General features: G+C 38.5%; 1 protein-coding gene across 2 annotated transcripts; it reads right to left on the reverse strand.

Moving 5' to 3' along the window:
• Window positions 1-23,420: 23,420 nt before the first annotated feature.
• Window positions 23,421-49,616, reverse strand: Pi15 (peptidase inhibitor 15). 2 transcript variants are annotated; one of them, XM_005066773.4, is made up of 6 exons: window positions 49,576-49,616; window positions 45,692-46,002; window positions 30,947-31,065; window positions 29,908-30,040; window positions 29,688-29,803; window positions 23,421-27,516 (listed from the first exon to the last, which is right to left on the reverse strand). In XM_005066773.4, the coding sequence occupies exons 2-6, from the start codon at window positions 45,962-45,964 to the stop codon at window positions 27,381-27,383; spliced, it is 777 nt and encodes a 258-aa protein (XP_005066830.1). In that variant the 5' UTR covers window positions 45,965-46,002; window positions 49,576-49,616; the 3' UTR covers window positions 23,421-27,380. The 2 variants fall into 2 exon arrangements, with proteins under 2 accessions (XP_005066830.1, XP_021080925.1); XM_021225266.2 differs by lacking the exon at window positions 49,576-49,616 and adding an exon at window positions 46,556-48,196.
• Window positions 49,617-144,179: the final 94,563 nt, after the last annotated feature.

Consider the following 144,179-nt stretch of genomic DNA (forward strand, 5'->3'; position numbering starts at 1 on the left):
TTTCCCCTATACCCTAAGACCTGAGAATAAAATTCGGATTGTCAATCACTTTTACCCACTGAGTCATCTCACTATTTAAAAATTGCTACATGAGCTTAATTTTATTTTTCTTCCCATCTTTGTGCACACACACACACACACACACAATTGCATGTATGATACACATATGTCCATTATGCAAATTATAAACCCCACAAGGTGCCATTATTATTGCTATTTAACCAGTGTTTATTGAAAATCACTCCATATTTGCCTTGCTGCCAGTAATACTTTTTTCCTCTTTGTGACTTCACCTTCTTTTTATCTGTAAACTCCCATAATTCATTCAAGTAATAGACCTTGTAATTTGTGCCTTTAAGTTGAAAGTGTGTTTCTTAATATTTATTTCTGAAGGATAGCCTCTACAGTTTTGGAATTGTACACTGGAGAGATTTTCTTCTTTTCATGCTTTAAGAACATTATTCAAATTCTATCTTATGAAATTTAAGAAAAATCATCCCTCCATCCTTTTGTTTTTCTATTAATGACAAAGGACCCTTGTTTCATCTCTCTCTCTCTCTCTCTCTCTCTCTCTCTCTCTCTCTGTCTCTCTCTCTGTCTCTCTCTCTGTGTGTGTGTGTGTGTGTGTGTGTGTGTGTGTGTGTGTGTGTGTGTGTGTGTGTGTGATTTTTAAACTTTGAGACAAGATGTCACTCTCTGGCCCTGGATGTCCTGAAACTGTTTAGCCTGAGCCTTATGACGATTTTCCTTCTCTGTCTCCTAACGGCTGGGATAGACATTAGGCACACACCCAGCTTGCTTTTGCCGGCTCAGAAACTATCGCTGTTCCTTATTTTTAGTACATTCTCTGTGATATATTAAAGGTAGGATTGTTCCTGTATAATTAGCATTGTAATGCATCTTAAATCAGTGAGCAGATATCTTCATCTACTTGGAGCAATTTGAAGCAATTTAGGAAAACTTTAACTGGAACTGTAATTATGAATTAATGAGAACAGAGTTAATACAGGGGAATACTCTTGTGTCCTCTCATTATACCTACCTACAAAGGTCTTCCCTAAGGTAGAATAATGTTTTAAAATACATTTCATACTAGATTATAATTTATTACCTGAACCCCTCACAAGTCTGAAGCCCATAGAAGCCAGACGGAGAGTACAAAACTTGAGTAGAAGATGCAGAGAAAAGGTGGAGGAGAGTGGTCTTGAATCTAGAGGAGACTGGAGAAAGAGGCACATGTCACCTGCATCCCTGACAAATGCTCAGAGTCTTCCAGTGAAGTTCCTTTGATGAAGAGCAGACCTTATTCACATACCTGTAGGAATTCCTTCTCTTTAGTGCTAAAATAGGTCAAATTGCTATTGTCCCCTTTATCTCGGTGTCATGCTCTATGCATGTTGTCATGCTCATCTCCAACAGGCACTTTAAACTGTATGTGTCGTCAGTTTCCACCACTAGGCTTGCATGCTGATTTTGATTTGAATAGCAGCTGACATGTAAATGTGCTCACAAATGTCTGGGAGATAAACAAGTGACTGGAAAGAGGCCAACGCTTAAGGGGACACTGGGATCCAGTCAGTGATTGTAGATGATTAATTTGTGAATCTGAGGAGGAAGGTGCTAAACTTCAGACACAATAGTGAATACCTCTTGTTCTTTAAGGTTTGCCCTTCTGGGATTGGAAGAAAAAATGCAAATACCAATGAAAGGAAAAGGAATTTATAGTGAAAGCTCTTAACTAAGGTAGAAATGGATTTAAAAGCTACCAAAAATCAAATCATTCTGTTCACTATGGATAACAAAATATTTTAAATAAAATTTTTAAAAGCTGTAAAAATATTTTATCTGTTTTTCATTTAAAAACATTATAAAGACCAGGTAGGCCAGCTGTCTTGAACTTTCTCCACTCTCCCAGTTCCCTAGGGTAGACACCAACTGCCCAACCACAGGCCACGCCTGTCAGAAGATCAGTTAAGAATTTGGACATGGACTTTTGTAGTTGCTTTCTTTTTTTTTTAACTCTTTCAGGGGTGGGCCTCCATTCAGCTACCAAATAAACATTTAGAGACTTATTCTTACTTATGAATGCCTGACCTTGGTTTTGCTTGTTTTGAGCCAGTTTTTTCTGTTTCTCTTTAATTACATTTTGCCTCTTGTATATTTACCTTTCCTTATTCTATATATCTTTCTTTCATTCTTATTGCACGGCTGACTGTGTGGCTATGTGGTTGGTCCCTGGTATTTTCCTCTTTTTCTCCTTTTCTCACTCCTCACTTTCTTTCTGCAGAGCCTAGATTTCTCCTCCTATTTCTTCTCTCTGCATGCCGGTCCCACTTGTTTCACTCTCCAGCCTAGCTATTGGCCATTCAACTCTTTTTTAGAGCAATCCAATGTTTTAGACAGTTAAAGTACACAACTTTACAGAACTAAACAAATGCGAGATAAAAGAATGCACATCTTTTATCATTAAACAAATATTCTACAGCATAAATAAACATAAAACACCTTAAATTAATATTCCACAACAGACATCCCCCTCTTTCTAGCTCTCAACAGACCCACTACTTAGTTGCCCCTCCCCTTCTTTATCACTGTGTCCCATTTGCCAACTCCAGCATACCCACTGTGCCCAAACACAGGCCATACTGACCACCAGAACTGCCAGGTAGGCTACCTGCCCAAAGACCTCCTGTACTATCTTGGTGCCACCACCCTAAAAATGATCTCCATTCCTCCCTTTCCTCAACTCTGTGAAACAAACTCCAAAAAATGCAGAGACTCCCTTCAGGATGAGGCTATGTAAGTTTCCAGAACTCCACCCAGGAAGGCCACTTGCCCATAGACCTTGTCTACTTTCTTAGTGTTTCCCCTCCCACAACACTATCTCCAATCTTCCTGCCAGTCCTGCTGGTAGTATCCCAGCACCCAACTCAGGCAGAGACAACATAGTCAACAAAATACCACACCACTTACCAAGAGTTCAGCCCCACAACTCAGGTGGAGAACCCCTGCTAAACCTCAGATCACACAGGCTAGAACACCAGAGAGGAATCACAAACCAAGGACAACCAACCTACCCAAAGAGATAAACTGAGAAATTTGCTCCTAGAACTTTAATCACCCCAAACCCGTGTGCCTAAGCACAGTTATTAAAATCAACAACATGGCGGGCTGCCTGTGCTTAGGGTCTACCACTGTAGCTTCCAGCCCGATGACAGGAACCAACACACCCCATCATCCTAGTCTCCTGCTCCACCCACGGAACTAGGTAAACCGGGGCCCATTCCTTGGCATCCTGGCTGTTCTTGGGATCTACAACTGGGGTTTCCATCCATAGCTGCAGGATCCAAAGTACCCAGCATCCTAGTCTATTTCTCCACCCATGAGACCAGGAACAGGAGAGCTACAAGAGCATTGGACTTGCCTACACCTACTGCAAGAGAACCCTGGTAGTGTAACCACTACGAGAGGAAGAGGCACTTTGTGCACCCACTGAAAGAACACATGGGAAGGAGACAATATAAAAACACACTCAACAACAAGAAAACAAATATGTCACCACCAGAGTCTAGAGACCCTACACCCATTCGTGATAAAGGTCTTAGAGAGATCTGGGAAAACAGGAACATACCTAAACATAATAAAAGTATATACAGCAAACCAATAGCCAACATCAACTGAATGGAGAGAAATTCAAGGCAATTTCTCTAAAATACCTTGGGGTAATGCTAACCAAACACATGAAAGTCCTGTATCGCAAGAACTTTGAGTCTTTAAAGGAAGAAATTACAGAAGGCACCAGAAAATGGAAAGATCTCCCATGCTCTTGGATAGGTAGGATCAATGTAGTAAAAATGGCAATCCTGCCAAAAATAATCTACAGACTCAATGTAATCCAATCAAAATCCCAGCACAATTCTTCACAGATCTTGAAAGGACAATTCTCAACTTGATATGGAAAAACAAAAGACCCAGGATAGCCAAGACAATCCTGTTCAACAAAGCAATTACCAACCCTAAATTGAGCACTATTATAGAGCTATAGTCCTGAAAACAGCTTGATATTGTCATAATAACAGACAGGTAGACCAATGGAATCAAATTTTACACCCTGAAATTAACCCACACACCTACAAAAACCTGATTTTCAACAAAGAAGCTAAAATTATACAATGGCAAAAAGATAGCATCTTCAACAAATGGTGCTGGCATACTTGGATACTGGAATGAAGAAGACTACAGATAGAGCCATGTCTATTGTCATGCACAAAACGTAAGTCCAAATAGATCAAAGACCTCAACATAAATCCAGCCACACTGAACCTCTTAGAAAAGGAACTGGGAGGTGCCTCTTGAACAAATTGGTACAGGAGACCACTTCCTGAACATAACACCAGTCACACAGACACTGAGACTGACATTTAATAAATGAGACCTCCTGAAACTGAGATGCTTCTGTAAGGCAAATACACATTTGACAAAACAAAAAAGCAGCCCACAGAATGGGAAAAGTTATTCACTAACCCCACATCTAATAGAGGACTAATCTCCAAGATTTACAAAGAACTCAAGAAGCAAGTCTCCAAAACATAAAAGGATCCAATTAAACAGTGGGGGACAGAACTAAATACAGAATTCTCAGTAGAGGAGTCTAAAATGGCTGAGAGACACTAAAGAAAGAACTCAACATCCTTAGCCATTAGGGAAATGCAAATCAAAACAACTCTGAGATATCATCTTTCCCCTGTCAGAATGACTAAAATCAAAAACACCAATGACAGTTTATGCTGGAGAATATGTGGAGAAGGAGGAACACTCCTTCATTGCTGGTGGGAGTGCCAACTCGTACAGCCACTTTGGAAATCAGTATGGAGATACCTCAGGAAAATAGAAATCAGTCTACCACAAGACCCAGCAATTCATCTCTTAGGCATATACCCAAAAGATGCACATTCATACAACAAGGATGTCTGCTCCACTGTGTTCATAACAGCATTATTTGTAATAGCCAGTCACTGGAAGCAACCTAAACTGAAGAGTGGATAGAGAAAATGTGGTACATTTTCACATTGGAGTACTACTCAGTGGGAAAAATCAATGGAATCTTGAAATTTGCAGACAAATGGATGGCACTAGGAGAAACCATACTGAGTGAGGTAACCTAGTCATGAAAAGACAAACATGGTATATACTCACTCATATATTGATCAGGGCAGTGTCAACCTAAAATCCAATTGCCAATGAGTCTGGGAAATAGGGATATGCATGATACCCTAGAGAAGTGGAATGAGGCAAGATCTCCTGAGCAGATTGGGAACATGAGAGAAGAGGAGAGGGAACCAGGAAAATGAGACGGGAGAAAAGAGGGGGAGAGGAAGACATGAGGGAGCAGGAAGGTTGAGTCGGGGGAAGAATAGAGGAGAGCAGGATGAGAGACACCATAATAGAGGGTGTCATTATAGGTTTGAGGAGAGAGCTGACACTAGTGAGATTTCCAGAAACCTACAAGGATGACACCAACTGGCAAACTAAGTAATAGTGTAGAGACTACCTTAATAGCCCCTCCCTGATGATGAGAGTGAGGACTATCTTATAGGCCATCCTAGAACCTTCATCCAGTGACTGATGGAAGCAGAGGCAGAAACCTACAGATTAATACTGAACTGAACTCCTGCAACCCAGTGCCAGAGAGGGAGGGGTGATGAGCAAAGGGTCAAGACCATGCTTGTAAATCCCCAAAGACAGCTGACCTGACAAGCAGGAGCTCTTGAACCCCAGAATGATGGCTGAGAGGCCAGCAGAGGACTGATTCAGATGCCCTGAATGCAATGTCAGTGAGGAGGCCTGAGCTATGTTGCAGAAGGAAGCCAAGAACGACAGACAGACAAGTGGAGCTGAAGGCCAGACCCTGGTACTGGGACAAAAACCAGCAATGAAGAACCAGTACAGAACTGCTAGCCCAGAGAGCAAGGGCAAGACACACAGGACCATGGGAAATCCAGTGACTTGTCCCATCAGTGGAGAATGGGGCTGCCTTGCATGCTCTCAGAGGCCTAGAGAGATTCACAGGAATCAGCCACCAAAGTCACACAAGCAGACAGCTTCGGTACAGGAGAGCATCCAACTGGAGGTGTTTTGGGCTCTGCTGGTAATCACATGTCATCGAAGAAATCAAGGAGAAAGTTCAAATTGCTCCTCTAATTGAATGAAAACAAAAAGATCACTTAGCAGAAATCATTGGAGGCATGGTAAAGGCAGTCCTAAATGAAACTTCTCTGGCTACAAGAGCCAAGTTTTAAAATAGGAGCTCAACTAAATAACCTAATGAGGCTCCTCAGAGCAGGTCTTCAGCCCACATAGCAGATATTAGAAAATGGGCCTCCTACATTTCTTAGCTTTCTTACTGGGGCCACAGAGAAAAGAATCAAAGGTGCCGCTGGTCTGACAGTCTGACCTTTCACCTAGAAAAGTATTTTGATGTCTCAAAATCCAAAAAGAACGTGTCAAGCAATAAGCCTAACCCCAAAATAGTACACAGAAAGCAGTACAATGAAAATAAAGATGTGAATTGGTGAAGAAAGACTGAAAAGTCAATAGAAAGATGCAGAGAAGGATGAAGTGGCTCTTTCTATTACTTTTAATTTTTTATTTTAACTTTAAATAATCTTGTTTTACATACCAATCCCAGTTCCCTCTCCCTCCTGTCCTTCCATTCCCCCCACAATCCCTCCATCCCACCCCCATCCACTCCTCAGGGAGGGTAGGGCCTCATATAGGGCATTGTCAAAGACTGTCACATCATTTGGGGCAGGACTGAGCCCCCCTCACGCCCTGTATCCCTTCCTCCATAGGGAGTGGATTCCAAAAGGCCTTTTTTGTACTAGGGATAAATACTGGTTCACAGTCAGAGTCCCCATAGACTGTCCATGCCCCCAACTGACACCCACATTCAGGGGCCTGGTTCAGTCCTATGCTGATGCCCCAGCTGTCAGTCTGGAGTCCCTGAGCTCCCACTTGCCCAGGTCAGCTGTTTCTGTGGGTTTACTCAGCATGGTCTTGACTCCTTTACATATAACACTTGCTTCTCTTCAGCTGGATTCCAGTATTTCAGTTCAGTGCTTAGCCATGGGTGTCTGCTTCTGCTTCCATCAGCTACTTGATGAGAGATCAGGGACAACAGGAATATACCTGAACATAAGAAAATCAATATACAGTAAACCAACAGCTAACATCAAACTAAATGGAGAGAAACTCAACGCAATTCCTCTAAAATCAGGAACAAGACAAGGCTGTCCACTCTCTCCATATCTCTTCAATATTGTACTTGAAGTTCTAGCTAGAGCAATAAGACAACAAAAGGAGATCAAGGGGATACAAATAGAAAAAGGAGAAGTCAAGCTTTCACTATTTGCAGATGATATGATAGTTTACATAAGTGACCTGAAAAACTCTGCAAGGTCACTCCTAGAGCTGATAAACACCTTCAGCAAAGTGGCAGGATACAAGGTTTACTCAAAAAAATCAGTGGCCCTATTATATACAGATAATGAAGTGGCTGAGAAAGAAATCAGAGAAACATCGCCCTTTACAATAGCCATAAATAGCATCAAATATCTGGGGATAATGTTAACCAAAGAAGTGAAAGACCTGTATATCAAGAACTTTGAGTCTTTAAAGAAAGAAATCAAAGAGGATACCAGAAAATGGAAAGATCTCCCATGCTCTTGGATTGGTAGGATCAACATAATAAAAATGGCAATCTTGCCAAAAGCGGTGTACAGATTCAATGCAATCCCTATCAAAACTCCAGCACAATTCTTCACAGACCTTGAAAGAACACTAATCAACTTTATATGGAAAATCAAAAGGCCGAGGATAGCCAAAACAACCCTATACAATAAAGGAACTTCAGGAGGCATCTCCATCCCTGACTTCAAGCTCTATTATAGAGCTATAGTCCTGAAAACAGCTTGGTGGTGGCACAAAAATAGACAGATAGACGAATGGAACTGAATTGTAAACCCTGATTTTAACCCACACACCTATGAACAATTGATTTTTGACAAAGAAGCTAAAACTATACAATGGAAAAAAGAAACCATCTTCAACAAATGCTGCTGGCATAACTGGGTATTGGTATGCAGAAGACTGCAGATAGATCCATGATTATAACCTTGTACAAAACTTAAGTCCAAATGGATCAAAGATCTCAATGTAAATCCAACCACACTGAAACTCTTAGAAGAGAAAGTGGGAGATACTCTTCAAAGAGTTGGTACAGGAGACCACTTCCTGAACATAACACCAGTGGCACAGACACTGAGATCGACAATTAACAAATGGGACCTCCTGAAACTAAAAAGCTTCTGTAAGGCAAAGGACACAGTCAACAAGACATAAAGTTATTTTTAAGGTGATTTTATCTGCTTTATCTATGTTGGGAGGTTCAAGTCTTGCTGGTATAGAAACGCTAGTCTCAGGTGATATGGCATTACTCTTTATGTTGTTGAATGTGTTCTTTTTTAAAATTTATGTTAGAGACAATCTTGTTTCACATGTCAATGCCAGCTCACTCACCCTTCCCTCCTCCCCCGCCCTCCCCACCAGGGCCCACAGTCCCCCACCCAATCTCCACTCTGATCCCCAGGGAGGGTGAGACCCTCCGTGGTGGATCTCCAGAATCTTTCATTTCATTCAGGGCAGGGCCTAGGCACTCCCCCAAGAGTCCAGGCTAGACAGCATCTCTCATTGTGGGATGGGCACTCAAAGTCTTTTTGTACGCCAGGCATAAATACTACCCTAGGCCACATAGATTACCTATGCCTGCTAACTGACACCCACATTCAGGGGGTCTGAGTCAGTCCCATGCTTTCCACACAGCCATCAATCTGGAGTCCAAAAGCTCCCCCTTGTTCAGGCCAACTGTTTCTGTGGGTTAAACCAGCCCAGTCTTAACTCCTTTGCTCATCAGTTCTCCCTTTCTGTCACTGAATTCCAGGAGTTCAGTTCAGTGTTTAGCTGTGGGTGTCTGCCTCTGCTTCCATCAATCTCTAGATGAAGGTTCTGTTTCCCAGACTATCTGGCAGTGTGATTGTATTTTGACACTCCCCTGATTCATGTCTAAAATCCATATACGAGTGAGTACATACCGTGCTTCTCTTTTTGTGACTGGGTTACCTCACTCAGGATGGTTTCTTCTAGTGCCATCCATTCGCCTACAAATTTCAAGATTCCATTGGTTTTTTTGCTGCTCAATAGTACTCCATTGTGTAAATGTACCACAGTTTCTCTATTCACTCTTCAGTTGAGGAGCATCTAGGTTGCTTCCAGTGTCTGGCTATTACAAATAATGCTGCTATAAACATAGTGGAGCAGGCATCCTTGTTGTATGAATGTGCATCTTTGGGGTATATGCCTAAGAGTGGAATTTCTGGGTCTTGTGGTAGACTGATTCCCATTTTCCTGAGGAATCTCCATACTGATTACCAAAGTGGATGTACAAGTTAGCACTCCCACCAGCAGTGAAGGTGTGTTTCCCTTTCTCCACATCCTCTCCTGCATAAACTGCCATTGGTGTTTTTGATTTTAGTCATTCTGACAGGAGTAAGATGGTATCTCAGAGTTTTTTTATTTGCATTTCCCAGATGGCTAGGGACGTTGAGCACTTTCTAAAGTATCTCTCAGCCATTTTAGACTCCGCTACTGAGAATTCTGTATTTAGTTCTGTCCCCCACTTTTTGATTGGATCCTTTGGTATTTGGGACACTTGCTTCTTGAGTTCTTTGTAAATTTTGTAGATCAGCCTTCTTTCAGATGTGGGGTTAGTGAATATATTTTCCCAGTTTGTGTGTTTCCTTTTTTCTTGCTGACTGTGTCCTTTGCCTTACAGAACCTTTTCAGTTTCAGGAGGTCCCATTTATTAATTGTTGATCTTAGTGTCTGTGCTACTGGAGTTATGTTCAGGAAGCCGTCTCCTGCACCAATTTGTTCAAAGGCACCTCCCACTTTCTCTTCTAGCAGGTTCAGTGTGGCTAGATTTATGTTGAGGTTTCTGATCCATTTGGAAGTAAGTTCTGTGCATGGTGATATACGTGGATCTATTTGCAGTCTTCTACATGTCAGCCTCCAGTTATGCCAGCACCATTAGTTGAAGATGCTTTCTTTTTTCCATTGTATAATTTTAGCTTCTTTGTCAAAGATCAGTGTTCATATGTGTATGGGTTAATATCGGAGTGTTCAATTCAATTCCATTGGTCTGTCTGTCTGTTTTTGTGCCAATACCAACCTGTTTTCAGTACTATAGCTCTGTAATACAGCTTGAAGTCAGGGATGGTGATGCCTCTGGATGTTGCCTTGTTGCACAGTGTTGTTTTGGCTATCCTGGGTCTCTTGTTTTTCCATATAAACTTGAGAATTGTTCTTTCATGGTATGTGAAGAATTGTGCTGGGATTTTGATGGGGATTGCATCATTGATGTGTTCTTATACTGTTGTCTAAACATCTCTTCCTCCAACTGGCATAATTTGGTCTGCAACTTAGGTGATTGATCTTAGTCTCTCAATGGGATGGCATCAAGGCTCTAGTGGTGACAGATGCAGTGCTGGATAGTTTGGGGTTGTCCCAGGGTCTCTGGGTATTTGGTGGGCAGGATGGGGCAATGTACCCTAGTCAATGGCCTTCTTGGGGGCAGTGGGGCAGGAGAAGGCCCAGCACTCACCACTTCATGTGGTGTAAAGAGAAACTTTTTCCTTGAGAGGAGCCTTCCCGCCAGCCTGGTTCCAGAGCCACATCAGTCCCAAATAAACACACAGGGGGATATATTCATTATGAAGCTGTTGGCCTTGCTTGTTCCTTACTGGCTAGCTCTGACTTAGTAATTACCCCATAATTGTTAATCTAAGTATTTCTCTTACTGGAGAATAGTTCCGGGCTTCTTGCCCCATGGCAGTTACATCTTGCCCTCCTGTGTTTCTCCTACCCAGAGTCCTTCTGGACTCCTAGTCCCTCCTATCTAGATTCCCTATTGGCCAGACAGTGCTTTATTGACAAATGCGCAGGACTTCGCCATCCATCTCCTCTTTTCTGTTTAAACAAAAAGAAAGGTCTAAATTTAGCATAGTTAAATTATATATAACAGAACAGTTATCAAGTAAGAACACAGTTACAACATTTTTTCTATCAACATTTAGTAAGATATAAAGAAAATATCATCTATCCCATCCTTGTGAGTCCAAAGTTCTATATGTAGCTTATCTTTTATCATAACTAAGGAGAACTATAATTATAACTATCTGTCTTCAACTCCATCAAAGACCACAGAAGGATAATATATAAGCACTAGGATTGACAGAGACATCTTACTGCCTGGACAGTCAACCGAAGTTCCTCTGTAACGTTGGGGCATCCATCTTCAGCCCATAGGCCACAATGTGTCTGGAACACTTCTCAGCAAAGCAGGAAATTTCAAAACTGTCCATCTGCATCAGCAGTCTGTCAGTCATTTTTCTGTGTCCTGCAGAAAGTCCCGTAGACTCTTCCATGAAGCAGGAACCCTGTAAGACTGAGTTCAGCAGTCACTTTCCTGTGGGTCCTGCATGTCCAGATTATCCAACAACAGTCAAACAGTCTAGGCAAGAGCAGTTTCTTGCCCAAATGGCTAATCTTGCCATGTTGAAAGCAAACTCCATAACGAGTTTCTTCGATGCCCATCTCAGACGTAATTGGTGCTGCCAGGAGCAGACGTTTCTCATTGTCAAGAAAAACCCTAAACCATTTTAAATGTCATTTTCTGAAGGTCTTTGAAAGGTTTGAAGACTATCTATCTCAAATATATTTCTGTATATCTAGAAAACCTAACTTACCTAACTATAAAATCTATTATAAGTAACTATCTATAGTCTGTATTTAATTATGCAATACATTTTAAAAGATCAGTATAAGCATAATACTTAATCAAGAGGAGAAATATACACATCACAAAATTGACCTTGAATTTGTATTAATAAATGAAAAACAATATCCATAACATAATTCCCCTTTTTACCATTAACAAGAGATCGGCTGTGATCATTAGCCAATTATAAACAACCCCATTTAAATGAAAACAAAGATTTATAAACAAGATGGGAATTAGGACGTCGCTCATTCCAAACTGCTTCATGCTGGAAGGGGGCGCTGTTTATACCATGGGGATCATGACAAAGCTCAGAAACCTGTATAAGTCCTTATTTTCGTGGTCTGTAAAGCTGCATCATCTTAGCTGTTTCAGTTGTTGGAACACCTGGACCACTGCTTCCGGGGGTCTTGGTTCATCAAACCACAGAAGCCTGGAAGGAATCCTCAGCTTTTCATTTTCTGTAGAAACATAAATAAAAACTCCTTTTCCAAGTAACATATCCTTATACTTAAATTTTGAAGTCAAGGCATTTTTAAAAGATATAAGTTGAATTAATTTAGCAGTAATCAAGTGTACTTCAGTAGTTGTTCCTTCCTTAGCAATGAAAAAACTGAAAAACACAATAGCATACAGTATCCAGACTCTCTGTGTATTTTCCATCTTTACGTGGCTTATTTATTTATCTATAATTACTTTATTTATTTTACTTTTATTTATTTTTCTTTGAGACAGGATTTCTCTTTGGAAATCCGCCTGCCTCTGCCTCTACCTCTCGAGTAAATCCTACCGGCATGCACCACCACAACGCCGGCTTTTGTATTTATATACCACAAACCCAGAATGAATGAAATTATTGGTAACTCTTAAATTCTAAGTTAAGAAAAGTTTGAAAATGCACAATCCAAAAAGTTAGAAAATTTGTAAAAACACAAATTTCTAGACACATATGACATACCACCATTCAAACAACTTCTGCTTGTAGATCAATGAAATAAGCATTATGAAAATTGCCATATTGTTAAAAGGCAGACACAGATTTAAATCATTTCTCATCAAAATTTCAATGTTATTGTTCACATAGACAAACCAATATGAAATTTATTATAGTCAATATCCAAATTCATATATTCAAAGCCATTGTAAAAATGAATGCTGAAGCTACAAAAAATATTGGAATAACTCCATGCATCTTATCAGACCACCATGCTTTAAAATTAGAATTCTACAACACAAATTGCAGAAAACCTACAAACTCATGGAAATTAAATAATGCTCAACTGCACCATCCCTGGGTCAAAGAGGAAATAAAAAAGAAATTAAAGACTTCCTCGAATTCAATGAGAATGAAGACACAACATACCCAAACCTATGGGACACTTTGAAAGCAGTGCTACGGGGGAAGTTCATAGCACTAAGTGCTCACATGAAGAAACAGGAGAACAGTTATACCAGAGAATTAACATCACAGCTGAAAGCTCTAGAACACAAAGAAGCAAACTCCCCCAGGAGGAGTAGACGCCAGGAAATAATCAAATTGAGGGCTGAAATCAATAAAGTAGAAACCAGGAAAACAATAAAAAGAATCAATGCAACGAAGAGTTGGTTCTTGAGAAAATCAACAAGAGAGACAAACCTTTGTCCAAACTTACCAAACAGCAGAGAGTGAACACGCAAATTAACAAAATCAGAAATGAAAAGGGGGACATAACAACAGACTCTGAGGAAATCCAGAGAATCATTAGGTCATGCTTTGAAAACCTGTACTCCACAAAATTGAAAATTTAAAGGAAATGGATGACTTCCTGGACAGCTATCATTTGCCAAAACTAAATCAAGAACAGATAAGCAACTTATATAGACCTATAACCCCTACGGAAATAGAAGCTGTCATCAAAAGTCTCCCAACCAAAAAAAGTCCAGGTCCAGATGGCCTCAGTGCAGAATTCTACCAGAAATTCAAAGAACAGCTTATACCAATTCTTCTCAAAGTGTTCCACACAATAGAAGCAGAAGGGTCTTTGCCAAACTCTGTCTATGAGGCTTCAATAACCTTGATCCCCAAGCCACACAAAGATATAACTAAGAAAGAGAACTTCAGACCAATATCCCTCATGAACATTGATGCAAAAATACTCAATAAAATACTGGCAAATCGGATCCAAGAACACATCAAAACAATCATTCACCACGATCAAGTAGGTTTCATCCCAGGGATGCAGGGATGGTTCAACATACGAAAATCCATCAACGTAATCCACCATATAAACAAGCTGAAAAATAAAAATCACATGATCATCTCACTAGATGCTGAAAAAGCCTTTGACAAAATCCAACACCCCTTCATAATAAAGGTCTTGGAGAGATCTGGGATAACAGGGACATACTTAAACATAATAAAAGCTATATACAGTAAACCAACAGCCAACATCAAACTAAATGGACAGAAACTCAACGCAATTCCTCTAAAATCAGGAACAAAACAAGGCTGTCCACTCTCTCCATACCTTTTCAACATGGTACTTGAAGTTCTAGCTATTGCCGTACGACAACAAAGGGGGATCAAGGGGATACAAATTGGGAAGGAAGAGGTCAAACTTTCACTGTTTGCAGACGATATGATAGTTTACATCAATGACCCAAAGAACTCTACCAGGGAACTCTTACAGCTGATTAACACCTTCAGCAAAGTGGCAGGCTACAAGATCAATTCAAGAAAATCAGTAGCCCTACTATATACAGATGATAAAAGGGCTGAAATAGAAATCAGAGAAACATCACCCTTTACAATTGCCACAAACAACATAAAATACCTTGGGGTAATGCTAACCAAACAAGTGAAAGACCTGTATCGTAAGAACTTTGAATCTTTAAATAAAGAAATTAAAGACCTCAGAAAATGGAAAGATCTCCCATGCTCTTGGATAGGTAGGATCAATGTAGTAAAAATGGCAATCCTGCTAAAAGCAATCTACACATTCAATGCAATCCCCATTAAACTCCCAGCACAATTCTTCACAGACCTTGAAAGAAAAATAATCAATTTTGTATGGAAAAACAAAAGACCCAGGATAGCCAAAACAACCCTGTTCAACAAGGCAACGTCCGGAGGCATCACCATCCCTGACCTCAAGCTCTATTATAGAGCTATAGTCCTGAAAACAGCTTGGTATTGGCACAAAAATAGACAGGTAGACCAATGGATCGAATTGAAAATCCGAGTATTAACCCACACACGTACGAACATCTGATCTTTGACAAAGAAGCTAAAAATATACAATGGAATAAAGAAAGCATCTTCAACAAATGGTGCTGGCATAACTGGAGACTGGCATGTAGAAGAATGCAGATCGATCCATGTTTATCGCCATGCACAAAACTTAAGTCCAAATGGATCAAAGACCTCAACATAAATCCAGCCACACTGAACCTCTTAGAAGAGAAAGTGGGTGGTACCCTTGAACGAATTGGTACAGGAGACCGCTTCCTGAACATAACACCAGTAGCACAGACAGTGAGATCAACAATTAATAAATGGGACCTTCTGAAACTGAGAAGCTTCTGTAAGGCAAAGGACACAGTCAGCAAGACAAAAATGCAGCCCACAGAATGGGAAAAAAATATTCACTAATCCCACATCTGACAGAGGGTTGATCTCCAAAATTTACAAAGAACTCAAGAAGCAAGTCTCCAAAACACCAAAGGACCCTATTAAAAAGTGGGCTGCAGAACTAAATAGAGAGTTTTCAATAGAGGAGTCTAAAATGGCTGAGAGGTACTTGAGAAAATGCTCAACATCCTTAGCCATCCGGGAAATGCAAATCAAAACAACTCTGAGATACCATCTCACTCCTGTCAGAATGGCTAAAATCAAAAACACCAATGACAATTTATGCTGGAGAGGATGTGGTGAAAGGTGGACACTCCTCCATTGCTGGTGGGAGTGCCAACTGGTTCAGCCACTTTGGAAATCAGTATGGAGATTCGTCAGAAAAATGGGAATAAACCTACCACAAGACCCAGCAACTCCACTCTTAGGCATATATCCAAAAGATGCCCATTCATACAACAAAGATGTCTGTTCCACTATGTTCATAGCAGCTTTATTTGTAATAGCCAGAACTTGGAAGCAACCTAGATGTCCCTCAACCGAAGAGTGGATAGAGAAAATGTGGTACATCTACACAATGGAGTACTATTCAGCAGAAAAAAATAATGGAATCATAAGATTCGCAGGCAAATGGATGGCACTAGAAGAAACCATCCTGAGTGAGGTAACCCAGTCACAAAAAGAGAAACATGGCATGTACTCTCTCATATATGAACTTTAGACATAGATCTGGGGAGTGCCAGCCTACAATCCTATGGCCAGAGAGTCTGGGCAACAGAAACTTCATTTAGTGGCTGATCCAAGAAGAGGCAGACTCCCTTGGTTAAGTACTGAGCTGAACTAAAGAAAGCCAGTAACAGAGAGGGAGGACTGATGAGAAAAGGAGTTAAGACTGGGCTGGTTTAACCCCCAGAAACAGCTGACCAGACAAAGGTTAACTCTTGAATCCCAGGCATCAGCCTGGGAATCCAGCATGGGACTGATCAAGACCCCGCTGAATCTGGGTGTCAGTGAGGAGGCCTAGGGAACCTATTGAGCCTTGGGCAGCAGATCAGTACCCATCCCAAGTATACACACGGACTTTGGACTCCCATAGAACAATGTGAGGTGCACTCTCACCCTGAACTCTTGGGGAAGGGTCTAGGCCCTGCCCTATATGAAATGACAGACTATGGACACCCCCATGGAGGGCCTCACCCTCCCTGGGGGAATGAGGGCATAACGGGGGGGGGAGGGTTGGGGGGTGGGCACGGGAGGAGGGGACGGAATGGGAGAGGGACCTGGAACTGACTTGTGAAGCAACCTCGTTTCTTATCTAAATTTAAACTGGAAAATAAAATATAAAAAAATGAATGCTGAAGCATCATATCTTCTAACCTCTAGTTATGTTTCAGAGTCATAGTAACAAAACAAACATGGTTAAACATAAACACAGACATTCAGGCCACTGAAATAAAATAAGAACCTGAAATAAACCAATTAGCATCTTAGTTGGGGTTTCCATGGCTGTGATACACACCACTACTAAAAGCAACTTACAGAGGAAAGGGTTTATTTCATCTTACAGCTTGCCATTCAGCATCCAGGGAAATCAGGGCAGGTACTCAAAGCAAGAACCTACAGGCAGGAACTGATGCAGTGACCATGGAGGGATGCTTCTTATTAGCTTTATCTTCAAAATTGCTTTAGCCTGTTTTCTTACAGAACCCAGAACCAGCAGCCTAGAATGTCACCAGTCATAGTTAGCAGGCCCTCCCCCAATCAGTGACCAATAAAGAAAATGCACCACAGGCTAATCTAGTGGGAGCGTTTCTTCTACCAAAATGACTCCAGCTTGTGTCAAGTTTGCATACAACTGTGCAGCATAAATTCTACTTGTAGTATGATAAGTAAGGGCCCAGAAACAGATATTGGGGTTCAAGCTTCAAGCTGAAGATCAGAAAAGCAAAGCAGCTAACCACTAGTTCTGATGTCTACCTCAGACTGAAAGGCCATCCTGGCTCTACCAAACCTCAAATTGCAATCCCAGACGGCTATGCTCTCCTCAGCATGGCTGGAGAATCCTGAGATTCTATGCCTCTTCCTATCTTCAGTGTGGCTGGAGAATGAATGCTAGCTTTGAGACCCTGTCCTTGTCTTAAATACCTGTCATGAGTTCTGGGATTAAAGATTTGAGCTCTAATTCTAGACTGATTCACTCTAATGTATCCCTGGGTGGCCATAAACTAACAAAGATCTGTCTGTCTTTATCTCCTGAGTCCTGGGATTTAAGGTATGTACCACCTCCTCCTAACCTCTATAGCTTGTGACTGACTTTGCTTTCTGAGTCCTCAGGCAAGCTTTAATAAATCATAAATAATATATCACCACATCTATTGGGAAAGTGAAAGTGAATCAGTGGAAAGGAAGAGGAAGTCAAAAGAGCGTAATGGAAGAATTAGTGTGATTGAATTATGACATACATATGTAAAAACATAACAAAAGATCATTTTATACAATTTATATACACTATTAAAAACAATGGCTAATCATGAAAATTTGTCTGCTCACAGCAAATCCACCAAGATGAATATGTATTGCTCATGTGTCAGTGATAGCATAGTTGTTATTACAAATAGTCTTAAAATTATTGGTTTTCTTTAAATTGTTTGAGAATGTTGTGCATGTATATGATGATTTTGATCAAGTCTAAACCCTCTCTCCCCTCCCATTTCTCCCTTACTCTACTACTATTTTTCCTCCCAAACTCATATACTCTTCCTTAAATCTACTGAGTCCACTTGGTTCTGCCTACACATGCATGAATATCAGTCTTCAGTCTACTGGGACATGGATATTCTCTCAGGACCCACGTATCTGAAGGAAAAAAAACAAACCAAACAAATAAAAAATGACTCTCTCCTAGAAATCACAAATTTCCAGTAGCTCCTCACTCACTCCACAGATGGAAGTTGTGTCTGATACCATTAACCAGGCCAAGAACCAATAGATGTGATTCAGGTTCCATGAGAGAACCTAATACTGTTGTTCAGCTAAATAGACACTTACCTTCCTGAAGATAGATTAGCACATCACCTAAATCCTCATCAGAGAACTGCTTTCTACAGTTGAAATAAAGTTTTAATTTTTTGTTCACTTCTTCCCAACTGATTAGATTATCATTTTTTCAACCTGATAGTATGACAGTATGCTTGCTGTCACAGGAAAGGTAATTTTTGTCTACTACGTATTTCCAGTAAATTGTTTTTCATCTTAGTTCTATAGGAATTTTCTGATCTTACTTGTCAATATTAAGTAAACATTCAATTAACAATTTTCTTTTTTCTCAATATATGTTTTAATTTAAATTAGAAACATGAATGTCTCACATGTCAGTCCCAGCTCCCTCTCCCACCACTCCTCCCTTTTCCCTCCACTAGCCCCCCAGTCCCCCACCCAATCCCCACATCATTCCCCAGGGAGGGTGAGGCCCTCCTTGGGGGGAAATCTCTAAAGTCTGTGATTTCATCCAGGGCAGGACCTAGGCCCTTCCCCATGTGTCCAGGCTGAGAGAGCACCCCAGGCTGAGAGAGCACCCCTCTATTTGGAATGGGCTCCCAAATTTCATTCATAAACCATGGTAAATACTGATCTTTGGCTTACTAAATGCGGTTATGTGGTGAAACCTGAAAGTAACGTGACAAATGAGAGTACAGGAGGCACCTGTCTTGGACAACTTCCTGGTCTCAGATGCCCCACGTACAATTCATGGGGTGGTCCTTCCACTTAGGGAGCAAATAAGGCCAGCCACTGTCAATCAATCATCCTATAGCAAATGATTTAACTTCCTTTATTTTATTTTTTGTAATTCCATTAAATGTATTTAGATTATACCTACCTTCTGCTTTCAGGCCTCTGCTCATTCCACACCTCCTTTTAAGCTCCCCTCTTAACTCCAAGTATTCTTATCCTTTATTTTATAATCCACTGGGCCTAAATAGTGCTTCCTTTATTGGCATGTTTACATGGTACCATTCACTAAGCACAGGCAGCCTACCTTGTGCTGCACAGTTGGAGAAAACAACTCTCCCTCTTCCAGTGACTGCCAACAACTGCCTATGGCTCCTAAACTAAGGGTGAGATCTAATGATCCCCTTTCCACTCTATGCTAGAGTGCTGACTGGCTTCACTATCGCATGTCTTGTGCATGCAATCACAGCTCTTGTGAGTTCATGAGTGCTGACCATAGCCGCTACCAGCAACTGGCCATGCTGGCATTCTGATACACGAGTTTCATCACTGTGGGAGCATTTCTTTAGATTACATACCATCTAGTCTGTGTCCCTTTGCTATAATAACTTTAACAGATCCAGACAATAGTATTCCATCACATGAATGTAGTATGTAACCAGTTACTTTGTGATAGAGTTTGAAGTTTTGTCTGGCCCTTTGCTATTGGAAATTATGTTCTAGCAATTAACTTTTATACATGTCATTTCATGTTTTGCCAGTCTATCTCTAGGGGAAAATGTAGAAGAGAGACTGCTAAAACCAAATGGCAAATATATTAGTAATTTTAAAAATACAGACAAATTCTAGGGTGTATAGAATTATTCCCTGTGTTTTAAGTTTTAGAGTCAAGTATGGATATATCACTATCATTTACATTTTACTTCTAGGAAAATGTTTTGGATGTACAAATTAAATACATTGTCCTATATATTATGCACCAATTCATGAATCAAGTTCCTCTCTGAATTCAGCATTACAAAAACTCTTGTCCTCTAAAGGACATTATGTTCCTTGTCTCAGTTACCATTCTTTTGCCTTGACAAAACACTATGACCAAGGCAACAATTTCGCACTCTGGGAACCAAGCATTTCAATATATGAGTGTATGGGGTCTACTGTCACTCTAAGCACCATATTCCCTCAAATGAATACTTCCGGGAAGAAACACTCCAGAACTCTCCTTTTATGAGGGAAAAATGGAGCCAAAGAGGTTGAGGTCAGATGCCTGTCACCTATCAGTTTGCTAAGCCTGAACCAGGCTAAGCCACACTCAGGATGGAATCGGTATTCCCTGGAAGCACCATGCCATGGCTACTGTCTCAAAAGGTGCTTGATTAGAATGAGGTGGCAGCAGAAAAAGACTCCATTCAGAAAAGCCATTTTCTGTTGTATCCAGTAATGTGGATTGTGGCTTGTATAGATGTGTTCATTTTTCATGAGAGCATTTGCCAAAGCTCTTACCGGGTAGAGACAACTGAAAGCAATCATCATTCCATCACCCTCCAATGCCTTCATCTTCAGAAACTTTTTTCTATCTTCAAAACTAGAAGCAACAGCTTCTATTGGCATTAGTCAGGTTAGGCTGTGGGGTTTGAATTTTCAAACACACACACACAAACACACATCAATCAACCAATAAAGAAATCAGTTAACATACCCCTGTAGCCATTCCTGGTGGAGAGAACTTCCCAGAGGTATGGGGTGGAGACTAGAGTTTGAAATCACTGTCAGAGATGAGACAAAGGATGCCTACCAAGAAGGAGTTAAGAAAGAACTAGGGGGCTGAATGGGAGATCCTGTCTAAAATGACTTAAATTAGTGAGACTTTTTCATATAGTAAAATACCAACAGCCAGTTTAACTAACCTCTGGCTTCTTTTATGTCTTGATGGAATTTGCCTATGATATCCACCAGCTCCTCAGAACAGTGATACCCTGAGAACTAAAAGCCAGAGACTACCTAGAAGGTTCCTGTCCCCAGTATAGCCCCATAACATGCTTTGTAACTTTTGTAAGAATACATATAAAGATATGTGGTCATCTGCTGTAATTTTCCACACACAGAAAATCTTGATACATAGTTCTAGAAAAGTTTTGTCAAGGTATATTTTATTTTTCTGAATTTTCATGGGAAAAGAAGGGGGGAAAATTGAGCAGGAGGAAAAAAGAACAGAAAACTAAGAAAAGAATTCATGTATTTCAGTGATGTGTTTATGTTATGTTCATTGTTGCTATAGAAAAGTGGGTAATTTCTTCTCAAAATTATATCATCTTGTACTAACACTATTGCAACAAAAGCAATCAAACAGACTTCAAAATTAAAATAATGAGTAATAATATTTTATTGGAAAAAGTAATACAGTAGGGATTTAAAAAATGCTACATTTGCTATGTTCCCTAGGGACAGAGGTTAATATATATAGTTCCATTCATAAAATATTTCACAACATAAAGGGTCACCTTTTTACCAACACAGCACTACATAATGAATTATGCCCATCCAAACCTATGCTTAAAACTTCTGAAGTGATACATTAAATTTTAGGACTACATAAATACTTGGAAGATTAACATTTTTTAAAAACATACTCTTCATATATGCACCACCTTTAATTCGTATTATGTTTCCAAAGTCCACCTTAAACATTAACAAATCATGAATGCTGTAATAATTAGCCAGGGGCACAGTGAGCCCAATGTTTGATTCCCTTTAGAACTACTAGGTTGCCAGAACATTCAGAATGAAAATGGTTATCTAAAAGAACTCCAGAAATACTTCAGGTTTTCAAATTTTGGTCTTTCATTTGCTGATTGTTTTAGAGTAAACTGGCTGGCTAACTTGACTGAGTGTTAATTTGTTTAATGGAATTCTAGGGCAGAGAAGTAAGCTTGATACTTTTGGATAGCTTATGAAAGCTACCAAGACACGGGCATTGTAATTATCACCTTTAGTAGGATAATAAAATGTTATTGCTTCTTATAACATGAAAGCATAACACATCAAATCATAGATCAGAATGGAAGTGGACCACTCCATACATATATATATGTATATATATATATATATATATAATTTTAGATGGCTTCCTTTTATGGTATGCCCTAAGCTAAATAAAAAAGCAATCCTAAGATGAAACACAACAATAAATCATTTTCTAAAAACAAACAAAACCAAAATTAAGCACCTTAGAGTAGACGATGATTTTAAAACACGTGAGTGAAGGATGTACCAGGCTCTGCACCTCTTAGGAAGGAGTGCCAATAGAGTTGAGCTTACTGTAGTGTGGTTTTAATACTGGAAGATTCAGAGAGAAAAAAAACTCCAGGACAGGGCAAGGTAAATTTTTACTAAGCACATAAACGTCTTTTACCAAAGGTTTCTGAGTCAGGACAAATTTGTTTGTAGAAACACCAGAGGGCGCTAGGGCCTGCAGCATGGTTAACACGTGGGTAATCTTAATTTTTCAGGACACACATACACAGAGAGAGAGAGAGAGAGAGAGAGAGAGAGAGAGAGAGAGAGAGAGAGAGAGAGAGAGAGACAGAGACAGAGACAGAGACAGAGACAGAGACAGAGACAGAGACAGAGACAGAGAGAGGGGGAGGGAGGGAGGGAGGGAGAGAGGGAGGGAGGGAGGGAGGGAGGGAGGGAGAGAGGGAGGGAGAGAGAGAAAGAAGAATACCCACTTGAAGAAACCAATCACTTCTAAAGAAATATATTTACATGTAATAACATTGTTTTGTTAAATAAAGAGAAAACAGATTCAACTGTCATACATTGGTGAAGATAAAATAAAATTTTTGCTATTACTTCTGAATCAAGTAAACAAAAGGAGTAGTTTTAAAACTGTTGATACTAATGACTCATTTAGCACCACATATTTAGCACCAAAATAGATAAATATTGGTAGTTCACACTTAATAATAACAACTGTAGTTTTAAAGAAACCTCAAAAGTGTAACCATAGGTGATTGTAATGTTTCAGCACCATTAACTAGTGAATTGTTAAACTTTCTCAATTTTAGCCAACATTTTACAATTCTAAGTTGAGCCACGACACAATTTTAAAAAGGCATTTTCATTTAAGTGTCTTCACCCACACATATAACAATGCAAAACCTTCATAAAAATAAAGACAATGTTAGCTATTACTAGAAATATAAATTTATTCCCCCTAAATACTTAAATAGGTAAAGCCTTCCATCTATGTGAAGATTTGCATCCTGTGATACTGTGAAACCTAAAGGAAAAGACAGCCCAGAGTTTCAGCATTGCTTTCCTTCAGGAAAATATACTGCTCATCTATTTATTTTTGCATTATTCAACAAACAATGAATAATCCTAAAACACTTAAAGTGGTATAAATACACACTGTATTTACTAGTATAAACTCCATGAGTTTATTTACTGCAAAAATATGGGAAATATATTGTTTCATTAAAATATTCAGAGTAGACTTTATTGGTTGGACTCGCCTTTCCTCTTGGTCTGCTCTGTACTAGGGATGTGTAGAAATTAGAAATGAAATTTTTATGAACATCTCAAGTTCAGGTGACAGTAGAAACAGACCAAAATTGTGGGGAAGCTTTGAAGGGCCGAGCCATGGTGACACCAAAAGTATTAGTATTAATAACTCATTTTCTATGTTATCACAGCAAGCTTATCTATCATTGTAAGAATTTTGTAGAAGAAATCGAGTTTGTTTTTCCCACATGAAGGCAAAAAAGTATATTGTAGCAAAATGTTAGTTTTCTACTAAATAAACAACATTGGGGGACATCTATGCTGTCACTCATATTATTTTTTAATGAGAACTTTCCAAATTAAACCTTTAATCCTGACTATTTAAAGCTGTCTGTATGGAATAACCAGACCTGTTCCACCTCTGAGAATTACAGTGAAAGTCCTTTAACCTAGCACCCCTGTGAAAACGGAAGACGGTACATTGATGCAAGCAAACTATCATTTGCATTAGTCCAGGAAAGAAAATATTTCACATAGCCATTTTATATACCAGCATTAAAAGTTACAGACGGAATAACAAATATACTCATTGTGTTTTCAGCTCAGTTGTTATGTTATCAAAAAGCTACTGGTCCTGTTGTGGTTTTGAAAGGGTAATTTTGTAAGCCTGCAGACCCTAATTTCAATTTCATACCATTGATGGTTTGTTTGAGGGTTTGCTACATGCAAACCTTTATGTGTTAGAAAATTTTGGGTCTTTAAAAGCATGGAAAGGCAGGATATTCATTTCAACTTTCACAAGTTTAAACTTTTAAACTAATTCTAAATACTCCACTGAGCTAAACATTTACTATACTATAGCCACTGTGTAACATGCTATGATAAATGCAATGAATTACATGGAGTTCATGCCAAGGAGAAGGTCTGATAGTGATCATTTTAATATTCATGAATTTCTGTTAATATGATGAACTAATCTTTATAGGCAAATCTGTGAACTACATATCAAATATTATCATTCCTTCTATCTGAGAAACCCAGTTACCCATGCAAGCTAGAAAGAAACCTGGAAATGAGAGTTGTAAACTTCTGTTTATATAGTTTTTACTTCAGTAACATTAAGGATAAAAACACTCTTAAGTGAGGCAAGCAGGTATCAATCACCAAATGGAGTTCCTTCCAATGACCAGGTAGCACACACCTACAAACTCAATGTTCAGAGTTAGAGGCAAGGGGATCAGGAGTCAGTTGGGTCATTCTTGACAACACAGTAAGTTTAAGGTCAATCTGGGATATGTGAGACTGTCTCAAGGGAAATGAAATGAAATTAAAAAAAAAGAAAATCGGATCAACTCCATATTATATAATACTTCTGTTCTCTATTGTATTCCTGATATACTTATTTAAATAAGGCCCATATATGTTTCCACAAGGCAGGGCCACTTAGTAATAAAACATTTGGTTCCAATTGTCAGTGTTTAAAAGTAACTGGACCATTTGTTTGTCATCAAGTAGCCCCAGTATCCAGATGGATTCTTCTCCCAATGAATGGATCTAATTAACTATCTGTCATCTTTCAATGCATTCACCTAAGAAGCTGCAGCTGTTCATGGAATTTAAATAAGGATCTCCCTGTTGTTTTCTGTCTGAAGTGACTATATTTACTTGCTCTGTAAGTCTATACTCAAGCGCACATGTGCGCGCGTGCGCGCGCACACACACACACACACACACACACACACACACACACACACACACTTGAAATAAAATTTGTTCCATGTCTTGGCTCAGATAGTGTATTGTCCTCCTTGGAAAAAATTGTAAATTAAGACAGGTTATTTCCTAATCTCAGAAGAGAAATCTTTGTAATGATTTACTTGATTCTCATAAACAAATTTAATGAGGAAATGAAAATTACTCTTCTACAAAAAATAAAGTTTCATAATTAGTTCTTGGAAAACTTCCATTGAGGGCTCTATTAACAAAATTGACTGCATGTGGTATTTTTGTTTCAATCTGAATATGGTATTCAAAAGCTCAAGATAGTAGGTAGATTGACCTTTTCCAAATAATGGCAGGGAAAACTGAGATGAATGTACTCTCAACCCTACACATTTCTTTATAAAATCCTGAAACTTTTGTTAATGGGTCCAAAGATGTGTTAAATCTTCTGTAGTCTTCTGGCTGGTCTTTTTGTACCGACATGCTAATCCTAATTATTCATAGCTCTTACTTTTCTTTAGCTTCATCAGTATTCTGAGGATCTCGTGTTCAGCCTAACCTATTCTGCTCCAGAAATCTCTGAGCAGTTGTTGATTCTTATATTGTTTGGTGGTTTAAATGACAATGGTTCTTTTGGCTCACATATTTGAGTATAGGGTCTTGCACAGTGAATTGTTCAGGAAGGATCAGGAGGTGTGGCCATGTTGGAGAAGGTGTGACCTTGTTGGAGGAAGTGTATCACTGTGAGTTGACTGTGATGTTTCAGAAACCCAGGTCTGGCCCAGTCTCACTTTCACTGCCTCCTGCCTGCAGATCATAGTATAGACTCTCAGCTACTGCTCCCGTGCCATGTCTCCTGTCTGCCTGTCTCCGTATTCCAATGGACTAACCCCCTGAAACTGTAAGCAAGCCCCTAGCTAGATGCCCTCTTTTTATTAGCTTCCTTGGTCATGGTGTCTATTCACAGCACTATAACTAAGACACCTTCTATATTTCATTTAAATATTAGAGTTTTATAGAAAACAGACACTTTACATGTAAGACGGCACCACTTATCATCTATTACACCTTTAAGTGGTTATATGTTTGTTCCTCAAAACACATGAAAAATGATTAGTTAAAAATAATTTATAACAATGTTACTAGGCTATCCTGTTTTGGGGACATATCTGATAGCTTCTCAAAGGCAGAATCACACGTAATAATCATTGCATCATCAGAACATAACCAGAAAAGTAAATTAGTCAAAGTAATTGTTGAGTAAACACTTAGCAGAGATACTCAATGAAAAAAATGAAACTAAGCAAAAGATGTGTTATGGGAACTTCCATTAATTCAGCATACACTTTGTAGACCCAAATAAAGTATCTTCAGGATGAATTCAACAATTGCTTAACAAAATTATTTCCAAATATCATGAATGTGCAAACTATGCTTTCATGAGTATTGTGGAAATGGTCCTGAAACTGTTCCATAAGCCCAAATATATTTTTCACTTTTCCTTATTAGCTATCACATAATATTTTTTCTTACATGTCCAATCACACATTATAAATGTGTGCATATATATGTACATGTGTATATCTATGAATACACATATATTACAGCTTGAACAGACATTTCATTCTTTAGGGACATAATAACACAGTTTCCCTGGAATGAAGATTTTGGAATTGGATGCAGCAACTATGGCATCATGACATATACAATATTTTAATTTAAATTTAAGGTCAGAAAATTGGAAAATGATGCTTTGTTTATATCTAAGACTGAACACCCTAGACTAACACTAAACAACTGACCATTATAATGAGAACAGGATTATAATAAAATATGTATAATATGTTCAAACTTCAATATACATATATGCTTCTGAGTCCAAAAAACAATGTATCTCCCAGAGGGGAAAAAAGGATAAGCTTATTTAAACCAGTACAGATAGTTTGACGTCACTCCTGGAAAGCACAGATTGTCAGTGCAGGCTCCCCCATAACTCGGAGGGCATGATGAACACGGCACTCCTACTTTGTATGGTGCTTCGCCAATCCAGTTACCCCTAGGAGGAAAAAGGAAATGATGACATTAGGGCTGCTTAGTTACCCAAAACCAGATTATTTTTACACACGTGCTCATACCCTCTTGACACATGATGATCTTTTTATATTATAGGACCCTGAAAATTACATTTTTAAAAATTTCCAAAGCAGCTTGTCCCATATTGCTTGCTTTTAAATGCTTTCTCTCTGAATAAGTGAACAGAATTTTAACTTGCCAGTAAGTAATGAAGTCCTATTTACAATTTCTGTTGATATTATAAACTATGAGCACCAGGCTCAATCCGCCCACCACATTTGTCTTCTGCTCACAGTCCCAAGAGGCACAGTGCTCCTCAACTTGTGCTAGCTTCCTCCTAGCACTGTTTAAAAATACCGAGATTTTAACTCGCAACAACCATGGTGATTTGCAAAAGATCTGCACAAGGCTGTGTCCACTAACATTCTGTCATAGCCGGGGAAGGGTTCCTAAGACTCCATGATCCTGTAAGTAACACTAATTGAACTCATTAAGTCATCATTAACAGAAAAGATGTAGAAGTAGAAAAGAGAAGGTTGTGAAAAAGGAGGTGGGTCATCAGAATAGGATAAGGTACAAGAACAGACACTGGGAAAGCTATGATCAAAACACATTATATACATGTATATAATGCAGCACTGGAACAAATTATACATGATAAAGTAAATTAAACAAAAAACATCAAGTAGTTTGTTGGAGAATACCAAATGAATAATAAATTTCTATACAAATTTTACAAAAACCATTCTTATTGAATAGAGGGTAACAGTAAGTCTTTCAATTTATATATCATTCATTCTTTCATTTAGTGTTCAACTCCATTTATTTATATATTATCTTTCTCTCTTCATTTTTCTTCCATTTTTCTTTTTCTACTGCAAGCATTAGTCTACAGAAAACTTCGTACTGAAATTGGAAAAATAATATTCACCTCCCAGTACAGATTTTAAAAGTCTTAATCACCAATGAGTTAATACTATAATATATTAACATTTTAAGACTATCATATATTAATGCTATTGCTAATTCATTAATATTAGTGCAATGCCTTATCTTTGGGGCCTGTCAATCAATCAATATTATTAGGAAATTCTATTATTTAACTGAAACAGAAGAATTAAATGAATTTTTTAAATCTGTCTTTGGTCATCTCATTTCAACCTGGTCAATTTATAACAAGGAGAAATGATAAAGAGCTTAATAGAAGGATGCAAGGCATAAAAGTAAAACTATCAAACAAATGCAGGATTTAAATATCTTTTAAGACATATTTTTATACTCCTCATTATAATAATTCTGAAGGAAAATCTCAAAATTTCTAACTTTTTAGCACGATTGGCCCAGGCCCACCACTATATCGATGAGTCATTACTCATGACACATTGTACCCCTCCCTTTATGGGCTGGAAAAGTACCATGAGTGTCATAAAACCCATGCACATTTGGTACTTATTCCAAATGGGAAGAGAACTCTGGAACTCTTTGTCATTCTCAGAGTTACAGTTATCAAGAAGGTATTTTATTAAATGTTAACAAATGTTTATTGATTTTTGTAAGGAGTATTCAAACATACAACGATTTTGTAATCTTTGACAAATTGGTATTATATTTATGTAGGGTACAGGATGATGACACTGAATAAATTTTAGTCTAAAAAAATGAGAGAAGGAAAAAAAGGGATTCTTTTCCAATATTTTGCTTCCCTAGTGAAATAGGTAAGCCAACATTCTAGGACTGATATTTCAGATATTGTCCTGATAGCATCTCTAAAGGATGCTTTTCTGATGCCTTTGATACAGGTATCAATGTTAGAGGATGCTTTTCTGATGCCTTTGATACAGGTGTCAATGATTATGAAATACAATGCTCACACTAATGGTGACAGAGCAGTGATGGCAAGAACTTAGTGAGTTCAGGCATCTCAGTGTGTATTCCTTAAAATTTTAACACATAATCCTTGTTCCTGTGAAAAGAAAACTTTTACCCTGCCATTTTCCAGATCTGTGGAGATGATGATGAGGCCGGGGATGAAGAACAGGTGAAAAAGTATTGTAGAATACTTTTACTTCTTTAAGTATTGAAAAATGCTCATCTGGATGCTAGTCTCTAACTTCAGTCAAGTATCCAGGAAATGGAGCTCAACTTGGTACTTACTTTGGAGCATAGTTGCACACCAAGTACACTGCACGTCGCCATACAGATCCCCAGACATTCATGTTTTGGCAAGTGTTAATTGCACATCCTATTCGATTAGAAGTGGCCCAAACCATCTGCAAAAATAAATCAGTATCTTCCAATATTGCTTAAAAATATCACCAAGGTAAGGAAAGCATTTTAAAAGATAATCAAAAACTAACACTGCAGTTGAAATGACCTGTGTATAATGAGTGCACATAGGACCAAAGCATCGCATAGGACACCGAGGGTTGCAATCCTGTGGGTAAGGAAAGGCATAATCTTTCACTTCGTCATACCATGGCTTGACCAACTGGAGAATTGAACGATATCTAGATGTTAAGAGAAAGAGCAAAAGAGAACTCAGTACAGTGGGGAGCTATTCAGTCGACTTGTCTTACACCATAAACGTATTATAAGATTATTCATCTTAACAAGCTCATTTTCATGCCTAACAATTGCAATCACTATCTGATAGAGTTCTTGATTTCTCTGGAAAGAGAAAAGCATAAAAACACCCAATGAGCCTTCATTCATCTAAGTACATGCCAGGCCATTCCAAAAACAGAAAAACACAAATTATTCGGGAATCATCCAAGCCTTACTTAGTTTATGCAGAAAATTTACTATGTTGGAATTTTTAAATAATTTAGATTTATTAGCTACATGGAAATAGTTAAAATACTTTAACTCTAATGGAAGTGCCCATAAGAATAGAGTTATAGAATGCAGGTCATGATCTTCTAAAGTAGAATGAAATATCCTATCAGTAAGAACTTTCTCATAGTGAACACATACACACATGCCTATGTGCACACTTGTGTTAACGCAGATTTTCTATCTTACCAATTTGCCGATGTACTAATTTCATTGTTTGCGTGTAAATTATAGAGAACAATGGGAATGTAAACAAACAAATGTAGACGGCTTCTGCAAAATCATGGAGTTTTGGGGTGTATGGGGTTGGGGACAGGCTTTCATGCACAATGCTTTCTAGGATTCAGTGGGGGTCAATGACGGACACAAATGAAGGTAGCATGTTCCAAAGGTAAGAGTGAAAGCTGGACTTACTAGGCCTTATGAACTAGTTGTACAGATTTTTAAATCAAATTATTCATAAGCCAAACACCATTTCCTGACTCACAGAAATCAGTAGAAAATTTCTGATACTACTTAAACTCGATACCTGTAGGATCTATATATAATGAGGTACAATTATGTGGATAACTACTTCCTACCTTCCAGTTCGTACAGATAGATTTTGACCCAAAAATCTCAGCAAGTAAGATGGTCCATGGTCCCAAATGCAAGTGGCTGCCCATGCCTCAGCAGATTTTGCAAGATTTTCATCCCAGACCTATGGAAGTTAAATAGACCTTCAGTTTTGCTAAATTCATTATAATAAACAAAAAGAAAGCAAAAAGAACCCCAATACACCTGTTTCCAGGAGTTCTTTCAATTCAGGGTCCTTGGACTATTGCAACTAAACCAAAGCAAATTTAGATCAATTCACTTAAAATTAATGCAACACAGACATCATTTCAGGGAAGGAATATGCTAAAAGAAAAATGTCATATCCAATTATAACTTAGGGACATTACAATTTGGTCCATGAAATTTGAGCGCATCAAAATCAATTGATTTATCAAAGTCCTTTTCACAGAAACAAAGAGCCATTCCATTCATATATTTCCCAAATAAATAGAACCATATTTATTCAAATTTCTTTGCCAAAATTACCAATGCCAAGTATATTGCAACTTTCAAAGGTCATATTGTGCTATAGGGTAGCCAGTTACATGAAATTATCACATTTAATAGCTTCAGAATCTTCATTAAAGATAAAAATAATATGAAAATATACTGCTTCAGTTAGTGTGAACTAAACATAACTATAATAAAATAATTTTGAAGTGCTACACAGGATTCTATACATTATATTTTAATAAAATTCAGAAACAATTTTGATTTGTGAGAAAGGAAATTAGTGGGGATTACTCAGATATAGTAAGTTACTGTTAGTTGAATATGTAGACCAAAATTTTCATGACCTTTGATTTCATAAATGATAATATTAGTCACAAAGTGGATTTGCAGTCCAATCTTAATACCTGTATAGAGAGGTCAAGCAAGATGGGCATTACCTGCCCTTAATAAATGACCTCTGCAAAGACAGTCAACTTTCTGTTGAAGTGTGAAGACACAAATATGAATAATTCTTATATTCAAAAGTTATTGCCCATAAGTTGGCATAGAACTTTAAGCTAATGAATGTAATATAAAACTATTTTATCCAAGTACTTAAAAGAATATTGAAAAGAAATTTTGTTTAACTGATAATGGACTTAACAAAATTTGTTCTTCCATTAAAGAGTAATAAAATATGGATTTCTGAAATATTGACTACACTTTATTTAAATGTAAAACCATACAATAAGTTGACAAAAGGATGGAATTTTCCACCAACTGCATCTCTTGAAAAGTTGTTAATCACAGTTGTAGGATAAAAATACATGTACATATTATATATTATCATTTACTGTGCCTTCAGTTTTAAAAATACTTTACTATAATCAACTAAATATACTAGCACAGCATGGTACACATAACACTGATATGAAACACAATGATCTTGTGTTTATCCTTAATTGGGCTACAGAGATCATCAATAACTGGGGGCCTGTCATTCGTCATCTGACTGCCAGTTAACACATTCATAAAACTAGAAGACTGGAGGTGATATCATCTTCCGATTCACAGTGTCATGATTTGGATATACATGAGTAGCCCCCGAATCAGTTCCAAAAAGAGCTGCATAGTACTGGCCAGTGATTGGCCAGCACTACTGAGAACATACACACTCTACAAAAAAATAATTCACAGTAGTCAACAAATGTCTTTCCTTCATTGTGTGTTGGGGGATAGGGTATGTGTGTGTATTATACATGTGTGTTCCTGTGTGTGTAGGGGGTGGGCATGCACATGCAGAGGTCAGGAGTTGATATCAGTTGTTTAGTTACTATCTATCTATCTATCTATCTATCTACCTATCTATCATTTGTTTACAAACGGTATCTCCCTTAACCTTGAACTGGCCCATTGGCAAAAGTGAGTGGCTAGAGAGCCCCACCTTCAGAGGTCTGAAATTTCAAGCATGTGTCAATGCACCTGACATTTTTATGTGTTTCTGGGTAATTTAACTAAGGTTAGTCTTCATGGTTACGTGCCATCATACCCCCAGGTTATTTTCATACTCTTAATGAGTTGATTATAAATGGGTAAATTAGCTTTGAATTAAAATATTTAACATGGGTTATTCTGTTCTAATAAATTAAAAGCTAACTTGAGCTAAACAAAGTATCTTGACTGTAAATCACATGAAAGTGCAAACATTTAGACCAAGACAAAAAATAGACTTAGAATTTGAACTGATGTCATCTGAATATGTGGCAGAGTTGTGGCCCTAAGAGATAACAGGAAAATGAAAAGAATGCAGGATCCTCATGAAGTTGGGAGACATTTTGAACTTGACTCAGAGATTCAAAATTGAGACAAGCAATGTTACTTCGGGAGAAATTTGGGAGAAATTTCCCATCTTATATAAGTCAGTGGAAAAATTAGATAAAATTAATGCAATACAAATAAAAAGCTGTCTTACCATGTGTCCTATTAGGAGAACTTTAGAGTAAGAGTAAACATGATCATGGGACACAGTGGCACCTGTGGCTGTGTACATGCGTCCCAATCAGTACTTCTAGCTAATAAGAAAACAATGGCCATTGAATTGTAACTCTAAACTTTACTTGAGATTATAACTGTAGACTTGTTTGCAAATATATTTAATTCCAAAATATGAAGTATGAAAGTGTGCAAAAGGACAAAATTTAAAGTTAGAAAAGATGAATAATTTCAGGTAAGAAATCTGTATTTACAGTCTCTTGTTGTTTCTAGTAATTAGGAGATTTCAGCTTCTCACAATAGCATATAGTCTATTTTCAATATAAAATATATAGGTGAGACATTACTGCCAATTTTAATTTTAAGTTGAAAATAATAAAAATATGGTAAATTCTAAAACCAGTGCTGTGAAGTTTGGTTTTGCTTCTCTAACATTTTGTTATTTTTACTTCCCAGTAAAGTAAAAGATTATTAAGTCTGTATTTCTTGATTTATATGAGTTTCTTAAATATATGGAAAGGGTAATTATCAAATCAAATGAAACACCCAAACAAAAAATAAATGTATTAAATCTAGAAATAGAGTTTAATCAATTAATTTGTAAGACGTAGACATTAAATAAATATGATTTTTCAAAAATGTTCTACATTCATAAAAAGAAACACCCTCCTAAGAAACAATAAATTGAAGCTAAAATTTAGGAAGAAACAAGAATAATAACTTAGAACACCATAGTCAACTATGGAAAAGCTATTGTGTAAAGGTCAATTGTTTTCAAAGACAACATGCTAGAAATAAAAATATCACATTGAGATAGATTTATGGATTGCATATGAACATGGACACCACCATAGAAATAACATGGGAGACAAACATGGAATATTCTAAGACATTTATTTTCTTGGATATTTATGTAGACATTTCTTAAATATTTGGATTTTTGACATTTTTATATAGAAAATGTTTTATTTTATTTTTAACAACTAGGATGATTTGACCCTTTTTGTTAGATTGCCAAGAGAGTGCTAACTTGCAGAAGTCATAGACAAATTAAGTGATGACAAAATTATTCCCCTGGAAGGGAGCCAAAAGCATCAACACACTTCATTGGCATTAACAAAGTAATTTCTGTTTTAAAATTGGTGGACTTACTCTTATTAGAAAGGGATATTTGTGAAATGCCATTTGGAAACTGAGATAAACATATATGAACCATTCTAAAACTATCCAGGAGGTCAGCAATGAATCATGGTTAGGTTGAGGAGGAGAAGGTGGGAACAAATGGAAGAATAGGCCTTCCAAGGGGAGATTCAGATTATTTGTTAGATACTAAATGATATTCAAAGAATGATACCTCTTAGGAGCAGAGGGAGACAGGCAAAAGAAATAGGTTGGGAAAGCATGTAGCCTCCTGGGGCCTGGAAGACAGCATGACCATACAATGCATGTAGAACTACCTAAGGAGAGAGTCCTGTAAGGATTGATTACATGAAGACAATGGGAAATGGTAAGCCCTGTCTTGTGGAGGTTACTTTATTTCTTGAGCAGGATCTCACTATGGAACTCAGGACCATTCTGTCAACATCTTTTGTAAGCTGGAACTACAGGTGTGCAACCACGCAAGGGGATTCATGAAGATGCCTTTATCTACAGTAAGATGTAACCCCTCCTAAATAGGAGCTGGGAGTTTGGATATTGCCAGAATTTATGATCTGAAAAATGCAGTGGTATAATTATTTCTATTATGTTAATATGGATTTATTTCTTTTCATGTCCATGAGTGGTAGTGAAGAAAGAATGATTCTCAACAATTTTTTACCCAAACTTCAAGCAAGAAAAATTTCAAATTATACTTCATTATATAAAGAAAGCCTTAGCCTTCAAAAATGTGAATCTTAAAATTTTGCTTCTTTTAGTCAGTGAAACACATTTTCAAGTAAGGATCATTCTGTATTACAGAAATTTCCTGCTGATAGTGTCTATGCGTTTCCTGAAATCAGTAATCAAATGAACATAGTAATGAATGGTGTGCTATTGTGGGAATAACTTTCTTAATTTTCTCTTGACAAAGTTATGGATATTTGATCCACATACCAAAACCTCAACTGAGACTCAAGTACTGAACTATGAGATTTTATTGTTCCTAAAGCACCTTTTAGAGTTTTCATCAGAATAACACTTCCAGAATGTTCTTGGGATCTTTGGGAAGGAATATGCATCCCTATTCTGGACCTATTGAGTCAAATTCCTGTATTAGAGACCGTAGATGTTCATACATGTAGTGCCAACTATAGCTGGCTTTATTAAGAAAGAATTCAGATGTAACATGTCAGAGAAATACATTTCTAAAATCCCAAAATCTTAAGGATAAGAAATAAAAAAACATTGGCAATCCCTTTCCATCATGAATAAATCTAAAACATATATTAGATCTTCATTGAACTCAGTTTACAAAAATGTGAATCAGCGTAAAGGGCCTATGAAATCTGTCAATCATCCTAAGGACAATGTGCAATAATAGACACCTTTATTCTTTCTTGGTCAGGCCAGGTCATTGACAAATATCTCACTTACAGCAGAATACACCCTTGTTGGAATCTAATCTAAAGGAGGACAAGCAGTAAGTGCCATTCTTTGCTCAAAGCTACACAGCTTCGAGTTCTCAAGAAGACTAATGATACTGTTCTTGTCGACACTTGTGCCTTGGCAAGGAAGGTACTTGAGTTTGAATTTCCCTAATTACATACTTATTAGTTTTCCAGGAATTTCCCGAAACAAAATATCTTTGTAAAACCTTCTCTCAGAGTCTGTGTTGTCAATAGTGGGATGGGGGAGCAGATTTATATAGCCATGTATCACTTAAATGGCTTGTGGTTAAGAAAACTTGATGACTGTGAGGCCAGAATTAATGTCAGTTACTCATTCTCTCTTAACAGATATCCAAAGATGGTTAGCACAATGATAGGACAGATTGCCTATATTATTTTCCAAGCATAGAGAGTACAAGAATAATTTTATTTCTTCTTTAAAACTATTTCTATACTTGCTGATATTCTCAGGTGAAGTGCATGTAGGGAAATTGGCTATCCAAAGAACCCAAGAATAAGAGAGATGAATCAACCAAAGTAAGCAAGCTCTGTACCACACTGCACTGTACTGTAGTGTGCGGTAGTGCACTGCTGCTTGAAGCTTGTTTGCTGTTTCATAGACCATTTTGATCAAGTTGTAGAAGACAGAATTCATGCTTTCCAAGCTTTGAGTTTCTATGTATAAATGAAGAGATCTGTCCTCATCTCTCAAGTGTGTAATGAGAGGAAGCTTGATGCAGATACTGAAGACTCATTGTCACAAATTTAATAGGGCTAGTGTTCACTAAATAATAACTGCTCCTGTTGCTGGGGAATTAAAAATGGTAGTAAGGTCAGGGGATTGGGCAGACACCTGAAATGGGAATTAGTTTGGGAATATCTCCCATTAATTTATTAACCATTAATCTCTACTAAGCAGGCAGCCCAATAAAAAGAAAATAGATAAAACTCAAAGCCACTGGAAAGCCAGCACTTTCTCATAGGGAAAATAACACTGTGCAAAAGGAGATAACATTAGAGAATATTTTGGAAGTTGTAAGGTATTTTCCCTCATTAAAAAATTGTTTAACATCTGCTTTTTATCGTAAAGTTTGAAAATAATTGTTGATCATCTGGCAATGACCCTACTCTGCAGGAGGTTAGAGGGTGCCATGTCATCTGACAGTGAAGTTTAGGCTGTTAAGGCATTTTCATGAGTGGCCAATTTCTTTCACTGACTCAATATCACAATATGCTAAAAATGTACTTCTTTATGATGAAGCTGTCCTGAGATACACATGCAAATCCCAGATTCTTCAAGGCTCAGTCTGAAGAGTAACCTATGTGCTACCTTTTGTCCACTGGAAAATAATTTCCAAAGAATGTGGAGCGAGATATGGTAAAATGCTCATGCTTAACTAAATGAAATATGAAATATTAGTGGGAAAAGATTGTATCCTGAAATAACATCTTTGTTTTTATTGATTGTTGTGAATTTTAAAAGATTTCATGAAAATTTAATTCTAAAATCAACATGTTGGACATCCTACCTATTTGTGTCAAAATGTTTGTTACCTGATTTAAAATTCTATGGATGATATAGCATGGAAGAACTCACATCCCATCTCCCAAACCTTAATTTAGGATGCATTTGTGCCAAAATTGTTCTTAACTAGTTTAAAACATTAGTATTTTTATTTTTCCTATCCCCTCCTCAAATACCATACTTCAAAAATTCTCAGAGACAATCAAATACCTCAAGTTTATAACTACTTAATGCCCATGAGCTTTTTGTGACACAGTTTTCAGATATATTAAATTCAAGATACCAGATAGCCCTTTGGTTATTCTAAAAAAAAATGGCTTGTTTCAAGTGAGACGGAGTACCTTGGCGCTAACTAGGTTCTTAAAACAGATATAGATTAGGATGAATTTTCTTGTAAACAATTCTTAAGTAGATTCCTATAGACTAAATCTTCAATCCAGTTTCCATGACCCTTCCCTACCTGCCTTACAGAGAATTGTGCCCCTATCACAAATTTTCTCCATGGAAGAATGTACCTATGCACCTTCTCACATTTTATCTGCTTTTCAACATCCATAGCCATGTTCACCAGGCAGGAATCCCCTGCCACTCCTTGGCTTTCTCAAATTTGCTGTATTTTGGGTTCTCTGAATCAGAGACTTGTCCCCCTCAAAGACACAGACAGGGTCCTGACTGCTCCATCCTGTAAATCCTTCTCTGCAACTTCATATGAATCACCCTTCCTGACCTGATTTCCAAAATATTTCACAGCCCCAGCTTACCCCATTGCCTCAAATGTACTTCAGGTTTCAATTATCTCTCACCCAGACTGCCATGACAGCCTCTGACTGGGCATCCTGTCTCCACTACTGTCTCTTTCCACTCCTTTCTCACCACACGGCCAGAATGACCTTTGTAACATTCAAATACAATTATGTCATTTCCCAGCTGAAACCTTTAATACTTCCCTTGATCTTACAGCAAAGCCCAATCAAGTTTCACAGTGTCCCACAACTTCAGCTTTGTACTACTCAATTGTTTTAAACAGTAAGTCTGAGTCATATATTTTCTTTGCCTTCAGGATGTCACCCTATATCTTACAGAATCCTTCTATACTAACCACACAGTCACCCTCACGTTATCTCTCTTCTGTATAACATATTTCAGTCTACTTCAGTGCATGCATGGAATAGGTCTCCTGTACTCTTAGCCAGTAGTACCTCTGCTTTGGCATGTAGCACACTGCCCTGTCCACTTCTTTGATATACCTACTACTTTCCGTCTCTGTTCTTCTTTGCTCTGCACTCCAGGGAAGTGACAGGAAATACATAAAGTGGAAAGAGAGACTGAATATTAAATGGCTTGCCCACTGTAGTGAAAAGGGTCCAGCCAAAGAAACACACCGTGAGCAGAGCCAAAGAAACACACTTTGGCCCTGCAACCAGAACCAAAGAAATGTACCCTGACCTTAAAACCAATGTCAAAGAAACACACTTTGTCCCTGGGATGACAACCAATGAAAGAAATACACCCTGGCCCTAAAATTAGAGCCAAGAGGCTAAAAAGGACCAGTGAAAGAAACACACTTTGGCCCTGAAACCAGAGCTAAATCTAACCCTAACCCTGTGCAGAAAAGTAACCAATCCTTGAGTAGGACCTGTAGCCAATCTGAGCTCAGTATTGAAATCTGACCAATCCCCACCCTGGAAGCCCTATTTAACCCTCTGTCTGTTTAGCTTGTGTCTGTTCATGTTACTCTTCTGGATTCTTTTCTCCCAATAAACTCTTTCGACTCTTTTTTTTTTTCCGAGACAGGGTTTCTCTGTGGCTTTGGAGGCTGTCCTGGAACTCGCTTGGTAGTCCAGGCTGGTCTCGAATTTACAGAGATCCACCTGCCTCTGCCTCCCGAGTGCTGGGATTAAAGGTGTGTGCCACCAATGCCCGTCTTCTTTCCACTCTTTCGATGAGCTTCGAATGAAGACCTTCTTTTGAGGCAGAGCAGAGACGACCCTGGACAGAGCAGAGCAGGGCCATAGCACTTCTTTTGGGGAAACCTTCCCTTGGCAGAGCAGAGTTGTTACACTCCACTCTCCACGGAGCAGAGATGAACTGTAGCAACTTTGTTCGGAAAAGGTCTCCTGCCAGAGCAAAACTGCTACACTGGGCAAACATCCCCCCCCCCAAGACCCTCTTCTGCTGGAACAGAGCCAAAACACTGGGGAAGCCTTTCCCTGAGGCAGAGTTGTAAACTGCTATGGTTACTGTGGCCTGTAGTAGTCCTTGGCTCCCTAGCTCCAGAATACCTTTCCATCTGAGCTGTATAACACTCGGTACTCTGTGGCTCCTGAGCTCCAGGATACCTTTTCATCTGGGCCGTGTGCCAGAATACCTATCCTACCTGATCTGCCGGAAATACCTACACCTACCACCTCATCATTATCACACACTCTAAGAAGAAAGGCCATTTGTTTCTTAACTGTTAATTGTGGGGCAAGATGTGAGATTAGGTTCTATAGAAGCACTCAGCAAAATTATTTTTTATTTCCAAGTTTGGTACCAAGTATCATTTGCTACCAAGATTGCAGTACTGAATGCTAGGAATTATAGCCACCCACTAGGTTGCCCATATGTTACTCACAATTACTCTTTCTGCTCTCCAACGATGAGGTTCAGAATCACGTAGCTTTAATATTTTTAATATACACACTTTTTACAATCTCCAAAGGGAAAATGTTCTTGCCTTCAGATGTGGAAAATTAAAACAAAAGGACGTCAACTTCAAGGTAAGATTACCTTCATTGGTACACAGGTAACCTGCAGCAGAGCGTATCTGGGAATAAAGCACCTACAAAACCTGTCTGGTCTCTGTTAGAAGCCCAGACACCCAAATCCCTATGGAGGAGAGCAGGAACACAAAGCCCTGAACGTGCTGGAAAATTCCTTCCTGTCAATCAACACGCTCCGCCCACTATTTCCTGGCAGTGGTTCTCACTGCTCTTCTAGAAGTCAAAAGCTCTCATTGAAGAGAGTTAAATTAGACACAGCAAATTTCAGTATCCCCAGTAAAAATCAATTGAGTTATGCTTTCCAAATGAGAAGAAATGTGCTGCTTGGCATATAACATTGCTTCGTTAACAACAGCAACAAAAAGGCAAGAATACATATGCAACTTTGTTTGAGAAAGGATTTTATTGTGTATCTCAGGCTAATTTAAAACTCACTATATAGCCTAAGTTAGCATTGAACTCAGCAATTTTCCTACCTCAGACCTGATGCCATGTTTGGTCAGCTATGCAAGAAAAAAAATAGTGGTTTAAATTATCCACATTGTCTTCTACATAATGCCCAGGTAAATTAAATTAGCATTTTTATTTATGCCCAAGTCACAAATTATCATTCAAGGCCAACAATGTGTTGGCTTTTACTGAGGTTGGATTAATTGCCTCATTTGCTCACTGAATCATACTGTTACTTTATTATCTACTACTATTAGGTAATAGATACGTTTCCTATTTCCAGAAGACCACAAGAAACCTTTTATATTTAGCTTAGCAACTCAGATTTGCAGACATCAAACAAATATATTAAGTCATATGATACAAAAGTGATTCGGGTTTCCTGCCATATTATTATCCTCTATTCTTGCCCTTTTGAGCATTGATATCGGGTTGTCCTTAACCTGCCTTTCTCTGAATATTTCCTTCTGCTCCTCACTGTGCATACAGTAACTGCTGGTGTTCGTTGCTCTTACCTACGAATCGCATACTGCACCTCAGCCATTACCACCTCATATGTATGCGGTGACTTCCTCAGATGTGTGCTGAAGCCATCTGTCTAGGATGTCCTTCTGCCCTTGATCGCAAATGTCACACTCTTCCTGACTCCTTTTGTGTTGGGCATTTTCTGTACCTCCTGGGAATCATGACTGCAGAAAGGCCTATGGTTTGGGTCATCCATTTGTTTTGCTGTCTATCACAGCCATGACATCTCTTCCATAGGATCTGTGTCACATGCTCCCCTCTTCTACAGAGCTCATCATTTTCCAGCTGGGGATTATCAGTTCCATCCCCAGCTCTTTCACAGTGTTTGTTTGTTTCATGTTTACTACATCAATCCCGTACAGAAGGGCATTCTGCTGGATTATATGTTTGGCGGTTTTAGCCCTATTTGTTCTGTTTTTACTGCACTGTTTATACTTTAGAGACAAAGATTCCTATCTTTGGATTCCTTCCTCTCATGGAGAGGTTTCAGTTGTTTGTAAAATGAATTTACTCAATTGCTCTGAATGAGAGCATCCTACAAACTGAACTCTGCAAAAGTTTTGCAAATTCATTCTTTGGGGGATAATTTTTATTCTAAGAAACTAGTGTGGTTTGTGGTTTGGAGTCATGGTTTAAGCTGCCCTTACGAAGAATGAAAAGCAGCTGGTGTCCAAAGCACCCTGGGAATTAGTCAAGAAGCTAACTGAAGAAAGGAATCCAAGAGTGCAAAGGTTTCTTTGCACATTTTATGTTCTATTTGCACTGTGGCTCATGTAAGAAGACTCTGTTTTAGAACACTAAATATTGCGCACAAGGTGTGTTTTGCTAAAGTCACAGGTACTATATAAAAATAGTTATGACCAATTTGTGACTGTAAATCTTAGTGCTCAAATTTCTTTTGTTTCATTTAATTTTACATAATCTAAGATAATTACTTAATGAATCTAATTTTAAGAGGTTCTAAAGAATTTATAAAATATTTATTTTATTTCAAAGGTGTTGGATGAAATATTGTGATAGAAAATATTAAATGTATTTATAATGGTATCAAAATTAATGCTGTTTATAAACATATAACAGAAAGTTAGCAATAGTGCACTGATGACTTTTTGTCAAGTTTGGCTCTGATGAGAACAACACTATAGACATAGAGGGCTCAGAAGTCAGAGCAGTTCAAAGGAAACCTCAGGTGCACATGGCTGTGGGTATGAAAATGTCCTTAAAGAGGCTGGCATTCAAATATAAAAAACATGAAGAACTGGATAAATGAATTAGTGAAGGAGGAGAACTTGACTGGAGAGAGCCTGGACAAAAGGCTCACAGCATTGTAGAGTAAAGGAACTACAAGGCAGTCTAGTGCAATTAGAGAAAGCACTGAGCCTGAACTATCTCTCTATGAAGATTTCCAGAATAGCAACACACAGGAGAGGATAATTTGAGCATGCAGCTAATGACTCAGAGAGCAAGTATTTGTTTTGTAGTATAATAAACAAGCCAAGAGTTTCTGAGGTGTACAGTACAGGTTGGGAACTGATCTGGCTTCCCAGCTGATGTCAGTTCAAGTCAGTATTGAGTCAGTCACAGTCAAGGTGACAGACTCCCACTGAGACCCACATTTTCCACATTTTCACTTAGCTTGAAAGTCGAGTCACTCCAAGTACCTGCACTGTCTTACAAACTACATATTAATACATGCCTGCCACTGAATGTCACTAAAAGGGACACAGGTAAAGCATTTTCACTATTGGATTGAACCATATAATCATGAAAGTGAAGATACTTTTAAATTTTTCAACTTTCTCTTCCTCTAGTCCATTGCCTTGCTCTTTCCTCTGTGACTTCCTTCAACTGTGAACAGGTATTCTCTTCCACCTGTACCCAGGCCATACTCTACAACAACCCCAGTGAGTATACAATCCTGGACTCAAGCTTTATCTTCTTGACCTCATTACTTTCTAGACTGCTCCAGTTGATTCATTTATCCAGTTTGCTGTTTCATTGCTACCCAGGGGCCAAGGAGCATTGTTGCTTTTGTTCATGAATGTGTGCTAGGAACTTAGAATAGTTCCAGTGTACAGAAGATGCTAAGTAAATGGTGAATACATAGATTTTAAGACACAGATTTTCAAATAGTCCCTGCTTTGCTTTATAGAGCATAATATTTTGCCTATGGTTTTTAACTGTATTCTTTGAACTAAGACAGATTTGTGAATATATACTATATAATGAACACTGTGCTTGATTATTGGAAAATAAATCAGATGGAGGGATTCTGATACCTGAGAAGGAAACAATGAGAAAAGGATAAACAGAACAAGAATAGTTTATGGCCTCTTCTGGAATTTTTATGAGGTGATCACCATATTCTCAGATATATACTTCAGTAGATATATGCTATACATCACAAACAAGAGACCTCATTCCCAATCCAGTGTTAATCTGACAATATCATTCTTTGGTCACACCATCTTAGTTTAGTCATTAACATCTCATGGTCTAAGTGATTTCATTTGGAAAATTGTGATCACAATCTCAACTTCAGATAGTGAATGTGGGCTATCAAATGAGGTCATCTGTGGAAACAATTAATATGGAATCTGGCACATAGAAGCAATTAAACAAATGCATACAGAGTTATTTAATTCTTGATAAGGAGAGATATAGTAAGGAAAAAGTGATTTTTTTCTACCAATTTGTACTGTGTTGTACCCACTTATACCTTCACTCCTGGTGACCTCTCTGCTTTCAGTATTATTAGCATAGTGAGTTATATCATTCCTTTATTTATCAATTACTTATTGTGTATACCATTAGTCCCATTATAAAAAAAAGGGATAGACAAAATGGGTCTCAGAGCCATTGAGTAACTTGTATGAGGACACAGTGAGTGGTTAGGTCATGATGTGAACCAAGAGGAGCTTTCTACCAAATCTGACTCAGTGGTCTTGGTCTTCATCTGAGATTTTGTTTTTGTTTTTGTTTTTTTTTAATCAATGTGGTCATAGACAGAAAGCACTCCCTCACTTTGTAATCTAGATATTGTGCATAGGCCTCAGTGCTTACTTCTTTCATGATCTACAGTAGCTTTTTGAAACATATTTGCTCCTGTATGGATAACTGCAGCTCTCTTGCATTTGGGAGACTTTTTCTGTTTTTAGATCTTGAGTACATCCTCACTGAGTCCCTTTTACAGAAAGTTCAAAGAAATTCATTACATCTAAAGTTTAATGAACAACTATGTATCTGTGAATTCTGAAATTATTTCTTTGCCTCTCAGCTCATATATTCCTTACAAATATCCCTCATGGGAGACACTAACTTTATCCTTATCATAGAGAAGGTGAGAGTGGAATGCACTAGATAAAAAGCTCATGCCACTTAAAAAGACAGGGCTAGAATTTGAACACATTTAGACTCCAGCATTGACAACCTTAATCATGATATGATAATGCCCAGAACTCATTACATCTTTTATAGTTTAATCAATCCTGGTAAAGGCATTTTAGCAGCCTAACTTGAACTACTTTCATCAACTATGATTCCCTTAGATTTATTTGTTAGGTCTCTTTTTCTTGTGACACCAGCAATTGATCTGGCACAAATAGTCTATCTAAAAAAGAATAGATAGTTCTAGAAAGCTGATAACTACTGATGGTATTCACTGCATGAAATGGACTTGACAATGTGATCTAGTAAAGTGCAGAACTTTAAATCATAACTTAGCATGACTTCAAAACCAAAAATAAACCTCAGCCAGACTTGTTCTTTTTAATACCAACTTAATATTCTTGCTCTCTAAGGGAAATGATTTAAACATAGTCTATTTTTAAGTGCAAGCAAGAATTTGTTCATGGCAACTTGGAACTGTGTGCAAGTAAGTGCACTGGAATCACTCTTATCTGAAAAAGTAAGTCTTAAATCACAAGGAAGAAAGAAAAAAGAGCCAGCATGTTCTCTTAGAATACAAATAGAACAGTATGGGTGGGAGCTTTGTCCAAGAACTGGGAAAGACACCTAGCCAGGAATAAATTATGCACTGAGACCTTTAATTTCAAGAAATATTCTCAAGAAATGTTTTAACTGGTAAAGATGACGTTTAGGTTCAAAAAGCACAGAAAAAATATTCCTTATGTATTCTGCTTGAAAAGTTGACTTTCCAAATGTAGGCAGTCAGCATATCCCACTTTTTTTTCTCCTTATAGAAAATGTGGCTCATCGGGATATGCAACTCACAGAAGAAAACTATGTAGATTCCCTCCCCTGTCTCTCTCATGCATATCAATTCATGAAAGAACATAATTTAATATCATGAGATCTGTCAAAACCTTTCCCCAGTTCAAGTATGTACCCTGTATCACTTGGCACACAGGCACTGTAGTCCACTTAGATCCTACTACCATGCAAATTAAAGCTTTCTCACTCAGAATTTAAGGAAAAAGGAATTCCACTTACCATATATTCCATGTTTGCTGCTGGTGGGAACACTTTGCCCCGAACTTGATTATGGTAATCAAGAATGGCGATCATGTCATTCTGCGAAATGTAGCGCTTCCGCCTGGCTTTAGGGATATCCGCAGACTGAAGTGGCGCGCTGAAGGCTGCTTCAGTATCAGTGAAATTATTGGTTGGCGGAGATGAGTCAGTGGAATTGAGTAAGACAACAGTACTTGCTTCACAGAAAAGGGACAAAAGGATCGCAAGGCTGACTGCAGAAACTGCTATCATTTTGAGGGTCACCTGAAGTAGATACCAGGTTTGCTTTGCTTTAAAGCAAAAAAAAAGCATAGAGTCAGGGTCTTTACGAAAACAAGCAAGCAAACAAAACAACAACAACATCAAAAAGAGACATAGTTTATGGATTTACAGCATTATCACTTGGAAGCTTAGCTTGGGTTGACATTCTCCCAAAATCTAAATAAATGTTGCCTGAAAGGGAACCTACCACTGTAGTTTCTACTCATTTTGCTATGCTATGATTCAAACCCCCTAAGATGAACTTTCTAGAGTTAGAGAAAAAGTACACCACGTGACCACTCATCCTAAAATGAATGGAAACCCTTTGCCTCTTGGCCCCAAATGCCTGAACTGCAAGATATATTACTGCATGCCTGTTTCCAGTCAGGAATCTTTAGCAATGCAAGCTGATCTTGAGACAGAAAAGGAAAATCACAGGTAGTCACAGAAAATGTGCAGATAATATGTCCCAGACATTCTGTGAACTTAATGACAGAACACACAAAATCCTAAGAAAATAAAATATGTGAGAAGTTTTAAAATAATGCATGCGTTAGAATCTAGCTGAGCCAAGTAGCTTACCTCTGCAAAATGCCAAAAGGAATACACTGTTCCTCCAACAACTTAAGATTCTTTGTTACGTTGTAGCATGAACCTTGTAAGAGGAGTGTGTCTTATTACAAGCTCCCAGAGAGCAAAAGCCTGTAAGGTTTGAATACTTCTGGCTGCAGAAGCAGCTAACAGCTTTTATATGTCAGTTTGCAAAGTCCAGAAAGGGCAGGCTCTCCTAGGGTCTCTCAGCCAAAATCCAAGGGGAGGGGTTTGAGACAGAGGGGGGAAAAACAGTGATTGGGTGGCAACCTTTTTATGTGGGTGGTGAGGAGATTGAGTCACACCCACAGCTTACAAAGCACAAACCATAAGACACCCCTCCCTCCTTTTCTCTGAACAGCTACCTTTCCTGTGTGGTTCAATTTTCTTTGTTAATGTTCTCTAAGTCCTGTTCCCCATAGCAAAAGGACAAGGAAAGAAAGAAAAAGGGGGAAAATTAACAGATCATGGCTTCTTGAGAACACAGATGGCTGAGTAACAAGCAGTACATCTTTAAAATGGCAGCAAATGACCCAGAAGCTGAAAAAGCAGGCCGATATTAAATCAAGAGATCAACTCACACAGTTAATCTGGGCGGCCGCAAAAATGATTCTGGAGGATGCCAGGCAAGTCAGTAGTGGCCAAACTATAGTCTATGATGTTAGGTAATAGATGCCCCAGTGGTTGTGCTCTCTGTCTCCATGTGGTTTTATTCCTATAATTTATATATTCATTCTCCTCTCATTCCATCTCCCCTCATTTTTTCTTTCTCCAAAACAGCACAGTCAGCAAATTACCTGCTTTATACCTGCCTTGCATAAAATGTGAAACTCGCAGAAAATGACAGCAGCCAAGACAACATCTGTTTCAGGTTTAGTGTCATATAGCTGAAAGTTTAGGCAAAGAGCAGCTGAGCTTACCCAGCAGAGATTAGATAGTACACTGGAGACCATAAAGACCCTAACAGTAGCAACAGCAGCAGCAGCAGCAGCAACCAAAAGGGACTTGCTAAGAAGATGGCACTGAAACAAAATCCATGTCTGGCAAAGGCAGAGACAAGAAAGCAAATGCTATTGTAATCTGTAATGAAAAGATCCACCATAAAGCTATGGGTCATTTTCTCATTAACGAAATACGGGTCGTTTAAAACTGGTCAGAATGGTATTCTGAAAAACATAACCTGAAGAGTGCAGCCTGCTAATGGGACTGACTGTCCCTCTGGTTGTGTCTGCATGATGAGCACCGTGTGAATTCACAGCCATCAAACCAATGAGCATGAGGCAGACTGGACTGGCAGCCAAGTTTCCTAGGATTTGTTCCCAGTCAGATCACCCACAGTCTGTGTGGCCCAATGCATGCCTTTAACCCTTTGTAGGTAATTTTTTAAAAGACAGGAAAAACATATGGACCCCTTGATGAGGCAGGCTTAAGTAGATTTCTGAAGAGGGCAGTTAACCGGCTGAATCAGTGAATTGTGATGAGATAGCAAGGGTAAGCATGAGAGTTCATATTTTGATGAGGACTGAACTCCTAACTAAAGTGAAGTTGCTTTAGGAGGACTCAAGTTGTAATATTCAAAAGCTTCAACAACACATTCATGAGCACAGTAAAACTGAGGAATCCACAGCATACCAAGTACAGAAAGTGATTGGTAGCAACACGGAGCAGAACCCCCCAACCCCCCAGAGAGCATGCTCACATCTTCAAGACTTTAGCTGGAGCTGTCCAATGAGGCTCACAGTCCTTCTGAAAGCCCTGAGGGTGCCTGAGTGATAGCAAAGATTCCTGAATCTCTGTTCCCCAGCCTTTTTGAGAAACTAATGCCAGTTAAGGTTTCTCTAGTTTTTTTCTATTTTTTTAACGTCCCTCAGCTTAGCTGCCCAGCACATAGAGAGGTAAAGAGATTTCAATGACTGAACAGCAAACATGAGCCTTTCTTTCTCCAAGATAGCCGCAGTCTTTCTTAAATCCTCATAAAAACCCAATGATTACATTCAAGATTACCTTCTTTGCCATGTATACAAAGATGCACTGTCCCCCCATTGGAGTTTGGTTTGGGAAAGTTCCAGAGAGAGGACAATATGAACCCTGTGAAATGCCTCCAAACCATAAATGGCTTTCCTCTAAGAAAGAACTGAAGAGTGGAGGAGGAGAAAAGAAGGAGGATTTTTTTTTGTAAATGAACCTAAGTAGGAGATCACCGTTTGGAGCCCAATTATACAAAGGCAAAGCTGATAGTTGCTTCATCCTGAGACCCTGAGGCATGTATGTCAGTGATTTCAGATGTCTTTCAACACACATGGATTGTACTGTGGAATTTTTGACTATTAAGGAAACCCACAAGTCTACAGGACTGTAAGAGAAAGGACCTGTGGAAGGGGAGCTGAGTACTCCACTTCCAAGCAGACATTTGCCAGAAGTATTTGAAATACTTTGGAAGTGATTTTAATTTTAAAATACTTGCAAAATTAAGAGGCATGCATCCAAGTTGTTAGGAAGAGAACTATTAATGAACACTAACAATGAGGCAGTTCTTTTCAGAGCTCTTCTTGAAAAGGACCAGTGATGTCTTTTAAAAACTTTAGGGAACTGTTTGCCAACAGAGACAGAAATGGAAGACAGTTCCATACTGCAAAGAAATACTCAGACATTCAGAAGCACCTTGGAACCTGTGAGGAAGTGGTTGGGATTCTAAAACTGAAATCAAACCCCTTATTGGAGGCCTTGAATGGCACACTGCTCAGTCAAAAGTGTGTATGAATGTGTCTGTGTATACACAGCACATGACTTTATTTCCCTCTTCCTCTTCAAAATCTGTTCCATGCTAGAGACATTAACCTCATCCAGGGAGCATATTAGAAATGCAGAATTTAAGGTATCATCCAAGCCCTTTTAAATTAGAACCTTCCATTTTCCAGGCTCCTCATATTACTGACATGCATATTGAAATGTAAGAAGTACTAACTAGATTCCTTTCTAACAGAAGTGTAAAGACTCAGTCAAACACATACCCAGTTGTCACGACCACCTCGACCAGCAAGGAAGACGCGACTCAGGAATCCTTCTCACAAGCGGTTTATTCAGGAACCTTGATGAACAATGTGGAGGCAGCCGCGGGAGAAACCCCTCCTGCTCCCTAAATAGCCGAGGCCAGCCAACCCTGAGCAGCCACGTGTGCGCAAGCCATAGGCTCACCAGAATGCATAAGCAATCTGATGATGATGGCGTGACCCTGGCGGGATGGGAGCAGGCCAAATAAGGAGTTGTTTATCACTGAGAGCGCTCACGGGCAGGATGGTGTAAGGCGGAAGCCGGCGCCATCTTTAAGGCGCGGCATGGTGCAGCTCTCCACACCCACTGACCAAACAATGGCAAAAGTCCATGTATGCACTCACCAAGAGATTATCAAACACAATGTAAGTATACACATATATCTTTGGAGAGGAGAAAGCAAGTCAACTTCTATTATATATGAAAAATCTGGAAGGGCCTGCCTATAGCTTGTTACATGGAAATCAGTAGTGATCAGAGTCGTTGTAATTACTGTATAAACTGCATTCACTCACACATCCATTCATAACATGCCTATATAAATTAACCTCAATATCATCATCTCCTATTGGTTCAGTCACATTATAACTGATAGTTCTGTCTCTGGTTACCTGCATCCCATCCCTTCTTCTGTGATGGTTAATTTTGGGCCTCAAATTCACTGAATTAAGAAATAGTCAGCTAGCTCTGCAATAAAGGGGAATTCCCAGTGGTACAAATGTAATTAGAAGAAATGAGCCCTTGTGTTATATGTCTATGATGGCATTTTCATGTGACATTGTTACAAGAACTGGTAGCTGTCTGGGAAGTCCCACCCTCAGTGTAACTGGTCACCGGTCAGTCTGCTATAACTCAAAGAGCCTTCTGTCCCACAGGTTCTCAGAACTACTGTTTCCCCAGGCTTTGTGTTCTGTTACTCTCCTTTGGTTCACTTTCTCATCCCCCATACCCTGGCACCTTCAGCTGTGGCCTGTGGGTTACACCATCTGCTTCATCGTCTTGTGGGATTTCAGACCTAAACACAGCCCTGCAACTTATCATGGTTATCCAGCTTGCAGACAAACTACAAAAGAACTTCTCAGTCTCTAAATCAATAGGTCACTTCCATGATAAACCCTCTATGAATCTTATGGATTCTTTCTCCAGAGAACTAAGCATCATTCAGAAAAAAAGAAACTAATGATTTTACTCATCTACACGTAACATGCTATTGTGTCTCCATTGGTCATAGAGTTAAATTCAAGTATTTTACCTGCCTTACAGGTCTTTAAGGATGTAAATAAAAACCTTTTTAATCTAATTTTCTATGGTCATCATTTTTATTTCTGTAGCTCACCATCATTTATGATACAATTACATATAATCACTCCCCTTTTTCTGTTAATGTTACTGAGTTACTAATCCCATGTGAGGCTATGAATTCAGTATGCTGTAGCCTTCTTGACTCAGATAATGTAATTATTGTCTATAACAGTGTACTTTACAGAAATTTAGTCAACAGTAAGATGCCATTGCATTGCTCATTAACTTTAGTTAATAGATTATTATAAATCTCATACTCATGAGCAACTGAGATTTAGTAATATTTTTCACTAAGCTAGCTATTAATTCTCACTAATATCAAGGATGTATATGTAGAGAATAATTTAGGAGAAAGTAAAGACTTTGCAATAATGGCAAAAGGTTTTGGTGTTTAATGCATTAGACATTTCTATTGCAATTTTAAATTTGTTCAATTCAGAAATATGTAAAATAAACTTAGAAAATATTGTCAAATTTTAAGACTTCTGTTTCAATATCATTTATCATACATAATGCAATATATAATTCTATATGTAATAAGGTATGTTAACTTATAAAAATGTGTATTTTATAGGTAGAATATATTTTATAAACTTATCATTAATATTATTAAAATACAATAATAAGAACCAAAATACTTTATTTTCAAAATAATTCAGTCAATAAAATGTATATAAAGTTACATGTATCCATATATGTTACCCAGTGTTATAAAACCTGATTATAGCATCCATATTTTAACCTAGCATTGTCTCTTCTATTTTTCTTATAAAACATGATTATAATTATCATATAATGACATTGTGTAATCTTTCCAACATGTGTGTTTTCATTTTTCCCTCCAGTAAATAAAATTATGTTTTCTATACTAAGGGATAGGTGTAGTATAAGAAACTTATAGTTTTAAGTGTACTTAAGCTTGAACTTTTTCACTGTAAAAAGTCATAAAACATGGTTCTACATCATCCTTTTTAGTCACAAGACATAGCTTGATTCTAAACTAAACAACTCATAGTATACCATAATAAATGCCAGTTGTCTGATAAAACATTGAATGTGAAGGCAGAATAGAACTGTGTGACATGGATGGAAGGAACAGCTGTTGAAAGGGATACTTGTGGGAGTTGTCTACTGGCACAGTGAACGGTCATTCAAGATTAGAAATTCAAGGCCTTCAACATAGTATTTTCAAGGAGGAAAAGCCAAATTGGTAGATTTCATGACATTTATAAGATGCTAGTATTGTATTAGAAATTGTTGTAAGACAATGGGAGCACAATCACTGAATAGTATGTAGCAATATATATATATATATATATGTGTGTGTGTGTGTGTGTGTGTGTGCATGTGTCTGTATGTATAACCTAATAATAGTAATATATCATTAATTAATAACATTTTATTAATTATTAGCTGTAATATACTAATATAATGTACAAAATGTTATTATCAATAATATACTAAGAATTACTGTTATTAATGTATTGTTATTTTATATATGTAAATTAATATTACTAATACAACCCAAATATACTACTCTTTTGGGAAGAAAGAAAGAGTATAAATTTGTACATTTATTGGAGAGTGAGTGGGGTTTGATAGAAAGCCAAATACCTGCCTTCTTCAGCAGACTGTAAGTTATTGACTATTAGATAACGAATTATTCCAAACTTGCAGGTCAAAAAGCCAAGTACTTATTACATTGTGCCATTTTCATGAGATGACTTCAGGAGCCAAACACCTGCTTCAAAGTTTGTCATAAATGGTGCAGTTAAAACAATATGCAGGTGTTAAAAGGCAATGAGACTAGCTTAAGAAACCTCATCCACAAGGATGACCAGAGAAAACATTTCAACACCACTGCATTTGTGTGGCTTCCATGCAAGAGCCAATGTGTGTCTTGTTCTTCACCAAAAGTGTTGTAGTTTCATGTACCACTCTATATAGCTGTTTACTCAGTCTGATAGAACTGAAGCAGGCTTCCTCCCAGAGTAATGAGCCAGGAGAAAGCAAGGAAGGAGATAAAATGTCTTCTATAGCCTAGGTGTCAGCATCTCCACAGCATCCTATTGACTGTGTTAATCACTGTTAATACCATGTGAGAAGAGACAATTCAAGGCCCATCAGTCTTTGGAAACTACTAAGGCTACTTTAAAATATGGCTACTACGGCACAAAGTTTAGAGTAAAAAGAAAAAAAATCACATTTTTTGTTTGTTAGTCAAGAAACATATAGCTTACTTGGAAATACAGAGTTAACCGCTAAAAAGAAAGTTTCTTGGCGGTCAGATAGGATAGATGGTAGTAAATAGCATCAGATTGCTGCATTTTTTAAATTTTAACTTGACAGGACTATTGACTTTAAAATTACATGCATTTCGAACTTATTCCAAAAATATGATAAAAATTAATTTTTAGATACTCCAAGATAAAATGTGTTTACTGATCAGGAATCAGAGGCTAGACCCTGAGATTAAGGTGAAGCTAAAGGCACAGTTCTCTTCCTCAGCAACACCTCTCAGTGTGCGTGCCCATACTAACAGTTTCTAACTGAAACTCATTTCCAAATATTTGTGTGTGTTTGTGTGTGTGTGTGTGTGTGAGAGAGAGAGATAGAGAGACAGAGACAGAGACAGAGACAGAGAGAGACAGGGAGAGAGATTGCAAGATTTCGCATGTGTTCAGGTGTCTGTAGAGGCCAGGAGCATACACCATTGGTGCTGGAATTACAGTTGGTCATGAGCCCCCTGATGTGAATGCTGGAAAATAAACTTAGGTCCTCTGCATGGGAATCAAACGCTCTTAACCAATGAGCCATCTCTCCAGCCCCTTCACTGAACCCTTTAATCTTAGGAATCCAATAATCTTAGCTCTTGAATAAACATTACATATGTTAACCTTGTGGCCCTTTCTTGCTCAATAGTCTTCAGGACATTTTAACTTCTAGCACAATGGACTAAATGAGGTTCTGAATGAGTAGGTGTTGGGTAGTTACTAGCAGATACTTCATAGCTCATCATAAAAACAGGTTGATTTAACTCTTAAGTTGTCTAATCAATCATTAGAGTGAGCACACATGTTATATCCACTGAACACATACTTTCAATATCTGAACAATAAATTAAATATTTCAGTAAGACCAAAATGTCTAATGAGTCAAGCAGAGTCCCAAAGGAGGACTAGCTTTCGAAAATTCATAAACTGTGCCAACTTTGGGAAAACACAAGCACGGAGACTCTTCAAACAGCTACAATAATTATGATGTTTTCAACAAACAAAAATGAAAAAGTCAGTTGACAACCTGTGTTGTTTTTCACCAACAGAGAAGTAGTAGATGTAATAGGTGTTTGTGGACCTGAAAGAGTGTTTCAATTAAATTATTATCTTCTGTCTCTGGGGAATATAACAAATCGCACTCATAGTAAGAAATTAAGTCAATCCAGATTTAGAATACACTAATTATAGTTAATAGGACTCACATTGAAAGAATAAATGCTTTAAAAACAAAGAGATGGAGTTAGTTGATGCTTGTTAGGTATAGGATGCAGGACAAAAACACTCGGATGTCAGGACCATTTAGAAATATGGAAGCCCTGTAGAGAAACTGAAACGTGTTCTACTCTGTTTAATATAAGATAAAGTCAGTGCTTGAAAAGAATAATAACACAACGGTGGCAGGGTAGATTTATTCTCTTTGTGCCAAGAATATATCACAAAGATCTTAATAGGGCAACTATATATGCAGTGGTCAGGTAGACAGATTTTTTTTAACATGCTTACTGGTGAAATTATTTCAGACTTTGTCTACAGTATATATCCAAAGCATGTTTGTTAAATTTGGTAAGTAAACAAACATTATATCAACATAGCCCTTTTCTAATCTAGGACCTGGGCACACAGCCAGAATAAACTTGGGCTCTCCAAAAGCCATCTGCACTCTGGCCAGAGTCATCAAGTCTCTCAAGTCCCTTTACTGTGAATAAAGTCTGGACAAACTTTGTGGGAAAGTCTGCCTAGCTACCCCCAAAATCTTAGAAGTATACATGTGGTGTGGTGTTTCCAGGCTTCCCCACGCCATTGGGCACATGATGTGTCACAAAATCCATCAGTCATCATCCACAAGTACCAAGACTAGAGGTGTGCAATCTAGTGTTTGTCATAGAGTGATGGACAAAGCATTAAAACACAAGTAAAATATTTCAACCAATACATTTGATTGTAAGCCTTTTCTTGTAACTAACACATATGACTCTACCAAATAAAATTATCTATAATAAGTTAATATTTTGATGATAATAATAAACTAAAATGATGATTATTTTCTCCATAAACCACCCTCACACAAAGGCTTTCTGCCATTGTAGTTACAAGGGAAGTCATTAATCTGTCTTATGGTGTCATCTTAGGTAGGAGGATGAAAGAGAAAACCCAGGGAAACCGAGTGTTTAATCTAAAGAGATTTAATTAACCTGTGAAGATATGCTATTCTTTCTTTTTTATCTCTTTTTTATTATTATTTTTTATTTTTAAGTTTAAATTTAGATTAGAAACAAGGTTGCTTCACAAGTCAGTTCCAGGTCCCTCTCCCTTTCCCTCCCCTCCTCCCGTGCCCTCCCCCAACCCCCCCATTATCCCCTCATTTCCCCAGTGAGGGTGAGGCCCTCCATGGAGGTGTCCATAGTCTGTCATTTCTTCCAGGGCAGGGCCTAGATCCTCCCCCAAGAGTTCAGGGTAAGAGTGCATCTCACATTGTTGGATGGGAGTCCAAAGTCCGTGTGTATATTCGGGATGAGTACTGATCTACTGCCCAAGGCTCAACAGATTATCTAGGCCTCCTCACTGACACCCACATTCAGAGGGTCTTGATCAGTCCCATGCTGGATTCCCAGGCTGATGTCTGGGATTCAAAAGTTAACCTATGTCAGGTCAGCTGTTTCTGGGGGTTAAACCAGCCCAGTCTTAATCCCTTTGGTCATCAGTCCTCCCTCTCTGTTACTGGCTTTCTTGAGTTCAGCTCAGTACTTAACCAAGGGAGTCTGCCTCTTCTTCCATTAGCCACTAAATGAAGTTTCTGTTTCCCAGACTCTCTGGCCATGGGATTGTAGGCTGGCACACCCCAGATCTATGTCTAAAATCCATATATGGGAGAGTACATGCCATGTTTCTCTTTTTGTGACTGTGTTACCTCACTCAGGATGGTTTCTTCTAGTGTCATCCATTTGCATGCGAATCTCATGATTCCATTGTTTTCTTTTGTTTTGTTTTTGCTGAATAGTACTCCATTGTGTATATTCACACCCAAATCTTCTTTGACTACCCATTAGGCTGTAGGAGCAAGCTTGGGGTAGTAAGGTTTGAGAATAACCTTGAATTGTGATGAAAACACTTTCAAATATGTGATATGCATTTGCATACAATTGTTTGGAAAGCATGTCAATTTTCTAGGAGTCCCACTTTTGGGTTTCATTTGTTTAAGCCTGTTCCAGTATTTCTGCCAGGGACCTATGTGTTGGTTCTGGCCCAAGAGTGCAATGTCATGACTGAAAAGGGAAAGGTGTTACTTCCATCCTTCTGGAGATATCATTAAAGTTGTTTTCAGCATCATTAAATGCTCGCCAACAGCATTTGGACAAGGAATAGAAGAACCACCAGATTATTGGACTTGCTAGCACCCACCATAGAGAACTCTGGTCCCCAGACCAGTAAGGGGCTCTTTCTGCACCCACTAGAAGAAGAGATGGGAAAGAGACAATACAAAAACACACTCAGCAACAGAAAAACAAATATGACACCGCCAGATTCCAGAGACTCCACACCAGCCAGACCCCAACATTCCAATGCAAACGAAGCAATCCTAATATCTAACAAACTAGACTTTAAAATAAAATCAATCAAAAGACATGAAGGAGGTCATTACATACTCATCACAGGTGAAACCCACCAAGATGAAGTGTCTATCCTGAACATCTATGCCCCAAATACAAAGGCATCCACATTCGTTAAAGAAACATTATTAGAACTTTAATCTCATCTAAAGCCCCACACAGTTATAGTGGGAGATTTCAACACACCACTATCACCACTAGACAGGAATACCAGACAGAAACTCAACAAAGAAGCAAAGGATCTGATAGAAGTAATGACCCAACTGGGATTAACAGATATCTATAGAACATTTCATCCACATAAAAAAGAATATACCTTCTCACCACCACATGGAACCTTCTCAAAAATCAACCACATACTTGGCAACATATCAAACCTCAGCAGCTACAAAAAAATTGGAATACCTCCATGCATCTTATCAGACCACCATGCTTTAAAATTAGAATTCAACAACTACACAAATTGCAGAAAACCTACAAACTCAAGGAAATTGAATAATGCTCAACTGCACCATCCTTGGGTCAAAGAGGAAATAAAAAAAGAAATTAAAGACTTCCTCGAATTCAATGAGAATGAAGACACAACATACCCCAACCTATGGGACACTTTGAAAGCAGTGCTACGGAGGAAGTTCATAGCACTAAGTGCTCACATGAAGAAACAGGAGAACAGTTATACCAGAGAATTAACATCACAGCTGAAAGCTCTAGAACACAAAGAAGCAAACTCCCCCAGGAGGAGTAGACGCCAGGAAATAATCAAATTGAGGGCTGGAATCAATAAAGTAGAAACCAGGAAAACAATACAAACAATCAATGCAACGAAGAGTTGGTTCTTTGAGAAAATCAACAAGATAGACAAACCTTTGTCCAAACTTACCAAACAGCAGAGAGTGAACACGCAAATTTACAAAATCAGAAATGAAAAGGGGGACATAACAACAGACTCTGAGGAAATCCAGAGAATCATTAGGTCATACTTTGAAAACCTGTACTCCACAAAATTCGAAAATTTAAAGGAAATGGATGACTTCCTGGACAGCTACCATTTGCCAAAACTAAATCAAGAACAAATAAGCAATTTAAATAGACCTATAACCCCTATGGAAATAGAAGCTGTCATCAAAAGTCTCCCAACCAAAAAAAGTCCAGGTCCAGATGGCCTCAGTGCAGAATTCTACCAGAAATTCAAAGAACAGCTTATACCAATTCTTCTCAAAGTGTTCCACACAATAGAAGCAGAATGGTCTTTGCCAAATTCTTTCTATGAGGCTTCAATAACTTTTGATCCCCAAGCCACACAAAGATACAACTAAGAAAGAGAACTTCAGACCAATATCCCTCATGAACATTGATGCAAAAATACTCAATAAAATACTGGCAAATCGGATCCAAGAACACATCAAAACAATCATTCACCACGATCAGGTAGGTTTCATCCCAGGGATGCAGGGATGGTTCAACATACGAAAATCCATCAACGTAATCCACCATATAAACAAGCTGAAAAATAAAAATCACATGATCATCTCACTAGATGCTGAAAAAGCCTTTGACAAAATCCAACACCCCTTCATAATAAAGGTCTTGGAGAGATCCGGGATAACAGGGACATACTTAAACATAATAAAAGCTATATACAGTAAACCAACAGCCAACATCAAACTAAATGGACAGAAATTCAACGCAATTCCTCTAAAATCAGGAACAAAACAAGGCTGTCCACTCTCTCCATACCTTTTCAACATGGTACTTGAATTTCTAGCTATTGCCATATGACAACAAAGGGGGATCAAGGGGATACAAATTGGGAAGGAAGAGGTCAAACTTTCACTGTTTGCAGACGATATGATAGTTTACATCAATGACCCAAAGAACTCTACCAGGGAACTCTTACAGCTGATTAACCCCTTCAGTAAAGTGGCAGGCTACAAGATCAACTCAAGAAAATCAGTAGCCCTACTATATACAGATGATAAAAGGGCTGAAAGAGAAATCAGAGAAACATCACCCTTTACAATTGCCACAAACAACATAAAATACCTTGGGGTAACGCTAACCAAACAAGTGAAAGACCTGTATCGTAAGAACTATGAATCTTTAAAGAAAGAAATTAAAGAAGCCGTCAGAAAATGGAAAGATCTCCCATGCTCTTGGATAGGTAGGATCAATGTAGTAAAAATGGCAATCCTGCTAAAAGCAATCTACACATTCAATGCAATCCCCATTAAAATCCCAGCACAATTCTTCACAGACCTTGAAAGAACAATAATCAATTTTGTATGGAAAAACAAAAGACCCAGGATAGCCAAAACAACCCTGTTCAACAAGGCAACGTCCGGAGGTATCACCATCCCTGACCTCAAGCTCTATTACAGAGCTATAGTCCTTAAAACAGCTTGGTATTGGCACAAAAATAGACAGGTAGACCAATGGAATCGAATTGAAAACCCGGGTATTAACCCACACAAGTACGGACATCTGATCTTTGACAAAGAAGCTAAAAATATACAATGGAATAAAGAAAGCATCTTCAACAAATGGTGCTGGCATAATTGGACACTGGCATGTAGAAGAATGCAGATCGATCCATGTTTATCGCCATGCACAAAACTTAAGTCCAAATGGATCAAAGGCCTCAACATAAATCCAGCCACACTGAACCCCTTAGAAGAGAAAGTGGGTGGTACCCTTGAACGAATTGGTACAGGAGACAGCTTCCTGAACATAACACCAGTAGCACAGACAGTGAGATCAACAATTAATAAATGGGACCTTCTGAAACTGAGAAGCTTCTGTAAGGCAAAGGACACAGTCAGCAAGACAAAAAGGCAGCCCACAGAATGGGAAAAAATATTCACTAATCCCATATCTGACAGAGGGTTGATCTCCAAAATTTACAAAGAACTCAAGAAGCAAGTCTCCAAAACACCAAAGGACCCTATTAAAAAGTGGGCTGCAGAACTAAATAGAGAGTTTTCAATAGAGGAGTCTAAAATGGCTGAGAGGCACTTGAGAAAGTGCTCAACATCCTTAGCCATCCGGGAAATGCAAATCAAAACACTCTGAGATACCATCTCACTCCTGTCAGAATGGCTAAAATCAAAACACCAATGACAATTTATGCTGGAGAGGATGTGGTGAAAGGGGGACACTCCTCCATTGCTGGTGGGAGTGCCAACTGGTTCAGCCACTTTGGAAAGCAGTATGGAGATTCCTCAGAAAAATGGGAATAAACCTACCACAAGACCCAGCAACTCCACTCTTAGGCCTATATCCAAAAGATGCCCATTCATACAACAAAGATGTCTGTACCACTATGTTCATAGCATCTTTATTTGTAATAGCCAGAACTTGGAAGCAAACTAGATGTCCCTCAACCGAAGAAGGGATAGAGAAAATGTGGTACATTTACACAATGGAGTACTATTCAGCAGAAAAAAGTAATGGAATCATGAGATTCGCATGCAAATGGATGACACTAGAAGAAACCATCCTGAGTGAGGTAACCCAGTCACAAAAAGAGAAACATGGCATGTACTCTCTCATATATGGATTTTAGACATAGATCTGGGGAGTGCCAGCCTACAATCCTATGGCCAGAGAGTCTGGGCAACAGAAACTTCATTTAGTGGCTAATGGAAGAAGAGGCAGACTCCCTTGGTTAAGTACTGAGCTGAACTCAAGAAAGCCAGTAACAGAGAGGGAGGACTGATGATCAAAGGGATTAAGCCTGGGCTGGTTTAACCCCCAGAAACAGCTGACCAGACAAAGGTTAACTCTTGAATCCCAGGCATCAGCCTGGGAATCCAGCATGAGACTGATCAAGACCCCCTGAATCTGGGTGTCAGTGAGGAGGCCTAGGGAACCTATTGAGTCTTGGGCAGCAGATCAGTACCCATCCCAAGTATACACACGGACTTTGGACTCCCATAGAACAATGTGAGGTGCACTCTCACCCTGAACTCTTGGGGAGGGGTCTAGGCCCTGCCCTATATGAAATGACAGACTATGGACACCCCCATGGAAGGCCTCACCCTCCCTGGGGGAATGAGGGGATAACGGGTGGGGGGGTTGGGGGAGGGCACTGGAGGAGGGGAGGGAATGGGAGAGGGACCTGGAACTGACTTGTGATGCAACCTCGTTTCTTATCTAAATTTAAACTGGAAAATAAAATATAAAAAAAGTAAAATAAGCAATTATTAACTATTAAAAAATTGAAGAGCACTCACAATTAAATATGCTAGTTATTAAGTACTATAAGAATCCATCTATATTTTTTAAATGGAAGGAAATCAAGAAATGTTAAAAATAATTAGAAATTTTCTTCTCAGAATATAAAACCAAACTTAATAAAAATAAAACTAATGTTTCAAAATAGGAAGTCTCAATATAAAGCACCTAGAAAATAAACAGGTATAAAATTAAAGCTAGAACTTTTGTGGGACAGGAGTAGGCTTGGCCAAAAACATGAAGCTTGATAATAAGATTTAAATGTCATCAAAGTAAGGTGCTCAATTTGTACGTGTTGAGTTTGCAATGATTTCTAATTGGAAGTGTCAACTTGGATAGTTGGAGGTTTTGTTTTGAGAATTGAGTAATGGTCAGGATTTTTTTCATCAGAGCAGATCTAGGGAGAACAGAGAATACACTGTAGGGTAAGTTCTATCCAACAATCAATCAACACCAGAGAATTAGTTAACATGAATAAGTTAGTACATCTTCTTAGGCTAAGCAAGTATGAAATTTAAGTCTGCACAGATGGAAGGAATTGAAATAAATATTGGGTGGGGGATGAGGCATAAAACCAGTCTTTGGAATCACGCATTTGGAGTGGTTGCTGCCAACTCCATGCGAGAGGTTAGAGAAAAGTATGTATAATTGGAAGTGAACAATGATACCATTCCATAAGTCTTAGTAGGCTATGATTACAGAAAAACAACAACAACAATAAAAATAAACCCACCAGACTTCCAAACATGTTATTGGAGAACTATGAATAAGTATAGATATTTTAAATAGAAGTGCTAATAAATTCCTTGAAAGTGTATTAGACATTTAAGGAGCAGTGATATAGAAAGCAATTACATTCAAAAGCAGCTCTTGATGAAGGAAAATAATCAGGAAGAAAAAGGAAGAAGATGAAGGAAAGCCCATGATGAGTGATGGAGGGACGTGAGATGTAAAAAGCTGGCATTTAATTAGCTGTGTTTATACAGCTCATTTCAGCCCATATTATTTGCATTTAAAGATTTATAGATTTAAAGATTTTTATCAAGTACATAAAAACAATATACTGAGCTCTGTGTGACTGAACTATTAAAGACATTATTATGTCAGGCTTGTGTTTCAAGGATACAGATTAACTGTGCACTTGGAAGGAACACAAGACTCTACTCACTACTTAATCTCCCCTTCCTATTATGTTGTGGATCCTTGCCCTTTTGAAAATACTCAAAGCTAAGAATCCTAATAAAATAGACAAGAAATATAAGTCAAATACATACAAAGGGTCAGTGTTAAGAAGCATTTGTGATTCCTAAGAGGAGCATCTCATTTCTTTTCCCTGTAAAACTGACATCAATGATAACAGGCTCTCACTGGATCTCCTCTTGGGGATCCTGATGTTGTTCAGTGCCATGGAGATCCTGCAGTTTTGGGTCTGTGGGTTCGTCCCTTTCACACACTCCAACAGTTCATAAATGAGATGGAAGTTGGGATGAGCTATCTCATTGCCCTGGTTCTGGGCTTGGGTGGTATCTGTGCTGATCAGTCAGACAGCTTTCCCCATAGTCACATCCAGGTGGGAACTCCAACACTGCCTAGGCTAGCCCATCCAGTGAGCCTGAAGCAAGGAATGCTGTTAGTTGTCTTGCTCTCAGGCTCTCCCACCAGGTCCAGCTCCACTGCCTTGCCCAGGCAAGATTTAGCCCCCTTCTACTGCTGAATGAGGTATATGGGGGGTAAGGTCAGCTCTCCCACGGGGCGGGCTCAACTGTGCTCCCATAGGGTTAGCTCTATGCTGCCAGGAAGGGTGCAGATTCTCCCCTCCTGTGTGTTTTGGCTTGTGAGCAGTACAAGCTTTCCCACTTTTGTGACCTATGACCCAGGGCCAGCTCTCTCACCTGCTACAGGTATCACGGAGCAGGGGGTTGGACATCTTTCCCTCACCCATGCCTCCACATGGTGAATGAGGTGGGGGCTGGGCTGAGTAAGTTCTCCTGCTCTAGAGCCCTCAGGGCTGGCTCACCTGCGCCACAGCTAACAGCTTCAACTCTAGTGCACTGCTCAGATGGGATGTAGGGCCTGCTCTCCTGCATGCTGCAGCCAGTGAGAGACAGATCTAGTTCTCCAACTCCCAGGGCTAGCCCTCTCACCTACCATGGGTAGCAAGGTGGGAGGCATCTTTCGCTCACTTCTCACATCCTCAGGGCCAGGTCACCTGCATCCTTGACAACAGAGTTAGTTCAAGTGTTCTGCCCTGGTTGGGTGCATGCCTATGGTGTGATGGGGCCATCTTTCCTGATTGTAGTTGTAACACAGACCCAACCACAGCAGGACCACAGAACCAGATATGGTCCTGGAGACAGGACAGGCTACCCAGATCAGTATGGCCAGGTGGCACCATGGCTCTGTGACACCAACATGACTTCAGGTGGTTGACCAGACCCCTGGCATCTGTGTGACCTTTGGTAACATGGGCCACAGACATTAATGCAGACCCTGGCTGCTGTAGAGCCATGGACTCAGACATAGCCCTCAGCAGGAGCACTGGCTCAGATGACACCATGACTCCAGGTAATAATGCAGGTCATTCAGCCCCGAACCAAACCAATGATTATGAAAGGACTAAAGGGTGAACTGTATGATGCACAGGGGCACATGAAGAGCTTCAAAAATGATTTTTCTTCTTCTTTTTCTTCTTCTCCTTCTTCTCCTTCTCCTCCCCCCTCATTTTTGTTTTGTTCATTTTGTTTGTTTACTTTGTTTAGTTTTGGTTTTTCTTTTAAATTTTGTTTTGTTTTAGAAGGGTTGCAAGGGCAAAGGGCAGATGCAGGAGATAGGGAAATAGTGCGATTGGGATGTATAATGTGAAATCTGCAAAGAATCGATAAGTTTTTTAAAAACTGCCATCATGAGATGATTTTTGTTTAGTTACATCTCAAAGGCTGAAATAATTTGCCCCCAAGGGTCTCCCCCTTCTCTCACAATTCTTTGTAAGCAGAGGTGCTCAAACCTTAAGCACTTGCAAGGTCGCCAAGAGGAATCATTACCACATCACTTGTCCGAAGGTTGTTTTTTTATCAGTACTTGGGTGGACTACAGGACTTACTTTTATTACTTTTGTGGATACTAGTGATCCATTTGGCCTGGGGAATATGAGAATAACTAGCTTAAAAGAAACCAGTGCTTTTTATAGTTATAGCCGCTAATTTCATACTTGTTTTATGTACTATGTAATAAGGTCTCTCAGTGAGAGAACACACCCTTTGGTGCAATAGTAAACTTGAGCTAAATAAAAGGACGTACTTACTTTCATTTTATCTCAGAACTTTTTTTTACTGTGTGTCTATATGTGTATGTATCTCTGTGTATGTGTTCCTGTATCTGTTAGTGTGTGTGTGTGAACATTATGTATGTGTCAGTATGTGTATGTATATGTATTCATATGACTTTGATGTGTGTGTGTCTGAGAGAGAAAGAGAAAGACTATTTCTCCCTCCTTATTCTGAGAAGTGTGGCCTATTTTCCTTTTAAGAACCCATCTTCAAACTGGTAGAGTTGATTTCTTGCATAACTTGAAAATATGCCTAGGGATGTGTGATAATGAATCATTTTCACAGATCTATCTTCTCTTCCCATGATTTTTTTCTTTATTATTGTTAGTTTTCTAGAAATTACAGTTTATACATTACATTAGTGTCTTTCCTGTTACCATGACTAAGGAAACTTACAGAAGAAAGTTTATTTGAACTAATGGCCCAAGAGGAACATTCACAGCAGGGAAACATGACAACAAGCAGCAGGCATGCTGATAGGAACAGGAAGCTGAGAGCTCACGTTTTCAAATGCAAGAAGAAAACATGAACAGAAAATTAGGCATGACCATAAACACCCAAAGCCATTCCCAGTGACATAATTTCTCCAACAAGGTCCTACCTGCCAATGATTCCACAAGATTCCCAATGCTATCTAGGGACCAGGTGTTGAAATACCAGACTCTATGGTGGGAGGGGCATTTCCCATTCAAGACCCCTCATATATTACCTCTTGTTGGAACAGTTTTCAAATACTATTTCCCAACACATTGTTATGCTTTATCTATGCCTTAAGTCTCCGTCCTTGATTGTCTCATCTTTGCCTTCAGTATGAATCTCACACTCAAGTAACAACTTTATATTCCGCACTGTCTTTGAACAAAGAATTTCAAACAGAATAAGACCACAAGGAATGATCTATTCTATACTACACAAAATATGTTTATCTTGTGTCTCAACATCTGTGTCTTCATTTGGTCACCTATTAACTCTTAATACAGTGTGCCCCACACCTATCAACTTACCCCCCAAAAGCTGCATATGCACTTGGTGCCCTTAAACTGAACTTAGATCAAGTCATCCTGGACATTTGTGATGACGTGGAATGACCAAATAAGTGCATAAGAACCCATGTGACTTCAGTTTCTCTAATGCCTGTGTAACCAACAGACATGACCAGAATCTCTAAAATACCCTTCTAGCTTCTGTTTCCTCTGAAATTTCAAGAGAATCCCAGTCCCTGGATGGAAATCCTTCTTCCTCAGTAATGCTATCAACTAGTTTTCATTGCTATCAGGTCAGTTGCATCACTCATCTTAACAGGAAGTAATGCTCAGTTTTACTTCAACCTCAGCACCTCTGCTAGTAATGTGAACTCATGGTAACAGCCTCTCTCTTGGATGTAGATCCTGTTTTCAGACTTCTAAAACACTCTGATATATCATCTCAAATCCTCACAGGAACAAGATGAGCAAAGGCACAACAACATTTATCTAATTCCTTTCACTCTATTTCAGTTTACAATTGTTTAAACACTTTGTTCCCCATTCTGTAGAGTATGTGGGTGAATCTTCTGTGAAATAGCCATATATCTTGTGAGTACAGAGACAGTAATCTTCTTAACTTCTGCAGTACCAAGAAAAGCAATTTGTACATAGCATCTACTCAATTTTGTTTGAAAAGTTATTCAGATATTAAAAGTTAAAAAGAACATTTATTAATAAGAATGAATAATTGTGAACTATCATGATGGGAGAATAGGGAAAAGATGAAATCAAAATTAAAATATAAAAGAAATTATTTGGCAGAGAGGAAGATGGATTGCCCCACTCACCGAGCCCCACAATAAAGCATGTGCAAAAAGTGCATGCTGTACAATGACTACTCAGGACTCCAGGCCAACTTTGATTCCAGCTCTGATCCACTCCTCCTTTGGAAGTGCACTCTGTGTTAATAAACTGCTTCTACAGTTAATCACATCGCCCAGATCCTGATAACTGCCTACTACCCTTAGGACAAAAGAAACCTATATAAAATGTTTGAACTGTGATTATTAAGACCTATTATTTATAGTATTGGACATCAAACATAAACCCTCACCCACACCAGGTAAGGAGTAACTACAAATCCTCATCAGTCCTTATTACAAAAGACTGGGTCCCATGCATATTTGAAATCAAATTGTCCTTCTCAAACCAAGACCTGAAATATCTATCTCCAATTAAAATAAGAACAATTTCTCAACATTTCAGTGGGAAAGTCACCCAATATTATCCTTTTTTCTTGTAAGTCTAAGTTGTGTATTAGGCAATGCTTTTTAAACCTGGTGTGTACATGCTTCCACTTCAGTGTGACCTCAGCAGTGTCATCCTTTAACTCCTCCACCGTTGCATGTCTGCCTGTAGGTCACATGTTTGGGCAAACTTGTCAAGTATCTGAAAAATAACAAGTGAGTCCTCAAAACCTGAAAACACTTACAACAAAACTATTTTTCCTTCCAGATAACAATGACAAATAATCTGTAAGACCTGCTGTAACTCTTCCTTATGTATTCCTGGCTATAAGATGGCTTCAGTTTGCTCAAGCACTGGGCTTCCGTTTAGCATAATGCTGCCCTCTATCTTGGGAGGAAACGAAAAGAAGTCATCTGCAAACACACAACCACAGTACAATGTGAGGATGACTCCTTCTCATCCCAGAGACAGTCACACCAGCAAATTATCTGCTCTCATTAAGCCAGTCATTTTTCTTTCTTTAAGAACAGATCAAAAATCTATCTCACATGGTTATTGTGAGAATTAAAGGAAGTCATCTACCAAAGGCATTTAACATGCAATTACATACAGAGAAAATAGAGGGAGACAGAAAGGAAGAATACACAGATTTTTTTTACAAAATTAAGAAAAAAAAGAATCCTTACAATTTTCTAATTTAAAATGTGCAAAGTTTGGGGAGATAATCATAAAGATAGTAATAGAATTACACTACATTTTTGAAAATTACACTAAATTTTTGAATGACATATGCTGAAAGGGAGGATGAGGGGTCAAAAAGGAAATGACTATCTAAAATTAGAAACATAGTCTCCCATAACTTCCATGAATGCCATTCTCAAACTGGACATAAGATGTCAGTCCAGCTTCCTTGGCAAATATGACAAACCTGAACACAGTTCAGATTTGCGAGGGTGAAGAGAGGAACTCATAAGAGAGTGCAAGCACAACACGTAGAGAATTGTGAAGTAATGGGCAATAAAGAGACTCAGTTGTAACATCTGTGAAGTCCCAGATGCTAGACACATCAGCGAGGAGGAGACACCACACTGTCCTAGCACATTGAGTAACATTTAGAACTGGACAACTCCAAATGTCCTTTGGTCTTTCCCTTGCTCCATTTTCCCACCAAAAGTGAGTTCCCATGTGCTTCCAGACTATCTGTGCATCATCTGAGCTGTATTAGTCCATCAAATGATGCACTTGTTCAGAAAGATACATGAGACTGTCCAAATGTTCCAGCCAACATCAAAGAACGCCAAGCGAGATCCACTTCAACAGATCATAATTTATACTGGCAGCTGGACAAACAAAAGCAGAGTGACGCATGAACTAGCTTAAGCAAGTTGCCAATCCTCACCAACTGCTCGTTCTATTACTCTTAAATATTTCTAAATAGGTCAGTTAGAATAATATCATGGCCATAGTGAGGCAGAAGAAAATAAACGTCTCTGTGGCAAGTTGATTTCTTCCTCTAAATGACTTCAATTTGGTCCCTTTATTTAACTGTGTTCCGGCTGAGGGGAAAAAAACAAAATTGTCATGGTTTTGTCGTGGTCAGCAATTTCAATGATTCACACTTCAACCTGGCCCTGGGACAACAGTGGGTCTTTTCCAGGTGGTTTTTGGCACTGCCTGTGTGGCTGGTCACACCATGTATTTTGTCTTGGAGACTGGAAGAATAACAATGACCCCATCTCCAAGAGAACCATGCTTCACTCTGACAGAGGTTCTCACTCAAATGCCCTGACATCCTGAGCTTTAAGATGACAAGGAGGTTCCAAGGCCCCAGGTCATCCAGTCTTTCTTTCACCAGTATTCAATAACAAGATAATTCTCAGACATCTCCCACATCAGCTCCCTGGCTGAGGTTGCGCTCAACATTACACGTGATCTCTGTTACGATTTGAGCTGCACTTTGTTGTATAGATAGCTTTGATATCTGGAACCACAACCAAAGGAAACTAGATGATAGCAAGTGGGTTTCTGTGTTTTGTATATATTGTTTTGCCCACGATGATTTTGGAGAAAGGAATTTACCAGTTTCTGTTTTTGAGGTAAAGTCATAAAAAATAGGAAATATGCATTGTGCTTTTGATATTTTAAGGTGTGTATAATAATTTTCTTCTCTTTCTGATGTGGGAAAACATCTCTAAATATTATCAATTAATAAATTTTACTATTAAGTGTTGGTTTTCATGGTATAAAGCTTTTCTTTTCTCTATTTTTTTTGCTAAAAATATTTATGTATCGGCTAAATACAAATCCTCAGTTAAAATTCCGCAGCCATTGTTTAACCTATAATAATGTGAATACTGCACATGCTCTTTATATCCTGGGTAAAGTTCAGATCATTATTGTGTCTTTTCTTGTAGGTATGATATTCTTGATTAGACTGCTAGACAAAATGTTTAATTTTTTTAACAACTTACCTTTGAGAAGTATCACAGGAAAATTTATAGCAACAGGAAATTTCAGCAGAATTAAAAACTTTCTTCTGAATTAGAAATGAATCCTGACTAGCACTGTTATAGTCATTTCTATCAAGAGACTCCTGGGTATCACTAACATTTCATTAAGAGACACCAGTAAAACTAAACACACACACACACAAACACACACACATGCACACACACACACATGCACACACGCACGCATGCCCACACACTGTATTCATGATGCCTGCAAACTCTAGTGAATGAAACAGGAAAAGTACTAACAAGCTCATGAGAAGTGATTTCCAGCAAGCACAATAAGGACAGTATCATAGAAAGGAAGCATTTTATGTAAATTCATAACATAAATTCAGGTTTTAAACAGAGAAAGGATATGGATTCAAAGCAGAAAAACTGGAAAAGTATTTGTGGAATCCTATGATGCATTCTACAGAAAGCAAAATGATCTTATTAAAAGCTAATACATACAAAGGAAGATGGAAAGTTGTGACAGAAAGGTAGTATTAGGCCCAAATTAGAGGACAGTATTGTCCTAAGAAACCTAATCTTTATTTTTCAGCTCATGAGGAGCTAGAAAAGTACTAATCAGGTAAAGAGTACAGCATTTGTGTTCAAGAAGATAACTACTGACAACATAAACAATAGATTGACAGAAGAAAACTTAAGAACGTATTTTAAAGGGATGTTGTAATGATCTAGATGAGAAATCATGAATAATAGAACCCTAATCGGGGAAAGAAATCAGGAGCTGTTTCAGGCAATAGCTGGGTTAAAAGGTTGTATTTCTAGAAAAGATTAAAAAGGAAAGCAGACAAGGAGGGGGTTCTGAACTTAACATGGATAATGTTAGATATCTGAAAAGGGACAATCATACCTCTAATAACAAGTCCTTTTACAATCTTCTGAAAACAATTATCAGTTAATTAGGGGACAAAGCCCAGTTCTAAGTGTTCGAGGAATGAAGGATAAAAAAGCAGATGTAAACTGTTGGTGAGGGATTTATAGCCTACTGGGCTAGTTATGAATTCTTGGACTAGTTAGATATATGTCTTATCTTCCTTCATCTTAATGAGAAATATTTGTATCGGGAGTGTCTATATTCCAAAGATATTCTAATATTGTGTGAAACTTCACAGTATAAAGTAACTGGTAACATTAGTCTAGATGGCAGTATACATAAGAAGGATATCAGAACAATTATACTTAGATATTCTTACAGAGTCCTTATGGTGCTAAAAACAAAACCTGTCCCCCACATTGGATGCTATTTGTAGTCAGACTTTTCATCAGGACCTCCAGCACCCCAATCTTGACATGGGACTTATTAATCATGAAAGCTTGGCCAATAGTTTAGGCTTATTTCTAACTAGCTCTTATAACTTAAATTAACTCATATCTTTAAATCTATGTTCTTTTATGTTACCTTTACTCTATACTGCCCATGCTGCTTCTTTTACATCTGGCTGGTGACTCCCCTTTTTCTTCTCATCAAAGCTCTCTGTTCCCAGAAATCCTGCCTAACCTCTTCATGTCTAGCTAATGACCACTCAGCTCTTTAGTAAACCACTCACAATGACATCTTCACACAATATAAAGGAATATTTTACAATAAGATAGGAAAATAAAATTAGAGAAATAAGAATGTTTGTCTGAAATGTTAAAGGGACATTTCACACACAGAAGTAGCATGTGCATGACTAAAGACAGTAGAAAAGAAAAATGTGAGTTTTGTGCCAATGTTTTCTTTAGTTAGAATGCACAATTAAGGTTGTGTTAAATGAAAAGAAATTATTGCTGTACAGTGTCAGCATACACAAAGTTACTATAGAAGTTATTGAGCTAAAATTGATAGAAATACTACCATATATGTTCAAAGAGGGTTTATGTTAGCTCATAATTCCATGTTACAGCCCAGCATGGTAAGAAAGTCAAGGTTTAGGGGCTTGAAGCAACTGGACACATTACATCCACAGTCAGGAGAAGTATTCTATCATTTTAAAAAGCTTTTTATTATGAATGGAGGCTTTGCAGACCGATAGGTATGATCTCCTCAAATAATGAAGATGCAGAGTACCCTGGAGCAGCTCAGCCTAAGAAAGTGGAAGCCTTAGAGTAAGAGAAAAGAATGATATAGTTGTATCTAAGGCTAAAGACCTGATCCACCCTGGAGAGTATCTCCTTTAAGTCTATAAGGAAAGACTGTAGATGCTGATGTCTGAAGTTTATGGTGATGGCAGTTGCAAAAGATACACTCACTCAGAAAGAATGGAGTTTGTACACACTGACTGCCACCCTACTTTCCCCATCTTTATTAATTCGTGGTCCCAACTTATTTGATAAACGCCACATTTAAGATGAATCTTTCCCCATCAGTTACTTCCCCATATGCCAGTTGTCTCAGAAATGACCACACAACAAACATGGAAGCACGCTTTCTTTAAACCCTTTTTCATTTCTGAACATAATCAAGGTGATGGATGTTCAAGACTGACTTTCACAGAAACCCACGATTATACCATAAGTTGACAAAAAAATGGAATAGAGAAAAGTATCTCCAAATAATCAGGGAATATAACAATAATTAGAAAAGTAAGAATAACAATGTGTAATTTATTCTTAGAAATAATGGAAATCTGAAAACAGTGAAAATTCATCATTAAAATAGTGAAAAGTCTTACCAACACAAAATTTTGTATCTTATAAAACTATCCCTTAAAAATAAGGTAGCACCAGTTCATGCCTGGAACTCCAGCACTCCAGAAGATGAGTCAGAAGGATTTCCATGACTTCAAGGTTAGTCTGGTATGTACAGTGAGGTTCAGGATAACCTGGACCACAGAAGTAGATCCCATCTCAAAAACAAAATAAAGAGATGTAAATAAATGTATTTCTGGGAGAAACTTGAATAACCTAATTGTAGTGTTGTTTCTTCATAAACGATACTTAAATCTGATCATCCAAATGAAAGAGACAATGCCAAAGCATGGCCAGTCCTACAGGAGAGACAAAAATAGATAGATTGACTGTGGCCCAGGAGTCCAAGAGTTTGTGACAAATGATAGACAACTCACAATGTTTTAAGATAATTTTCCCTCAAGTCAGTGAAGCTGGGAACACTTACTTTATAAATAGAAAGTAACTAATAAATTTGATAAGAAATTATTTCATAGGGTAAATACAATAAAACTTTAACATGGAGATTGAATGTTGGCTCATACAACTTTCCATGAAGATTGGACACAAAGCTTATCAAAATTGATTCTGAAGCCCAAAAATCACTAATGTAGAGAAGCCAGATGCCATTTTCTTAGTTTTCAAGCAAATGAGACTCAAAGCTTTCACAGTTTGTGTGGATGCCAAAGACCTGAGATATTTTCCCTTTTATATAATGGAATCAATTTGATTTATGGTCAAGAATATATGGGGAAATCCCAGATTAGTTGCAGGTATTAGGGAATTCTGCCTCCTTGAAACAGAAATAAAAGGTGTCAAGCTTTTAAAAATAACCTTGCAGAAGTAATCCACAGAGATTTTATACTCAAAATCAGTCTAAATATGCTTACTCTCAGTTGATTGTTAATTTTACTAAATTCTGTTGTTGATTCCTAAGGAGTAGCAGTTTATCTAGACAAACTCATACATGCAAATAGAAGAGCCACACATGGAGAATCAATGCACAGTTCTTTAGAAGTGTATCATTTATAATATGATTAATCTCTGTGTGATATAGGATGTCCTTCTGTATGCTGTGGCTATGTGTTTCTCTTATTGGTTGATGAATAAAACCGTTTCAGCCAATGGCCAGGCAGAATATACCTAGGCGGGAATTCCAAACAAAGATGGAAAAGGAAGGCAGGCGGGGTTGAGAAACACCATATAGCCACTGGTAAATCAAAACGTAATGGCATGACCAGTAAGCTACAACCACATGGTGATACGCAGATTAATATAAATGGCTTAATATTTAAGAAAGAGTTAGCCAGTAAGAAGTCTAAGTCATTGGCCAAATAATTACAACTGATATTAAGCTTCAGAGTGGTTGTTTTATTAAATAACTATGGGGACCTGGTGGATGAAGATAAACCAGTCCACTGGAACTGGGCAAAATGGAGAAAAGTCTCCCTCTACATCTATGGCTGAAGCATTTGTGAAACAGAGGGAATTTGTTTACAGAATGATACATTTTCTGAATCACAGTTCATACCTACAAATTTTGAAGTGTTTCAGCCCAGTATTTCAAGCCAAGCATAATAATAATAATAATAATAATAATAACAATATATAACCAAAGTTTAATTGTAATTAAAATAGATGCTTTATTTAAAAAAAAGAATGCTCTGGATTTTGTTTAGGTGGCATTATAAAGATGTCATTGCTTAGGGCGGGAGGCTGGGGGGGGGGTGGGGGGTGCGGGAGGAGGGGAGGGAGAGGGAACTGGGATTGACATGTAAAACAACTATTTAAAATTAAAATAATGAAAAAAAGAAAAAAGATGTCATTGCTGGGGACAAAAGTCTTACCTTGGATTTAACAAGCCCATCAGCAAAAATGTTTGTAATCATGCACTAATTTCCAGAACCAATCACAATTTACTGTTGCTTTTCTCTTTCTATTTAAGTAGGAAATCTCTGCTTAGTGCCATATGTTAAACTAGTTAAAAGTGCTCATGCTCATCTTTTTAGATATAGTTTATAGTTTTTGATTCTATTCACAAATCATTTGGAAATTCCTTTGATTGCAAAGCTCAGGATGAATAGTTCAATGTGTTACATTGGCTATGGCATGCATATACCATACCACTTTATCTCATTCAGGTAGCCAGAACAAAAGTGAAATGCATTAAAATGCATGTTTTCTTTCACCACCCTCCTTTCTTTCATTTACTAAGCCAAATCCCAGATACACTTAATTTGTTTGGTGTTCCCTGCAGTGGAAAATTACTTTGTGCCTCCCTTGACTCATGAGCTATATACACAGATATCAGAAGTCATTTCCCGCTCAAGTAGTGTATTTTTGGAGCATATTCTAAATGGTTTAAAACAACACAAATGTTGTGGTCACATGTCTAGAATTCTATTTGGAAAAGTCCTGTGGTAGGTAATATTGCAAAAAGAGAAAAAATACTTCCAAATTAATAGAACTTCTTAAATTATTTACATATATTATTTTGTTTAACACTTATACATTATTACATTGAAAAGGAACAATGTTAACTAAGGTGAGGTAAAAATGAATAATGTGTAGAAATATATGCTCAAGTAGTAAATAGAACGGGCAGAAAATGTTAAGAAAATTCCTATGATTGGGAAGATAAATATTTAATGTTTTCAATGAGGCAGAGAGAAGTTGGCTTTGATTAGTCTCAAGATATATAAACATATAGAGAAGACAGACATTATGGGCAGTATAAAGACAGATGTCAAAGAGGTTAAAGAATCATAGTTTGTTATATACATCCAGAATACAGGAAGTTAATTCCTAGTCACCTGATAAAACCTCAAACTCAAAATCATGTATAGAAAGCTAGGTGAAGCCTTTTTCTACAGTTACTTAGTACTCTAAATAATCATTAGTATCATAACAAAAATTTTAACTATATATTAATCCTATAAATTTTGAGATAATATTTATACCTTAAGAAAACTTTTAAAGAGTCAAAATAAAATCAAAGAATTATGAGATCATTGTCAATATAATAGTCTCTTAATTTTTGTTTTTCTTTTGTTCCACATCAGGTGGCTTTTCTGACATGAGACAGAGATTTTGGATTTTCCTTTAACAAGCATGCTTGGGTTTAGAGAAGGAGAGAGCCACACTCCAACTACAAAGCCAGCTTAATTTTTAATTGAACTGGGACTTCGAAAAGACCATTTGCATTATGTGTCTATAAAGAATATCAAACACAAACATTTTGGAAGATTTATTAAATTTTATCCTGTTGGAGATGTGATATACCTATAGGCCAATTTACCCTTTGTCTTGGAACATTTTTTCCTGGGTGAATTGTCATTTATCTTCAGAAATCTCATTTCTTCAGTGGCCTTCAAATTCCTTAGTTGGATGCCTTCATTCTCCTAGAAATATAAAAACTCTGTCCCAACCCTAACTTTGGGGAGATTCCCTTTTGGCAAATGAAAAGCATTTGTTAACATTGTAAATTAATTAATCTTTATGTTAGTTTAGATTGAATAGTCATGCTGTTTGATGAACTATCATATTTTCAAATTTAATCTTTTTTACTCTTGCTTCATGGTTTCTTCTGAAATTTTTGTCTTATCTTTAAAGCTATTCTATCATCCAGAGCAGTATGGCCTTTTACAATAGACAATTTGTTCTTTAATTGCTCTGAGGAGGAGTTTCTCCATGGTTACATGAATGACTGAAACAAATCCCGACACAGGCACCTACAAGAGGCCCCCCAAGGCATTTCCTAATGGCAAAGGGTTACCTTGTCTGTCCCTTGTTAAGCTGAATTTATTGGTCCATTGTCACCCTTTGCCACACACACCTTCTGCTTATTCCAGAAAGGAGGTGAGGTTTTTTGAATTATTTTTTAGAGTAAACATTATTTTTAGGAATTCCCTGCCTACAATCCCTTTCTAGGTGATTATGTTTACCACAATTGAAATGCCTGACATTTTGATTTTTCATCAAGCCTCTGTAAATCACCTCTCCTATCCAAAAATCATCATAGTTATGAGATTCAATATTGACTGTGTCTCAGATCCATTCCTCTATGGGTGTTGATTTTTACCTTTAAAGGCCTAATTACCCTTTCTCGTTGTTAATTAGCATTTCCAACAGCCAGAGATTCAATTATTATTTGTCAAGTTTCTGAATTTAGTATCATTCTATTTACAGCTAAAGTCAATTTTTGTTAAAAAGAAATCAATGAAGTTTTCTTTTGGGCCCTGTATAACTTTAGCAAATAGCTTAGTTCTCTTGCCAAGTTCTTTAATTCTGTCCCAAACAATCAAATCCGATGCATGCCATAGAGCCAGGGTGTGGTAATCATATAGAGACTGTCTTTGTATATCAGCGTAATCATCTCTCTAAGAAGAAGTTGGTCTTAGAAAATTTCAATACCTCTACCCCTACTTCATTGTTCAATGGTCCTATTCTCATCTATAATTGAGGACCAGGGCTCAAATACTGCTGTTACCAAGCCTTTCCATTTTTGTCAGATAATTCTGTTACTAGTTGACCATGAATTTAATATCTGCCTCACAAAAGGTGAATTCGTACCATATGAGACTATGACTTCATAAATCTCTTCAAATGTAACATTTCCACAGGAATCCAGTCTGCTCTTAAACCTCCTTGGGGATGGATGCCTATCATTTTTCAATTCCTATAAAGTAACTGGATAAATTTAGTTGGTTGTTTGAAAACATTGGGCTGTTCCTAACTTTATAGTGCAATACTGAGATTGGCTCTCCTTTAAATTCCTCTGTCTGCATCTGAATATCTCTATGATCTGTTTTAATAAGTTTTTCTAAGACTTATATCTTGGCACTCATATAAACCAACTTTTTAAGAGATAAAATAAGCATTATCAAAATGATAATTAATACCATATCAATCCCAGTTAATTATCCCTTAATTTAATTGTTCCATTTTTTAACCATTCATTGAATAGTCATACATAGTCTCCATTATAATAGTGTTTCCCATTTTTTTATATTTTATTTTTAAATTTAAATTTAAATTAGAAACAAGGTTGCTTCACATGTCAATTCCAGGTGTTTCCCATTTTTTAACAAGGGAAAAAACTATTTTTAAAGCTAATATTCCCCTTTGATAATTCCCAATTGTCTCACCAAATCTGATGGTGATGACAGCGAAGTGTGAGGCTGATAGCTCCTGTGTAGAAAAGTAGAAACCTGAGTGGGTGTCAAGGCAGCTTCTCTGTGTGGCAGAAACCTGAGGAGGGGGTCCGGGAAAAGCCCACAAATCACTGGGAGAAGGAGTCTGCTGTCTGGAAAACGTTCACAGAGGATTGGGGGGAAGAAGCATGTGTAGAGGGAACTGCCTAAAGGCAGAGCTGGCTGGGGTGGGGGGCCAACTCTGGCAGCATTTGGAGCCCAAGCACCTTGTGGAGTTTCCTGCAGAAAGGCTACAATATGGACACCCCCATGGAGAGCCTCACCCTCCCTGGGGAAGTGAGGGGATATTAGGAGGGAGTTCAGGGGAGGGCACGGGAGGAGGGGAGAGAAACGGAGAGTGACCTGGAACTGACTTGTGAAGCAACTTTGTTTCTAATTTAAATTTAAACTTAAAAATAAATTAAAAAAAAAAAAAAAAGAAAAATCCCACACTCACTCAGAGGGCTCTGGTCACATACAGCTCCAGCCTGTGCTGGTTTCTTTAAAGCCACAGGCAAGCAGCTTTTTCATGAATTTCTGCCCCTAAAGTTTGACACCAGATGAGGTGTGATACTAATTAATCTTAGCAATAAAATCTAGGAGTCAGATATCAGGGTAAAAACTGAAAGATCAGAGAAACAGAGTAGCAGCCAACAGAGACTTCTTACCTCCCTGAATTCTCCAACAATAAGGGGTCAAGATCCAACCTTATCACTTCCTGTCTCCTATCTCTACAGACTTCCAGACCCCTGTGGTTAACCACTGGCTAGCTCCACAGGCAAGTTTTATTTGTGAGAACACACGCAATATAACACCTTTTTAAAATATTCGGGGTAGTGAGCTTAATCCAAGGTACATCCGGGAAGCTTATGAAGATAATGACGGGATTAGAAAGCAATTGCAACATCTTTGAACAGAAGACCAAAAAAGTTGTCTACATAGACTTTATAGGACATGCCAAGTGAGAGTAGTGATGATTTAGGGCTACTAACATTGAGTTGAGCACTATTTACCCAGTGCTAGTGAGTGAATAAAATTCCCTAGCTCACCTCCAGTTTTACCTTTATCATTACATGATGGTTAATATTAAAACTAGCTGCAATCCAAGATCTCATTTTAAATGAGTATGTCTACTTTTCTTTCACAGTAAATAGAATTGCCCATTGCCATCTAGTATTCTAACTATGACAAATCATGATTCTTAGTTTACGTGTTCCCGTACAATTATATCATTAGTAAAAAGGGTCCATTTTTCAACCTAAAGAATAGTCACAGGAAACAAAAACTACTTAAAACATGTCTAGAATCCCAAAAAAGGTAAAACAACAATGGTACTTAGTCTATCCAACACAAACCAAAAGTCTATCCGAGATTCCAAAATAAAATAGGAACAATCTAATTAGAATAATTTGTGGTATTATTATGTTAATATTTAATTTTTGCTGAATCAAAGATTAATACACAAAAATGTAGTATATTTTCATTCTTCTTATTAGATATTTTCATTTTCACTTTATCATTAATATAAGATTGAGATACTACATATTCACCATAAAGCTGTTCTTGGAACATACTAAAAATCACCTTTTAAAGTAAATATTGTTATTTTAGTATACAAAGTTTACAAAAAAAATAATAAACTGACTTTTCAAAGGTACTTTTTGTGTTACCAGAGAAGAAAAGTAGACCTGGATCTTATCTAGCTGTGAACCCTGTGAGCTACAACAATGACATGTCATAGCACACACAAGATTGCACAAACACAAGCCAGACCAAATCCAACAGAGGGTAGAAGAGATAGTCATAAAGTCCCACCTCCAGGAAAGGGGCTATTAGAATTTAGTAGCTCTAGGAGAGAGACAGTCAGCTTTCCTTAATGGTGTAAAGATGGGGGAAGTCCTTCTGTTTATATGTTGTCCTATTGGTTGATACATAAAGCACTGTTGGTCAATAGGGAAGCGAGATAGGTGGGACTAGGAGTCACGGAGGATTCTGGGAATGAAGTCAAGAGTGGAGAGTTGCCATGTGGTCCCAGGAAGAGAGGATGCATAAGGCTACGTCCTCAGGAAGATAAGACCTTATAAAAATATATATTAGTAATTATGGGCTAATGACTAAGTCAGAGCTAGCCAATGAGAAACCATAGCAAATGGCCAACAGCTTCATAATTAATATAGTGTCTCGTGTATTTGGGGGCACAGACAGTGGTGGAACCCAGGAAGCTGGTGGGAAAAAATACATCTTACAAATGGTGCCCAATGACTGACACGACTCAGGGACCAGGCTAGCAGGAAGAATGCATGGTACAGTGTAATACATGGTATATCAACCAGACTCCAGGACAGACCTTACTCCCAAGAGTACCTGGGCTACACAAACTTCACTCAATGGATTTATGAAGAAGGAAGCAAACATGAAGTTGAATTGTAAGCAGGTAAAACTGGATGTGGGAGGAGGGTAGGTAATATAATCAAAATACATTGTGTGAAATTCTCAAAGAACTGATAAAATATTTTAACTTGTTGCTAATTTGCCATTTAAATTTCCTCTTCTCCTCCCAACTCTTCCTCATATAACCTCTCTCTCTTTCTCTGTACCTCCCTCCTTCTCTTTTCTCTATCTGCGCTCAGTTGACTTAATTTTTTCTTCATACTCTATCCTGACATTGTCTTCTGAATGTCCCTCTGGTAGGGGCATACGGTCCTGAATTCCACAGCATTGGGAATATGTTACCAACTAAGAAATACTTTCTTCAGATATTTGTTACTTAGTAAAGAATTTAAAATGAATAAGGATAACTTTATATTTCATTAATTTAAAGGTAAATCAGAAAAGTAAGAAAATATGTTTGACTCTGAAATGTTCCCATTAAAAAACTGAGATTTAATGTAACTAACATAGTGACCAGACTAAAAACAACTTAGACTGAGCTTGGCTTTAGCTTTTGATTTTGAACATATTAATATTTTGTTATTTTTATGTAATTAAAATTAATGTTTGCTACTTAAGTGTAATCAAATTTGAGTTAGAAATTCGTGTTTTCCCACCAAGAAAAAAATACTTCAAATAAGTTACTTTATATATTGAAGTTGAATGTGACAATAGTTTTGTAGTAGTTGTAAAAGCTCTGAGAGTGCAAATGTTAACATCAGAAAAAAGCATTTCCAAGAGAAAAACCAAAGAATTCTGTAGAAAGCATAGTAACAAAATTTAGAATCTCAAGAGGCTATATAGAACCTCAAAAAATAAGAGAATCTTGAGAACTCATGAGAAAAACTTGATTTCTTTGCTATTTTCAAAATGCAGCTTTGTTCAACTTATGAAGGCAAATGCACAAAAGGTTTATCAAGAAACACATATGACTCATTCCTTTAACTCAGCTGCTTATCATACATTGATCAGTCATAAACATGGGAAAGTTTGAGAGCAGACTTGAGAGTTCAGAACCAGCATGCTTGAACACTCACACATCTGATGACAAGATGGGAAAGCTTTGCTGGATCTTAGCAGTGTTTCCTCTGACTTTACAGCACTGCTCAGAACTCAAAAATTACACCAGGTTTCTATTTGTTACTAGACTTTGGCTTGTAGTCATAGTTAAGGGCAAATGTTAGGTGTAAATCACCAGAGTCTTTAATCCAACAAAAATATTATTTTTGAACTGGGTTTTAGACTAGACCCATGCATGTATCAGTTGTTCCCAGGCAGAGTAGTACAACACATCTGTTCAGAAAAACACTGTTATTTTATTCAATCTCCTAATTTTGTGCTTGAAAATGATTATGACAATACAGGGAAAAGGTCTGGGCTTTTCTGCTTTGTATTCTAGGGAAGTAATGTTTTGCTTGACCAGACAAGGGAATATGTAACTAAAAAACGAGTGTGTGGCATCACAACATGTGAACATTTAGTTTTAGGTAAGAGAAGTTGCTTCTGTATGTGTTCCTGTATCTTGGAGCTCTGAGAGCTTTCTTCCTTTATTGTCCTTTCTATTTATGGAATAAATCCCTTGCTGCCTTTGTTTTTATCCAGCCACATCCCCTTGCTATAGGATCATCATTTCAGTAGTATCTAAGGGCCATGAAGCTTTGTAGACATGAGTATTCAACAGACAAGAAATCTCACATTTTATATCAAACAGGTTGCCATGATGTTGAATTCTAGTTACCAGCTTTGTCCTTAAGTCTCAAGATTCCAGATGATTTATCTTTTGGGACCCAGATCACAGTCCTTGCTTCATACTCCTACTAGAAAAGCTCACTTCCCCTAAGCAATGAAGAACTGCTTTGATACCAGGTCATTTTTATTTCTGTTTGCTGCTTCTCCCTCAGGATGAATTCTACCCCTAATTTCTTTTCTGTCTACCTGCATCAGAATTACTTGGAGTGTCTCGCACTACCTCCCTCACTTTGTCATGTAAATTACATGTCTCCTACACCACTGGTCCAGTCCTATACTCTCAGAAGCTGACCTAGGTCCCAAACCCACATCCTCACTGTGAACTGTAGAATGAATACCTGTCTTCTGAGTGCCAGCTGCATAATCAGTCCATTTGTCAGCCTCGCCCAGAGTCTGACTTCTTTCCATCCTTTCAACTCTGCTGAAGCCTTGGTACAACCTATCTCTATGGGTTCCTGATAAAATATCTTTCTCTCTGGCCCCTTGATGATACTGCATTAAAATCATATTGTATGTTTGTGTGTACAGGTGTATGTGCATACATATGCATGCTCATGCATAAGGAAGCCAAAAGTCAACCTGAGATGTTACCTTAATTACTCAGGAAACTGTTCATGTTGGGTTTTGCTTGGTTTAGTTTAACTTTGTTCTGTATTAAGGCAGGGTCACTCATAGGCCTAGAACTCACAAATTCTGCATAGTCAGTGAGCACTAGGGTTCTCTCTGTCTCTGACTCCCCATTTCTGAGATTGCATATCATCATGCCAGGCTTTATTTTTAGCATGGATTTTGGGGACAGAAATTAAATTCTTATGCTTGGACAGAAACCATTGACAAACAAGCCATAGCCCCAGAAGTGCATCAGTTTTCATGCATGTATTCAGGGAACACAAACAACTTATTTTCAATTTCCACCTCAAATTCAATCATCAAATCTTTTTCTAAGACTAATGAAAGATAATGAGGATGAAGATAATGGAGGCTGATGGTGAAGAAGACCAATGAAGGATAATGGGGAAGAAAATTGCTGTCCCCTGCTCATGTTTGTTATCATGCTATTTCTCCATCCCACTTGACAATGGCACATAGAATTGACACTCTCTCAGAAAAAATTCACACAATATGAAAATATCCTGATCAGTAGGAGTGTTACAGAGGTGGGGGCAGAGGCAGAAGCAAATTAGTCTGTGTATGGAGGCATTTGATAGCATAAACTTTGTAGACCACAGAAAGAGAGTGGTCTGTGAATTGTCATCCAAGTAGAGCCCACTCAGGTGCAAGGGGGCATTGTTAATAATTTTGCCAAAAGTCATATGAATTGACCTATAGGATGTACAGTCAACTTAAAGATGAAAGAATTTTATGATAGTCTTCTCTAAGCTAAGAACACCAGGGAATACATTGATGACTCTCAGAATCTTTGTGCAAGATTTAATCTTCACTTCAAATATTCATCTGTGAGGAAGAGCCCAGAACACAACATGGCTACAACCTCAAAAGCTTGTTCTTACCATGAAGGATCTCTTGATTATTACCAGTGCTACCAATGTGCCCTTTCTACAGTTACACTAAGACTTAGTGATACCTTACAACATAGTCGAAGCAGAGAATGTGATTACTTCCCTTCATATGTCACAGGACAAATAACCTAAATGGAAAATATTTAAGGACGGTGTAGCTAGTAATGGTAAAAAAAAATCTTAAAATCAATAATTCATATTTAAAGGAAAATGTGTCTTTAAAAACAATATATTTTTCTGATTTTAAATACAAATATCTCTAAAGCATTAATAAAATGCAGATAGTTATAGTAAACTAAAATAAAAGAAATGAAGGTAAATATTTTATATCCATTTTATTCAAAATATCTCTCTCCTAGCCTATGACCTTCTGTCCACCCTCTCATGTCCATCTACTTTCCATTCCTTTTTCTCCTCTAGCATTCTATCTAGACCCAGTTTTATATAATATATTGCATCATTTTTCTCATATCACTAAAATATCTTTGTAAATGTTATTTTAATTTCCAGTTAATATGTTATCATATGGAGATAACATATCTTAATAACTTCTCAGTTGTTGAGCATGTTGATAACAACTTTGGCAAAACTATATATCCATATTTCAGAATACCTTATAGTAGATTCTGAGAAATGGAATAACATTATAAATAGATAAAAAACTTTTAAACTTTTATTTGTTTGTGTTTGGGATTTTTCCCCTATTTTTTATTTAAATTACAAGCAAGCTTGCTTCACATGTCAATCCCAGCTCACTCTCCCTCCCATCCTCCCTGCCCCCTACCAACCCCCTCAGTCCCCCACCCAATCCCCACTCTGCTCCCCAGGGAGGCCCTTGTTGGGAGATATCCAAAGTCTGTCATATCATATGGGGCAAGGCCTAGGGCCTCCCCCATGTGTCCAGGCTGAAAGAGTATCCCTGCATGTGTATGGGCTCCCAAACTCATTTGTATGCCTGGGATAAATACTGATCTACTACCTGAGGTCCCATAGATTGCTAAGGCCTCCTCACTGACACCCAAATTTAGAGGCTCTGTATCAGTCTCATGATGGCCTCTCAACAATCAGTCAGGGTTCATGAGCTCACCTTTGTTCAGGTCAGGTGTTTCTGTGGGTTTCACCAGCTTGGTCTTGACCCCTTTGCTTATCATTCCACTCTCTCTGCAACTGAGTTCCAGGAGTTCAGCTCAGTGTGTAGCTGTGGGTGTCTGCCTCTGTTTCGATCAGCCGCTGGTTGAAGGCTCTAAAATGGCATATAAGGTAGTTTTCAATCTCACTATCTAGGGAAGGACATTTAGGGTACTCAGTTTCTCCACTATTGCTTAGACTGCCAGTTGGTATCAACCTTGTAGATCTCTGGAAATCTCACTTGTGCCAGATCTCTCCTCAAACCTATAATGACTCCTTCTTTTATGGTAATTCTCATCCTGCTCTTCTCTATTCTTCCCCAAACTCAAACTTCTTGCTCCCATGTCCTCCTCTCCCTTGCTCTTCTGCCCCTGTCTTTCTCCCAGCTCCCTCTCCCCTCCCCATGCTCCCAATCTGCTCAGAAGATCTTGTCCCATTCCCCTTCTCTGGAGTACCATGCATATCTCTTATAAGGTCCTCCCTGTTTCCCAGACTCTCTGGCGGTGGGATTGTAGACTGGCACTCCCCTGATCCATGTCTAAAATCCATATATGAGATTCCATTGTTTTTTTTCTGCTGAGTAGTACTTCATTATTCAAATGTACCACATTTTCTCTAGACACTCGTCAGTTGAGGGGCATCTAGGTTGATTCCAAGTTCTGCTATTACAAATAATGTTGTTATGAACATAGTTGAACAGATGTCCATCTTGTATGAATGTGCATCTTTTCAATATATGCCTAAGTCGGTAATTGTTGGATCCTGTGGTAGGATGATTCCTATTGTCCTGAGGAATCTCCATACTGATTTCTAAAGTGGCAGTACGAGTCAGCACTCCCACAAGCAGTGGAGGAGTATTCCTCTTTCTCTACATCCTCTCCAGTAAAAACTGGCCTTGGTGTTTTTTATTTTAGACATTCGGACAGGAGTAAGATGGTATCTCAGAGTTGTTTTGATTTACATTTCCCTGATGGTTAAGGATGTAGAGCACTTTCTTAAGTGTCTATCAGCCATTTTAGACTCTGCTATTGAAAAGTCTCTATTTAGTACTGTACCCCTTTGGTGTTTTGCAGACTTCCTTCTTGAGTTCTTTGTAAATTTTGGAGATCAGCCCTGTGTCAGATATGGGGTTAGTGAATATGTTTTCCCATTCTGAGGGCTGCCTTTTGTCTTGTTGACTTCGTCTTTTACCTTAGAGAAGCTTCTCCGTTTCAGGAGGTCCCATTTGTTAATTGCCAAACTCAGTGTCTGTTCTACTGGTTTTATGTTCAGGAAGTGGTCTCCTGTACTAATTTGTTCAAGGATACCTCCCACTTTCTCTTCTAAGAGGTTCAGTGTGGCTGGATTTATGTTGAGGTCTTTGATCCATTTGGGCTTAAGTGTTATGCATGGCGATAGACATGCATCTACCTACAGTCTTCTACATGGCAGCATCCAGTTCGGCCAGCACCATTTGTTGAAGATGCTTTCTATTTTCATTGTATAATTTTAGCTTCTTTATCAAAAATAAAGTGTTCATAGGTGTGTGGGTTAATATCAGGGTTTTCAGTTCAATTCCATTGATCTACCTGTCTATTTTTGTGCCAATACTAAGCTGCTTTCAGGAATATTGTTCTATAATAGAGCTTGAAGTCAGGGATGGTGATGCCTCCAGAAGTTCGTTTATTGTACAGGATTGTTTTTGCTATACTGAGTCTTTTGTTTCTCCATATTAAGTTGATTATTGTTCTCTCAAGGTCTGTGATGAATTGTGCCAGTATATTTATGGGGATTGCATTGAATCTGTAGACTGCTTTTGGCAAGGTTGCCATTTTTACTATGTTGATACACCTATCTAAGAGCATGGGAGATCTTTCCATTTTCTGATATCTTCTTTAATTTCTTTCTTTAAAGACTCAAAGTTCTTGCTGTATAGGTCTTACACTTGTTTGGTTAATGTTACCCCAATATATTTTTTGTTGTTTGTGACTTTTGTAAAGGGTGATGTTTCTCTGATTTCTTTCCCATCCCATTTATCTTCTGTATATAGTAGGGATAATAATTTTTTTAGTTAATATTGTATCCTGCCACTTTGCTGAAGGTGTTCATGAGCTGTAGGTGTTTTCTGGTGGAGTTTTTCCAGTCACTTGCGTGAACTATCATATCATCTGCGAATGGTGAAAATTTGACTTCTTCTTTTTCAATTTGCATCCCCTTGATCTTCTTTGTATTATTGCTCTAGCTAGAACTTCAAGTACAATTTTGAAGAGATATGGAGAGAGTGGACAGCCTTGTCTTATTCCTAATTTTAGAGGAATCTCATTGAGTTTCTCTCTATTTAATTTAATGTTGGCTGTTGGTTTGCTGTATATTGCATTTATAGTGTTTCTATTATCCCTGATCTCCAGGACCTTTATCATGAAGGGGTGTTGGATTTTTTCAAAGGCCCTTTCAGCGTCAAGTGAGATGATCATGTGGTTTTTCTTTTTCAGTTTTATTATATGGTGGATTACACTAATAGATTTTCATACGTTGAATCATCCCTGCATCCCTGGGATGAAGCCTACTTGATCATGGTGGATGCTTTTTTTGATGTGTTCTTGGATTCTATTTGTTAATATTTTATTTAGTATTTTTGCATCAATGTTCATGAGCGGTATTAGTCTGTAGTTCTCTTTCTTAGTTGTGTCTTTGTGTGACTTGGGTACCAAGGTAATTGTAGCCTTGTAAAAAGAGTTTGACAATGAACCTTCTGCTTATATTGTGTGGAACACTTTGAGGAGTATTGATGTTAGCTATTCTTTGAATTTCTGGTAGAAATATATTAGAAAAAAAAAGAACTGCAGGCATCACTCTACCAGAGTTTCAGCTTGCAGTTTTTTTCCAGTACATTTTTTATTTAAATTAAAAACAAGCTGGCTTCACATGTCAATCCCAGCTCCCTCTCCTACCCCTCCTCTCTTCCTCTTCCACAAGCCCCTTTAGCCCCCTTACCCATTGCCCACACCATTCCCCAGGGAGGGTAAGGTCCTCCATGGGGGATCTCTGGTGTCTGTCATTTTATCCAGGCCAGGAACTAGGCCCTCCCCCATGTGTCCAGGCTGAGAGAGCATCCCTCCATGTGGCATGGGCCCAAATTTCATTCGTATGCCACGGCAAACACTGGTCTACTGTCCAAGGTCTTTTGCTCATCACTCCTTCCTCTCTGTCACTGGGTTCCAGGAGTTCAGTTCAGTGTTCAGCTGTGGGTGTTTGCCTCTGCTTTCATCAGTCACTGGATGAAGGTTCTAGGATGGCATATAAGGCAGTCCTCAATCTCATCATCAGGGAGGGGTTATTAATGTAGTCTCTCGACTATTGTTTAGTTTGCCAGTTGGTGTCATCCTTGTAGACCTCTGGAAATCTCACTAGTGTCAGCTCTCTTCAAACCTATAATGATCCCCTCTATTATGGTATCTCTCATCCTGCTCTCCACTATTCTTCCCCCACGCCACCTTCCTGCTCCCCCATGTCCTCCTCTCCCCTCATCTTCTGCTTCTCTCTTTTTCCCGGTTCTCTTTCCCTTCTCTCCATGTTCCCAATATGTTCAGGAGATCTTGCCTCATTCCACTTACAAAATCAAAAGCATCAATAACAGCTTATGCTGGAGAGGATGTAGAAAAAGGGGAACACTCCTCCATTGCTGGTGGGAGTGCAAACTTGTACAGCCTCTTTGGAAATGAGTATAGAGATTCCTCAGGAAAATGATACTCAGTCTACCACAAGACCCAGAAATTCCACTCTTAGGCATATATCCAAAAGATGTCCATTCCTACAACAAGGATGTCTGTTCCACTATGTTCATAGCAGCATTATTTGTAATAGAACCTGGAAGCAACCTAGATGTCCCTCACCCAAAGAGTGGATAGAGAAAATGTGGTACATTTATACAATGGAGGAAAAAAATCAGTGGATTCTTGAAATTTGCAGGCAAATGTATGGTACTAGAAGAAACTATCCTGAGTGAGGTAACCCAGTCACAAAAAGACAAACATGGTATATACTCACTTATATATGGATTTTAGACGTGTATCAGGGGAGTGCCAGCCTACAATCCCACTTCCAGAGAGTCTGGGAAACAGGGACATTCCCAAGACAGCCTGCAGTTTGTACTTTCACTCTGTTCTTTCCCTTTGCCACTATAGCTCCCTGTAATGAAAACGACAGATTATGTGGGTTCTTGGCCTCTCAAACTGATCACATGAGCCAATTCTCATCATTTGTTCTCTCTCTCTATGTGCATGCCTAGATAAGATGAATGGGTGACAGATTACAGATAGATAATAGATATAGATAGATATAAATAGGGAGACAGGGGATAGATAGATAGATGGATGGATGGATAGATATATAGGTAGATAGATAGACAGACAGACAGATGATAGATACACACATATATTAGCATATATACACACTTTTATATATGCCCACACTCATATATATCACTGTGTGTGTGTGTGTGTGTGTGTGTGTGTGTGTGTAAATGTTTCCAATCAATGGGAAATCTAGCTACAGAATTCAGTATTGTATTCAAATTTAGAAGTACATTTTTGGTTAAGATCTTTAGCAGAGTTGAATTCATGTTTCTTATAAACCTTTAAATGCAGTTGAAGAAAAGCAGACATCCTTTTTAAATATAATAAAACATCATAATCAATGTGTACTTATCATAGTAGTAGGACTCCTTTAGAATAGTCCCTTGCCACCCAGCTCTCTACAGCCAACATCATATTTTATGACTTTTCCCTACTGATGTTTGATACAGTTTTGCCTGTCAGTGATGGCTAGGTGGATTTTTGGAATGTGTTCTGTCTGAGTCATAATATGATTTCAGTCCTAACATTGACCTCTTTAACTTAGAGCAGGTCCCAAATGCCTTGCTCAAACTTTCTTCTCACTCCTTTTTAGATGTTCCAAGATCAAGTATCAGTCATCCAGGGGAGCCAACTCTATTAATCTAATAGCTTTTGTGTCAGCTAATTTTATGTGTCAACATATCTAAACTATCCTGCTTAGTCGTTTGGTCAAATGCTTAAGGTGTTGCTGCAGTTGCCTTTTCCAGAAGTGATTATCTCTGACAATCATTTGACTCAAGTAGATTAACCTCCATGATGTGGTGGTAGCAGACAATTGTAGGCATAAGAGTGAAAACTAATGTCCACTCCCCGAAAAAACTGGATTCCGCCTTAAGTTTGCACACAAAAATTTTGGCTGAAGTTCTAGCCTGCTGACTTGACTGCCCTAAGTGTTTTTGATTCAAGAGCTACAAAATCAACTATTTTCGTGAAGTTCTACTTATCAGCTTGATCTATAGGTATGGATTCTTAGTCCAGATAATTGCACAAACCAAATCTTTAAAATAAATATGTAAATACACACACATATTTGTGCATTTGTGTATACATATAATTGTGCATTTGTTATATTGTTTTCTTTTTCTCTTTACTTTGACAAAATATCTGACTAAAGCAACTTAAGGAAAGAAGGGTTTATTTAGACGCACAGTTTGAGGGTGAGGTCTATTACTGGAGGGATAAATGATATGAGATCATAAGGTCACATTGCATCCACTGTTAGGAAGCAAAGAGAGGCAAAAACTGGTGTTTAGCTTGTTTTCTCTTTTAAGTCAGTCTGGAACCCAGGCTATATACATATCCAGTTTGTCTCTTTGAATGCCCAGGTAAGCGTCACTCCCAGAAACCTCTCCCCAAAGCCCTCTTTCCACATTAGGAGCCATCTCTCCAGTGTAAAAATCTCTATAGCTACATAATGAACACAACTCCACACTTCAATAACTGTTAATGTGCTCAGAAGCACATTGAAGTCACCTGCATGATGGTGAGTCCATGGAGTCTGAGGTTCTGTAAACCATGGAACATGTCCTGAGTTTCAGGGAAGAAAAATGGAATCAGCCTCTCCTATGAAAATAGAAGAGCCATATGTGAGCAGAGCAGTGAGAACATGATGCAGAACCTCTAGGAGATGAAGGAAGGGGGTGCATGGCCATGTCTTCATCAGCGCCTCATTCATAAGTAGGCAACTAGCAACTGCACTTGGATCAACATGATTCAAACACCCCACGACTTCCTCAGACAGTGCAACTTCTGATAAGCTCTCCCAGAGGTATTCACCTTAAAAACGCAAGGTATTATAGGTGACATCATCTCGAAGCCTACCTCTTGGAAACCAGAGTTGTTCTTAGTGTACCAATAGGCCATTTACCATCGTTTTTTTTTTTTTTTTCCAGGGGTCTAGGTTTGAGATTCCCATGAAGCTGGCTTCTGCTCTGTTTGCTTTTTTGGATGCCATGAGAAACAGCATTTTCCTGGCATTTCTATTGAAAATACTTTTGGCTCAGACCCTGTGGCCTTCTAGCCACAGGGTGCTTACACAGAGACTGGGTGGGGGGAGGGGAACAAAGAGAGAAACTGCAGACTGGCAACAGAACCTTACAGGAAAGAGCATTAGAACAAACTACACATAACACTTTCCCAGGCCCCTGTAGCTGGGTTTCATCTCGGTCAGAGAAAGGGACATTGAGATCTGTCAGGACTGCTGGCTTCTAGAAAGCCATGCTCCAGTGTTCTCTGTTACTGTTCTCATCAATGCACTAGGAAGCTTCGGGGCAGATATTACATTTGAAGATATATTCCTTGTATTTCATTAGCAACTGTTCGATTTATTTTTAGGTTGATCCTCTGAGTCTTATTTATCATTTTCAAAGTTTGGTAGAGGAAAGGAAGAATGAGAAAGAGCTTTGCCACCAGGAACTGTTTGTATTAAATGTGCAGATCAAAACAGATGAATCACACATGCCCTTTCCTTGCTATCAAAAATTCTGCAATGCCTGGGGAACCAGGCACAACTTCCTGGACCCCTTTACTCAACTTTTGGAAACTTTTCTCTCTCCTGCAATGTGTTTTCCTTGCCCTTGCCTTGTTTGGTAACTTGACAACTACTCTGAGTCAAGAATCCCAAATAGTTTTAAACATTATTTGGTGACAAGTTGTTCCAGTTTTGAAAACATGAAGAAACTAAAAGCCAAAGATATAAAAAGATCATAGGGACAGTTAATATAAGAGTTACAATGGCCATCTTTCTGAGGTACAGTCAAAACATTCCTCATAAGAAAATAAATATGCATAAACATAAAATAGATATATTCTCATATGTATATGCAAATTGAGATTTTTCTATGTATATTTTCTATGTATATCAACATTCATATCGATACCTATAATATAACTTATGTGTATATAAATATACAGAGAATATAGCAGCCAGATAGAGTTAGTATTGTCTTAACTCTTGTTATTTACTAGTTGTTAAACGTGGGCAGGGGACTTAATCTTTTGACCCATAACTTCCTTATCTTTAACATTTGGAGAATAATATTCACCAAACTGTAGTCGTGAGGATAAATTTAATCACATCCACAAATCACCTAACAGGGAACTTAGCTTATAACAGGAGATTAACATTGGTATTGCTGTTGGTTTTGATAAAGTTCTCAGACTTACCCAACCAGAGATCTGGAGAGGTGATGCTAGTTTGTGCAGCCCGGCATCTCTCCCATCGCCCACCACGACTTAGGTGTCATCACTGTGGTGTAATTCCAAAGCAAATGATGTTCAGTTGGCAGGATTCCAGAAGAATAAGCTCCATTCCACAATTAACTCATACTTCTCCTTCATGCTGTGTCTTGTGTCTCCCTTGACTATTGTTTTCAATTTTGCAAACACAATGGAAGAAAAAACGGGCAAGTTCATTCAATTTTTAAAATCATTAATTCAACTGCTTTATGGAATTGGCTTTTATCCCTCTCTCACTATGCCAATCAATTATGTTAAAATAGTAGTCTGTGAGACTCAGTTACAGTAGATGTCTATGCTATTTGCTGTCAAAACAAACACAGTATTCTTTTAATTAATGAGTATACAAATCTATTGTCTCCAGTAGTTCAGTTTTCCAACAACATAAAATCATGATTTAGGTGTCCACAATATAAAATTGATTTCAGCAATAACAATTGTGGTGACATCACCCAAGCATTAGTCCCAAATAAAAGGTTATGAACTCACCATTGCCTTCAGTAACAATGCAAATTACAATTAGGCATTATTATCCTTACAGAAACTTGATTGGACCCTTTTCAACTACATAGACCAGGAAGTATGAAAGCAAATATTTTTTGAGAATTTTCTTAAGAGTCTTTGTTTAGCTTTTGGTATTTGAGAAGAAGGCATTGGCATGGTATTTTTATCTACACTTGTGGGGCAATTTGATAAGAACTAGCCCATTAGCAAAGTGAAATGTTTGCCAAGGCAGTGGATTTGCCCCATGGTTGCCTTGTATTCTAGACTTCTTTATGAATTACCATGACACCTCATGTTTCATCTATCTGTTGGAAACCCTAAACTGTCATTGCTTTCAGAGTGACTAACTTTATTCTCTAATGTCTCCATCAGAAGTTCAGAGCATGAGTTCAGTGTTAGTAACTAGAAATCACACTCCTTTCAGTGGATTATTCTGATGGATAATAGCCAATGAACACAAAGAGTACAGCTTTCTTAGGAGGTAACGATTTTCCCTTGTTAGCATAACTTAACACACGCTGATGGTGGCACTCATTTTTCTACCTCACTAACGTTTTCTTGGAAGAATGAAAGCACTAGAAATAATTAAGCAAGGTCCCAGCATTGTTGCCCTTGTTGTTTCAGTGAGAAAACCCTACTGTTGAAGGGAAATCCTTCCAGGAATGATAAAAATAATATAAGAACAATTTAAATGTCCATGAATTTTCGTTTTCTCAGCTGAGTAGCTTACTGCTGACTTTTGTTTCTTCTTCTGTAGTATCCAAATCAAGTCCCTTCTATGGTAAGTTAATGTAATATTATATGGATAACATAATATGGACTAATTGATTCCCAATGTACAATAAACATTGTATTTTATATTGGGTACTTGTGTCATACCAGTGACAATATCCTTGACAAAAAACTACTTAAGGAAGGAAAAGTCTGTTCTGGCTTACAGTTAAAGTGAATATATTCCATAATGGTAAAGAAGACATGACAGCAGGCAGGGAGACCAGCTAGTCACATTGTATCTACACTCAGGAAACACAGTTAATAGGAACAGTGGGCCAGACCATAAAACCTTAAGTACCACCCTGAGTGATACATTTCCACCTGTAAAGCTTCACCTCTTAATGGTTCTACAACCATTCCAAATGGCACAGCCAGTTGGGGTTAAGAGTTTCAACATATGTAACTTATGGAAGACATTTCACATTTAAATCACAACATACCTCATAATAAAAGGCTATGGCCATCGCCAAGTATCATTTAAAGTAGTGGGCATGCTCCAAATGCCTGCACCCCTCATACTGTTGTTGTCCAAACATGCAATTTGTCCATGTTTAAGCCTTGGGAGAAATGAGATGGAGTTAGGAAACTAGACTGTATAAAGTTGCAGAATAAAATTGTGAGAAGACTTAATGGAAGAAGCTCACTCTGTAAGGGAAAGATTTCTGGGGGAGCTCTTGTTTAACCTGAAATGCATGGGTCAGACACAGAGCTGGTGAAAAGCACAGAAAGAGTATCTGATGTGCAATGTCTCACACACAGAACACAGAGAAAGCGAGAACAGCCCCAGAGGACACTGAAGAACAAAGGCAGAAAAGTCAGGTCTGTGTGAGCCCTACTAAGGACTTTGAGCCTTAGACTGAGAGCCAAGGATGCTTTAGGATGACCCGAGAAGAGCAGAAAAATGGAAAATATTGTTCAAAGACCCAAGGTCAACCTTGAAGCACCAAGTTAATGGAATGCCACAGCTCTTTAATGCATTTGTTCCCTATTCAACAATTTACCAATCATTTGCACAAAAATATAGAAGCTATGCCAGACAAAGTAACAGGCCGGAAAATCCTAGCATACAAAATACCAAACTCCATGTTCAAATGATCTCAAAAAGTCAGACTGCCAGCAAACACTGGAGAGATAAATGTAGCAGTTTCAATTAATAAATAAGTTTAAAGGCACAGAGGGTGGGTTGACATGGGTAGCAGTCCTTGTGAAAATGTCTAACTGGTTTGGCTCAATGCAAATCATAGTTATGCTATAGTGTCATGAAGAAACCAAAACAATCTCAGGTTCTGCTGATGGAATAGTCTATGAGTCTGCCAGTCTGCGTGGGTGCATTGAACGTGAACAGTGGCACTATATCATGAGCTGGGCATTTCTAAGCTATGATGCCTCTAGATAAAGACAAACTGTATAGTGAAGGAAACCAAAATAAGACAATCCTACGAACGGGAAATCATAAAATCTGTCAGACAAACTACAGAAGATTAGACACCACTGCCAGTGGGAAAATTTCTTCCTTTTGAAAATGCAAGTAAAGGTAATGAGATTTCCCAAGGTCCTCTGCAGGGGCGATTTCAATGGAAAGAGAGAGCAACCTAAGTAGGTGATTTTGGCAATCTCAGCCAATCCTAAATAAACATTTAGGTCATTTGTTTTCCTGTCTGCTACATATGTACACCCTTTATACATGTGGTAAATCTCTTACATCGTGAGTCTTGGTGAGAAAGGCCCTTCCTCCTAGTACAGAAAGTAGAACTGCCCTGTCCTTATTTTTATAGCCTCCACTGCACACAGTACACAGAATTCAGCTCTGTCAGCAGGAGGTACCGACTCTGAAATGTGCCTGGTAACCAAATGAGGGAAGAGGAAATCCCCCTTGGTGAGCAGGTGGCTCCATAAGACCCAGGTACAGTAAATCTGGGCCCTAGAAGCAACCACATATAGGTTTTCAGACCTCAACACTGGTGGCAATCCAGACTCCTTTGCCACTTTCTTGTTTTTCTAATTCAGGCCCTGGGTCTCTCCAGGGTCCTGTTTGTCACAATATCCTTCCAATAAGTATATGTTTACCTTAAATTATCTAGATGCAGTTTCTGGTTTGTGTAGCAGTGTAAACTAATGGGCACACTTTCAAGTGTGTTTTCAACTTGATTGTGAATGTACACATCTCTGTGAAAACAGTGAAGGGCAACAGAGTTCAGATCCCAGGGTAAACTTCTAACTGTCATGTTCAGCTTTGCCAAGGCAGTGGCTCCATGGCCTCGCGCCTGACTTCTGGGAGCATCAGCCAGACCAAGAATGTAAATCTGAAATAAAGCCGGGTAGATACATGGTGAGGATATGAAACATTTGCAATCCATCTTCATATCATGGGTCCCATATTCAGACTTGTCCACAAACAAAAACGTGTTTTCAACTCCCAAATCAGTGCTATTTGCACATGTGACCACCTGAATCAAAATCTGTACACACTGTCACCTGAGATGTTAACTGTGGCCCTCAGCCTTCTCATTTCAGGTCTCCAACTAGAAGTAATGTCCTCTTGACAGCATATTTAGTGTTAGGGATTTCTCCATGTTTATGCTCCTTGTTGGTGACTTTGCTGTTTGCTGGTTTTGTAGCAATCACACTGCTATAGTTCCAGTTGACATCATAAACCCAAGAATGCTCAACTCCCTCCCAGAGAAATCAATAGCTCTGGTTATGCTGAATTCAGCCACAAGTTACTGTAATGCTGGCAGTGGATTCAATCTCAAGGAATCAACAAACTGACTCTGTATTTCCTGAGGAGCAAGGACTTTGTTGCCAACAACTCAGAGTTCCCACTCGTGTTTTAGAGATAGCTGTCATTGACAAATTCATTGTAGAAGAAGAAGTTAAGTCATTGTCTGTGTGAGTCTTTCTCAGACCACAAAAGTAGAGAAGAAATAAGTCCTAGTCTTATCATTCCAATTCTAGGGAAAGCCTTCATAGGAACATCTGAAGTTTTAAAAGTCGGGGACATCCCAGGATAAATGACAGATAGAGAGAGAACTGATATTAACATTGATCACATCACAACTATTGCTGCTCAGAGAATGACCTCTACTCCCAACTTCAAAGCATGGAATAAGTGACTATTTCCCCCAAAGACAGGGAGAGAGACACTCAAGGAAAAAAATGTCAGAACACAGCTGACTTTGTGCTGTCCAGGAGAATTACAGGGAAAGGCCTCAGCAAGCAGTTGCTAAGTATGTACTGCAAACAGACTAGGAGCTATGGAGTTCTTCATGAGAGAAAAATAAAGACTAGGAGACCCTACAAAGAAATCCTGAAGAATTCACTGTGTACTGGAGCAGGAATGTTTGTGCTTTCCAAGTTCATGTAGCAGGGTTCTATTTTTATTACAGCAATAAGATCCACCCAATTCCTTGCCATTTCATCTTCTTTACCTTTCAACATGGCAGGAACTAAAATAAATAGTGAAGGAGTCACAGAATCCAATTGAGGATATAGAGGATTCGATATATCTAAATGTACAACTTCCTCTCCCAGTGAAAGTCTCTAGCCCACACAACAATTCACATCAACTTTCTGGTTCTGTTGGTTATCATAACATAAATGAAAGCACATTTATTGAAGCTGGTATTTTAATTTCTGAATTAAGAATTTATTTGTCACTGATGGCATCTATAGAATTGCCTTTTCCTTAAGTCATTAAGACTTCCGTGTGGTTAGGTTTGAAGTAGAATCTTTTCACTGACCTTGTTTCTTACTGAAGAGTACCAGTAATCTCTATGAAGGAGCCAGGCCTCAGACTACTATAGACGCCTACAATAAAACAGTGCTTGAGAAGAAAATACAATGTTATTATCCAAATCCAATGGAAACATACTTCTATTAATATGTTTAATTCTCAAAAATTGTTTCCAAATATCATTACATCCAAAGAGCAAAATCTGTCCGCCGTGTGGTAGACTTGCCTGCAAATCTGAGTACTGAAAGCTGCCAAACCCTATCTATCTACCGCCTTGATTTTCCTTCTCATTCTTAACACTAGTAGGTCAACCAGACAAGTAATTCTACATTGCTGAAGATGATTTTAATTGCAGATTTTTCTCAAAGTTGTTTTTCCAAATGCCCCTAATTGACTCATTTTGTACATATTCTAGAATCTGATCCCTTTGTTTTCCTATTTGTCCCTCCCAACCTTTTTGTTAATAACAATTGAACAAATTCTATCTCTTTTCAACTCTGGTATTTCTTTTTCATACCTTAAAATTTCCATTTTCCACTTCAATTTCATAGTTCTTCTGTGACCCACCTTATTTGGATCAGTCTCTTGATATTGAATCTTACTCTTTGTATTGTCTTGGCTATATTTCTCATCTGCTTCTAATGCTATGGTTAAAAAATGGAAATTTTTATTACCCCTTGCCGTGGCCTATAGGTAAATTCTAGATTTCAGGAAAGAAAGGCATAAGCTTCTGTCTAGAGAGATCTACCACCAACAACAATGACCAACCAAATAACATTGAAAATGAGTAGAGAGGCATCTGACACACATGATAGGCCTCCAGCCTGAGCTTCATTAAGACAGCTCTACTTTCTTTTATTTTTGTGTACTCAGGCCAGCAATTACTTGGTGTGAGTTATTAAAGTTCAACAAAGAATCCTTAGTACCCAGATTTTCATTTCTAATACATTCTTTAATCAAAAAGAAACAGGGATCCTTGGAGTAACAGCTTTTTCAAGGTCTCATCAGAAGATTCTCAAATGGCTGAAAAGCACTTAAAGAAGTGTTCAGCATCCTTAGCTATCATGGAAATGCAAATCAACACGACTCTGAAATTCCATCTTACAGAATGGCTAAGATCAAAAACACAGTGACTGCTCATGCTGTCTATTGTTTGTGGGAGTGCCAACTTGTAAAGACACTTTGGAAATCAATATGGTGGTTTCTCAGAAAATGTGGTAAATTTACATAATGGAGTATTACTCAGCTGTTTAGAAACAATGACATCATGAAATTTGAAGACAAATCAATGGAACTAGAAAAATCACATGAGTGAGGTAACTCAGACACAGGAAGACAAGCATGGTATGTACTCTCTTATAAATGGATATTATCTGTAAAAGAAAGCCATGCTACAGTCCATAGACCCAGAGAGGCTAGGTAACAAGTAGGGCCCAAATGGGACACTCAGACTCCCTGGGAAGAAGAAATAGAAGAGATTTCATGTGTGTACTGGCGATGGCTGGGCATAGGAACATGAGGGATCAGGTGGGGTGGAATGAGGGAGAGAATACTGGAGGAGCTGACTGGAAAGAAGGTCATTTCAGGGTCAGGTGGAAAACTGGTGTAAGGGAAACTCCCAGGAATCTACACAGATGACCCTAGTTAAGCCTCCTGGCAAGAGAGGAGGGATAGCCTGAACTGACCATCTCCTATGACTAGGCACAACCTGTAGTGTTGAGATTGAGACACCAGCACAGCCTTCAACCTACAGTCTGTGTTGCCTATGGAATATGTTGGGGTAAAGATGGCATGGAGATTGTGGGAGTGGTCAACCAATGACTGTTCCAGATTGAGACCCATTGTCAATGTAATGATGTCTAAAGATATTAAAGAGCTATTCCTTAAGGCAATGTGATCAGATAGTTACTAGAATCTGCATGTCTTTGCCAGTCTAGGTCTTTTTTGTTAGTTGTATCTTCACAGATCATACTATGTAGCACGAAATTACCATGAACAACAGAAAAAGAAATTAGCATGTTTATGATCATTCAACAGTCTGCTTTAAGAGCTCATATTTAAGTTATTGTGGTTTCCAAAGCTAGATTCACTGTCAACATAGTCTGGCACAATAGGTTGGCGCAGGGCCAGGCCCTTCTCCCATCCATTAAGGCTGAGCATGGCATTCTACCATGGGGAGTGGGCTCCAACAAGCTACCTATTTTCAATTATTAAGTGATAATGAATTTCCACCCTTCTGTAAACAAGCCATGGCTCATTTTAACAAGTAACACAAATTGTATTATGGAAAAAAGGGTTGTAGAAACTAATATAATTTAATGTTATTTTATCAAAAATAAAATACCATTATTAGAAGCAAAACAAAGACTTAGAAAAAGTATTGTGGCACCACTGTCCCCTGGGAAATCTGTTTTATCTTGGAACTATGTTTCTTTCCCTGTGAGACAGGGACAATAAGCAGAATTGGAACTGTAAAGAATTGATGACATCCTGTGACATTCTTGGCCTGATGTCTAGTCTGTAATAAGCTCTCAATAACCTCTCTAACTATTCAGTGCCCTTGGCATCAGTACTGCTTCCATCCAAGTGGAAACTGGGACAACTGAAGTATCACACTCTTGAGAATCCTGCTCCATAGTAACAGATGCTTAAGAAATCTTTTAAAATTAATTTTAAAGCATTTGAAAATTTACCTCACCCAATGAGAATGTTTACTGTTTCCTTAGAATTTAGCCCATATGAAAGGTAATAATCCGCCACTTTTCCTTATAAGCAGAGTAAACCTTCTAGAGGTTTAAATCCAGGCAAGCAATTAGGTTAAGACAAAGCAAGTAAAATAAATAAGTGAGTGACTCTGTGGTTAGAAAATAACTCTGCTCACCCGAAGAAGCATGAAAATCATCACAATCAATAAATGATCAAGTATAATAGTTCATTAGGAATCCATTTCTTTCCTTCACACCACCCTCTCCCTTCTACTTCCTTCTCTTCATTTAATTTTGTTTTGTTGAGACAGGATCCTGTGTTTTCCAGGCTAGTCTCAAACTTTCTACTTAGCTGAGGAGACTTAAAATTACTAAGAGCTGGTATCATAAGCATATGTCACCATGCCCTGATTATTGTATATCTTTCTTCTAACTTGTTTCTGTCATACTCTTGTCTGAATTTACAACTGAAACATAAGTAAACTATTATATGTTTTGAATGATTAAGGACAATTATTATTCTACAATGTAAAATTTATTCTTTCATGTAATAGAAATGCAGCCAGCAAAGTATGAACAAACAGTGCTATGTGCAGAATGAGAAGCTCTGCTGATGCTTCTTCAATGTCAGTGTTTAACTAAACATCTATGAGCCATGAGCAGTGTCAGATTATTCAGAAAGCATGCGGAAAATGCTGTGTACTGTCGTTCTTTTTGAAAATTAGAATATTACCATATATTAGATAATACTAGAAACAATTTTATTGTACTCAAGAAATCATAATGCAATTTGGGTGTTTTGCCATGTGCAGAAGTGAAGAAATTATTATAGTAGCAGACATGTTTCCTTTTCTTTTCTTTTTTTCTCTCTTGTTTTTTAGAAACAGGGATTTCTCTAAGTAGACATTCTGGGAACTCACTCTGTAGACCAGGCTGGCTATGAACTCAGAGGTCTACCTGGCTCTGTCTCCCCAGTGATGGGATTAAAGGTGTGCTCCACTGACTGGTGGGGACTACTGGGCTCAGATGAGTCCTATTGTAGTATTTTAATAAAACAAAATAATTACAGAAGTGAGTGTTTCTAAACAATAATTTAAATCTATATTCCCTGAGAGTCATTTTAAATGTTTTTTCTCTCTATGGCTATCATCTGCACTGCTTTAGAAAAATTAAAGTTTTTCTAGCTAAGTGGTCCTCTTCTGGAATAATCTAATGTTCCTGTAACACTAATAATCCCATTAATTATCTTGTTGTTCTTTAATTAACGCTTGATGAATAACATGACATTTAAAAATCACCTTTGCAACAAAGGAAGTTAAATTTTGAGACTTTTTATTAAATGAGACTGCAATAAAATTATCAGTTCACAACTATAAAAATATTTTGGAAGGTTAACTCTGTTTACAGCTATTTATGTCCACTTACAATAACTCAATTTTGCTGAAAGGAAAGAAGGAGAGAAAGGAAGGAAGAAAGGAAGGAAGGAAGGAAGGAAGAATGAAAGAAAGGAAAAGAAAAAGATAGAAAGAGAAAAAAATAAAGTCTTTTTGGTTAAAGTTACTTTTTATTTTGATTTCAGTGTATTTATCTGTTTTGTTTTGTTTTTTGATTTTTTTGAGGATAGCTCAGCCTTTAAAGACTAGGCTCACAACCAAAAACAGTAAAGTCTTAACTTGTTTTTATTGAATATTTTTCATTTATGTTACCTACTGACCTCAGTTTCACCTGCCTCCTTTCCTCCCATTCCCTAACCCCATACCCCATCTACCTTTCCCCATCCATTCTTCCTCCATTCAGAAAGGGGTAGACCTGCCAAGGAAGTCAACACAGCATGGGCCATCAATTTATGCTCAACATCAGGAGAAGCCCAGTGAAAGGAATAGGAAAATTCTTTGCATTCTTCTTGCAATTTTTCTTTAAGTCTGAGATTGCAACAACATAATAAACAAACAACTTACCAACAAGTCATTTTACTGTTGATCTGGGTGGATGTTTAGTCATTAAGTAAACAGAAGAGAGTTAAACTAAAGTAAAGATAAATGTAGAAATAAAACGTTGCTGCAATTCAGTACCTCAGCAAGTCTTGAATAGTGAATATAATGAAATGGGGTGAGAGGAAGGGCTAAGGCCATGTGGTCATGTGAGAAGTTATCAAAGGATGTTATAACTAGGATGATTGGACTGCATTTCAGAAAAATGAACTGGTGGAGGTATTAGAAAAGCTGTGTGGTAATTAGTATAATGTAAAAAAAAGCCATGTGATGGCCTAAATTAGCAAATCAGTTGTAAAGATGAAAGAGGAAAACATTGTAAAATGAAGTACAAGCAGACATTCCAGTTTCCAACCCCAGGTTTAACATGCCTCAGCTATGTCATCCCTAGTAAGTTACTTAACCTTGCTGAATTTTTATTCTCACTATCCATAATATGGACAAAGTGGAGTATAGCTCTCGTGGGACTGAGAAGATTAACAGCAGGGATGAACAAAAATCAACTATTTAGGAGAATTCAATGACAAAAGAAAACATTGACATTCTTACCAAGCTATGAAGACTATGATGCTACAATATCAACTGAATGAAAAAGAAATGAGGACATTACTGTTCCAAGGTATGGTTAAGCAGAAGGTTTATGGTAGATATGAAGGAGAAACAGACAGAGACATCTGGAAGAGTCTAGTCTGAACACGGCCAATAGATTGAACTGGGCCATTAAAGGAGGGGTTCTGAGAAAGATGAAAGGGGGACAAGTGGACCAAGACGGATCCCAGACCAAAGAAGCTACGAGTGAGCCAGAAGATCAAGAGACCACCTGACTAAGTGTCTTAGGTTATATAGAATCAGAAGTTGGGGAAGGGTAGCAGAAGCCCAACCCCTGGAGGGGAGAGGTTTAGGGTAGAGGGCAGGGTGCGAAATGTTGGTTGTAGTCACAGGTACTGAGTGAGACATTTCCCACTTTTAGATTCTTTGAGTACTAACAGCCTGCTATCTCATTGATAATAAAGGGAAGGTTTCTTTGAGGCCTAGTACCAAACTATTAGGTAAATATCCTCACAAGTATGATAGTGTCAACTTTTTGGGGGTGACAACCAGTTTTATTCTGATTGGATTTGTTGACCCCTGTAAAAGAGTGGATTCACAGCTGATATTATAAAAGCGGTCCAAGATCCATGCCTGAAGAGGTCATATGTCATATGGGCAAACTTACTCAGTTATTTAGATAAATTTTCCTGGAAGGGGGGTTTATAGGAATATAAGAGCCAGAAGATGGAGAGAAGGACAGTAAAACACTGTCATCTTGGCATGGCATAAACATCATAATCATGACCTCCCAGCAGCTGTGGCTATCTACAACTGACCTACAATACTATAGGACCTACTGACACCAACTGATCATCCCTGAAACCTTTATACATATAAATATGAGTAAGATGTCAATCATGGAATAAAGAGATGCTTTCATCCGCTGATGACGTATTGGTTACTGAGGAATTATGGAAGAAGGGTAGCCATTGTTTTCTTTGTGTACACACCTATAAGGTAACCAGGCCCCAATGGATAGTTCCAAATGCCTGGTCATTCAGACGACCCAGTACCTAGTCAGTATAGTCCACTTGAAGCTGACAAGTCTGGCTTCATTCAGATTTGCTTGTTCATTTGAAGAGAGTTTGTCTACCATCAATGTAGGACTTTTTTTTCTGTCTTCTACATCCTGTCAGTTTCAGACTCCCATGGCAATGTTGATGAAAGTCATGAGGAGTAGCAAAGACTCCCAGAATATCAAAGGATATATATGAAGTGAAAAAAATAGTCACAACACAGTAACTATTTTTGGCAGCACTGAACAAGCTCTTGGATAATCACTTCCAGACAATGTGAAGACACTGCCAACCTTCATGACTAAAAGGCATGCAGAGTGAAGAGAAGTGTATTCTCATCCTACTGTCATACATATAGAAAAGCCTCTTTCAGTAGAATTCAAATATCTGCTTCTTCTCCATCCTGAAACATGGGAACTTCCTCCACCATCAGCCCTCCATATTCATGCCTATATCTGGCTTCCTATAATGGACCCCAAAGTCATTGATCTCTACCCACTTACCAACAATGCACAGTGAATGATTCATACAAGGCTCTGCTTTCTATATGGAGCTGGTACCTAGTCAGTATAGTCCACTTGGAGCTGACAAGTCTGGCTTCATTCAGATTTGCTTGTTCATTTGAGGAGAGTTTGTCTACCATCAATGAGTCTTTGTGTAGAGCTTTTTTTTCCTTTCTTCTACACCCTATCAGGAAAAAGCTAATAAGTAATTGTAGGAATGCTTACCTCTCAGAGGGAAATCACTGTATGTCCACTTGGTTTTCTTTAAAGGAAGCAGGGACACATGAGCTTTGATGCACTCAGCTGACTCCAACCTTGGTTCTCTCATGTTATTGAAGAATATCTTGGGTGCAAAATCAAACTTCTGATCTTTAGTTTTTCATCTTAAAAGTAGGGCAGAAAGACAATCCTCTCAAAAGATTCCTTTAAACCTTAACTAAGATAATATAGCTAGTGGTATAATGAGCTTGTCTAGTCTTTCTGTCCCAGATTCCTGGCACACAGCTCCAAAACCCTTGAAATTTCCAGAGTGATGGTTATTTTGTTATTCTAATGAGGTGACCCTGGATGATTCCAGAATAGGACCTAAAAAGACGAATCAGTCTAGAAATTTGTGAAATTAAGCCACAGGACTCAGGCAAGGCAGATTGAGTCCAAGCACTAAAAAGTGATTTGTTTAATCAAGCCTATGTATTAAAACTCCTGGAACATTTCTGAGTACAGCAGGAAAATGAGGCTTCCTAGATGCACACTGATAAGCCGGGAAGGCTACATCCCTGATCTCTTGAGAGGAGGGCACAAAAGTTTGAATTGTATCACTTCATTAGGCTGGCACTCTTGATTTGTAGTCTTCGTAATAAAATTATATTTGTGAGCATAGTACTTTCCTGAGAAGGTCACAGAACCCATAATTTATACCTGCTTATTTAGAAGTCCAAATGCCTTAGAGCATACTTTTTAACTCTGGGATCTCTACAAACTCCAAGTAGCTAGTATCAGTGGAGAATTGTTATACACTCTTCTGGTATTGAGCTGTAATAGGGATTTAGATCAGTATCTGACCAAGTGATGAGACTCTGAGCATACTGATTACCTCCTAATACTTCTCCTAGTCCTCCATGCCAAACTTTATCGCTATTTCCATTATCTAATATTTCGAGTGGCTGCTTGAAGAGTTCTCAAGCGTAATTATGTCCATAAGGAACATGTTTTAGAAGCATCACATTTTAGTCCATAAACCACAATAAGACAGATGGGTTGAGTGCTGGGAGTCAGTGCATCTGAGAATCGAAAATCTTGGAAGTGCCAAAAAGAAGTTTAAAGGCAGGAGCCAGCAGAACACTGTGTGACTTCTTTATTAACTGTTTGACATTGAGAATCCGGCAATGTCACTGCATCCATCCTATAAATTAAACTCCATTTCTACAAATTCAGCTTGCTGGCCTAGTCCCATGAGTCTCAGGGCCACTGTTAGCTGCAATGGCTAATATGGTCATCAACGCATAAATCTTCTCAACCGAAACCATGTATTTGTGGTTAACAGCTTAATCTTTTGGGGAGTCTTCTGGCACTGTTTATCTTCAACTCTGCCAATATACACATCAGTCTTCACTTCAAAGACTCCTCTACTGCTGTTTCAGCAGCAGAGGAACTGTAAATGCATAAACGTCATTGGAAAGATCAAAATAAAATTGTTTGATGCTTTGGGAAAACAGAATGACTTTGAGTTAAGAAGAAAATTTCAACATCTAAATACCTGTTTCCCTTGTGGGCTGTTAGGATTTAGAAGATGTAGGCCATAGGGAGGGGGTTGAGGGCCACTAGTTCTCATGCTGATTCAGCTGTTGAATACTGGGATAATCTCATTCAAGCTTCTCCAATTCCCTGTTTGGTTGTCCAAAAGGCAGAATAAGTAATGACAATATATCATAAACATTATGAGAATAAAGAGCAGTCAATTCTAAGATGGCAGTGGTTATTAAAATTGATGTAACTAATAGGCATATTGTTGTAAGGGCAAATATACATCTGTAAGTACATATACACATACATGCATATACATTTTATTTCTCCCATACATAGTATAGCAGTATGATTTCATATTTACTTCTTTCACCTAGTTGATTATGAAATGCCTTTATAATGAAAGCTTCAATGCTCCAAAAGGCAGATTCAATGGGTAAAGAAATTCAGGTAATGAGGAAAACATTGGCTAGTACTTAACATTGAAATGTACTTAACTCAATAATTCTCTTCATTTCCTGTAGACGAAGGATATTTGGGACACAGTTCTCTTTCATGCTTTCATTGTCTTAATTTCAGGGTTGCAATTTTTAAAATTGCCCCTTCTCCACATTGACCATTTCTCTTATTGCCACAAAGCATACTTGCATAATCATTCATAAATTCCAAATGTTCTATGTATACAGCTACAGTTCTTACTTCTCATGTTTCTCATCAAGCCTGAGGAAAGACATTTCAACCACATAATGATTGCCAAGCCAAATTTCTTTGCACCTGTGTCTCCCATTATTTTTTCCAGTCTGTGCTCCAGGCTGCACAATTCCTTCAAGGGAAGTGTTTTCTGGAGACATGATCACACTGATGGCTTTTACACCACTGGGACCACAGTGCCTGTCAAGAACAACTTAAGAAAGGGAAGAGTACTCTGGCTCATGGAGTCACTTCATCATGGCAGGGAAGACACAGTGGGTATGGAGCCTGAAGCTATTTACATCTAGCCTATTCACACCACAGAGGATCAAGAAACAAAGAAAAGGGGGAATGCTTATGCCCAGGAACTTATCCTAAGTCAGAGTGTCACTTGAATTCATGGTGGGTCTTTTATCAGTCTGATTCCTTGGAATACCCTTAGATACACACCTAAGGCTGGGCCTCAATTTCCTCTGTGATTCTGAATCCCATCAGGTTGACAATGAAGACTAAGCATCACACTTCCTTGTGAAGAAAAACAGTATATAGGAGACAAGCATGTTTTATCATATGTTAGTATGCAGACATGGAAGTGCAAGGAGGAAATGACTAATTCTCAGGGCAAGATTTAGCAGAAAGTGAAGATGTATACGAAATGAATGAAAAGAGATGGGACGGATATGAGATATTTACTGCTCAGCATCCTGATATGGAAGAAAACATAAATTCATGAAACGTGACAGCGAGAGCATATGGTGATGGTGGTTCTTCCCCATGTGACAGACAGGAAGTGAGACTGGGGAGAAGTAGCCCCAGGGTCATGTCACAGCTTAGGGTCTAAATTCAGCTAGCACAATCCTACCTCCTAGAGTTTCCAGAAACATAATAAGTTGAGTTACCAATTGGGGACCAGGATCTTAATACGTGAGCCCTCTGATGGGATGCTGTGTACCCAAACCACAGCACTTTCTTAGTGCTAGTCTGAAACTGGAGGAATTCTATAAAATTTTCTACTGCTAAAATATGAATAGAAGACCAATGGGATGGTTAAGTCCAACAAGCTAAATTCTATCTCTGAACACCACATGGTTAAAGAAGAGAGTTAACGCCTACAAGCTTTCCTCTGACCCTCACACTAAGGCTAGAGAATGTGAGTATGCACAACACATATACAAAATAAATAAATAAATAAATAACTGTAAAATAAAATATTAATAAAATTTGTTTTAACCAAAGATTTTTTTAGCTAATCAAAATATCACAATTGATTATTCTTTCCTATAATTTTAAAATAATTTAATTTAGAAACCTAGTGAAATGCACTGTGTACATGAATTTGTCCATATAGCAGCCCATATTTACATTAAAAGGCAAAGCAATTCCATTTTGCTAATATTAGCATTTTGAAATTTATGTACAAATATGTGTATGTGAACCTATGTATAATAATACTAATTGAAATTATTTTATTATAAATTATTTTGATGTTAGATTAGATATGTAAGATAATCCAGTAAGCCAGCATTTCTAAATAAATTAATGTGTTAAAAATACATTCTTTGATATGAGAATCAAAACTGAAAAGTTATTTCCTTTGCAGTGCTTTGTAGTGAGATATGACACATAAATATGTTCCTTGAAAAGCTGACATTTAAAGAGCTTGCAGGTGCATCTGAGCTCTCTGAGACAGTCCCCTATGCCAGATAAAATTGAACAAATTTTGGAGAACAGGAAACCAGCAGATCCAGGTAAAGAAAATTGCAAGAAACAATTCAAACAGTGCAAGGGTTGAAAACTGAAATAGAGACAATTAAAAAAAACACAATCTGAAGAAAGGCTGGAAATGGAAAAATTGAGCAAACGGTCTGGTCCTACCGATACAAGCATTACCAACAGAATACAAGAGATGGAAGAGAGAATCTCAGATGTTGAAGATACACTAAGAGAAATGGATTCATTGACCAAAGAAAATCTTTTTTTTTCCATTTTCTGGTATCTTATTTATTTATTTATTATTTTATTTTCCAGTTTAAAATTAGATAAGAAACAAGGTTGCTTCACAAATCAGTTTCAGGTCCCTCTCCCTTTCCCTCCCCTCCTCCCGTGCCCTCCCCCACCCCACCCCCGTTGTCCCCTCATTCCCCCAGGGAGGGTGAGGCCCTCCAAGGGGGTGTCCATAGTCTGTCATTTCATATAGGGCAGGGCCTAGACCCCTCCCCAAGAGTTCAGGGTGAGAGTGCACCTCACATTGTTCTATGGGAGTCCAAAGTCCGTGTGTATACTTGGGATGGGTACTGATCTGCTGCCCAAGGCTCAATAGATTACCTAGGCCACCTCACTGACACCCAGATTCAGGGGGTCTTGAACAGTCCCATGCTGGATTCCCAGGCTGATGCCTGGGATTCAAGAGTTAACCTTTGTCTAGTCAGCTGTTTCTGGGGGTTAAACCAGCCCAGTCTTAATCCCTTTGATCATCAGTCCTCCCTCTCTGTTACTGGCTTTCTTGAGTTCAGCTCAGTACTTAACCAAGGGAGTCTGCCACTAAATGAAGTTTCTGTTGCCCAGACTCTCTGGCCATAGGATTGTAGGCTGGCACTCCCCAGATCTATGTCTAAAATCCATATATGAGAGAGTACATGCCATGTTTTTCTTTTTGTGACTGGGTTACCTCACTCAGGATGGTTTCTTCTAGTGTCATCCATTTGCATGCGAATCTCATGATTCCATTACTTTTTTCTGCTGAATAGTACTCCATTGTGTAAATGTACCACATTTTCTCTATCCCTTCTTCGGTTGAGGGACATCTAGGTTGCTTCCAAGTTCTGGCTATTACAAATAAAGCTGCTATGAACATAGTGGAACAGACATCTTTGTTGTATGAATGGGCATCTTTTGGATATATGCCTAAGAGTGGAGTTGCTGGGTCTTGTGGTAGGTTTATTCCCATTTTTCTGAGGAATCTCCATACTGATTTCCAAAGTGGCTGAACCAGTTGGCACTCCCACCAGCAATGGAGGAGTGTCCCCCTTTCACCACATCCTCTCCAGCATAAATTGTCATTGGTGTTTTTTATTTTAGCCATTCTGACAGGAGTGAGATGGTATCTCAGAGTTGTTTTGATTTGCATTTCCCGGATGGCTAAGGATGTTGAGCACTTTCTCAAGTGCCTCTCAGCCATTTTAGACTCCTCCATTGAAAACTCTCTATTTAGTTCTGCAGCCCACTTTTTAATTGGGTCCTTTGATGTTTTGGAGACTTGCTTCTTGAGTTCTTTGTAAATTTTGGAGATCAACCCTCTGTCAGATGTGGGATTAGTGAATATTTTTTCCCATTCTGTGGGCTGCCTTTTTGTCTTGCTGATTGTGTCCTTTGCCTTACAGAAGCTTCTCAGTTTCAGTATGTCCCATTTATTAATTGTTGATCTCACTGTCTGTGCTACTGGTGTTATGTTCAGGAAGCTGTCTCCTGTACCAATTCATTCAAGGGTACCACCCACTTTCTCTTCTAAGAGGTTCAGTGTGGCTGGATTTATGTTGAGGTCTTTGATCCATTTGGACTTAAGTTTTGTGCATGGCGATAAACATGGATCGATCCGCATTCTTCTACATGCTAGTCTCCAGTTATGCCAGCACCATTTGTTGAAGATGCTTTCTTTATTCCATTGTATATTTTTAGCTTCTTTGTCAAAGATCAGATGTTCGTATGTGTGTGGATTAATACCCGGGTTTTCAATTTGATTCCATTGGTCTACCTGTCTATTTTTGTGCCAATACCAAGCGATTTTCAGGACTATAGCTCTATAATAGAGCTTGAGGTCAGGGATGGTGATGCCTCCGGACATTGCCTTGTTGAACAGGGTTATTTTGGCTATCCTGGGTCTTTTGTTTTTCCATACAAAATTGATTATTGTTCTTTCAAGGTCTGTGAAGAATTGTGCTGGGATTTTAATGGGGATTGCATTGAATCTGTAGATTGTTTTTGGCAGGATTGCAATTTTTACTACATTGATCCTACCTATCCAAGAGCATGGGAGATCTTTCCATTTTCTGAGGGCTTCTTTAATTTCTTTCTTTAAAGATTCAAAGTTCTTACGATGCAGGTCTTTCACTTGTTTGGTTAGCGTTACCCCAAGGTATTTTGTGTTGTTTGTGACAATTGTAAAGGGTGATGTTTCTCTGATTTCTTTTTCAGCCCTTTTATCATCTGTATATAGTAGGGCTACTGATTTTCTTGAGTTGATCTTGTAGCCTGCCACTTTGCTGAAGGTGTTAATCAGCTGTAAGTGTTCCCTGGTAGAGTTCTTTGGGTCACTGATATAAACTATCATATCGTCTGCAAACAGTGAAAGTTTGACCTCTTCCTTCCCAATTTGTATCCCCTTGATCCCCCTTTGTTGTCGTATGGCAATTGCTAGAACTTCAAGTACCATGTTGAAAAGGTATGGAGAGAGTGAACAGCCTTGTTTTGTTCCTGATTTTAGAGGAATTGCGTTGAGTTTCTGTCCATTTAGTTTAGTATTGGCTGTTGGTTTACTGTATATAGCTTTTATTATGTTTAAGTATGTCCCTGTTATCCCAGATCTCTCCAAGAACTTTATCATGAAGGGGTGTTGGATTTTGTCAAAGGCTTTTTCAGCATCTAGTGAGATGATCATGTGCTTTTTGTTTCTCAGCTTGTTTATATGGTGGATTATGTTGATGGATTTTTGTATGTTGAACCATCCCTGCATCCCTGGGATAAAACCTACTTGATCGTGGTGAATGATTGTTTTGATGTGTTCTTGGATCGATTTGCCAGTATTTTATTGAGTATTTTTGCATCAATGTTCATGAGGGATATTGGTCTGAAGTTCTCTTTCTTAGTTGTATCTTTGTGTGGCTTGGGGATCAAGGTTATTGAAGCCTCATAGAAAGAGTTTGGCAAAGACCCTTCTGCTTCTATTGTGTGGAACACTTTGAGAAGAATTGGTATAAGCTGTTCTTTGAATTTCTGGTAGAATTCTGCACTGAGGCCATCTGGACCTGGACTTTTTTTGGTTGGGAGACTTTTGATGACTGCTTCTATTTCCATAGGGGTTATTGGTCTATTTAAATTGCTTATCTGTTCTTGATTTAGTTTTGGCAAGTGATAGCTATCCAGGAAGTCATCCATTTCCTTTAAATTTTCGAATTTTGTGGAGTACAGGTTTTCAAAGTATGACCTAATGATTCTCTGGATTTCCTCAGAGTCTGTTGTTATGTACCCCTTTTCATTTCTGATTTTGTTAATTTGCGTGTTCACTCTCTGCTGTTTGGTAAGTTTGGACAAAGGTTTGTCTATCTTATTGATTTTCTCAAAGACCCAACTCTTCGTTGCATTGATTCTTTGTATTGTTTTCCTGGTTTCTACGTTATTGATTTCAGCCCTCAATTTGATTATTTCCTGGCGTCTACTCCTCCTGGGGGAGTTTGCTTCTTTGTGTTCTAGAGCTTTCAGCTGTGATGTTAATTCTCTGGTATAACTGTTCTCCTGTTTCTTCATGTGAGCACTTAGTGCTATGAACTTCCCCCGTAGCACTGCTTTCAAAGTGTCCCATAGGTTTGGGTAGGTTGTGTCTTCATTCTCATTGAATTCGAGGAAGTCTTTAATTTCTTTTTTTATTTCCTCTTTGACCCAGGGATGGTGGAGTTGAGCATTATTCATTTTCCATGAGTTTGTAGGTTTTCTGCAATTTGTGTTGTTATTGAATTCTAATTTTAACGCATGGTGGTCTGATAAGATGCAAGGAGTTATTCCAATTTTTTTGTAGCTGCTGAGGTTTGATGTGTTGCCAAGTATGTGGTCGATTTTTGAGAAGGTTCCATGTGGTGGTGAGAAAAAGATATATTCTTTTTTATGTGGATGAAATGTTCTATAGATATCTGTTAATCCCAGTTGGGTCATTACTTCTATTAGACCCTTTGCTTCTTTGTTGAGTTTCTGTCTGGTATTCCTGTCTAGTGGTGAGAGTGGTGTGTTGAAATCTCCCACTATAACTGTGTGGGGCTTTAGATGAGATTTAAGTTCTAATAATGTTTCTTTAACGAATGTGGATGCCTTTGTATTTGGGGCATAGATGTTCAGGATAGACACTTCATTTTGGTGGGTTTCAACTGTGATGAGTATGTAATGACCTCCTTCATCTCTTTTGATAGATTTTATTTTAAAGTCTAGTTTGTTAGATATTAGGATTGCTACCCCTGCTTGTTTCTTGGGTCCATTTGATTGAAAAAATTTTTCCCAACCTTAACTCTCAGGTAATGTCTGTCTTTGAGGGTGAGGTGTGTTTCTTGTATGCAGCAGAAGGATTGGTTCTGTCTTTGAATCCATTCTGCTAGTCTGTGTCTTTTTATGGGTGAGTTAAGGCCATTAATATTGAGGGATATTAATGACCATTGATTACTCATCCTTCTTCGATTTGCAATGGTTGTTGGTGGTGGAATTATGTGTGGAATTTCACCCCTTTGTACTTTTGGGTGTTGGTAGAGAGGGATTCTCTAATGCCTATGTTTTTCTGGTTGTAGTTAGCTTCCTTGGGTTGGAGTTTTCCTTCCAAAATTTTCTGTAGGGCTGGGTTAGTGGACACATATTGCTTGAATCTAGTTTTGTCATGGAATATCTTGTTTTCTCCGTCTATATTGATTGAGAGCTTTGCCGGGTATAGTAGTCTGGGCTGGCATCCATGGTCTCTTAGTGTAGGTAGAATATCTATCCAGGACCTTCTGGCTTTCAGAGTTTCCATGGAGAAATCAGGTGTAATTCTGATAGGTCTGTCTTTATATGTTACTTGACCTTTTTCCTTAGCTGCTCTTAATATTCTTTCTTTATTCTGTATGTTTGGGGTCTTGATTATTATGTGGCGAGGGGATTTTTTTGTGGTCCACTCTATTTGGTGTTCTGTAGGGTTCTTGTACCTTCATTGGCATGTCTTTCTTAAGGTTGGGAAAGTTTTCTTCTATGATTTTGTTGAATATGCCTTCTGCCCCTTGAGCTGGATTTCTTCTCCGTCTTCTATACCTATTATTCTTAGGTTTGGTCTTTTCATGGTGTCCCATATTTCTTGGATGTTTTGTGTTAAGGATTTGTTGGATTTAAGGTTTTCTTTGGTTGATAAATCCATTTCTCCTAGTGTATCTTCAACACTTGAGATTCTCTCTTCCATCTCTTCTATTCTGTTGGTAATGCTTGTATCGGTAGTGCCTGACTGTTTGTCCAGCTTTTCTATTTTCTGCCTTTCTTCAGATTGTGTTTTTTTTAATGTCTCTATTTCAGTTTTCAACCCTTGCAGTGTTTGCATTGCTTCTTGCAATTTTCTGTTTATCTTTTCGTCCATTTGTTGCCTTTTATGAATTTTTTGGTTTGTCCTTTCTTCCATTTCTTGCATTTTTTGGTTTGCTTTTTGTTCCATTTCTCACATTTTGTGCTTTGTTTCTTCTTCCATTTCCTGCTTTTTTTGATTTGTTTCTTCTTCCATTTTTTTCATTTTTTGCTTTGTTTTTTCTACCATTTCTTGCATTTTTTGCTTTGTTTCTTCTTCCATTTCCTGCCTTTTTTGGTATGTTTCTTCTTCCAATTCTTGCATTTTTTGTTTTGTTTTTTCTTCCATTTCTTGCATTTTTTGCTTCGTTTCTTGTTCCATTTCCTGCCTCCTTTGGTTTGCTTTTCTTCCAATTCTTGCATTTTTTGGTTTGTTTTTTCTTCCATTTCTTTGAGGGATTTTCCTATATCCTCTTTTAGGGCCTCTATCATTTTCATGAAACTGCTTTTAAGGTCGTTCTCTTCTGCTTCATTCGCATTGGAATGTTGGGGACTTGCTGGTGTGGAGTCTCTAGAATCTGGCGGTGTCATATTTGTTTTTCTGTTGCTGAGTGTGTTTTTGTATTGTCTCTTTCCCATCTCTTCTTCTTGTGGGTGCAGAAAGAGCCCCTTACTGGTCTGGGGACCAGAGTTCCCTTGTGGTGGGTGCTAGCAAGTCCAATAATCTGGTGGTTCTTCTATTCCTTGTCCAAATGCTGGTCCCGTGGGTGGAGAAGAAGAACAGGAATCTGGGGCGCTTAGCCTCCTACCTGGTCTCCTGGACCCTATGCTGGGTCCTGTTGTACCTGATCCAGAACAGCTACTCCCCTGGTCTCCCTGGCTCCTCTGGTTTCCTGGTCTCATTGGCGGGAGAGAAGACCTGGAGTCTGGGGTGCTTGGCTCCCACTGGGATTGGGAGCTCTGTGCAGTTCCCAGGCGATCTGCAGTTACTGGAACACAGGCCAGGAAGCCGGCCTGTTTACCTGATGCTGCCCGAGGAAGAGCTGCTTCCCTGGACTCTCAGCTTCCTCTGGTTTTCTGGTCTCCTTGTTGGGAGAGAAGACCTGGAGTCTGGGGTCCTTGGCTCCTGCTGGGATTGGGAGCTCTGTGCAGTTCCCAGGCGATCTGCAGGCACTGGAGCACAGGCCGGGAAGCCAGCCTGCTTACCTGATGCTGTCGGAGGAAAAGCTGCTTCGACCAAAGAAAACCTTAAGTCCAACAACCCTAACACAAAACATCCAGGAAATATGGGACACCATGAAAAGACCAAACCTAGGATTAATAGGTATAGAAGAAAGTGAACAAAACCACCTCAAAAGGCCAGAAAACTTATTCAACAAAACATAGAAGAAAACTTTCCCAACCTTAAGAAAGACATGCCAATGAGGGTACAAGAAGTGTACAGAACACCAAATAGAGTGGATCACAAAAAAAGTCCCCTCACCACATAATAATCAAGACCCCAGATATACAGAATAAAGAAAGAATATTAACAGCAGCTAAGGAAAAAGGCCAAGTAATATATAAAGGAAAACCTATCAGAATTATACCTGACTTCTCCATGGAAACTCTGAAAGCCAGAATGTCCTGGATAAATATTCTACCAACACTAAGAGACCATGGATGCCAACCCAAACTACTATACCCAGCAAAGCTCTCAATCAATATAGATGGAGAAAACAAGATATTCCATGACAAAACTAGATTCAAGCAATATGTGTCCACTAACCCAGCCCTACAGAAAGTTTTGGCAAGAAAACTCCAACCCAAGGAAGTTAACTACAACCAGAAAAACATAGGCATTAGAGAATCCCACTCTACCAACAGCCAAAAGAACAAAGGGGTGGAATTCCACACATAATTCCACCAACAACAACCATTACAAATCAAAGAAGAATGAGCAAAAATGGTCATTAATCTCCCTCAACATTAATGACCTTAACTCACCCATAAAAAGACACAGAGTAGCAGAATGGATTCGAAGACAGAACCCATCCTTCTGCTGCATACAAGAAATATACCTCACCCTCAAAGACAGACATTACCTGAGAGTTAAAGATTGGGAAAAGATTTTCCAATCCAACGGACCCAAGAAACAAGCAGGGGTAGCAATCCTAATATCTAACAAACTAGACTCTAAAATAAAATCAATCAAAAGAGATGAAGGAGGCCATTACATACTCATCACAGGCGAAATCCACCAATGAAGTGTCTATACTGAACATCTTTGCCCAAATACAAAGGCATCCACATTCGTTAAAGAAACATTATTAGAACTTAAATCTCATCTAAAGCCCCACACAGTTATAGTGGGAGATTTCAACACACCACTCTCACCACTAGACAGGAATACCAGACAGAAGCTCAACAAAGAAGCAAAGGGTCTAATAGAAGTAATGACACAACTGGGATTAACAGATATCTATAGAACATTTCATCCACATAAAAAAGGATATATCTTTTTCTCACCACCACATGGAACCTTCTCAAAAATCGACCACATACTTGGCAACATATCAAACCTCAGCAGCTACAAAAAATTTGTGAATAACTCCTTGTATCTTATCAGACCACCATGCGTTAAAATTAGAATTCAATAACAACACAAATTGCAGAAAACCTACAAACTCATGGAAAATGAATAATGCTCAACTGCACCATCCCTAGGTCAAAGAGGAAATAAAAAGAAATTAAAGACTTCCTCGAATTCAATGAGAATGAAGACACAACCTACCCAAACCTATGGGACACTTTGAAAGCAGTGCTACGGGGAAGTTCATAGCACTAAGTGCTCACATGAAGAAACAGGAGAACAGTTATACCAGAGAATTAACATCACAGCTGAAAGCTCTAGAACACAAAGAAGCAAACTCCCCCAGGAGGAGTAGACGCCAGGAAATAATCAAATTGAGGGCTGAAATCAATAACGTAGAAACCAGGAAAACAATACAAAGAATCAATGCAACGAAGAGTTGGTTCTTTGAGAAAATCAACAAGATAGACAAACCTTTGTCCAAACTTACCAAACAGCAGAGTGTGAACATGCTAATTAACAACATAAGAAATGAAAAAGGGGGCATAACAATGGACTCCACCCAATAGAAGCAGAAGGGTCTTTGCCAAACTCTTTTTACAAGGCCACAATTACCTTGGTACCCAAGTCACACAAAGACACAACTAACAAAGGACTACAGACCAATACCACTCATGAACATTGATGCAAAAATACTAAATAAAGTATTAGCAAATCAGATCCAAGAACACATCAAAACAATCATTCACCACGATCAAGCAGGTTTCATCCCAGGGATGCAGGGATGGTTCGACATAAGAAAATACAACAATATAATCCACCATATAAACAAGCTGAGAAACAAAAATCACATGATCATCTCACTAGGTGCATAGATTACCGAGGCTTCCTCACTGACACCCTCATTCAGGGTGTCTGGATCAGTCCCATGCTTTTCACACAGCTATCAATCTGGGGTCCAAGAGCTCCCCCTTGTTCAGGTCAACTGTTTCTGTGGGTTAAACCAGCCCAGTCTTAACCCCTTTGCTCATCAGTTCTCCCTTTCTGTAATTGGATTCCAGGAATTCAGTTCAGTGTTTAGCTGTGCATGTGTCTGCTTCTGCTTCCATCATTCACTGGATGAAGGTTATGTTTCCCAGACTCTCTGGCAGTGGGATTGTATGGTGGCACTCCCCTGATTCATGTCTAAAATACATATGTGATGGATGTTTCTCTTTTTGTGACTGGGTTACCTCACTCAGGATGGTTTCTTCTAGTGCCATCCATTTGCCAGCAAATTCCAAGATTCTATTGTTTTGTTTTTTCCACTGAATAGTACTCCATTGTGTAAATGTACCTGGTAAACGTTCTTTTCAAAAGGCTCACAGATGGTGACCAGACACTCACTTGAGATTACCTCTCTATTCCCTCTTATACCAGCTGCATGTGTCTTGGCAAGTGCTGGAATATTTAGGAGGTAGAAGATTGACTGGAAGTTTGGACTCATCAATAATAGAACATCCCCTGAAGTTTGCAATATGGGGAAGCTTTTGATGCCTTTGAGTCCCCCTTTTAGAAGTAGTCCCCAATAAACCCTTTGGTTTCACAAGCTGGGCTTGGATGGAACTTCCTTCGTTATTTTAGTGACCTTTCTGTCTGTGATAAATAAGCATTTCATTATTTCCCCCTCCCAAAAAAAGTGTCATGCAACTTAGCTACAAATCAACTTTAGTGAGGAGATAAATGTACAAGTACAGAATTTATGGATTATAAGAATCATTAATACTTTTAATTCTAGAACTTTTAGAAGTCCTAACTGAAACTCAGTGCTATGAAAAATTTGAAACTTAAGGGAGAAATGTCTACATCTTTTCCATTGTCACTAAAGAAAATAACTGGAGTGCCAAACACAATTTCACTGTTTCTGTAGAATTCTTAATACTAGGGCCAGCATCTATATCCATGGGACAATAAGCTGAAACAAACAACAGCCACGTCTTACGTCGTTAGCTATCCACTAACAAAATATAAAACTGTGAGAAATGAGTTATGATAGTCCTGTGGCCTTTGAAAGTATACATAGTGACTGCATACAATCAGTTCAAAATTAACTGATCTTTCTAAGAACAAAACAGACAAATTAACACAAAATTCTCCAAACACTATACAATTCCTTGTCACAGATGACCTCTCATTCATTTTTGTTGAGATTCATGTCTAGTATTACAATCTGGCACATTTAATTTTAACTTTACACTTGCAAAACTTGTTATTTTGTTATTTAACAGACACATTTGAGATCAAAATCTATTACTGAAACATACTGCAGATGACGACTTGCAAGAAGGATGACAGGTTTTTTTACTTTAACATTTACTTAGAGTTGTCCCCAATGTAAGTGAACACTAGTCTTCTTCAAGTAATAGCATTATTAGTGAAATGTATCATCTTATTATTTACTTGTTCACTTATCTACTGAATTATTTACAAAACTGATATATAAATAAACCACATTTGTTGTAAAGTATTAGTTCTAGATAACACTTTAAAAACAGACTATTCACAAGACTTCTGGGAAAATGATAACATTATACCAAAAGGAAATTAATCTCCCTCACTGCAATAGAATCATCACTTGACAAGCTTGTTCTAGCAAAGTAGAATGTCAAGCTGACCTTCCACTAAGAAAAGTAGAACTGTTACTGACTTTCATTTCAACATGAAGTCCAGGGAAGGCACATGATGCATTAGTTTCAAGTGGTTTATTAGTTCAAAAATGTCTGAAAATGTAGGTGAAGCAGTACTGAAGTGTAACCTGTCTGCTGGCTTAGAGACATTCTCAGTTAAGATGTCTGACTTGGTAATTACCTAGAGGGAGATTTTTGAAGGTTGGGTGGTCATTTATTCTGAAAATTACTGACCAGATAGCTTTCATCATAAAACTCTACTTTAAGGAGGCAAAATAATTTATTTTAGTTGGCCATGGGAAGTAGCACCATCCATTTCCTCTGAGATACTCCACAGTAGTACCAGATTTCTTATGTCTTTAATGTAACTCTCGTTTATAAGAGAAATCTCAATTAATTACAGAATAAGCAGGCATACTTTCTTTTCATGTTGGGCTTTTATAATAAGGAAGACACACCTGCTAATAGAAGACAACCATATGCTGCCATTTCATAGCACCTTAATAGATATTCTGCTAGTGCCTTTCAGCATATTGTGAATATTGATAAATCTTGACTTCACTTCTCTTTCCCAAGCATATGAACTTATACACAAAGTGTATACAGGTGTAATATCTGACTACAAAATTGAAGCTATTCAAAAGTGCATCTGATTGACAGGCAATTTTTAAAGAGATCCTTCCTGATTTCACAATTCACACAGGAAACTCAAGTTTATCTGCCTGCTTTACAGCATAAAACTTTCTCTTCCTCCAGCTCAAGATGATGAAAACATAATTATACTCCCCACAGAGGACCCGGGATATCTGGCCTCTAGTAAAACATTGAAGTAATAGAAAGGAAATAAATACGTGTTCACACATAGCTCATGTAGAATCTGCACAGCAGTAGTTCCCAGCAAAAATTTGGTCTTTGGCTTTGGCAGGAGGAGTAGTCAAAGAAAGAAAAGAAAAGGGCAAAAGAACCTTTCTCTGGGTTCCATAAAGTGATGAATTTTCTATTAGAATCACTGTGTGTAATGCATTCTGAAGCTTCATGCATGGTCGATGCACTTCCCTGTATAGTTCCTATGATATAAAAAGCAATATTTAATATAAAATGATAAGAAGTACTTAATATAATGCAAACTCATAATTTGTAACATTTCTAGGCAAGGCTATTCAAGAGATCCTTGTGTATGTACACTGTGTTTCTCCTCCTTCCTTGTCTCCACTGGTAGTTTTCAACAAGAATGATTAAAACTGCCTACTGGACTCCTGAGTGTTCCAAACTGTGATTGCTTTCAACCCATTTATGGGCAGAGCCAGCTCTTGTGGACTTTTACCAAACCAAGAACACAGTTTTCTGAACTTACTGCTTCCCTGTTTGATTCAGTTGGAATCTGGTTTTCTTCAGTTTTGTTCAGCAGGTCCACCAAGTCACAGGCAGAATGCCAATTTCTGCCTTTGGATTTTGACTCCTATTCCACCCCCTCCGCCTGGGAGACTGGTAGAGTTTCCTTGAATGCTTTCTTTCTTTCTTTTAAAAAGAAGCTGTAAAAATTGTAATAAAACCACTGCTTTCTAATTACTTATTTACCTATGAATCACAAGCTAAGTTGACAAATGGTGAAAGTGTCATACAAGTGATGACTTGCAATATATGCATGTAGTTTGGATCATATCAAAGAGTAACAAAACTATAGAAGGGAACATTCTGTGAGAAAAGTTTCCAGAAGAATATAATTTGTGGGACTGGATCTTTTCCCAAGAAACTATGATGATAAATTACAAATATAAAAGAACACAAATCTAAGTGGAATTTATCTGGCCCCATTTCAACTTGTTTTCTTTTTCTCCTAACATATTGTCTTCCACATTACAAGTAAAAGACCTAAAAATTTAACAAAAATCAAGCATCTGAGCAAAATCTACTTAATTTTAATATTACCCAAGTTTTGAGCCAAGAACTTCAACTTTATTTATTGTTTATTGTTTGAGAATTTTGTATACACATATAGCGTGATTTGATCAAACCTATCTCCTGTCAGTTCCCATCCAGTTCTTCAAGGGTCATGTGTATTTGGTAGAAGTGTATCCACTAGAACTGAGTGGAACATGTTGTAGTTTAGGAACATAAGAGAATTCAAGGCTATGCTCAGTTTTGCTAGTTGAACAATCTCTACCAAAAATGGATTTCAATGTCTCATTCTTCTGTATCTTGCACTCTTTCTATCCATATTTAACACCAAAAATAAAAGAGTTCATAATTTTGACTCAAATTCTGTGAAAGAGAAAAAAAATATTCCTAATGATGATATCCTTAAGAGACACCACACTGAATCATTGAATCCACATTGAATTTCATAGCCAGCCTGCAAGTGGGCCACTTACATCATGTAAAGCATTAGAGTACTGGTGATTTCATAGAACTATTAGGAAAACTAAATAAGATGATATGTTCAGAATGTTTTAAAGTGTATCTTGGGTTCAGTCTCCTTTTCTGTATGCCTCAACCACTCCACACAGTTGCACTAACCCAGCCCTAAACTTCAGCATTTCCCCTACCCCAGTCCCTGACCACAAATCATAAAAGGTATGCTGCATCCCATCCCAGACCCTGCCCACCCTAGCATCCAATCCAGTCTTCAGTAGACAATCCATGTGTTCCAGTAGTCCTACTGCTCCATAGGATCTCTCTCATTCTAGATCAGGATATGGATATTGTAAGAAAGCCTGTCCTAGATCTCAATTCCCTTAGCTTTGTTTTCCCCACAACTCCAGAAAGCTACCTAGTCCTTTAGCTCACCTTGAATTTGTGGCTAAGTGGTCTAAAACTCACGTAGATAGATAACCAAGAGCCTAAATCCAAGTGTCCAAGTTGCATCACAAAAAACACAAGCAACACAATAAATCAAGAACCAACACAATATGTTCCTCTACAAAACCCATCAATCCCATACCAATATCACTTAAGGAGAAAAATTAGGTGAAACTCCAGGCAATGAATTCAAACGAACAATTAAAACATTGTTCAATAAGTACAAATCATTAAAATGGACACAAAAACATGCATGAACTTAAGAAGGATAGAAATAAGATGATGGAAGTCTGAGAAAAGCCAAGCTAATTGTTTAGTGAAATAAAGAGGACACTCAGGACATGATAATTGAATTTAACAAAGCAATAAAAGCAATTCAGAAAACACATACCCAAAATGAAATATTCAATAAGTCTAATGGAAAACAGGATGAAAAAAATCTTATCAATAGGTTGATTACACTGAGAACAGAATATCAGAACTTAGACAAAGCAGAGGAACCTGATTGCTCAAAGAAAATGACAAACTATAAAAATTAAACTATTAACAGGCTATTCAGGAACTTTAGGATAAAGAAGCAAATCTATGAATTAGTCATGTAGAAGGAGACATCTTCAGTAAAATCATAGAAGAAAACTTCCCAAATCTAAAGGAAGAGATAACCATCCTATATAAGAGGCCTAAAAACATCAGCTAGATCAGAGCAAAGAAATAACTCCCTGAGAAATATTACAGTTAAAATACCACAAACATAGACTAAAGAGGGAACTTAACATTTCTTGAAAGGCCAAGTTATATATAAAGATATACCTATCAAATAACAGATGATTATCAATGGACATTTTTGTTTATTTACTTTTTCCCCAGTTGAAGAAAGGTGGTTGTTGAGGGTGAGGAAACATACACTTGCAATAACCATACCTGAAAAATAGAGGAGGCACCAGGACATTGAAACATCCAGTCTCTGAAGATCCTTCCTCCCTACCTTAGGGTTGGTCAGTTTGAAAGTAGATAGGACACTTGATTGGTCCTCAACACTTGCATGGCATGTCCTGATCTGGCCTTGAACTTGTTGAGCCAGTAGTGGGCTGCTGGGTGGATACAAAACTAACTAGCAGAAGGGTGAGGAAGAAGTTGGCCATCTTGGAAAAACCCCTAGTCTCTCACCATCCTCAGAGGTCACCCTAACATCTGTTATGGGATTTGGGGTAACAACTGCTCTTAACTACTTTGAGCTGACAAAAGATCAACAAAGCAATCAGAGAGTCTCAGAAGAGGGTCTATCTATAAGGTCATGATAAAACTTAACCAGTGGTGATGATTCAGGGCCAATTAGTTATGGTGTGCATCTTTGGAGATTGACATGTGTGTGAGGGTAGCATCTATGACACATATAAAAAGTAAGACTGTTAGTAGTTCTATAATGCTATTGATAACATAGTTGGAAACATGGCAGAGGCAGTTTTACCCTTATTATATGAAGAGAACAGCCAAGAAAACCATCCAAAAGATACTTGGCAGGCTTTGTCATAAGCATGAATGAGGCAACAATGTTCACTGTGGAGGATGCCATTTGTTTTGTTCAAGAGTTCAATGAGCCAGAGCCTTTCATCTGTCAATTTAAGTTTAGAAGTGAGATTTTGACTTTATTCTGCCATTACCTCATGGGGAATATTACGAGACAAGGTCAATGAGGAAAATTCTGTGACATTATGGTTGCATACGATTGATTTAATAAGGTGAAGCATAATTTTAAGCTGGCTGAACTGTGTACCAGAAAAATCTGGCACTAAGGAAATGTTCAGGGATCTTCAAGGATGACCCCAACTAACAATCTAAGTAATAGTGGAGAGGCTACCTTAAAGGCCCTTCTCTGATAATGAGATTGATGACTACCTTCTATGCTATCCTAGAGCCTTCATGCAATAGCTGATGGAAACAGACATAGACATCCACAACTAAACTCTGAGCTGAACTCCTGGAATCCAGTTGCAGATAGAGAGGAGTGATGAGCAAAGCCATCAAGACCAGGTTGGAGAAACTCACAGAAACAGCTAACCCGAACAAGGGGGAGCTCATGAACCCCAGACTGATAGATGGGAAACCAGCATAGGATTGATCCAGGACCCCTGAACGTGGATGTCTGTTTGGTGGTCTGGACAATCTATGGGGCCTCTGGTTGTGGATCAGTATTTATCCCTAGTACACAAATGGACTTTGGGAGCCCACTCCACATAGAGGGATACTCTTTCAGCCTAGACACACGGGATAGGGTCTAGGCCCTGCTCCAAATGATAATGACAGACTTTGAAGACCCCCCATGGAAGGTCTTACCCTCCCTGGGGAGTAGAAATGGGATGGAATAGGGGATTAGTGGGGAGCAGAGGAGGAGGAGGGGAGAGAGAACCGGAATTGGCATGTAAATCAAGCTTGTTTCTAATTTAAATTTTAAAAAGAACAAAGAAAAAAGAATTCTCTAGAAGGCCCACTAGCAGTGCCTTACCAGCAAGAGATACACATATATCAGGTGTAAAATCCAGCAGAGGTGGACAATATTGGGTCAAACCTGAGTGAAACCCTGGTTCCATTTCTTGAAGTCACAACTAGATGTCAGACTGTGTAAGTTTGACAACAGGGTTTCTGGTGACCTCCCTTAATCAGGAAACATGATGATTCAGCAGTGAGGAGAACTCTGTTACAAACCGTGTCAACAACAACGTAAGAAAAAGCTGTCCAAATAACATCTTATATGGTTAAGTATAACATTTGAGGACTGTTAAGGAAAGTATACATACTGATCACCTTAGTCACTATTACACTTTCTTTGTGGTGCTTAAGACCATGTAGGTGTTCAAAATTAGCTGCTCTCCTTTTCTGTGAGAGTCAGTTGAAGATCTTGTCCTCAGGGGTCTCTTAGGCATGAGAGGAGCAGAGGCTCTTCTTGTCTCTTTTGCCAGTGAATCATCAGTGTGAGGATAAGTAAAAGGCCATGCTTCACCATTATTTTATTTGGAAGTATGAAGAAATTTTTCCTCTTTGTTGACCCTCCTCTTTGCACACTAGACACTGCGTTAGAGTTCACTCAGTGGTGTCTGTATTGTCTCCTGAACAAGAGAACTAGTGACTTAAACTTTTAAAGTCAGAAGCGATAGGAAAGGCATACTCCAAGTTCTGAAAGACTACATTACTCAGCAAAACTATCCACTAAAAATGAACCCACCTAAACAATCTATTGAAATTGAAGTAGAACTAAAACTTTCCATGTTAAAACAGACAAGGGCACGGGAGGAGGGGAGGGAAAGGGAGAGGGACCTCGTACTGACTTGTGAAGCAACCTTGTTTCTTATCTAAATTTAAAATGGAAAATAAAAAAAATATTAATAAAAAAAAGAATTGGAAAAAAAACAGACAACTAAATGAATGTATATACACAAGGTCAATTCTATTATCTTGAAAGTCTTCTAACATCATCCTCAGTTTCTTTGTTCAGTATCTTAAAGTTTTCATTGCAGATGTTCTTGTTTCTTTGGTTAGGCATATTCCAAAATATTTTGTGTGTATGTGGCTATGGAGGTTGCCCATGGCTCAGTAGATAACCCCACACCCATGCTCATTGAAATAGCATTAGTTAGCAGCTAGGAAAAGAAATGGGGCATGAAGTTGGGAGGTGGACTTTGAGAGGAAAGGTCTGAGAAGGCTTAGATTGTAGGAACTGGGTGAAGATAATCAAAGTGCATTGTAAACAGGTAAGGATATATAAGCTTCAATGATGTTTAATGTTCATGCATCTATGATGTAAAAGCATAAGGAAGACTGGAGGAAGAATTCAGAATATTGGGATAGAGCCTAAAATAAACGTAGGGAATGGGTGAGGAAGTGGTCAAAGTGCACTGAATATTTGAAAGACTTTGTGTGAAGCCAACAACTAAGTACAATGAACATGTGCCAATACACAAAGTGAGCGAACACTAAGGCATTTCAATACTTACAGAAGTTTAAAGTGGAGAAATAATGAATATTTATGTTTATTGATGACAGCTATAGCTACAGTACTTAAAAGGTACATAAACCAGATTATACAACAGTCACATTAGGGCACTGTATACAAAGGTAGTTATGGAAGGGTGTACATAATACTCAATGGTTGCCTCTGGGCATGTGTGTCTTTTGATATTTCTTCCTCTTTTCTATTGTATAAATTGCTTACAATGAGAATATAATCCTTTGGAAGAAGCATAAAACCTATATTTTACTTTACAATACAAAAAAGTCTATTTCAGGGTGTTTTATTAGGGGGCAGAATAGTGATTAACTTGCCACCACCTAATTTGAAAGTGAAAAATGTTACTCATCATTTTAAATATAATATATGTGTGTATATATGTATATATGTACATACATGCATAAATATTACTGAAAAGTTTCTTTTTTAATGTGTATCTGAAGTAAGGTCACTTTGGTAAAAAAGTTAGCTAAAGTTACTACATGGTGTAACTTCTATTTTTTTCTTTTCTAGTCAGTTTCTCCACTATTGTGATAAAACACTAACCAAAATAAATATAGAAAGGAGTAAATTCATTTGGTTTATATGTCATGGTCTATCATTGAGGAAAAAGCAGGAATTCAATGCAGGGGTTTGAAGGAGTAACCCTGGAGGGATACTGCTTATTGACTTACTCCCCCTGGATTGCTCAGCTACTTTTCTTATAGAGTCATAGCCCACCTGACCAGGGGTTGGCATTGCCAACAGAGGACTAAGCCGTCCTGCAAAGACGAACCATCCAGAAAGTGCCCTACAGACCAATCTGATGGTAGTCACTCTTCAATTGTTTCCCTCTTCTCCAGATGTGTCAACTTAACAACCAAAATCAGCCATCACTCTATGTACTCGCTAATGTCTCCTGCAAATATTTTCAAAAGATGATGATTTTCACATATGAACAACTATCATGATAGCCACAGTCATCCATATTGTGCTTTTCCTTCATCCAATTGAGAGAAACCGTGGGTATCTTTCTCCTCATCCCTACAACAGTGATCACAAGTCTTATTTTCTGTGTCATCTAATTTTGCATTCCCAACTTAACGTTTCATTTTTCAGTACACCAAGCCTGTTTAGAGCTTTATGGAGAAACATGCTACAGTAAATTCTCTGAGCCTCATACGCAAATGCCCTCTGTGTCTGCAAATCAAAAGCCCTGTGTGTGACACCGAAAGAAATGGATGTGGAGCCCTATCGGGTGGCAGAAGTTTAATGATTTCATAGTTAGCACACCAGTGCTTATTTGCAATGTGTCAGTGAAACAAGGTCATCAGTGTAACAGCAGTTTCTACCTTCCATCTCTACAGCTGTTTCCTTGCAATATAGTCTTAAACTATTGGACTTTCATGAAGAAAGCATTTCCCACATCTTACATTTCCAAAATATTTCTGTTAAACCCGGATAGCCACCTAAAGTCTTCTTTCTCGCTTCATTTTTGCTTTGTTTGAACTTTTTCTGATTTTTGTTTCATTTCCTGACCATATTGCTTTGCTTTCCTGATGAAGTAAGATTTTCATTATAGTTTTTGGACACACATTCTCCACATAAAACCAAATTCAGAGGGTTCATCACATTTCCAAACAAATATGACTTTCTCAACTTTCACTTAGCTTCTGCATAAGACTAAGCTTTGGCTCTCCTATTTGCAAGCATTCAGCACACCTTGGCTGTGATTGGAATGCCTGCATATGTGGACTATCTATAACACTTAGGGCTTTATTTTTCAAAAGTCTTCATTTAAAACACATTAACTTTTGATCCCAGACTGAGCTCTGTTTTGAGTTCAATGGCCTCAGTGCATCTGCTGAGTTCAATGGTGTCTGTTGATCTGCTTACTGCATCTGCTAACTGTTGTTCATGACGGTCTTCTCATAAGGTTTGTAATCTATTCCTGTGGTCTTGGGTTCAGCTTGTTTTTTAAAATCCTATTGAACTCCAAAATGCCGCAGGCTATGAAATGAAGGTTGGGCCCTGATCTAGCTATGGATCTGAGGGACTTCAGTCATTTTTGGAGTGCATTTTAAGGTTGATTTTTCAGATCATGTTGCCTGCGCCACCCATGTAGTACAAACTTAGATCAAACTCAACAAATGATTCAGTTCTACTGTTCTAATTCTCAAAAAGGTTGCTTTCCCAAAACTTGTCTCAAATAAATGAAAAATCTGCTTATGTTTTCACTGTTGTTTAAGTTTTTGAAAGGTGGGAGGTCTGGAAGTCCTTTAGAAACTGATTTATTCAAGACTTCATGTTCTGTTCCTGTGTTTTCTAGATGTAAGGAGCAGCCAGATAGTTATGATTCTTCATGAATTCTTTTACATTTTTTTATAAATTTTATTTAAATTAAAAGCAATCTTATTTTACATATCAATCCCAGTTACCTCTCCCTCCCATCTTCCCATGCCCCCCACTGACCCCACATATCATCCCCCGTCCACTCCCCAGGGAAACTCAAATATGCCATTTGAGGAGGGTCCTAGGCCCTCCCCTGTGTATCTAGGCTAAGAGAGTATCTCTCCATGGGAAATGGACTCCCAAAGTCCTTTCACATACTAAGGATACATCCTGGTTCCACTGCCAGAGGCCCCCTATACTGCCCAGTGCTCGTAGCTGACACACACGTTCAGGGAGCCTGGTTTGGTCCTATGTTGGTTCTCCAGCTGTCAGACTGGGGTCCATGAGTTCCCACTTGCTCAGGTCAGCTGTTTCTGTGGGTTTTCCCAGTGTTGTCTTGACCCCTTTGTTCATCACTCCTCCCTCTCTGAAACTGTATTCCAGGAGTTTGGCTTAGTGCTTAGCTGTGGATCTCTGCTTCTGCTTTCATCAACTACTGGATGAAAGCTCTAGGATGGCATTTAAGGCAGTCATCATTCTCATTATAGGGGAAGGGCATTCTCATTATAGGGGAAGGGTATTTAAGGTAGCCTCTCCACTATTGCTTAGGTTCCTAGTTGGGGTCATCCTTGTCGATCTCTGTATAATTCTCTAGTGACAGATTTCTCTTTAAACCTATAGTGGCTCCCTCTGTTGATTTGTCTCTTTTCTTGCTCTCCTCTATTCATCTCCCCATGTTCCTGATCCCTCATGTTCTCCTCCCTCCTCCTCTTCCTCCTACCTCCTTCTACACTCCTCCCATGTTCCCAATTTGTTCAGGGCCTCTTGTCTCCTTCCGCTTCACTGGGGGACCATGTATTTCTCTCTTGGGGTCCTCCTTGTTTCCTAGCTTCTGTGGCAGTGTGGATTGTAGTCTGATATACCTTTGCTATATGTCTAATATCCATATATGAATGAGTACATATATGAATGTATATCTTTCTATGACTGAGTTACCTCACTTAGGATGGTTTCTTCTAGTTACATGCATTTGCCTGTGAATTTCAAAATTCCATTGTTTTATTCCTCTGAGTAGTACTCCATTGTGTAAATGTACCACATTTTCTGTACACATTCTTCAGTTGAGGGGCATGTAGGCTGCTTCCAGGTTCTGAGCATTATAAATAATGCTGATTAGAACAGATGTTCTTGTTGCATGAATGTACATCCTTAGAGTATATGCCTAAGAGTAGGATCTTGAGGTAGACTGGTTCCCATTTTCCAGAGAAACTGCCATACTGATTTCCAAAGTAGTTTTACAAGTTTGCACTCCCACCAGCAATGGAGAAGTGTTCCCCTTTCTCAACATCTTCTCCAGCACAAGTTCTTTTTGGTGTTTTTGATTTTAGTCATTCTTATGGGTGTAAGATGATATCTCAGAGTTGTTTTGATTTGCATTTCCCTGATAGCTAAGGACGTTGAGCACTTTCTTAAGTGTCTTTCAGCTATTTTAGATTCCTCTATTCAGAATTCTCTGTTTAGTTCTGTACCCCACTTTTTAAATGAATTATTTGGTGTTTTGGCATGGATTCTGACTCCAGATCTAATCAGAAAAACTGATAACACTGAATTTTAGGTAGGATACAGCTTCCATTTTTATGAGAACAGCACCGTCTAAGAACTCACAGGTGAGCCAACACAGAGAGCATCACTCACATGCACAGCTTGCTTCTCTTCATTTATCTACTTAGAAAATAAAACTTCTGGCCAAACAAAGCAATTGTTATGACTTGAGAGGATCCCAAGCAGCAGTCCCTGAGGCTACCCTGATGTGCTCCTGTAGTTAATAACTGTTGGAGAAAGAGGGAGGCTAGGAAAGACAGACCTTCTGTGTTATGTGCTCCCAGCATTGGACCGCCTGTATTTGCAAGTTCTCATCTTTAAATCTGCTGAAGCTCCAAATCCATGAGCATAGAGAAGGAAAGATTCTAACTTTCCCATGCAGCACATTTTTAGCCAAAGTGTGTCTTCTTGCTTTGAACTTAACCTAAGACTAAATGAACTTTGGGGAGTATATTTCATCTAACTTTTTTTTGAGAATTTACACTTCCTGTTGATGATTTCACTGTTACAAATGGTCCTGAGGCATATTGAGATGTAAGCATTAAAGATTTTCCAAAGGCAGAAAGCTAGGGGGAGTCTTGAGAAAAAAAAAAGGTGCCACAGTTAAGCTTCATTCAAACATAAATTCTAGAGCAGGTATCCATGAGTTCAATGCCAATAAACTACCAATATAGTTGAAACAGTAAAAACAAAGAGGAAAAGTCCCCATCCTATTGAGAACATCTTGGAAGCTGTTAAAGTAGCGTTTATTATGTTGTACCAGAAAAGGGGGGAAAGAAGAAAGGAAGAAGCTAGTTAGGTGTGTAGGCAAGTCCATAATAAAGGAAACAGAAATAAAGAAAAAGTCTTGGAGCTGTAAAATGATTTCCAATAATTCGTAGATAGTATTGTTAAACTAAAAGCAGGAGAAAATAACAGAAACATTCTCCAAGGTCAGGAAAATGTGAACGTTTTAGCCAGTGCTGCTGGATCTGCATTTACAGTGAGTGATAACAAGTGAAAAATATTAAAACCACAAGTAAGGCTAGCTGTGCAGATCAAGCAGCTACAGAGGACTGTCCAAAATGTGTGTTATTTTACAGAAGATTCATTTGGAAGAACTGATTTTTAACACTAGTAAGACTGACATGCATTATAAGAATGCTGGCAAGCAAATCTATTGAAATGCAAATAGCCTCAGAAGCCATTGGCTATAAATCACTCAAAATCTGAGAAGTGAAATTTTATTAGCAATGTATATTTTAAATGATGTCATTAAGTGGCAATGCACAATAAGCAAGTTTATGTACCATTGATTGACAAGACTATAACCAAATACTCACAGGAATCCATCTCTACTAGTCAAAAGGACTCCATGTTTGCTAGTTCAGTGTAGAATCTTTCTGAAATAAAACTGAGAAGGTCAAGAACTGGTTTAAATACCCAGAATGGTGATAACTCAAGAGTAGAGGACACCTTTATTTTTGCCTATAATACTCAAATAAAAATACTATATTTGATGTGAAAATTAAACTTCAAAGTTAGAAAGCTGGCACCCATAACTACCAGGCATCTGGAAAGAGCACTACCCACTAGCTAAACTATGTCTATTTTCTGAGAAAAAAATGGTCATATACTATACATGGTATCTAGTATCAGGTTGCCTAGTGAGCCTGATTCCCACATTATCATTTATTTCATGATCTAGTGAAAAATTATCTGTAGTACTTTATCCAGTTGGCTGTCACAGAAACTACATAGTTCATCTTATGCATATCTGTTTTTCATACTCTCTGTTTCTAGAGAGCAGGACCCATGCACATTATTCTAGTATATCTAGACCCACTGTGGCATGTGGTGCATAGTAAATGCTGAACAAATGTTTGTTCAACAAAATAAACAGCAAAAACAACACTCATGATCACAAAAATTTTAACAATCGATCATAATTTTAAAAATCAATCATAATTATGTTCAACTTCGTTTTCCAAAAGTTTTATTTTGGGGGATAAGTTTCCATAAGTGATTTTAAGAATGTTATGACTATATAAATAAATATTGGATGCATAACTGTAATAGCAAAAGTGCTGGACATTAGAATAATATGGTAATGGGAAGTGTGCAGCCAGCCAATTACCACCCTGACAAGCCCACTGTCCTCCCCAGACATTTCTGTATGAATAGATGGCAAAAATAACTAGAGGAACAGCATACCAGCAACACTCATACACACACACAAACACGTGGAGTTTGTTTTGTTCTTTTGGTATTCATGACTTGACCCAATTACTAATTTAGGAAGTATCAGATACCCAACGATAAAGATATTTGTTTTGAACAACATCCCATTCCTACCCCTGCAAATAATTCACGCATATATTCTTTCTAGGCTGTCCACCTTTCAAACTAAAATGTGTTTGGTATTAAGTTTTTCCAATCAGTGAGGACATTGTTGTGACTATATTTACATGACCTTTGCATTTCTTCATTTCCTGTGAAAGGCCTGGGGACTTCATGACCCTGCCATCTCAGTGCACTCAAAAATATTTGCTCCAAAGAAAATGTAATTTTATAGTTCAGGAAATCTCCAAATTGAAACAAAAGGTAGATACATATCACAACTCGGAAGCATCCAGTGGTGGCAGAGTGCATCCAGAGGCTAAAGAGGCTTAGAGACGCCCTGGGGACGGCTCACATGTCAGGAACCACAGCCCTGGCAGGCTGAATGGAGCAGCTTATAGTTCATTTCACAGCATGGATGCCAACCAGTGAAAAGATCATGAATTGCAGGTTTGGTGCCAGCAAAAGGATGCCACTGCTGTGCTAAGTACAAAATAAATAAATACACATATAAACATACAAAACAACTCGATGTACTTTTACAGCAGCTAGAAAGAGCCCAGTATGTACATCACCAGTTGTTTATTAGTACAAGCAAAGAAAAAAAAACATACCCAGCTTTTTTGTTTAAGGAGTGGGTTAACAAAGGTTACCATTTTTATTTGCAGACCTTTTCTTTCAAACAAATGCTAGAAGTCTGTAACCTCAACACTTTTCTATTGATTTTATTATAAAGGGAGAAAGTTAAAAATGCAAAACTAGGTCACTTGGCATCTTTATTATTGTTTCTTCCAAGTTCAAAACAGTTTCATCTTGCACTGGGCAACACCCTCTTAGATCAGTTAGGCTGAATGGATGCAAATTACAACACAATAACACAATATTCTGGACTTAAGGAAGCCCCCACTAGTCTCAATTTGATCAGGAACTCCTCTTTCTGTGTGCCTACAATAGGGATTGTCTTAGGAGTTAGTGAGTTTGGGGAATAGTCACTATGTTCATATAGAGAACAAAGTTCCTTGTTATTTTTAATGATATTTTACATCTCAACCATAGTTCCCCCCCATCTTCCCAGTCCCTCCCTGCATCTCTCCTCTGACCTCCTTCCATCCACTCCTCCTCTGTTTCTATTCAGAAAAGTGCAGGTCTCCCATGGATACCAACCAAACATGGCATATCAAGTTGCAGTAAGACTAGGCACTTTCCCTCATATTAAGGCTGGTGAAGGCAACCAAGTATAAGGAATCAGTTCCCAAAAGCAGACAAAAGAGAAATAGCCTCTGCTCCCATTTTAGGAGTCCAACATGAAGACCATGCTGCACACCTGTAACATATATGCAGAGGGCCTATGTCAGTCCCATGTAGTCTCCCTGTTTTCCACTCTGTCTTTGTGAGCTTCCATGAGTCCAGATCAGTTGATTCTCTGAGTTTTCTTGTGGTGTCCGTGACCCCTCTGGCCTCTCTAATCCTTCCTCCTTCTCTTCCAAAGGAGTCCCTGTGGGTTTCTGCATCTGCTTCCATAAGTTGCTAGATGAAGCCTCTCTGGTGACAATTGGGCTAGACACCAATTTGGGAGTATAGCAGAAAAGCATTAGGCATCATTACATTGAGTTATTTTTTTTTCTCCAGTCATGTTTGGTTCTATCCTACGTCTCTGGGACATCCAACGTCTGAGTTCTGGTGCTCCAACCAGCGTTAGGGGTGGGCTCACTCTCATGGGTGGGTCTCAGGCTGGACCAGTCATTGGTTGGATACTCGCACTATCTCTGTGCCACCTTTGCCCCAACACATCTTGTAGGCAGGACAAATTGTAGATCGAAGGTTATATGGCTGAGTTGGTGTCCCAGTTCCTCCACTGGAAGTCTTGCCTGGTTACAGGCATTTCCAGTTCAGCAGTTCAGGCTACATATATCCCCTATTGCTAGGAGTCTTCGGTAGGGTGGCCTTTGTAGATGCCTGGGAGTTTCTGTTGTGCTAGCTTTCTACCTCACCCCAAAATGCCCACCTTTTCCAGTCATCCCTTCCAGTCCCCTCCCCCTTCATTCTCCTGTCTGACTTAAAGTGGTTGGTTTCATAAACATAACTTATCGAGTGCCACCCACACTGTGAAAATGACAATACACATGAATATCGTAAGCATGAGGATAGTATGGACCCTTCTTTTTACCAAAATGACTTCTGGTATGAAGCTGCCCCTGGACTTAGTGGTACTCCTGAGTTAAGTAATTCAGTACTAATTGCCTCTGAACACTGAGGACACGGACAATGGAGGGATTCCATTTTGAAGGTACTTGCATTCAAGCAGCATGAGGAATTCGGCTTATGGAGAAAAGATGCAGATTGGAAGGCATGTGGGACAAGACTCAGCACCAGTAGAGAGCATTCATGCACACTGGGGAGGAGAGGCAGGCTCAAGCTTGATGGAAGGGTCATTGAAAGAGACATAGAAATAAAGTGAAAATGTGTTAGACACAGGAAGAAAGGGATTGCTTAAGAGGCCTGAACTTTGAGTGTTAATACAGCACCAAAATGAATGGGTAGATAGGTATCTGTGAAATGGTCAGATGACAGAGAGATGAGGAAGAGGCTCACTCTGCCATTTACTCTGTACAACCACCAAATTATGTCACACAGCCAGAAGATTACCTCTGTGAAAACAGATCTGCTTCACCAGGGCTAGGGAGAAAACTGAGGACTTAAGAAAAAAGCAAACAAAAACAAAAAATTTGAAAACTTTGTCATTTAGGGTCTAAACTTTAGACCCGTCAACAAGACTATTTATTAGTTATAAGAAGGTCAAGTTCAAGCTCCAAGTAGTTTCATGTCCCTTGCTAGACCACAGACCAGAGTCTGAACAGCAGTTAAAGCTGTGAGAGTTCTGAACATAGACACACACACACACACACACACACACACACACACACACACACACGTGTGTTACAAGCTAACAATTCGAAAACTTCTAGATACAAACAAGGAAAAGGAAGAGGCATTAAATGATATCTCAGAAGTGACTGCAGAGGGAGCAAGAGAGCCTCAGACTAGATCCAGATTGAGTTTCCCCAAGCATAGAGAACAGGGTCCCTTGGAGATGTAGGGACATCAGCTGGTTTCCAGCACCTTAAACATTCAGAAATCATTGTAGTCTGTGCAAATACACTGATCTACTCAACACTAATGCCATTCATGAAACTCAAGAGCAATTGTCATTTTAACCAAAAAAATGTTTCCCAACCTCACTATTGAGACTTGCATGTGAATCCCATGATTCCTATGCCTCTCCCTGAGAAACTGATATGCTGGAACCAGAACTGTGTCTCCTGTGTAACAGATGTTTATAGACTTCTCTTTTCCCCGGAGAAATCAAAACATGGCTGTGAAAAACTTTCATAATTGTCCCTCACCCAACCTTCAGTCCTAGGAAAGCATTCCTAATAATATCAATAGATGTCTCAGTTTTCTCTTCTGATTTATCAGTTAGAACACCTTTATAATGGTACTTTTAAAAAATTGTGTACCAAGAATTGGGGACTCAGATACTTCCAGAGATAAAGATTTTTACCAAGCAGAGAGAGGTGTGTGTACAACTAGATCTGTTTTAAATAAATGCAATAGTGCCATGGAAAAGGGACAGTGAGAGTGGCCAGGAATTCAAAGGAACCAAAGACTATTTCTAAAACTAGGAACTTTGACTAGTCAGGAAATTTTTAGCAGCTTAGAAGTTTGTGGATCTACATGCCAACGTAGAACCTCTTCCTCACTACCTTTAATTCTCTCTCAGATTAAACCATGGGGAAAACTTTAGGCATTTCAGACAGATCGGCATGGGACAGATCTGGCACTCGGGAGTCACAGAAGACTGAGTGTTACACAACTCAGATGGAAAGGTATCCTGGCGCTCGGGAGCCAAGGACTACCACAGGCTGGGGTAAGCATAGTAGCTTACAGCCCTGCCTCAGGGAAAGGCTTCCCAGTGTATCAGCACTGCTCAGGCAGGAGAGGGTCTTCCAGCTGGGGATGTTTGCCCAGTGTAGCAGTTTTACTCGGGCAGGCCAAGTTGCTACAGTTCAGCTCTGCTCCCAGAGTGGAGAGAAAAGTGTAACAACTCCAACGCCACTCTGCCAGTGGAAGGTTTCTCCGGCCAAAGTGTTACAGCCCTGCTTGCTCTGCTCTGCTCTGCCCAGGGTGGTCTCTGCTCTGCCGCAAAAGAAGGTCTTCACCCAAAGCTCATCAAAGGTATTTATTGGGAGGGAAGAATCCAGGAGAGTGGCTGAAAGTGTCAGGGAACAGCCACAAGCTGAACAGACACAGGGTTTATGTAGGGCTCCCAGGGTGGTGATTGGTCAGATTTTAATGCTGAACTCAGATTGGCTAGAGCTCCTGCTCCAGGATTGGTTAGTTTTCTGTATAGGATTAGGGTCAGATTTGGCTCTGGTTTCAGTGTCAGGGTACATTTCTTTGGTTCTAGTTGCAGGGCCAAAGTGTGTTTCTTTGGCTCTGCCCAGGGTGTGTTTCTTTGGCTGGTCCCTTTTCCCTACAAAAACATCAGTGGTTCAGAATTTAGCAAATACCATTACATTTTAAAGCTAGAATTTGTTTACCATACATTGAAATTTCCTCAGACCAGGCCTTGCTATGCGGTCTAGTTTGCTCTGATACTCCCTATATACGCTAGGCTGGCTTCAAAATTGTGGAAATCCTTCTGTGTCTACTAGAATTAGAGGCACGCACTATCACTGGCTAGTTTAATCAGGAAGTTAACTCTGGTGTTTGAGGAACAAAGTTCTTGCACAACCTGCCATATGTGTATGTGGTACTCTTAATAAGGGAATTGACAACCTATCCATGCTCTTTATTTCATAAGCAAACTTTCAGAACAACATCAGTCATTTGAGTTTTAGCCAAACATTTTTAAGTTCCCAGAATTTGAAAGGATCATCCAGAATTATTACTTAAATATCTTTTTAAAAAAAGGAAAGAAAAAGGCATGCTTAAAGTCAGCACAATAAACAGTCATGATCTTTATGAAACAAAGAAGATATCTTTTCCTGTAAAGTGTCATCATTGTATTTCAGGCAGCCTTTTATGGGAGCTGCACAAACACAGCTGAGCCCAGCAGGATGTGATGCAATCTGTTACCAAAGGACACAGCCCATGACACAAGGGAGCTAGAAAACATCACCTGACTTCTGCCCGGTCTTTAGTCAAACCACTTGAATTGGCTAGACTTCTGTTTCCTCACTTGGAAACAAGGGAAGGGGCTGGATATTTCCTAAGACAGCTTTCGGTTTTAAATCCATAGTAGGTGGTAAGTCATATAAGTAAGAGACCCTAATTTTTTTAAGACAGGGTTTCTCTGTGTAACAGTCCTAGCCTAGCCATCTTGTAACTAGCTCTGTACACCAGGCTAGCCTCAAATTCACAGAGATCTGCCTGCCTCTGCCTCTCAAGAGCTGGTATTAAAGGTATGCACCACCACCCCCTCCATCCTGGTGAGACCCTGAAATTTAAAGGACAGTCAATTTGCCAAACATGGCTACTGTCTTAGTAATGGTTGCTATTGCTGATATAAGAGTTAGTAAGGGTTATTACTAGTGATAGAACATCATGACCAAAGACAACTTGGGGAGAAAAGGGTTTATTTGGTTTACGTATCCTGAATCACAGCCTATTGGAGAAAGCCAAGGCGGGAACTCTCAAACAGGCAGAAGCTACAGGAAGGCGCTTATGTAGAGCCAGGGAGGGGTGCTGCTTACTGGCTTGCTCCTCATGGCTTACCCAGCCTGCTTTCTTGTAGCACTCAAGAACATCCACGATGGACTGAGCCCTCCCACATTGTTAGTTAGGAAAATGCCCTAAAGGCTGTCTACAGCTGGATCTTATGAAGACATTTTCTCAACTGATGTTCTTTCCTCTCATATGACTATAGATTATATCAAGTAGACATAAAACTGGCCAGCACAGTCAACCTTTGAACTAAGAATGGACCATGAGAGTCAGCCAAAAAAACACAGAAGAAGAAACATAAACATTTATCATGTACTTCCATATCAGTGGCCAAGAATCAATAAAATATCTTTTCACATATTTTAATAAACAATATATGGTGTGTGATCAGAACAACCAACAGCATTTGTAGCATTTGGATGGTGAAGACAAAAGCTTATGTTGAACAATTTAACTGATCTGAGCTTATCCAGTAAAAGAAAAATATGATCTGGGTAAAGATGCAGATGACTTCACGGTCATCTTTACTGCCAGGCAGCTGACCAATATATTCAGCATATTTTCTGCCCCAGAAGTAATTTATTTGAGAGACAAACACATACATGGGAAAGAAGCAATTAAAACAACATGGGAAATAAATATGGTTTTCACCTGTGTCCTATCTAAAGCTTCACACTCTGCTGGATCTCCTCTGAAACTGCAGTAAGTCAAGCATCTGGCATACTTGTAGATAACTAAGGGGGCCACAGGGGCTCCTGTACAGCTGTCTGTTTCTAGAATATAACAATAGGAGCCATCCCACAGTAGCCTCAAAGCTGCTGCTGTACCTCTTGGTGTCTGTGTCAGGAAGGGCTTCCTTCATCTCTCGTGTAACTTGGGATATTCCAATAGCTGACTTCTTTGTATGTTTACTTTATCTGTAATTGTGAGAAATGAGGTGGCAGAGTCACCTGCCTGCCTTGTTCTGAAATCTTCCCTGTAATTTGCCATGAGCCAGATTTGATTTTGAATAAGTCTATTTGAATAAGTCTCAAACCTGATCTTGGATATCTCAGGAATATCTATGCCTTTGTGGATATTTGCAATTTCTGCATGGTGTATCTTATACAATTTTTGGTAAAGTGAAGACCACTTGTGAGTTTAGGAAACAGTCATGTGAATAATTTTAAGCTAGTGTCAATGACAGGTTCTACTGAGCAATTATCTCCTTGAGCAGACAAAAGTAACAAGATTATACCATAGGTTACTTACTAATGTTTTAACTGCTTGAAACATTCGCATTTAAATCTAGAACTTTCTCCCAGAAACCTCTATTTCCAAGGGAAAAGCCATCCTCAAGACAGAACTCAAGCACAAGTCCTGGTCCCATTGATCTCAGCCCTCCTCAACAACAATCACAGACCTTTTGTAGGATGTATTCCTCCTCCAACCTACCTTTAACTGTATCTCTCCTTTCTCCAGACTTATTCTTATCTTTAGGATTTCCTTCATCATGCTAATATACTACATTTTGAGTACATTTATAATCTCTGGCCCTATAAAACAAACTAAGTTCTATAAAGACAATAATATTTCCAATGTAAGTCATTATAGGACCAGTGGCTAACATAGTATATTATCTTACTCATTAAACAAATGGGTATAAAATAAACTTTAAAATATATTCTTTAAACATATAGTTCTTGCTGTGTCTCATTAGAAAACAAGCAGGCATCTAGAAAAAGTAAAATGAAATGAATACCAAAATATAACAAAACAGGAAAAAAAGCCAAAGAGCAGAGACACACACATTTGCACACATAGAAATCTCATAAAAACTATGAGCAAAAGACCTGTAATGTGCAAAAAGCAAAACCTACAACACTATCAGCTGAGTTCATTTGTTTACTCATTTCACAAGGCATGACAGACTGGCCTTAAGTGTGGTTTGTATGTCCAGTGAGAGTCCATTAGAGGAATCCAATTTTTCCTTTTATAGTTATCACACCTGAGATAGCTTCTGAGTTAGGGATGGGGACATGTATCTATTTCTATGTTTAGCTCTAGAATCCCACCTGATGCAGACTCTGAGAGCAGGCCCTAACATACTTAGTCTCTGTGAGTTCATGGCATTACCATGTTGATACAAGACCTTGTTTCCTTGGCGTCTTGTACCTCCTTTCATCGATTCCTTCCTCACCTTGAACTCTTAAGGAGAGAATTGATGGAAATCCTAATAAAAGACTCCAGCATGTAAGGCCCTCACTTACGATTGTCCAGGTGTGGGTCTCTGTACTTGCTCCCATTTATTTAAACCATATAGTTAAACTGTTTTTGTTTTTTCTAATTGGTGCTTATTGTATTTAGAAATGACATGACCATCTATTCTGAAAAGCAAAATATCCAGGAATATAAATGGTCTAATATAAAGCAACTCATTTATAATATCCTGTTTTATACTATTTATTCTTCTGGATTGTTCATAAATGGACAGAAGTTGCTATATATATGTTCATGGTTATATTTAATTGACATATCCTTCTTGGGAACTTAGTACAGAGTCTGACCCTGTGAAAATATGCCCAAAGAAAAGGAACAAAAAAGATCAAGGATCCTAACTCAGTCACCAGTTGTGAAAGTCACTCTTGCAAAACTGTTGAATTTCTAGACCATTGTTTTGTGGGACAGAGCATGCTATAGTGATCTCTGTCTTAATACATGTGTACACCATATAGGACAGAACCTTATCTTCCTTTTTATTATTTATATTTCATTTAAACTAGAAACAATCTTATTTTATATATCAATCCCAGTTCCCTGGCCCTCCCATCCTCCCATGCCCCCCAATGATCCCCATCACATACCTCTTCTGTTCAATAGAAAGGGTGAGGCCTTCCATGAGGGATCATCTAAGTCTACCACATCATTTGTGGCAGGGCCTAGCCCACCCTCACCCCCCGCCATGTGTCTAGGGTGAGAGAGTATCCCTCTATGGAGAATGGGCTCCCAATGTCCATTCATACACTAGGGATAAATACTGTTCCACTTCCAGGCGTCCCATACACTTCCCAGGTCTCCTAACTGACACCAATGTTCAAGAGGGCTGGTTCTGTTCTATACTGGTTTCCGAGCTGTCATTCTGGGGTCCATGAGCTTCTACTTTCTCTGATCAGCTGTTTCTGTGGGTTTTCTCAGCATGGTCTTGTCCCCTTTGCTCATCACAACTCCCTCTCTACAACTGGATTCCAGAAATTCTACTCAATTTTTAGCTGTGGGTGTCTGCTTCTGCTTCCAAGAGCTACCAGATGAAGGCTCTAGGATGGCATATAAGGTAGTCATCAATCTGATTATAGAGAAAGGATTTAAGCTAGCCTCTCCCCTATTGCTTAGATCCTTAGTAGGGGTCATCCTTGTATATCTCTGGACATTTCTCTAGTGCCAGATTTCTCTTTAAACCTATAATGTCTCCCTCTATTAAGGTATTTTTTACCAGCAGCATCTCTGCAAGGTCATCCAGATATCCTTTAAAGTTGGTCTCTTCCAGGAAGTATATCACCTGGCCTGATCAGCAGATCCCTCCGCACCTCTTCCCAGAACAGTTGTGAATCCCTCAGCACCTTTAATATAGAGAATATAGCTTACTAAAGATGATGCTGTGTGGGTCTCCCTGCCTTCAAATCAAGTTTTATATAAACTCCCCAATACCCATGTTAGCTGAAGCTCTACTAGTAAAAGAAGCAAGGAATCTTGGGAGTCCTCAAGCCCAAGCTGGCATCACAGTATCTCCTATTCTTCTTGGAACAGAAGAACTGTCCTTGGCACAAATATAGGCAAGAATTTTACTGTGCAGTATATGGAACCCTGATAGTCAAAGATCTACATGTTGCACTCATGGCTACCACAAAAGCGAAGTGTTTCTATAATACAAGGCATAAACAAATTATGAAATATAATTTTATATAAGACATGGCAATGAAAATTGGTTATTGTTACACATAACACAATGTAGTAATCCTCAAAATATTATGTTGGAATTAAAAAGTATGAAAGAACACACACTATGTGACTTCAGTACAAATCTAATACCAAGCAAAACTCACCTTTGATGTCAGAAACCAGAACAGTGTCTGCTTCTGGAGAGGAATGCAGCTGGCCAGAGACCATGCATATGGTGGCCTTTGAGTTCCCAAATGATGCTCTTTTAGCTCTGCATTTATGAAATTATTAAACACATATGTTTACTTTGTAATTTTAAATTATATGTTTATGAAGTTTTACTATACCTCAGTAGAATTTTGCCTAGCAAGCAACTATTCATTAAAAATTCTTAATTGTATTCATGAATATAAGCATGGGAACTTGCTCAGGTTTATCCCACAGGTTAATTGATGTCTGAAAATGCATTTGCTAATCCATACAGCATTATAAGTTCAAGTATTGAATGTGTTATCCTCTATAAAGGCTCTGACAATATCCACTCCTATTACATCCAGGAATGAATATTATCAATCATTTCATCCTTTCATTAATCTTGTAGGCAAAAGTCAGAGTTTTGGTGCATATGAGGTTTACAGAATATCATGACTGTCTCTAATAACATCTTCATTAAGAATCCTATTTCTTGTGACCAGGTGGTGGCACATGCTTTTAATCCCAGCACTCAGGAGGCAGAGGCAGGTGGATCTCTGTGAGTTTGAAACTAGCCTGGTCTACAACATCTAGTTTCCAGGACAGCCTCCAAAGACACAAAGAAACCCTGTCTGGAAAAAATCTATTTCTTGAGACTGGAGAGAGAGCTCAGCAGGTACAAAGTTTCGTACAGAGCTCCTATTTAGAGGAAAGTTAGATCTCATCATCTACATCATGTTTCTCTGTATAAGGCACTCTTCACAGAACAAATATGATGGAAATCACTCTTAAACAATGCCCTTTATATATGTTCAAAGACTAGAAGGTACACTGTAAGACTGAGCTTTACTTGGTTTTATGAACCTTCCAAAATTTACAATCTAGAACACAAACATTTTAAATTTCTAACCTAAATTTTCATTACTAATTTTCTTTCTGATTCTCCTCAACACACAGAAAAACAAAAACAAAAACTTCACTGCAGTACTATTTCTCATTATTGATAAATATAACTCACAAATTCTAAGACACTTACAACTGCATTTGTCAGCTTTATGTCACTGGATGAAATACAAATGCATGCTGTTTGTAAAGGAGAAGAGTGTTGCAGGATCCTGACGGGTGTCCCTTGGGGGTGGGGAAAAGTAGGTGCAACACCAATGGCATAGACATCAGGAACAAGTGGAAGCAACAGGCTCATTTTATTCCAGGAAGGGTGAGCCTTATATACTCCCCCAGCCCTGCCTTGGGGAGGAGATTCACTAAGCTGGCATCTGTTGTGGTGACGGGATTGCTGTCCGGAGGCCCACATCATCTCTCCTTAGACTGGGCTGCTGTTGTCAAGACCCTCTGGCAGACTCAGCCTGGCTGTCAGGAGATACCTACTGTGCATGCTCTTACTTTCAGTCTAGGCTGGCCTTTGGGAGATGTTTACCTCACATGATATAGGCTTAGTTATCCCACAGAAAAAATGGCTGTTTAACTCACATTTTAGGGAGGATAAAGTCCAGGCAGCTTAACATAACCTCTCTGGTAAAAGCCAGCTCTTGGCTGCATTAGTGCATCAATGGCAGGTAAGTGTTTCAGAGCAAATAATGGAGTACATATTGAACCAGAAAAGCAAGGAGAAGCCAGAATTGCCTCCATTTGTCATGGCCTTTTTATAAGAACTCAGGGGACACACAGGAGCTATGCCATGCTTCTAGTGACCTAACAACCTCCTACTAGGCCCTAACTCTTAAAGGTTCTACTCGCCCCAACAGCACAACCTTGGGCACCAAATTATTATCACATGAAACCTTTAATGACACAGTTCGGCTTTGTTCAAACCATAGCATGCGTTGTTTCACATTTTGATTTCTCCTGAAATTGGAAAGTATTCTACACCTGATACCACACTACTAATTAAATGATAAGATTCTAATTTACTTAAACATTTATGTGGCATAAAATAATCATGCATGTGGTAACTGACAAAGTTTCACATTTGATGAGGGTCAGTAACATTTTTCATAAAACATTGAACTTTTGTTCAAGTTCAGCCTCCCTGTCTAACTTTTGCTCAAATGATTCGATATTTGGCCCTGAAACAAAAGCTGAATTTCTCCAGAAATTATATCAAGGGAGCTTAGATATTGAAGGTTCTTGTAGAGTTGATAATGTCTGCTTGAAATGTGTGAACAATTACAGTGATGTGATTGTTGGAGCTAGATATTCCTTTGCAAACTGGGAAAGTATTATTAATCTAATGATAATATTTTCCCTCTGAAACTGAGAGATTCTTAATCCAAATAAATCCCTTGAATGTTTACAGACTCTTTAGGTTAGAATTGCCTCTGTATCTAATAAACCCTATTTACCTTTAGTGGAAAGCCTGACAGCTATTTATGGGAAACAAAGGCAACAAAAAGTAAGAATAAACATGCACTAAGAGTTCCTGCTGACCAACGCAAAAATGAAAACAGAAAAGAAAATGTCCACTATTGAAACTTGACCAGTACACTGTAAATCTTTACTGTCTAGATTTTGCCAGGACTGGAATATGAGGGTTGTTTTTAGTTTTTTATTTCACTATAACTGCTTGTCAGTCTCTACTGATTGACTCTGTGGCGTTTTCTTCTGGGTAGCCTCCTTCAATGTCCTCAAACAAGTCAAGCATCGTCAGTTATATAGTTCCTATCACCTATGACTACTCCTTGGCAAACTGTCACAGCTGTGTGAAGTAATGTATAACTCCCTCAAGAACTTGAGCTTCTGAAAGATGATGAACAAAGCACATCGAGGATGCTGTGGTTTGAATGAGAAATGTTCTCTATAGGCTCTGTATCTGAACACTTGGTCCCCTGTTAATGGCACTATTTGGGTTGGCTGTGGAACCTTTAGGAGGTACACACTGGCTGGGAGAAGCAGGTCACTGGAGGCAGAGTCTAACAGTTTGTAGTCTCACCTGGCATCTGGTTCACTGTCTCTGCTTCCTGTGAGCACATGGAAATGTGACCGACCACCCAGCTTCCTGCTCCTGTTGTTGCGTTGGCTGCTTCCTGCCATGTTTTCCACCATGATGATCTCACATCCCTTTGGAACTGCAAGCCAATGGAATTACTTTCATCCATAAGTCA

This window comes from Mesocricetus auratus, unplaced genomic scaffold, assembly GCF_017639785.1.
Source record: "Mesocricetus auratus isolate SY011 unplaced genomic scaffold, BCM_Maur_2.0 Super-Scaffold_6730, whole genome shotgun sequence".
Classification (NCBI taxonomy): domain Eukaryota; kingdom Metazoa; phylum Chordata; class Mammalia; order Rodentia; family Cricetidae; genus Mesocricetus; species Mesocricetus auratus.

What these genes read in the sequence shown, in the direction of transcription:
- Pi15 (XM_005066773.4), bottom strand. Translation starts at nt 45,964, where the DNA reads ATGATAGCAGTTTCTGCAGTCAGCCTTGCGATCCTTTTGTCCCTTTTC. An exon ending in CAGCAAACATGGAATATATG is followed by an intron (nt 31,066 to 45,691) that starts GTAAGTGGAATT and finishes TAACTTCCATAG; the next exon opens with GTCTGGGATGAAAATCTTGC. An exon ending in CTATCTGTACGAACTGGAAG is followed by an intron (nt 30,041 to 30,946) that starts GTAGGAAGTAGT and finishes CTTAACATCTAG; the next exon opens with ATATCGTTCAATTCTCCAGT.